The 123,393-nt window shown below is 45.7% G+C and overlaps 2 protein-coding genes and 2 long non-coding RNA genes across 10 annotated transcripts in view; 2 read left to right on the top strand and 2 right to left on the bottom strand.

The window, feature by feature from the left end:
- The first annotated feature begins 4,827 nt into the window (after nt 1-4,827).
- LOC143434083 (uncharacterized) lies at nt 4,828-29,363 on the top strand. Its single transcript, XR_013103283.1, has 4 exons — nt 4,828-4,982; nt 23,943-24,174; nt 25,487-25,648; nt 29,184-29,363. It is a non-coding gene; the product is annotated as an uncharacterized LOC143434083 (long non-coding RNA).
- Nucleotides 14,048-26,661, bottom strand: LOC117724815 (uncharacterized). Of its 2 annotated transcripts, none has more exons than XR_013103280.1 (5): nt 26,365-26,661; nt 22,826-23,070; nt 22,444-22,700; nt 19,045-19,131; nt 14,048-15,578 (listed from the first exon to the last, which is right to left on the bottom strand). It is a non-coding gene; the product is annotated as an uncharacterized LOC117724815 (long non-coding RNA). The 2 variants fall into 2 exon arrangements; XR_013103282.1 differs by lacking the exon at nt 26,365-26,661 and adding an exon at nt 25,520-25,641.
- A 3,021-nt stretch (nt 29,364-32,384) lies between the features above and the next one.
- On the bottom strand, nt 32,385-57,100 carry Bag3 (BAG cochaperone 3). The gene is made up of 4 exons (XM_034508347.2): nt 56,630-57,100; nt 38,880-39,209; nt 36,989-37,390; nt 32,385-33,696 (listed from the first exon to the last, which is right to left on the bottom strand). Exons 1-4 carry the CDS (start codon nt 56,813-56,815, stop codon nt 32,890-32,892), a joined length of 1,725 nt encoding a protein of 574 aa, XP_034364238.1. The 5' UTR covers nt 56,816-57,100; the 3' UTR covers nt 32,385-32,889.
- A 63,431-nt stretch (nt 57,101-120,531) lies between these two features.
- Nucleotides 120,532-123,393, top strand: part of Tial1 (TIA1 cytotoxic granule associated RNA binding protein like 1) — a 21,044-nt gene continuing 18,182 nt past the window's right edge. For 2 of the 6 annotated variants that reach the window (XM_076911357.1, XM_076911354.1), the window contains exon 1: nt 120,922-121,437. In XM_076911357.1, the coding sequence (XP_076767472.1) occupies nt 121,406-121,437 (32 nt within the window). In that variant the 5' untranslated portion in view covers nt 120,922-121,405. Of the gene's footprint in view, nt 121,438-123,393 lie in introns of all 6 variants that reach the window. The other 4 variants (XM_034499336.2, XM_034499335.2, XM_076911346.1 and 1 more) reach the window with 4 other exon arrangements.

Below are 123,393 nucleotides of genomic sequence, written 5' to 3'. Positions count from 1 at the left end.
TGAAATAGAAAAGGGAAGAGAAACCTTGCAAGAGAGAATCTTGGTCCTGGCTTTCTCAGATTTCTTCTCTAGCATGTTAACAACACATTAGGTCAAAGGTCAAAACACATAGCTGAGGTAACAGAAGAAGACACTTTCTGCATGGTAGGATGGGACCAAATGTCATCCAGTTCTCAGTGTTCCCCATGCATCCTGGATGCCAAGGACCTGTCATCCAACAAATGTTGACCAAAGCAAATAGACTTGTATAAGGAAGGTTGAATCATGTTGTAAGGCCTAGAGGCAAACTCCTATGCCATAATATTTTAAAAAGAGCTGGGCAGTGGTGGCACACGCCTTTAATCCCAGCACTTGGGAGGCAGAGGCAGGCGGATTTCTGAGTTCGAGGCCAGCCTGGTCTACAGAGTGAGTTCCAGGACAGCCAGGGCTACACAGAGAAACCCTGTCTCGAAAAACAAAAAGAGAAAAAAAAAATTATTTGGGGGGTGGGGAGCAGAGAGATGGGCTCAGTACTTGAAAGCATTAACTGCTTTCAAAAAGGACCTGGGTTCAGTTCCCAGAACCCACATAGTGGCTGACAACCATCTGTAACTCCAGTTTCAGAGGATCCAGAGCTCTCTTCTAGCCTCTACGGACACTAGACATGTATACAGCACACATATATACATGTAGGAAAAACACTCAGACACATAAAATAAAAATAAATACATATTTAAAAAGAAAAAAAAAAGACTTTTGGGGGGCCTGAATGTGGTGATTCATGCCTTTAAATCCAATGGTTGAGAGTCAGGGCCAGGAGGATCTTTGTGAGTTCAAGGCTAGTCTGGACTACAGTTTCAAGCTAGCCAGAGATACACGGTGAGAAACCCTGTCTGAAATACACAAGACTCTGTCTTTTAAAACAACGTACCTGAATGAATTTAGAAACTAAGACAGGGCATGAGCATGTTTCGGCAAGATCAGACACTCATGTGGCTAACACAGGATCTGTGCTGCTGCAGAGTGAGCCAGAGACCCAGTTCAGGCCATGAGCAGTGGGGATTTCTACACTGGCACAGCTGTCATGGTATTGATATGTGGAGAGAGTTTCCTTTTAGAAAATGAAGATGGTAACACTTCATCAAGGGCATAGATAGAATGAGCCAATCAGAGAGAACCTTACCTGGCTCAAGGGAGGTGCATAGTAAGCAGCTGTCATTCTTATTAAAGGAGGGGCAGGCTGGTGTCGAAGCTGTCAGCTCATGTACCCAGTCCTTGTCTAATGAGAGGCCACACTCAGAGCCAGAGTTCATGGTTCTGGAAGTCTTGTCTCATTCTAGGATTCACACCAGTAGAAAATGTGACTGAGCAAGAGTATCTGCCATAAGGGAAACTGCACACCAGTTTTTGAAGAGCACTTTACTGAAGGCCAGATTTTAACATGACTTAAAAAAACTTAGCCTTAAATTTGACAGCCCTCCTCCCTGAGTACTGAATGGAACAGGACTCATAGCCATCCAGTCATAATGGAGGAACCAGAATAAAGAGAGTGATGGATTCATACTGCTCTCTTCCCCAGAAGGTGGTCCAGGCAATGGATGGCAAACACAGGGGAGCTTCATTCTGAACTCAGAAAATGGAAGAAGAGCAGCGCCTGGAGCCTCATCTCTAAGACCACCTACTGATAGGAGTGGTCCCCTCTCCCCAGAGAGAGGGAGCTGTTAAAGGGTGACAGCATTTCTCCCAAAAGGGGATAAAAGTAGGAATCATCTTTCTTCCACCCTGCAACAGAAAAGGAACTGAAATTGCGTATCATCCTCTAAAAGCTGTCAGGTGTCTGAAAGTTGAAGATGGTTTTCCTAGCATGAAAAAGAAGCTAGACAAAGACATGGAACAAAAAGGAGCCTGTAATTTGGATTTTCTCTACAGTAGCATAAGCATGGGTGTCCAGATAGGAGGGTAGGAACAGGAGTGTTTTGTTTTTTTTTTTTTTCAAGGATGATTAATTGGATGAAAGGTATTGATTAAGACCCAGCAGCAAATGTGGTATTCATCTATGAAATGCCACAGGCACTCTCATTAAGTGAGGGAACAGGACGTATAAGTCTCTCAGTGCCCAGCATTTTTACCAGACTCTGTGATAGCATAAGAAAGGCTAAGAAGCACAGTAATTAGAACAGAGAAAGCAGAGCTCTCTGATTGCCAGTCTCTTGCTTTGCCGCAGGAGCAGATGAGGATTGAGATCATATTAGCCAGAACAAAGCACCATAATATTGTCTAGCTGGGTATGGTGCAAAGCAAGACCAACACACAGTGGGTGCTCTTCTAGAGGCTGGGGGCGGGGGAGGTCCAAGGTCAAGATGAAACAGGGTCCTTGAGTTTCCCCCTGGATCCTGGCAAAACAGCAAATGCTCTTATGCGCTGAGCCACCTGTACAGCAAGCCCTCTCTGTTTTCTATGAGGATATTGACTCTGCTATGTTAAAGCCCCATCCTATTACCTCACTTTGTCAGCAACTGTGAGCAGATCTGGGGGCACATTGGGAATCTGCAGCAGCCTTGAGACTTCTTTTCTGACAGCTCTCCCTGGAAGAAGCTCAGGTTCCTGACTTCACCACAGAAAAGAGTACCAGGGTTAGGCACAGTAGGAGTTTATTAAGAAAGGGCTTGAACACAGATTTCAGCACAGGGATTAGTAGAAAGAAGGGGCTCAGGGAACCCCATGTGTGGGTGCAGCTGTCTCAAGAGAGTCGCATTTACGTGACACTATAGGAGTCACATAGACTGTTTTGGTGAAGTTATATTTCAAAAGCTTTTGTTTGGTTTGGTTTGGTTTTTGTTTTTTTCTGTGTAGCCCTGGCTGTCCAAGAACTCTCTGTAGACCAGACTGACCTCAAACTCACTGAGATCCATCTGCCTCTGTCTCCCGAGTGCTGGGATTAAAGGAGTGCGCCACCACTGCCTGGCTTGGCATTTTAACATTCTTCTTTGAAATATTTCTATGCAAAAGGAATATTGTCTCTATGAAACCAACTGGAAATGTGAACATTGGTTTTTAATGATACTAAGGAATTATTATTCACACTTTTAGGCAAACCCTTCTCTTTTAGAAGTCCATATTGAGATGTGTATGAGGTATCAGGTATACTGCATTTGTTTCAAAATATCATGTGAGTAGGAGTGGATTTGCATAGGAACAGAGTAGTGCTGACCCACATCATCATGCTTTGGGCGCTGGGAGAGAAGAATAATGCTATAATCTGTAACATATACTATTTTACCTTCCTAATTTTTTTTTGCCATGGCAGAGCTTGAACCTAGGACCTTGTACCTACTAGGTATGTGATCTACCATTGAACCATACCTCCAGCTCCCAATATTTTTTTTTAGCATATGTTCAAAATTCTGCATAATAAAATGCTTAACTGTAACTAACAGAGCTGGGCAGTGGTGGTGCTCACCTTTAATCCCAGCATTCAGGCAGAGGCAGGAGGATCTCTGTGAGTTCGAGGCCAGTCTGGTCTATAAAATGAGTTTCAGAACAGCCAAAGGTACACACAGTAAAAGCCTGTCTCAAAAAACAAAAAACAAAAACAAACAACCAAACAAAAAAGAGTAGCTAACATATATATTTATCTTAAAGCAATCAAACCTTCCTCCATTTTGCAGTGATTTGAGTCTTTTTGTACATTTAAATTACTACCACTACATTTGCTTTTAAAAGGGGTAATGAGCTGGAGAGACAGCTCGGTGGTTAAGAGAGTGCATAGCTATCACAGAGGACCTGAGTTCAGTTCCCAGCACCTTTGTCTTAGAATTTCAGCTCCTGGGATTGATGCCTCTGGTCTCCTTTCAGGCACCTGCGCCCACATGCACATGCCAACCCCCGCCATAGTGATTAAAATAATAAAAATACATATTAAAAAATTAAAAGGAGAAAGGAAAGGACTTAGCAGAGCTGTGACGTAACTAAACCGGGGAGTTGGAAAGTCGGAAGCCTTGTTGGGAGTCTGAAGGATCTCAGAACTTACAGGAATGGGGAAGGACAACAGAAAGGGGCGCTCAGAGGCTGGACACCGCGCATCTAACACATGGAGCCACGGGCACTAATTCTTTTATGTGTGGTTATTGAGTTCAGGGTAGAGTGAGGGAGAGGCAGACCTTGAGTATGATGTTATTTTCAATTCAAACTGTGGGCGGGGCCACCTGTGGAAGTTACGCCCATCACGGGAAGAGACACTGTGAGGCCACGGGCGCTGAGTTGGCTTCAATTTTACCCAGGCAAGACTATTAGCCCAGTCCATTAAGCGGTCTACGGACTGAGTAGATGTATAATGTTGGAAACCTGTCAGTACAGCACAGGTGACTGGCCGAGGCCATGTGGGAGAATGAGATTGTTAGTGGAAGAAGTAGAAAAATAAAAACAAAAACAAACAAGACCCCGGAGAAGGGAGTAAAACCTCCCATACAGAGGGAGCCCGGCTTTGAAGCAGAGAAGGAGGGAGAAAAGTCCACAGACAGCCTGGAAAGAAACTGCAGAACAGTAGGTAGGAGAGGAAAGAGAGGCATTGAAATTACAAAGAAAGAGTCAACAACTTGGAGAACCACAGAACACTTGTACACAGAGAGCAATGAATACCACCCTTTTGGTCCAGTAACAAAGACATCATTTATGAGCGCTGTGAGAGCAGCTTCCGGGCTGCTAAGCACATGGGCCAGTTGCTTTAGATGGAAGAGTGAAGAGGCATACAAAGATGCTCTTCAGGGCCCATTCTTCCCTTCCACAGCCCCTATTGAGCAAGACATCACCCCACTTCCTGATCCTGAAACACTAAATAGCCACAGCCTGTAACTAGAGGCCAGTGATCTATGACTTGTCTCCTCATCCAAATAAACTACTAGGCTAACTGGGTTCCCTCCTTCTCTGGCATCTGTCTGCTGACAGTTCCGGCTGGGCTCAAATCCTGAGGTGGACTATGGATTGAAGTGTCCATTATAGAAAAGGTGGGTAGAGAGAGGGCAGAGAACTAGAGATGGGCAAAGAAAAGGAGAAGACAGAAGAGGGGAGGGAGGAAAAGTGGAAAGAGAGGGAAGGTTTAAGGTGTCTGATCTTCACAGGCTTACGCTGCCTATAGAAAGTTTCTGTGGGGCCAGCTCTGCTTCAGCATCTTGTCCGTATGCTCACATGTGGTTGCTAATGTGCTCCTACAAGATGTAGCTCCTGAGAGCCAGCCGGGTAAGTCTGTACCTGAAAAACTCCAGCAGAATAGGAAGTGAGAAAGCAGACAGCATAAAGTGATGAGAGCCATTTAAAGATATCTTTTAAAAAATGATATCTTTAAAATGGGTGAGTGTGTGTGTTAGGAGTGGGGTGTTCTCATAGAAACCAGAAAAGGAAGCAAAGGGCCTTGGATCCTCTAGAGATGGAGTTACAGGTGGTTGGATAGTATCCAGTATAGATCCTGGGAACTGAACTTGGGTCCTTTGCAAAAGCTGTGCATGTGTTTAACCACTGACTCTCTCCAGCCTTCACTTAAACGTCACTTAATGCTGCTGCCCATAACCAGAATTAAGGGAGGAGCTGGGCTGGAGAGCTGGAACAGCTAATAAATCCCAGAGTGGGGTTAGTGTGTCTCCCTGCCTTCCAGGAAGGCAGAAACTAGGGAGGTAGACAAGGAAGGACACACTTTGCTCTGGCCTCAGGCCCAATGCACTGGCTTCACAGGATGCATTTGAGGGTGACACAGTCTCAGAAGTGTTCTCCCTGTGTGGTACGACCTCCATGGCCTCTCCTACACATTGCCACAATCACCCTGAAAGAAGAGGCCCTACAGCCAGTGACATTGACTAAGGAGCAGGGAGGACTAGGTCACAGACTTAACCAAGATTAACACTTCTGTGAGTCAGAAAGCAAAGGAAAAGAGATTAGAAGTGCATTCCTGCACGGCCTTCCGTCTCAGCTGAGACATGACAGAAAGCAAAGCAAAGGACATACGTGTGTGTTCCCCACAAGAAGCTCCCCGCAGAGGAGTAGCATCTGTTATGGTTTGGGGGTGTGGTTTGTTCTCCAGAGATCTGGGTGCTGGAGGCTTGGTTCAGCATGTTCATGTTGAAAGGGAGTAGACCTTAGGAGGAGAGCCCAGTACAAGGCGGTTAGGCTGTGGGCTCATTGTTCTTGACCTCTGAAGAGATTAATGTTGTCTTATAGAGTAAGTTAGCTATTGTGAGAGCATGAAATTATAAAGTGAAGCCACCACACTTTTGTGTGTGACTGCTTCCCTTTCTGCTTCTAAACCACACTGTGACATAGCTGGGTGGTAAGAATAGGGGGTTGGGGGTGGGAGGTTGGGGGTAGTACAGCCTGATTACAGATTTTCAGCTTCCAAAACCTTTCAGTGCCTGGCCTCCTATATTTTGTTATAGCAACAGAAAACAGTCATTCATCACTGGTTAGATCCAGAAGCTCAAGTCCTGTGGTTAGGTCTCAGGCTCACTCTACCCACCTCTGTGTCTGGTTTCTTCTGGTTGCCTTTTTTTTTTTTTTTTTTTTTTTTGTTACAGACTTTCTCTATGTAATGATCATCAGGCATTCTGGGCTATTACTTTATCAGCTGACGATCTCCAGAAAAAGATAGTGTCCTCTAGGTGCAACAAAAGCCACACAACTGATATCAGGGCTCTGTCTTAGGTAGGGTTTTACTGCTGTGAACAGACACCATGACCGAGGCAACTCTTATAAAGACAACATTTAATTGGGACTGGCTTACTGGTTCTGAGGTTCAGTCCATTAACATCAAGGCAGGAGCATGACAGCATCCAGGCAGGCATGGCATGGGAGGAGCTGAGAGTTCTACATCTTGTTCTAAAGGCTGATAGGAGAAGACTTCCAGGAAGCTAGGACAAAGGTCTTTTTCTTTCTTTCTTTCTTTTTTAAAAAATTCATTTATTTCATTTATATGAGGACATTGTAGCTGTCTTCAGACACACCAGAAGAGGGTGTCAGACCCCATTACAGATGGTTGTGAGCCACCATGTGGTTGCTGGAAATTGAACTCAGGAAAAGCAATCAGTGCTCTTAACCACTGAGCCATCTCTCCTGACCCTAGGACAAAGGTCTTAAAGCCCATGCCCACAATGACACACTTCCTCCAATAAGGCCACACCTACTCCGACAAGGCCATACCTCCTAATAGTGCTGCTCTCTGGGCTAAGCCTATTCAAACCACCCCACTAGCCAGGCAGTGGTGGCCCACACCTTTAATCCCAGCACTTGGGAGGCAGAGGCAGGCAGATTTCTGAGTTTGAGGCCAGCCTGGTCTACAGAGTGAGTTCCAGGACAGCCAGGGCTACACAGAGAGACCCTGTCTCCAAAACAAACAAACAAAAAAACAAAAAGAAAAAAAAAAAAAGAAACGAAAAACAAACCACCCCACCATAGGCTCTGACTGGGAAGGCACAGGGATTTGAATGAGAGTGGCCTCTGTAGGCTTATGTATTTGAATGCTTGGTTCCTTTTTGGTGGAACTGTTTTAGAAGGATTAGGAGGTTTGGCCTTGTGGGAGGAGGTGTGTCATTAGGGGTGGGCTTTGGGGTTTCAAAAGCCTACACCAGGCACAGTGTCTGTCTGTCTGTCTGTCTGTCTGTCTGTCTGTCTATCATCTATCTGCCTCCAGCCTTTGGATAAGGCATAAGCTTCCAGCTACTGTTCCAGCACCATGCCTGCCTGCTTGCTGCTTTACTTCTGCCATAATGGTCATAGACTCACTCCTGAAACTGTAAGCAAGCTCCCAATTAAATGTTTTTGGTTTTTTAAAGCAGTTGCCTTGGTCTTGGTGCCATTTCCTAGCCATAGAAAAGTAGCTAGACAGAACAGTCCCATTTGAGTCCTGTGGGCTGGTCAGAGAAGACCAGAGGCTTCGCAAAGCTAAGTTGAGATTTTTCTTTTAGCAATGGTGAGCCAACATCAATGTCATATGCCTATGTTAGTGACCAGGTTTATCCCAAGATCTGCTAACTCCTTTGGAGAAGTATTTAACCTCTGTTAAATGATACATGGACACTGACATCTTCATCATACTGACCATAACCAAATAGCACCAAAAGTTCTTTCCAGCTATACACAATGGCTTTTTTGTTTTTTGTTTTTGGTTTTTTTTGGGGGGGGGATTTTTGCAGGTGAAGGGGAGAATGCCTATATGCTTTTTTTAAAAAAAGCAAGTTCATTTTAAGAAAATAAAAAATAGAACAGTAGTAGACAAGGGGAAAAAAATTAGAAGAAAATAGTCCAAAATATCCCAGGTAAGCCATAGTCCCTTGAGCAGCATAACAGCCTGAGCGCTGGCCATCTGTCAGGCCAAGTGTCTGGACTTCACAAGCAGTGAGGTTCTAAGAACAGCTTGATCCTAACAAGGAACTTCCACAGCCTCAAGCTTGACCTCAGGGCTCAGTGTCCTTCTCCTGACCATACACTGTATGTCCAGTCATCTTTCAGCCCTAATTTAGTGAGGACGGTAGGGTTTTTTGTTTTGTTTTATAAAATTTCTTAAGTTTGTGTGTTTTGTGCATCTAGGCATGTGGATGTGTTTTTGTGCATCTAGGCATGTGGGTGTGTTTTTGTGCATCTAGGCATGTGGGTGTAGGTATCTGCAGGTGCTGGAAGAAGGCATTGGATCCCCTGGATCTGCAGTTGCAGACAGTAAGCCTCAGTGTGGAAGGAAAGCTAGGTCTTCTGCAAGAGCAGCAGGGACTCCTAACCACTGGGCTACCTGTCCACTCTCGAGAGACTGGGTCTTACATAATGGGTTTACCTGTGTATCATGACACTTCCCTGGTGAAGAGCCTTTCAGATGCTCTTTTTATCAAGCAAATTTGACCAAAGGCTGCCTCTGGAACTGAAGGGCACAATGTGGTTCTCATGTAACCTGACTGACACATTAATCAGGTCACACAGGAACATAGAAACCCGGGAACCACAGGATCTCCCTGCAGCCTCACACATACTCAACTGTTTCCAATATGCTTTGTACTCCAGCTATATCTGACAACTCCCTATAGAATGTTCCCCAGTGGAAGTGGTTATCTGTTTGCAGACTACCCTGCTAGACAGACTCTAAGAGACGCAGAGGAAGGATTGAAAAGGGGTATGTGGGTTTGCAACTGTCTTTTATTGGCTATTTCAAGTTTGTTGTCTGGAGGTCTGGTTGACTTGGCTTTGTTTTTATTTTTTTTTAAGTTTCTATGAATAATTTCATTATTAACCTGAAACTGTTAGAAATGAAAAGCCAACATGTCCCTAACAAGCAAGCTGAAAAGCATTAATACACAAAAGCAGCTAATTTCAGGGCAAGATGGTGCATGAAACTGCTTCAAAGAGGGATAACCAGACAAAACCAGACAAACATCTCACAGCACTGGTTGGGCAGCTCAGTACCCAGGAGGTGGAGGCTCTAAATCCCAGGCCAAAAATAAAACAACCATAAAACAAAACCCCAAAACGGGTGTGGTAGCGACAGAGGAATTAGATCATCTTCAGCTTCAAGGGGTTGAAGGCCAACCTGTGACACATAAGCCCACTCAGGAGAGAAAGCAGCAGCCAAATGCCTGCAGACTGGGGATCAGATGTGGCCCTGTAGGAGCTACACAATGCCTTCTCTATGGATTCAGGAATCTTGTGACATGCCATCTCTGCTTTAATTACCAGATGTCAATGTAGACAGTGTGTTCTTCCTCAGTGCTCCCAAACCTCTGAAGAGCCCTGGGGGGTGCTGTTGTCCTGGCAGGACCGCTATGCATGGCTGATTCTCCATCCCTGTTGCAGGCCTGGGCAGTAAGGCACCTAGTAGTGGCTGTACAGGCAGCTGAACAAGGTGTTGCAGTTCAGTCCTCCCTGGTGGTGTTTTGGTTCAGTGAGCAGCTGCTAGCTAGTAGGGCGAGGCTCTGCTGCTTCTGCTTATTCCTGCATCAAAAGAACCAAGTCTTAACTCCTCCTTCAGGTTGAATCTGTAGTCCAGGACCTTGCAAGCCTTCTGGTTAGGACTGGGGTCCACCTTGAAGTGTTTCTTTAGGAAACAGGAGGGCACAGACACAGAGTTGCTTCCATCTGGACTGTAGCTCAGTCCAAGCGCTTTCAGGAGGTTTTGCTTTGTTTTAATGATTTATTTACTTTTTATTTTTATGTGCATTGGTGCTTTGCTTGTGTGTTTGTCTGTGTGAGGGTGTCAGAACTAGACTTCCAGACAGTGTGCACTGCCATGCATGGGTGCTGGGGATTGGGTGCTGGGGATTGGGTGCTGGGGATTGGGTGCTGGGGATTGGGTGCTAGGGATTGGGTGCTGGGGATTGGGTGCTAGGGATTGGGTGCTGGGGATTGAATGAGGGTCCTCTGGAAGAGAGTGTTCTTTCTTTTTAAAGATTTATTTTATGCATGAGTACACCACCATTGCTTTCTTCAGACACACCAGACCCCATTACAGATGATTGTGAGCTACCGTGTGGTTGCTGGGAATTGAACTCAGGACCTCTAGAAGAGCAGTCAGTGCTCTTAACTGCTGAGCCATCTCTCCAGACCATCAGCCAGTGCTCTTTTTTTGTTTTTTGTTTGTTTTTGTTTGTTTGTTTGTTTGTTTTTCGAGACAGGGTTTCTCTGTGTAGCCCTGGCTGTCCTGGAACTCACTCTGTAGATCAGCCAGTGTTCTTAACTGCTGAGAGTCTCCAGACCTGGTTTTGAGTTTTTGACACAGGGTCTCCCTATGCAGATCCAGCTGGCTGAAATACACTATAAAAACCAGACTGGCCTCCAACTTGCTGTGATCCTCCTGCCTCTGCCTTCCAAGTTCTGGAATTGTCGGCAATGTACTGCCTTGCCTGACCAGAATTGAACTTTATTTGTCTCTAGTTTCAAGTACAGAGCCTGGTACAGAGTAGGCTCTCCATAGCAACTACTGCGTGACAACCTCCCAGACACATACACCTGAAGGCTTTTGCTTAATATGGCTGCTCAGTAAAAGGTCCTCTTCCCCAATTTCAAAGTCTTAGCCAGATTCTTCTAGTCCTCCCTGGCTCTCTTTTTCTTCCCTTCCCTCCCTTTCAACCCTCTCCTAAAGTCCAAATTACATCTTCCCCCTATTAGCCAATCGTGTTCTGTCATGCTGAGGCTTTGAACTACTGGTTTATTGTTTTACAGATACACATCTTCTCCCCCCTCCCTCATAGCTGAGAGAACTTTCTGACTACAAAGGATATGTTTCATCCATCTCTGCCTCCCAGTCTGATAGCTTCTATTAGCAGAATTAGAGTAATGCCTATCAGATAGTAGGCATCAAGGAAACCTGGGTAATGTAGCTGAAAGCGTCCCCACTCCTGTATTCTGGACTACTTCTGAGAATCAAATACTGACAGTAATTGAATATTGTTTTATTATCTTCTAATGCAGAAATTGCCCTCAAGCCACAGGATTCTTGAATCTGGAGGCCCTGGTAGCCCTTCCCTGGCAAGGGTGGAAGAATAAAACTGTGCTGGAGACACCCAGGTTAATTAGCAAAGGCTCGCCCTTCTGCCTGGTGGACTAGTCTTGGCCAAAGCAGATCTTACAGAGTGGCCAACATTGTTTTTGGAGGAAGTAAAACAATGGAATGTCTGAGAGCCAGGCCCAGTGGCTCATTCCTGTAATCGCAGCATTCACTCAGGAGGCTAAGGCAGAGGTCAGGGATAGCCTAGGCTACATACCAAGACTCATTCCTTAAGAGTTCTACAGGGCTGGAGAGAGAACTTTAAGTTTAAGAAACCATTTTGCCCAGCAAGAGGACACCTTCGGCAATGTCTGGAGTCAGACTGACTTAAGAAAGGGAACTTGCAACTGGCATCTGGTGACTTAAGGCCAGGAATGCTGATAAGTCACAGTGCAAAGGACAATCTACAAAACACTTGTGCTTTGATAAAACTTTTGTCAGTGTTGGTGGCACTGAGATGGAAAAGCCTAGTCTTTTTTTTTTTTTTTTTTTTTTTTTAAGATTTATTTATTTCATGTATGAGGGTACACTGTTGCTGTCTTCAGATACACCAGAAGAGGGCACCAGACCCTATTACATATGGTTGTGAGCCACCATGTGGTTGCTGGGAAATTGAACTCAGGACCTCTGGCAGAGCAGTCAGTGCTCTTAACCACTGAGCCATCTCTCCAGCCTGAAAAGCCTAGTCTTAATTGCATCAATAATCATGCTGATTGGAATCTAGGCTATTATGTTGGTGAGGTTTCTGTGTTTACCCTTGTTCTTCTGATGGGGGACCTTAGGAAGTTTCAGCTGAATACCCTTTAATACAGTTCCTTCTGTGATGATCCTGCCCAACCATAAAATGTTTTGCTACTTCATAACTGCAATTTTGCTACTGTTGCAAATCATAATGTAAGTACTTGATATACAGAATATCTATTATGTGACCACAAAGGGGTTGCGACCCATAGGTTGAGACTCTGGAAACTTCTCGATCTGCCTCTTTAGATGGGCAAATGCATCAACACACAAAGCTCTCTGCTAAGCCCTTTCTCCAGGGGCTTAGTCCTCAGATCTTCACCAGTTGGAAGTGTGTGTGTGTGTGTGTGTGTGTGTGTGTGTGTGTGTGTGTTTATGTGTTCCTGAATGAGTTGATATGTTCCATTTGTATACCTGGTACCTTGAAGGCCAGAAGAGGGCATCAGATCCCCTGGAACTGAAGTTACAAATGGTTGTGAACAACCATGTGGGTGCTGTGAACCAAACCTGAGTCCTCTGCAAGAGCAGCAAGTACTCTCAACCTCTGAGCCATCTCTGTAGCCCCTGGCTGTTTAGAGGGCTGATCTGGCAATCTGTTGTTAGGGATTGTATCTTAGGGTTTTTTTTAGAGTATTTTCAGATACAGGTTTCAGGCCACATTGTGATGTTTGTCAAGTTTCTGCTCTGCCCAGTTGTCTTGTTGCTGCCTAGAAGAGGGTATCTAGTCCCCAGAGGGCGAAAGTGATGGTATCTTCATTTCCCATGATTATAGCCAGCACCAGAGCTCTGAGGTGTGTTGTAGGGCATGTGGACCATGTCACCAGAGGAATGGGCATGGGGCTGGTGAGGTGGAGCATGCTCAAACCCCCAAAATCTCAGAGTTTGAGACAGCAGGAGTAGAGTTAACTCTCTCCTATCGCCATGCCTGCTTTGGGGCATGTAACCACGAACCCCCTCCAAACTAAGTGATCGTGGGCAGTCAGTCACATAGCATAGAACCGGGAATTTTCCCCCATGCAAATACAGCATCACCAGCATCTTAGCCTCAGACAAAAGAATATATTTACCTTACAAGTCCCATCCCACTCCCCAAGGTTCATACAGTCCCTGTACACATGGAATAAAGCACACAAGTTATTTCACCAAGGATCGTCTGAGCCTGGCCGCTTTTATTGACCTATAACACTTGGGGGGAGGCTCTCTCCCTTCGAGTGCTCATCCTGCCTGCCTGCCCAGGTTCCTGTTGCTTGCAGAGGCTCACATCAGAGCACTGGCTGCTGACATCACCATCGCAGCTGCTATGGGACCCAAGACCCTGACCACCTGCTCTAAGCTGGTTGCCTGGACCAGAGCCCTGTCAAAACTATTGGTACTGGACTCTGCTTCCCCCCATATGGAAGGGGCAGATGTAGACTTCACCAGTTCCCAGGCACCCCCACCAGGAGAGGCAGAACATGGAACCACTGTGTGTGTGTGTGTGTGTGTGTGTGTGTGTGTCCTTTCTACTTATCTAAGAAACTCACTCAACCCCTTTTTTCTTCTTTCTCATCCTGGGGAAAATTGTGATGTCTCATAGAAGGAGTCATATTTTTCCCATTTTGTTCTTGCTCTTTAGAAAAGAATACAGCCAAAGCTAAAGCACTGAGAACATTCACCTTTCTCCCAAAGTCTCGCTTACTTTGCTGAAAAATCTGACAAGTTGTAAGTGTACCCCATGTCCGTGTGGTCAATTGACCTGGCCTGTGGGGGTCAATCAACAGGGTCTAGCAAGAGAGAGAGTGGGGATGGAGGGGCAAGAGACTCAAAGAATGAAGACAAGAGTGGGTGTCTGATCAAGTCCCCTTTATTGAAAGGAAATCATGGGTATATAAGCACAAGCAGGGGAACACAGCTGAAGACACTTTACCACGTGTGCCTTGTAGCTGTGGACACTAAACAACAAAACAAGATATGTGAGAAAAATGAGATGTTTATCAGAGTGTGCTCAGCTGTTGTGGGCTGTTGAAAAACAAGTCTCTTGTCAGGGTATATGGCTCAAGATGGCTGCAAAGATGATGGCCGCTTTCTGCTAGGAGTCGGCTCCCCAAAGTCAATGTCTATTATTAGAATGGATCTCTCGCCAGTTTGTGGATTAAATTATTTCTAATCCATTAATCTCTCCAGTTTTAAAAAATAACAATGTCTTATTGTTCCTGGGCCCTGGAAACCCTAATAAACCAGGCTGAACGACCAGTCCTCAGCTGGCCACTTAAGGAAACAAATTAATGGTGAAAAGAAAGCAGAAAAAGGAGATTTAATCAATGCGGCCACTATGGCAAAAAGAGCAAGGAGGTCCGGCGACCTCCCTGCTCAGTCTTCAGGGGTCCAAGCACCAGGTTATGGCTTTTGTTTGTTTGTTTTTTCATTTTATTTATTCACCATTGTTCTCTTCCAACACACCAGAAGAGGGCATCAGACCCCATTGCAGATGGCAGTGAGCCACCGTATGGTTGCTGGGAATTGAACTCAGGACTCTGGAAGAGCAGTCAGTGCTCTTAGCCACTGAGCCATCTCTCCAGCCCCAGGTTATGGTTTTAATAGAGAGAGCTAGAGGTACACAGAGCTAAGCAGTCCTGGTCAAGGTGTGGCTCAACCCTTCCTCCTTACCTCAGCTTCAGTCTCTCCTGCAAGGTGGTCTGTCAGGTTGTCAGTAGAGTGTGAAATTTCCTTCCAGGAGACAAGGTCCCACTCTGGCTGGTGCCATGTTTCAGCCTTTTCCTTTTCCCAGCATGCGGTCACTGAGGAAATCTGGTTGGGACAGGAGGCATTGTTTCTTTCGGTTTTTGATAACTGAAGGAGTGTCTGTGTTTCTTCATTCCTGTAAGGATGGTTATATCATGTGTTCATAGACCAAAAGACTGCCAGTGGGCTGATTGGTCGCCGCTGCATCCTGTTCTTGCTTCCTCTGCTTGGTATTCCAGTAAGGCCTTACTCCTGGGTCATTTCCCTTGTGAAAAATACAAAGGGTTTTGGCGATTCATCTGAAATGGAGCCCACCCTCACAAGGGTAAGGTATAAAGGGAAAGCAAAGGCTGGATTCGCCCCCTACTGGCAGGTGCACGGTAGTCGCCGGCCTCGGACTTTCATGAACCTAGGGCAGCTTCCGGAAACCACGAAGTGAACTCCAGACAGCAGGGCTCTTTGGGACTTTAGGGCCTAACTTAGCAGTCAAGGTTGATCAAGGTCACAGGGAGCCTTAATCTTTATTCCTAAATCAATCCACATGAAGACTTCAAGCTTTCAAGTAGATTTGGTAAAGCCTTAGACGACGATGATGATGATGACGATGACAACGACGATGCTGCTGCTGCTGCTAGTGGATCATAGAAATATTATAGTTATCCAAAGGTTGACATTTATCATTTATACTAACTAATGTTATTTTGAGGACCCAAGCACTTTTTTTACATCTCTTACATACCCTTTCTGTCATCCTAATTTCTTTTAAATTGTCCATAAAATGGTAAAGATATTTTATTTTTATTTGTTTGTTTTGATTTGTTCTATTTTTTAATTAGACTATTTCTCACATGTAGTCCTAGCTGACTCAGGACTTGCTATGTAGACCAGACGGGCCTCAGGCCCACAGAGATCTACCTGGTTTTGCTTCCTGAGTGCTGGGATTAAAGGCATACACCACTATGCCCAACTTGGCCATTTTGAGACAAAGTCCCACTACATAGCCTAGGCTAGCTTCAAACTCCTAATCTATGGGCTGGGATTTCAGGAGGAAGCCACCACATTCAGCTTCTTCTTTTTTTGTTTTTGTTTTTTTGTTTTTTGTTTGTTTGTTTGTTTGTTTTTGTTTTTTGGTTTTTCGAGACAGGGTTTCTCTGTGTAGTCCTAGCTGTCCTGATACTCACTCTGTAGACCAGGCTGGCCTCGAACTCAGAAATCCGCCTGCCTCTGCCTCCCAAGTGCTGGGATTAAAGGCGTGCACCACCACCGCCCGGCACCAGCTTCATTTTTTTTTAAACATTATTTGCTTTCTGATATCTTGATTATTAAAGTGAAACATAGTGAGTAAAAAGTCAAAGCGAAGGGGTTACAATGTTTTCAGTAGTTTTATATTTTACAGGTTTAAATATATATTTAAGACATTTATAAATGGCAGGAGGTCCTTTTACTCACACATAGCACTAGGGAAACTAAGAACATTAAACTCGAAGGCTTTTCTCTTCAAAAGCTGAAACTGGGTATTGTTATTAACCTGGTGATTTTTTTTCTATCTGTAGAGCCAGGCCTCACCTCACTCCTGACCATTGTTTCTCAGTCATTAGAACTCATTCTTACAAAAGAGGTCCCCTGTACTTGGAAAAAGAGTCTCCTATATTGTGGTTATTCCAGACCCTTTCTTCCTAGACCCCTATCCTGAGCACTGGTTCTCAGTCAATAGGACCCATTCTTGTTTGTTTGGTTTGGTTTGGTTTTGGTTTTTTGAGACAAGGTTTCTCTGTGTAGCTTTGGCTGTCCTGGAACTCACTCTGTAGACCAGGCTGGCCTCCGACTCATAGAGATCCACCTGCTTCTGCCTCCAAAGTGTTAGGATAAAAGGCATGTGTCATCACTGCCTGGCCCAAGAGGACCCATTTTTTATGAAAGAGATCACAAGTACTTTGCACAAAGCATACACTTTGTGAAGGAGTTTGATGTGTTCTCGCCTTGAGCTTTGTTGTGATAGATGTTATGAGAAAACTTTTTTTTCAAAGTTGTACTGGGCTTAAATAAACCGCTCACACCACGCACACCAGCTAAGTGATGTTGAACTGGATTTCCTTCTTGCCTGATGCAGATCATTCCCCTGTGGTCCATAGCATTTGCAAGGATCCCACAGAAAAATCATCTTTCTACTTTTATTTTTGTTTTTGCTGAAGGAATTTTGTGACTTGATAATTAACTAAAAGTCTCTTCAAAAAAATGTTAGGAATGAACTGGCAGATAATTTTACATTATGTCACTACTTCTCTGTCAGAGAGTGCTATGATGACTAATCTTGATTGTCAACCTGATTACATCTGGAATCATACAGAACTCAAGTAGCTGAGCACACCTGTGATGGTTTGAATGAGAATGGCCTCCATAGTTCAATATATTTGAATACTTAGTCCTAATTGCTTCTAGAACTGTTTGGAAAAGATGAGGAGGTGTATCAGTGGGGGTGAGCTTTTAAGGTTTCAAAATCCAACCCATGCCATCCCCACCCAGTTAGCACTCTTTCTTCAATCTCTCTCTCTCTCTCTCTCTCTCTCTCTCTCTCTCTCTCTCTCTCTCTCTCTCTCTCTCTCTCTCTCTGTGTGTGTGTGTGTTTGCATACCTCATTGCTGCTGTCTCAACAAGTAAGCTCTTAGCTACTGTGCCACTGATACTCCTGCCTGTTCTCATTCTCCTTACTGTAATGGGGATGGATTCTAACCACCTGGAACCAGGAGCCACAAGTTAAATGTTTGTTTGCTTGCTTTTTTGTTTGCTTGTTTTGTTTTACTTTTTGAAACAATGTTTCTCTGTGTAGCCTCCGCTGTCTTGGAACTCACTCTGTGGACCAAACAGGCTGGCCTTGAACTCAGAGATTTGCCTGCCTCTACCTACCACCACCACTGCCTGGCCAAATGCTTTCTTTTATTAGCCATCTTGGTCATAGTGTTTTGTCACAGCAATAGAGAAGTAACCAAGACAGTATCTGTGAGTGATTATTCTGGAGTAGATCATTTGAAGTCAGAAGACTCACCTTAAATCTGGGCCACATCTTCTCATGTCAGCCTACGTAAAAGGACATGGAAGAAGGAAACTTTGGCTTTTTGCCTGCCTGCTCTCATTCTCACTGGTAAGTTCATCTATTCTGCTGCGGAGGCATTTCTTCACTGCTATTAGAACCTACTTCTTCAGGATTCTAACTTATACTGAAGACCATCTGAGACCTCAATACAGCAGACTGAGCAATTGCTGGATATTGTAGAAATTTTTAATCCCAATCCCAGGCTTTTACTCTGCCTTGACCATTTAGATCCCAGATAAAAGACACATAGAGAACCTTTATATTTACAATAAGCCATAAACAGCACAAGAGCTGGGCAGATATCTTTCCACCCTCTATGCCATTAGAATCTACTTTCCTATAGATAATCCTGAGTTATTACTGTGTTTCATTTGGGCCGATCTTAACTCCAACTGGCCAGCCCTCGGGGCCATGTTTTCATGACTCACTTCACCCATGGTGGCTTCTCCTCCCTTCACCTTCTTCTCTCCCTCCTGGTTCTTTTCCAACCCCCAGGCCTGGGACCCCTAAAACCTCTTTTGCCTCTTTTTATGGCTCTTCTGCCTCTTTTGGCCTCTTATGCCTCTTTTGCCCAGCTATTGGCTGATGGCATCTAAATATCTGATTATTCATCAATCAGAAATAACTTGATGGCAAGGTCACATAGCATCACTTGTCTTGTGTGAACTCTCTGTCTCTGGGGCAACCATATCTTGAGGAATTAGTATTAGCATTAAAATACAAGTAGCATCAGGCCAACACAGTACAACTGAATTCTTGGCTTTTCCATTAGAAAAAAGCCATTGCTCAACCAGCCAGACCATAGCCTGTAAGCCACTCTAATAAACCCATGAATACACACACACACACACACACACACACACACACACACACACAGAGAGAGAGAGAGAGAGTTTGGTTCCCAGAACACTCATCTCAGGCAGCTCACAACTGTCTGCAACTCCAGCTTCAGGGGATCCACTGCCCTCTTCTGACCTTCACCTACCCACATGTGCAATATACTTACATAGAACTGGCTGGCCTCGAACTCACAGAGATCCACTTGCCTTTGCTTCCTGAAAACTGGGATTAACGTGTGTGCCACTATGCCAAGCTAAAAGGAAAAAAAAAAAAAAAAAAAAAAAAACCGTAAGTGTATGATTCAGTCAAAGGATGTATGGATTCATCTAGTTTTGAAAACAGCAAACAAATAGACACTCAATTTCCTAGTGAAAAGTAATTTTCAGGCAGGTTACTGAAGCCATCCATCCCCAGTAACATCCAATGAGTGAGCAAAGCCAGTTGCTAAGGAAGATGATATATCTGTCTACTGTCTAGGAAACTCTGGCGGGCAGTCCCTAAACTCTAGTCTTTGTTCTCTGGGACTCTAAGTCAGGAAAGCCTGCTAGGGTAGTCAAAGAGTAGAATACTAGTGGTCCCAGTGGAAACCATGATCATATCTGAACTGGAGTCCAGAGACATGGAAGTGTGGGGATGAAGAGAGAACAGGGAGGTTAATGGGAACTCATGGGAAGATACATTGGCCCAAGGGTGGACATTAGTCCACAGGTACATGTTAGTGAGCTATATTCTGTTATGTTATATGAAGATGGCTATAGCTAGAGCAGGTATCTGGCCCAAAGCAGAGAGAAGAACCATGAATTAATCAGTGAACTCCAGCAACATCTATGAAGAGATGAGCCGTAAGTCAAATCTACACTCTAAGATTATAGGGATGAGAAATGGAAACTCCATGCTGCTGGTGGGGATGTCACATTGACCAATCGCTTTAGGAAATAGACTGGTAACTCCTCAAAAGGTTACATACAGTTCTCAAATGATCCCACAGTTCTATCCCTATTCTGTGTGACCCCAGGCACACAGAAACATATGTCCACATGAAAACCTGTACATGAAGCCAGGTATGGTGGTGCACACCTTTAACCCCAGACCTCTGGAGGCAGAGGGGTTCAGATCACTGAGTTCAAGGCCAGCCTAATCTATATAGAGAGTTATAGAGTTTCAGACAAGTCAGGGCTGTCATATATATATATATATATATATATATATATATATATATATATGTGTGTGTGTGTGTGTGTGTGTGTGTGTGTGTGTGTGTCTTAAATAAATTAATAATATTAAATATGTGTGTGTACTACTAACTGCCAAAAGATGTAAACAATTTAAATGTCCATCATCCAGTGAGTGAACAGAAAATACAACAAATACAATAGAATGCATTTTAACATATGTAAACCTGGAAAATTAAGACTGGATGTGAATGATAATGGCCCCCATTGGCTCATATTGGCTCACTTGGGCACCCTGATTAGGAGGAAGAGGTATGGTCTTGATAGAGGAGGTTTGTTTTTGGGGTGGGCTTTGAGGTTTCAAAAGCCCCCCCCAGGCCCAATCTCTCTTCCTCTTCCTCTTCCTCTTCCTCTCCTTCTCCTTCTCCTTCTCCTTCTCCTTCTCCTTCTTCTTTTCTCTCTGTCTCTCTCTCTCTGTCTCTCTGTCTCTCTCTGTCTCTCTCTCTCTCTGTCTGTCTCTCTCTCTCTTTCTCTCTCTCTCTCTCTGCCTGCTGCCTGTAAATCAGGATGTAAACCTCTAAGCTACTTCTCCAGCACCATGCATGCCTGTATACCATGATGTTGTTGGACTAATCCTGTGACACTATAAGCTAGCCCCCAGTTAAATGCTTTCTTTTATAAGAGTGTCCTTGGCCATGGTGTTTCTTCACAGCAATAGAACAATGGCTAAGACAAAAGTTGTACCAGAAGTGGGGTATTGCTGTGATAGGCCTGGCCATACTTTTATTTGGAGAACTATAGAACACTTTGGGACTTTGTTCTAGAAAAGTGATTGGATGCTTTAAATAGGGCATAAGGGGCCATACTAGTAGGAACAGGGAAGACAGCGGTGCTGAGGGTGATGTGGTCTGTGGGAGCCTAGCTCAACAGGTTTCAGAGTGGAAGAATTGTAGTAAATGGCAGAGAGACCATTCTTGTGATATTTTGGCAAAGAATGTGGCTGCTTTATGCCTTCATCCTAAAAATCTACCTAAAGCTAAACTGAAAAGTTAAGGATTAATGTTATTGACAGAGGAGATTTCAAGCCAGCTTAGCGTTGAGCACATGGTTATTAGTGACCACTCTTATGAAGAGCTACACTGAAGAGGAATAAGCAGAGCAAAGAGAAATAAAAATGTAGTTTGAGGAAAAAGGAAACTAGAAAAGGTAATGATGGAGCCAAGTCCTGTGTTCAAGGAGAAACAAAAGGAAACTAGAAAAGGTAATGATGGAGCCAAGTCCTGTGTTCAAGGAGAAACAATAATTAAAAGGGGGGCCTGATTCAATATAGAATAAAAGGAGTAGCACCCTCTGTCCTGGCAAGACCCCACCCAGCTTGCAGATGGAATTAAAGGAAATCTTCAGTAGCAAAAGAAACCAGCAACAATGGGAATCAGATGCAGGTGCAGTGGAAGAGGAGGTAAGAAGGTTTTATATAAAGAGAGATGAGGGCTGGGGTGTAACTCAGTGACAGAGCACTTGCCTAGAACTGGTGATGCCCTCAGGAATGAGGAAGGGAGGCAGACCGCAAGGAAGGAGAACGCTGTGGCCAAGGAGCGCCTGCCTATACAAGATCTGAGTGCATGAGGACTCCTGGAGGTAAGTGACAGAAGTAGACCAGGATAGCTACTATCATCTCTAAAAGTCTTCTAGAACATTCTACCTCATACGGCCACAAGGAAATACACACTTGTCCTCCAGAACTTAAAACAAACACAAATCAACACCACCAGCACAGTAACTAAGCCATCTTTGCTGTCCACCTTAGTCCCATGGTAATCATTTGAACCTAAGTGGGCCCTGGAATGTGTAGCTCTAACAGGGACACGGTGTAGACACACATGAACTTTTTCTGTGCGCTTCCCATCCTGATGACCTCATCTTTTCTGCTTCACTTGCCCAGGAACAGGCTCTGTAATATTGTGCACCCTCCCCATAACACCAGAAGAATGGCAGAAAGATACCAAGGGATACCGGGGTTTTCTGAGACTAAGTGCAAGCATGTGTGTGTGCATGTGTGTGAGTGTACATGCACACACATATATATGTGTATGTATACGTGTGTGTGTGTGTGTGTGTGTGTGTGTGTGTGTGTGTGTGTGTGTGTGCTTTTAAGGTCCTTGGGCAGGAGCTGGCCCTTACAACTTCTCCTTTTAGTTCAACTTTCCACTCAGCTTTGGATTTGCTTAAATTTTACTTGGAAATGTGAAGAGAGGTATGTTTGTGTCTTGGCACCCTTAATCATTACCCCTTGGAATGCTAATGTTGTGGACCTTCACAAGCGACTGATTCTCAGGGGTCACCTGGCTGGGTTACTGCTCTTCCAACCCCTGTTGCCATAGACTTCTGTTTACCAATAGTGAGTTCCAGATGCTGGAAGCCGCTGCTTCCCAGGATCCCTTGGCTGAGGTCATTCTCCCAAAAGATACATCTCTGAAACGACCAGTGGTGCCAACCCGAGTGCCTCCTCAATGACATCATGCATGCACCCTAGGTCTCTTGTCTTCTGTACTGGTGGAGACAGAAGCACAGCTCCAGGGGAAGCCAGAGGGATACTTCTTTCTCTTCTTAAGTCCAGGCCTGCCTGCTTTGTGGGCTCCACAGCCAAGACCTTCAAAATTAATAAAATAAAATTAGGTTCTTTAGAGGGGTAATGGTCCCTGTTTTTTGCTTCTACAAAATCCTTGCCTAGATTACATTATGAAGAGGTGCCTAGTCAGGTGTGGTGGTGCATACCTGTAATCTCAGCTCTTGGAAGGCAGAAACAGGACAACTAGGAGTTTAAGGTCTTCTTTGATGTCTTGGTCACGGTTGTTCTATTGCTGTGAAGAGACACCATGACCACAGTAGTTCTCACAAAGAAAAGCATTTAGTTGGGGGTGGCTTACAATTTCAGAAGTTTGGTCCATTGTCATCATGGCGGGAAGCATGGCAGCATGCATGCAGACATGGTGCTGGAGGATCAGCTCAAGAGTCCTATCCTGGAGTCCATAGGCAACAGGAAGAGAGAGACATTGAGTCTGAGCATTTTAACCCCCAGAGCCCATTCCCAGTAACACGCTCCCTCCAAGGCCACACCTCCTAATCTTTGGCAAATACTGCTACTCCCTGATGACCAAGCATTCCAATATAAAAGCCAGTGGGGACTATTTCTATTTAAATCACCATACTAGGCTACATAGCAAATTTGAAGTTGGCCTGGATTCCAGCAGACTCTGTTTTATTGGACACACACACACACACACACACACACACACACACACACACGACAAAGGGCAGTATCTCAGTTGGTAGAGAGTTTGACTAGCTTGCAGGAAGTCCTGGGTTCAATCCCAACCATTGCATAAAGTGGGGATGATGTCACACCTGTAGTATTAGCATTTGGGGGGTGGAGCCTTGGTGTGGTGGCTAACTTTGGGTATCAGCTTGACACCTGGGAAGAGTAAATCTCAGTTGAGGAATTGCCTTTATCAGATTGGCCTGTGGGGATCTCTGTAGGACATTTTCTTGATTGCTAACTGCTATGGGATCATCAAGTCCAATGTGGGCACCCCCCTACCCCTGCTGCCATCTCTCTAGGTCACTGTCCCACCACAAGTTGGCTGTATGAGAGACCAAGTTACAGTCTTTGCTCTTAACACTTTCAGGGCTGGGGGCAAACAGTAAGGAATGGGGACTATTAAATATTTACAGAATAGTGGAGCTTGGCGCTTGTTTGCTGGCAGGCCCCAGGGCCGAATCTGGCTTGCAGACAGATTTTGTTGGGTCTGACTAGTTCTTTTAAAACATTAAAAAAAAAAAATTTAAACAGAGAAATCTTACAGAACAGATTCTTGTCTTTCTTGGAAACTAGAAATCTCTCACAACACTGGACTGGGTTCCCCTTGGCAGTGCCTGAGCATCGGTCTCTTCCCACCCCAACCTGTGGCTGCTGGCGCTGCTTCTCATCCACGTGGCTGGCCTCTGTGGACCTGACATTGACCCTATGGAATGCTGATGGCCTAAAGCTGGCTTAGGGTAGACCCAGAACGGCACTCAGGATTTGAACTCTAGGAACCCTGAAGGATACACCCTCTTGACTGAAGGTATTAGAAATACTGACTAGAGGTGACTGGGGGCTGAGGAGGCTGGGCACTAGAGTGGGGACACAGTTTCTGTTTGTGACAGGGTCTCATGTAGCCCAGATTGGCCTGAAGCTTACTGGAGAACTGAGGATGACTTTTAACTTCTCAGATCCTTTTTTTTTTTAATTAATTAACTTATTTTTATATATGTGAGTACACTGACATAGTATCTTCAGCAATACCAGAAGAGGGAATAGGATCCCATTACAGATGGTTGTGAGCCACCATGTGATTGCTGGGAATTGAACTCAGGACCTCTGGAAGAGCAGTCAGTGCTCTTAACCTCTTAACCGCTGAGCCATCTCTCCAGCCCTCTCAGCTCCTTCTTGAACCTTCTGACTTTTGGGATTCCAGGTATACACCACTACACCCAGTTTTATGTGATTCCGAGGTCAAACCTAGGGCTTCCTGTATCCTGGGCAAGCACTTGATGCACAGGGCTATGTCCTACGCTCCTATCTTACAACATTAGGCACAACATCTAGGGCTTAGTTGAATATGGGTTCTACCTTCCAGCTGAGCTGACACAAAACTAATCTACCCTGTGGTGAGAGGAAGGGTGCTAGGCAGACCTGGTGGGTAAGAGGGTGGGGAAGTCGGTGAGTCACAATCCACTGGGGAGGATGGTGAGTCACAGACCAACGGAGAAAATCTGCAACGACTGCTCAGATGTGCCCACAAGGAGAGGTTTCGGTGGAGTGGGAAGGAGGGATGAGTGATGCAGAGGGCTGTACAGGCTCTGGGAGTCCAGCTGGGGACAGATGTAGGTCGCTCTTTCAAGATATTTGCTGATAAAGGGAGGTAAGCTGAGCACTGAGGATTATTCCTTTTGAGGTTGCACTTCTTCTCAACTAAAGAGAGGAAGCAGGAAGCTGAGAGACAAGGCGAAAGGAGAGATTGAGAGAAGGGTTAGGGATAGAATTTCTCTTGAGGCTAGAGAAGGAGGCCTTCCCTAGCAACAAGTCTGTAAGAAAAAAAAAATGCAGCCTCCATAAGGACTGCCAGTTCACCAGGGATGGCACAGGTAGGAACAGTCAACAACAGAAAACAAATGTTCTAGAAACTTCCAGAAGATTTTTTATTTTATTTTATTTTTTGATAAAGTCTTTACTCTGTGGTCTTGTCTGGCTTCAAACTCTAGCTTAGCCTCTTAAGAGCTCAGACTGTAGACAAGAGCTACCCTGGCCTACTGAGAAGGTGTTTTCCCAGCCCCTCTCTGCACTGCCCCCAGGCTAGCTTCTATTTGCACCTGAAACTACCCCATTGGTTCCAGGAGGCCAGGTCCCAGCACCTGTGGCTGCCTTACCTGCCATTGGGTACAGAATGAGCAACATGGTGTCTGTCTGCCTCTCTGTCCCAGGATCCTCCCCTGCTCAGCACTCTCCCCTGGGGCTGAAGCAGCTCTTCTCAGTTGCTACTGATTCCAACAGTGCAGGTAAGTCTCTGAAGTCCCAGGAAATGGGGACATGCCCTATCATGAACCACTCCCTGCCCCATGAACACTCGTGTGCACGCACACACATACACACACATGTACATACCTGGAGGAATTTTTTAAGTTTGTTAAAGTCAACAAACTTTAACCTGGGAAGCTGAGGTCTTTATACTTCTATTGTTATTACTGTTGTGTTTATTTTGAATTATGTATCGAGGGAGGCCTTTCTCCCCCCATGTTCAGGGCTTCCCAGAGCTAAATGCAATCCTATTTGTACAACCTGAGTCAGAGCAGCTTCAGAGCCAGGAGGATGTGGCAGGAGGCACAAGCCCAGCCACAGGCAGAGCCGTGCAGAAAGGGCATGTCACTAGGGAGTGTGTCTGCCCCAGCCTTTTCCACGCTCTCAGAAAGTTCCGAACGTGCTGGAACTTGGGAAGACAGAAAGGTATTTGCCCTAGTGATTAAGACATGTTCAAGCATTTTCCCACAGGCTCCTGCACAACCCAAAATAAACTGCGGGCCTGGATCTTGGCCACCGGCATGTGATTCCATCTGTATAATGTTACAGTGAGGCAGGCAGGCAGGCAGGTGGGTTACACTCACAGGGGCTTGTAGGGAATGCTCTGCCCACAATGGAGTTTCTGCCTAAGCTTCCAGGCTGGGGCAAAAGGACAAACGGCACAGGCAAATGCCACAGCAGTAACAAGTGTACCTACCTGTGGGGAAGAAATCTCAAGGGGGGGGGGAGGGAGTCTGGCAGCAGAGTCCCAGGGCGGTCCGACATCAGGGTCCCGGGCGGGCTTCCCGCGCCGCCAGCGGAGGATCCCACATTCACGCAGTTGTCGGTGGGCGGGCCGGCGGCTGCATGGGCAAGGTTCCAGGGTTCCAAAAGCTGGGAATCAGGCGGAGAGACCATGGACATGTGGAGTCCGGTTTTCCAAAGCTTTTATTGTTCATGGCATGGTGAATGGACGCAAGTGGTACACGCTTCCCCTGCCAAAAGCCAGGGGAGACCAATCTTATAGGGAAGGGAGAAAGGGGAGGGAATAACTTAATTAGCTACGCCCCTGGCCTTTTGAAAATTCATTAATATTTAAATCTCTGGAGGTGGAGACTTGTTAGTCACACCCTCTACCTGTCCTACGTGACTGAAGGTAACAGGTTAAATGGAGTTACCTCGTCTAAGGCCCAACACCTACCCATTAGGCCAAGGATAATGCTCACCTAAAAAAATGATTTCTGTGTGTAGGTGTGCACCTGCGCATGTGTGTATGAGTGCCATCTTTCGCAGATAGTGGGAAAAGGTGGGGGGGGGGGGAGGAGGAGAGACACATCTGAAGGTTGCAAGGGCAAGCTGAAGTGTGGGAGCTCAAACCTGTAGACCTAGCTCTTGGAAGGTTAAGTCAAGAGGATCACTCTGAGTCTGAGGCCATCCTGTGCTATTTAGGGAGACTGAAGGTAGAGGAGTGGTAGTGGGATGGCCCAGTCAGTATAGATGCTCAAAATTAAGCCTGATCATTTGAGTTCCATTCATGAACCCACTTGGTGGAAGGAGAGAACAGACTCCCTTAAGTGGTCCTTGGCCTCTACATGTATGCTGCACACACATGTGTGTACACGCACAATAAATTAATTAAAAAAAAAAACTTCATGAACACAAAGAAATGTTCAAAAGGAAGAGACGGGGATTTACTTCTGAAGAAATACCCATTTTACCTTGGAACCATAAGATCTAAGTCAAAGGATGTGTGTGAGCCTACACACGAGCATGCACATTTGTGTGAGGATGGCTGTACCTATGGCCTTGCCCATGCTGGGCAGGTTCTCAGGACCCTGTGGCCATTGTGTCTGCATCAGGCTGGGACCGCACTTGCAATAAGGAGGTGTTGAGATGGACCTGCCTCACTTTTAGGGATTTAGTCCTACAAAGGATAAGAGTAAAGATGTCTGAATAACTAGAAAGCCACCAGGCGATGGCAATTAGGCCAACGGACAAGAGGAGTTTGGAGAAAGTTGGAAAAGGAACATGAGGTCCATGAGAAGAGGAATTCATAATGAACGGGGCCTCAGGAGGGACAAAAGAGGATGTGGGTGCAGGGTAGGGATGGCTGAAGGAGAGCGTGGGAGTAAAGAGGTGAAAGGAAGGAGGGACACATCGAAGCACTCAGGGGGGTGGGGAACTCACATTCAGGCTGCCTGTGGCTTTCAGTCTAGACACTGTCCCTAAAAGATGCTCAGTTTAGTACCAGTGACATCCCAGAATACCCATCACATGCTATGTCAGGAGCTGAAAATGCAGAGGCTGAAGAGATGGCTCAGTAGTTAGGAACACCCACATCTTGCAGCATACTCTGTCTCTGTTTCTGTCTGTCTCTCTGTCTCTCTCTGTGTCTCTGTCTCTGTCTCTGTCTCTCTCTGTGTGTGTGTGTGTGTGTTGAGATGGGGTGTGGAGGGCTAAGATTGTTGTTTAAATTTTTATTTTCCTTATATGGGTGTTTGCCTGAATTCATGTGTGTAGAACACTTGTGTGCCTGGTGTCCTGAATTGGATTGCATTGAATTCCCTGGAACTGGAGTAACAGACAGTTGTAAGCCATCATGCATGCAGGTGCCAGGAATCAAAGCTGAGTCCTATGGAACAGCCAGTGCTCTTAACCTTTGAGCCATCTCTCCAGCCCCCAGATAAATATTTAAAAAGAAAATGTGTTTACTTCATCTAACCTTCTGAACATTTTTGCCTAACAATAATAGAGTGCTGCAGGGCTGGCCATCTTCTGGTGATGGAGTGGCCGACTGGAGCTGTGGCTTCCTGCAGCTGCCCAGCATAGTATCGCTGCCGACATCACACACTAAATTTGCACCACATACCACTAAGCCCGGAAAAGATCCAAGTTCAATATTTGAAGTATAGCTTCTACTCAGTGCATCCTGCGTTCTTACACTGACTCAGACCACGGTAAGCCAGGGACCATCTGCAGCCCAGGTTACCTGCTGCAACTGGGAGATAGGAAAGAATTCCATAAGATTTTGATGTTATAGATTGAAAAAAAAAAAACCAAAAAAACAACCAAAAAAATAAATCAAATGCTCTGAGTTTGGAAGAGGTTAAGAGATTCTAGCCGGGCGGTGGTGGCGCACGCCTTTAATCCCAGCACTTGGGAGGCAGAGGCCAGCGGATTTCTGAGTTTGAGGCCAGCCTGGTCTACAGAGTGAGTTCCAGGACAGCCAGGGCTACACAAAGAAACCCTGTCTCGAAAAACAAACAAACAAACAAACCCAAGAGAGTCTCAAAATTCTGCAGCCCTTAGGAGGTCCTTTGCTGCTTGATTACTGTGATGATTAATCTTGTCAGCTTGATGGGATTATAATCACCATGGCAACCAACCTCTAAGGATGCCTGTGAGAGTTTCTAGAATGTTTTCATTGAAATCAGAAGACCTACTCTGAAACTGGGTGGCACCATTCCCTGGATCTGAAACCACAAAATTGAGCTGCACATAATCATTCTTTTTTTTTTTTTCCTGTTTCCTGATCAGCCACCTCAAGAGCCTGCCACCATGCCTTCTCCTCCATGAAAGACTGTATGCTGAATGTGTGAGCGAACAGAGCCTTCCTTCCTCAAGTCCCTTTTGTCAGGTATTTCTGTCACAGCAGTTGAAAACTAACCCACCAGGTTCTGAGACCTGCCTGCTCCTTGCTGTCTGCCAGCATTTGTTTCATGTATTGAATGAGGATGTTACTACAATTAGCCAGTCATCAGCCAGGCAATGCTTGCCGTTCTTTGCACGTCTGAATTCATTTAACCATTTCCCTCATTTGTAACTGAGGAACCTGGGGAGGGAAAGACTCCCTGCAATCACAGACTGCAAAGCTGTGATTTTCAGCTTTGGAGCAATTCAAGCCTGTTCTCTTAACTACAATGCTCTCTAACTGGCACTGGGGTTTAGATTAACTGAGCCAAGATCCCCTGATACCAGATACTCAGCAGTGCTACTGTGCCTCCCCCTCCCCCCTCCCCCAACTCATACAGGGCCAAGACAGCTATGTTTTCTTGCAGCCAGCAGAACGCTTGGTCTCCTGCAAGATCCAGAGCTAGAAACCCTTTGTCTTGGTGTGGACACTGTATCTGGTTTGGATGGGTAGCTGTGTTAGAGATCAGCTCATCATGATTCGTGGTAAAGTAAAGTAAAATAAAATAAAACAATCCAAGTCAGTTAAAACTTGAGGGGCCTTAACGTCTAGGTGAATAAAGCAGAAATGATCTTCTCTGTCTTTAGATCATTCACAGCATGGTCAAACCAGGACTCTCACTCAGTGGGAGGAGCATGTATGAGGCGCCTGGTTTGATCTCCAGTCCTGGGAGTTGGGTGGAAGATGATGCTCAGCAGGCTTCGTTCTCTGTTTACATTTGAGTTTCTAGAGTCCCTAGCATGCTGGCTCGTACTCCCTGGGTGAGTTCACTCAGGAATTATGTTGGCAGAATCCCATCAGGATGACTTCAGTCTTTTTCAGCAGGCTAAGAGTGGCAAGCACGGCAGTGAGTATTTTTGTGTAGCATCGTCAGGCACCAATATTAAACTCAGGATCGTTGTGAGGAACTCAGCTTGGGGCTCTTACGTCAGCATACTTGCACATTTTGGTGACTCAGGTCCCTCTCTTCCTTTTCATCTTCATTTGACAAGCAGGGAATGTGAAGAAAGGAGGTCAGAAATTGAGCACGTCTCCACACAGGGAGCAAGGGAGGGGATGCCTATGGTCTTTCCCAAGCTCTTTCAAATTTATAACCTGTTGTTCATTGTTATTGCATGCATATATGCATATGCACATACTGCGCATTGTTAAATATAACCCGCTTAGTCTGTATATTAGTGGATAACCAACTGGTGTGCTCTCCCCTTCCTCTCTCAGCACTCCTTAGTTGTAGGATCCAGGCCTCGTGGGCTTTTCCCTGTCCACTTTGCCATGATTATTAGTGTTGTCTGAGTCTGGCTCCTGCCTAGGCAGTCATGTTGGTGAGACTTTGAGTATAGCTTCTGACATTACTAGGAGACACAATCCTACATAAAATTTCCCAATCCCCCTGCTCACAGTCTTTCTGTCCCTCTTGTGCAATGTTCCCTGAGCCTTACTTAGGTGTGGGTGTGCTTTGTAGATGTAGCCATCAGGACTGGGATCCGTTAACTGTGCGTTATGATCAGTTGAAGCTGTCTCCTTCCGTTGCAAAGTTTCCTTGCTAAAGGGCAAAGACTACACTTATCTGTGGGTATAAGGCCAAATACCTAGAATGCAGTCAGTGCTTATGTTGGTTTAATGAAACAGCTGTAGATTCTTCAGTAACCATGACTTCGCTAGCACTGAATAGTTGGCAGATTGCTGGGCATGGTTCCTCTCTTGTTGAACAGGTAGATCTTACATTCAACTAGAGAGCTGTTGGTTACCACCTAGATGTGTGTACCACTAACTCACCCTTAGGGCTATTGTGCCATGCTGATTGTTGTTGTGGTTCACAAACGTCACGGCTGGGTAGAGCTATTGATTGGCTCCCTCCTTTGGATGCTTGCCTTCTGTTTCCATGAAAGCCAATCCTTTGGGAGGGGGCATTCAGGTCAGTTCCCGCCTAGGGGTTGTGTCTGAAATGCATGGTGCATTTAGCAATAGGGACCTACCTTCCACCTCTGGGGGGCAACAAAGGGCAATAGCAATAGGTTCTGTTTGGTGAGTTTTTTGGACAGTCAAATTTATTTTGAGACAGGGTCTCTCTAGCCTTAGCAGTCCTGGAACTTGTTATGGTAGACCAGCCAGACTCCAAACTCAAAGATTCACTTACTTCTGACACCTGAGTGCTGAAAGGCATGCCCCACCATACCCACCTAATTTTATTACCTTGTGTGTGCATGCAGATATGCCACAGCCTGTGTGTAGAAGTCAGAGAACAACGTGTAGACATCAGTTTTCTTCTTTAACCTGGGTTCCAGGGGAGGAATTCAGGCTGTCAGACTTAGTGGCAAGTGCCTTTACACACTGAGCCATCTCTATGGCCCCTCCAGAGCTTTAAACTCACTGGTACAGAAATAATAGTATACTGAATATCCTCTGAGATGACCCTGAACCCTAAAAGCTCCTAGGAACCCACTCTGAGGGGAACCTGGTCCCATCCAGCTTGGTGACTCAGAAATGTCAGATAACGATAACCCCAAGACTCTCAGGGCCCATTCCCAATCCCCAGTGACCTGGACTCCGTACAGCACTTTGGCAGCAATGGGAACTGGCTTTCTTGTGAACCATCTCAGCACCATGGTGATGCCTGAGGCCAGGGATCAGCAGTAGAAGTGCTGCTGGTATAGCCTTTGGCTGCTGACTGGGAGAGATAAAGGGTCACACAGCAAGCATATTCCACTACCTAAGCCCCCAGCCCCAAGTCCTCCCGAGCTCCAGATAAGAACTGCTTTATAAATGTGTCTACCATTTGACTAAAGTCAGGGACAATCTTCTGCTGTGTTTTCATGTGTGTGCACACACCTGTGTGAAGAGGACACGAGGCCAACATGAGCTGCAGCCCTTGCCCTCAATTGTTCTTTACCTCATTGTTTGAGGCAAGAACACTCTCACTGAGCTTGTTAGTAGGCCCATGGGCTTATTTGTGCCCATCTTTTTATATGGGGTCCTCACCTCACCCACTGGAACAACCTTGATGCTACTTGCCACTCTTCAAACTTTTAGAAACCACAAAAACCATCTTGACAGTTATATAATCACTTTATTTTCCACCCCCCCCCAAATGTAACAACATTAAAGCCATTCCAACATATAGCTATTCCTATGGCTCCTTGCATATCGAATTCTAGCTGAAGTTAGATATTTCAGTAACGAGATGAAGGTTATCTCATCAAAATGGCAACATGTCTCAAAAATGGGTTTCATATTCCTGTAATTCTCTGTCTATCCCTCAAAACCTAAAACCCCTCCAATCCAGAGCTGACAGGAAGATAGCCCACAGCCATGGCTAAATCGCCGTATCCATGCACAAAAAGGGCTCCCAGACAAGCAGAGAGGTTAGACTTCTGGAACAGGCAACTGTTTATTTATACAGATAAGAATAAGGAAGAAAAGCCCCCGTTGTTAGTGCTTTACCTCCACCCAAGTTACTGCATACCAAGCGGCTATGAATAATGACAACCAGCTGACTGCAAGTCCGGCTGTGCATGCAACTTAAAAGTCTCTACAGCATGGTCCCAGGGGACACTAGGGAGCCACTGGGTTGCCAGCTGAGTCTGCTGTGCTGCTGAGATTTGGAGGCATGGCTGCTTTGGCTTCTAGCTGTTGGCTTTCAGTTTGTGGATCTTTGTTTTCAGGACCTTTCTTATCCTTGTCAACTGTCATGGCGCCCATGATTTCCTGCAGTGGCTGCTCAGACTCTAGGTTGCTGGGCTGGAGTTCATAGACTTGTACTTGACCCGGGACATCGATTGCTTTCTGCTCGAGTTTTTCTAAGATGGTCTGAACCTTCCTGACGCCATCTCTCCTGGCCTGACGCACATCAGCTCGTCCTTCAGGGTCTACGGAATCCAGGGCCAGCAGCTCTTTGGTCAAATACTCTTCAATCATCAGGTATTTTTTATCAGTCTTCTTGCCTTCAAAGTTGTCTACAGCCTGCTCCAGCCCTTGCACCTTCTCCAGGATGGCTTCCACTTTCAGCACACCTGGATGCTTAGCTGGGGCTTCAGCTTCTCCTGATTTGGGGGCTGCAGCTTCTGCAGGGGCAGGGCTGGGGGTCGCCTTCTGTTCTGCAGCCACATTCTTGGGGGAAGAAGGGACAGCAGACGGGGCGGGGCTGGGAGAAGGACAAGGAATTGGGGTAGAGGAAACCTTCACTTCCACTTTCTCAGCAGGAGGAGGTGGCTTCTGGGAAACAGGCTTAGAGTCTGCCTCCCTGCGGATCACTTGAATGGGGATGTGTCCAGGAGGGAGATCTGGTCCAGATGGGCCTGGCTTACTTTCTGGTTTGTTTTCGGGTTGGGTAACAGGTGGAGGCTCTCGAGGGGTCATGGGCTGTTAAGAAAAGAGGACACCAACTTTTAATAGCTGTCTAAAGCAATAGTTCATAATTAATAGCAAGCAAAGAAATAAAAGCAAGAAAGCTGGAAATAACTTTTAATCGTGTGTTTGCAGGCACTTGTGCCATGTGTACACGTGGATCTCAGAGGACAACTTGCAGAGTTCTCTCCTTCTACCTCTCTGTGGGTTTCAAGAACTAAACTCAGACTGTCAGGCTTGCAAGCTCTTTATCCACGGAGTCTAGAAAATGATGTTCATAAAAAAGAAGTCAGAAGGAGTCAGATTTCCTGGAACTGGAGCAACAGGAAGTTGTGAGGTACTCACACAAGCTCTGGGAACTAAACGTAAGAGCTGAGCCATTTCTCTATGCCCATACTGGGATCTTTTTAAGGGCAGCCAATAGCCAAAATGCAAACTGGATGTTGATCATGAATGTGACCAAATTATATGCTAAGCCTCCAGTGATTGGCTCACTACCTGCTTGTTTTCTGTAGAGAGATGACAGTCTTACAGGCAAAGAAAAGCAAGCCACTATAATTTTCAAAAATGAAACAGCATGCTAGCTGCTCAGTGGGGTTTGCTCAGAGCAATTTCTGACTGACTCCATTTCAGCCCTTGGCCAGGTCTTGCTGTACAAAGTCTCAGCTCCTGGGTGCCCTGCTGGGTGACTTGTAGCAGCCTAATGGTTTCTGCTCAGACCAATTTGTTGTTTGTTCTTTGAAAACAAGCAAGATGCTCAAAATAGTTAACCCTGGAAGAATTTGGGCCCTGCATATTGATGCAACGCTGTGATATGATGCCTTACACTGGCATCTGGCTGCACAGCCCTTCCAGAGACTGGAGGTCAAGGTCATATTTTAGAATATCAACTATGCTCCAAACAAGAACCGAGAAGGGTTCTTCTAGCAACTAAATGAATACCCGGACTCCAAAACCCTCACATGCCCCAGTTTCATCAACCGGGAAGAAACGTCATACTACTTCATCCCAAGTAAAAGTATTAATTCTGCTTTAATGTTCAGATAAGTTAAATCCTTGAAAGCTCTAAAAAACCAGTTCTTTGAACAAGATATAAGAGAAAGGCTGCCACCGTCAAGGTCAGTGGAGGTGGAACTAGGATTACACGCTCCCTCACTGACTACGGGGAATGGGGCAGCCCTGATTTAGGGCTACTGAATCCAAGGATGAATCCTGAGCGGGTGGCTAGCTCACTGGCATGCTCCGTTTCCACCAACCGCTCTCTGGTCAACATCAGCCCCCACTACTCACCATGCCTCCTGGCAGCCATTCCACTGTGGGTTTTAAAAGCAATGGAAGGCTGTGTAAGGATAAACTTAGGAAAGGGTGTCCCCTGCTCTTCAGAAATGTCAAGGTCATGAAAAGATCGAGAGGCTGAGGAACCATGCCAGAGACTACAGAGAAGTGACGTCTAAAGTCAGTGTTCGCACTCCTGGATCAGATCCCAAATGGGAAAAGTGCTGGGTAGGAAATTTGAAAGTGGATGGTAAACTGGATAATATGCTATTGGAAGAATATTAAATTTCCAGAATCTGGCCATATTTCTAATGGTTGTATTTCTTAGGGAAAATATTTGCTGAAGTATCCAGAAGTAAAAGGGCATGATATTTGCAAGTAATTCTTGTGCAGTTAAAGTAAGTAGATGACAAAGAAATGACAGAGAATGAGAGCAACACTGGGGATAGCAGGGGGCACCAGGGATATAACTCAATTGCTGGTGTTTGACTAGTAGTGTGTAAAAGGCCTTGGGTGTGATACTAGCACCACATGAACCCAGCCCAGTGGTACATCTTGTAACCCCAGCACTACAGAAACAAAAGCAAGAGGATCAGAAGTTCAAAGTCATCCTCAGACATACAGCACCTTTGAAGCCAGCCTGGGTTGCATGAGAGACCATCTCAATAAAGCAAAACAAAACAGTGAACTCAGGTGAAGGGCACATGGGACTTCTCTGTATGAGTCTTACAGCTCTTCAGAAAGGTTGAAATTGTTTCCAAATAAAAAAGCTAAAGACAGTGCAGGGGAGATAACTCAGCAGGTCAAATACCTGCTGCATACATGTAAAGACCAGCGTTTAGACCCCAGGCACACAGCTGGATGGGTGTGGTGGTCCACCTATAATCCGAGTGCTCAGGTTGCTGGCCAGCTAGACTAGTTGTACTGGCAAGCACTGGGTTCAAGTGAGAGACCCTGCCTCAATGTAAAAGGTAGACTTACATCAACCATGGGCCTTCACAAGGATGTGCGTGTACATGCACAAAACATGCATCACGTACATTGCATACCACACACATGCAAATACAAACAAAAATGGAGGGTTGTTTCGGGGACTTAGATAATATCACTGTTTGTAAGAGAAAGACATTGCACCTTTGGATTTTTGGAAATCTCTCACAGGGAGATTTCATTTTTAAAACTGTGATAAGGAGTAATTCAGCTGCTCAGTGTTACAGCTGAGAGTCCAGTGACACTGAGTGTCCTGCCTCTGAGCTGCAGGCTGTCGGGTTTCAGTAATATCTCTCCCTAGCTTTGCTGGAGGATGAGCAGGGCTGTGTCCATGATATTCACCAGACCAGGATGGCTTTCCACTACTGTCCACCAATGTGTCAGCCAAGGGCCACAGTACCCTACTGCAGAAAGGGTGGGGGAATGTCCCTTGCTGTCAGGCTCAGAGATTAAGAGCTTAGAGGGCCATCTGGTCTGCACAGAACAATCACATACTGAATCCTAAGAAACTGGTGCCAGGCATGGAGGGAGTTGCCTTTAGGAGAGAGACCAGGTGGGCCAACCCCTGGGAAGGCAAGGGGATGAGGGACTGCGCTGGTGTTTTATAGAACAGGTCCAGCCTGAGCAAATTCCCAGAGGGATCAAGAGAATGCCTTGTAGAATAGAAACAAACAATGTACCTCTTAAACTGGAGAGCACACCCTAAGTGTGTGTGTGTGGGGGGGGGGGGATAGGGAGACCAGGAAAGGTAGGGTGCACATTAAGGAACATGGTCATAGAGGTGAGAGTGACGGCACTGAGTGACAGCATCACCACAGGCTCTCCCTTCTGCCGTGGAGACTGACTACAGATGCTTCAACAGTTCCTGCCCTGCATTTTCAAAGATCAGCAACTTCTAGAATTCTGCCTGACTCCAGCTGTGCTATACTGAGGAGGCCAAGCTTTGAGGGATGGGGGGTGGGGTGGGGGAGGGGGGGCATCTGCAGAACCTCTCAGCCTGCCTCAGCCATCTGCATTTCTGTCAACCACTGACTCCCCATACCTGAGGCCTGTCAACTACTGTGTGCACACGGATGGGTGATGGGCAGTGAACCGGTGTGCCACTTCTGGCTGGAGAGCCTTCCCGGCTGGATGCTCCTCTGACAGGTGACCTGAATGGAGATGCAGCCCGAAGTGTCCGGGGCTCCCAGTCATCGCCCTGGATCTTGTGGTATACAGGCTGCTGGGGCTGGTATTCACCCTGCTGAGCTGGGTAGTGGGTCTTCTGGGCTTGGTGGAAAGAGGGCTGAGCTGCTGGCCGGGTGATGTTCTGCTCATGTATCACGGGGATGGGTATGTAGCCCCTGGGGAGCTGATGGCTACCCAGACTGCTCCTGCCGGAAGAGGGCAGGCTGGCTGAGGAGGATGAGGATGAGCAGTCAGAGGCAGCTGGAGACTGAGATCGCTGCAAGAGACAAAGGGCAGAGGCACAGTGCCATGAGTGAATGACCCCACTGCCCCTGGCACTCCAAATATCCACCAGACACCACCTGGCCAGGAGAACACATCCCCCAAATCCCTCCTGCTATAAACATTTTCAAAGTGTGAGGATAAGAGCTGTGTGTCCTTCTGTGAGGGAGCAGGTGCTCGGTGTGTCTGAGACCCTGGTTTCAATCTTCAGCACCACTCCACTTAACAAATACGGTATTAAGACCATGGGAGCTGAGGACATAGCTCCCTGGGAGAGCACCTGCCTAGGACACACAGGCGGGAGCTCTGAAATAAAAGAGCCAGGGTTCAAACACTTGGGAGCTCGACAGTTCTCTGCGCCGTGTCTGAAACATGGGAGAAGGCCAGCCTGCCTACCCAGCTCACGGGTTGCTTTGAGGATTAACTGGATGCATCTGTGCCTGTGCGTTGGCAGGCAGCAGCCTGCACAGGAAGAGTGTGGGCCGCTGTGTTTGTTGTTATTGAATGTCTCCTTTCCGCTTAACCTCTTATTGCAGAATGCAGTGAAGCATCTGGAAGCTGCCTGTGTCTGGGTGCAGGCCAGGTCCCTTTCTGTTCATCTAGAAGGTGAGGAAAATGGCTCTCCAGGTGGTTCCCTACTCTAAAGGCCCTGTTGGCTTACATTTTCCAAGATCTCTGACCGGTGTGTTGTACTGGAGGAACATTACAGATGTAGGAAACCCATTCCAAGAAAGGAGAGAGACCTCCAATATTCCACATTAACTATGGGTTATCACCCCCAGTGGTGAAGGCGAACACAAGTAGAGGACAAAAACAATCAGGACTCTGACACATGCAGGAAATGAGGGCTTATCCTCAAGAACTGTGCCAATGGACCCAAGACGAGCTGCAGAGAGGAGGACGGATAAGGAAGGCATAACTACTTAGCAACCCTACCCGGTCTGTTGGCCACAACCTCAGCTCAGAATGGAGTGAGCAACCTTCTTTCACTAGCAACAAACCTCAAAATGGTGAGCGCCAGGGCTCAAGTCTAAAGCTGTTTGCCCTTCTGACTCAATGCTACATTTCCTTTAGTGGCATGCCCTGAAGACAGAGATGCCATCTGGATTTCATCCCCAGCATAGGTCCAAATGGTTGATGTCCGTCCGAAAAGACAGAACAGAGTAACTCAGAGCTCTCTCTGCAGAGAGCCCAGTGTAAATATAAACACTGATGGAAGAAGCCAGGCAGTTGATCCAAGCTGTGAGGCCTCTACCTCTGTGCATTTCAATCATACAGTTACCATGTTGGTGCCAATTCTACTACAAAAACAAGCCATGTGATCTCTGGTCATCTGAAGAATACACGTGTAAGATACAGGGACAACGAGAGGCTGCCAACCACCTCTGCAACGAGAACCACTGAGCCTGCAGGCTGTGAGTCCTGTGTACTACCAGGTAGGTTCACTGGCCCAGCACGAACTGGGTCTCTGGGTCTCTTCTTACCTCAGGTCCATGGGCAGTCGGGGGCTGAGCTGAGGCAGCTGCCGGCACCTGTCCACACTGTTTATCTGTCTGGGTGGCTTCTGTCATGCCGCCACGCAAAGGAGACTGGGACCTCTGTGGAGCGGCTGCTGCTGCCTCAGTTCGAAATCGCTGCACTCCAGGCTGGGAATAGGCATGGAAAAGGTGTGGCTGCCGGTTCTCGGAGCCTTCATGGAGGACAGGAATGGGAATGTAGCCTGGTCGGAGCTGGGGGTATATGGGGTGGCCTTCCCTAGTGGGCAGAAGCCTGGAGCCATCACGGGAAGGGCCGTTGGCAGATGATGCAGTTTCCTAACATAAAGTAAAGAGAAACACAAAGACTGGTTAGAAACGGGGCGGAGAGGTCCCTGAGAAGAAGGATAGTGCTGAGGGGCTCTGATCTTCCTGAGTGATTTGGGCCTCACAGTTCAGCCAGTCTAGCTGAACACAGGGGACAAGACCACTTCACTGGCTCTGTTTTCTCCAGATTCACAGTCTACTGTGTGAACGACACTTTAAGATTTAGGGGGACTAGGAATGGTGGTTATGCCTTTAATCCCAGGACCTGAGAGGTAGAAGCGGGTGGGTTTCTGTGACTCTGAGGCCATTCTGATCTACAAAGTGAGTTCTAGGCTGGTCGGGACTAAATGATAAAACCTATCTCGAGGCACACCAAGAAGTCAAAGTGTCAGTCTGAAGTATAAGAGAGGTCTGTTTCCCACAGTGGCAAGACAGGTTTTTTTTTTCCTGGATGACAGCAGTGTGGACAGTATACAGCGGCACATCACCCCTGCGCATTCTCAGAGGCTGAAATCAGGTGATCCCAGGAAGACTCAACTCCAGTTACGAAATAAACTGCAGCAGCAAACTTCTCAGCTGCCAGCCAATAAGCCCTCTTATTTTTCATCTACATGGCTTGTATTTGATCTACACAGAAAGTAACTTGAAAATCTTTCTGGAAAAAAAGATGTACGCTTGTGTTGTGCTGTGTGCGTTGTCTGTGCTCTGTGTGTGCGTTGTCTGTGCTCTGTGTGTGTGCGTTGTCTGTGCTCTGTGTGTGTGTGTTGTCTGTGCTCTGTGTGTGTGCGTTGTCTGTGCTCTGTGTGTGTGCGTTGTCTGTGCTCTGTGTGTGTGCGTTGTCTGTGCTCTGTGTGTGTGCGTTGTCTGTGCTCTGTGTGTGTGCGTTGTCTGTGCTCTGTGTGTGTGCGTTGTCTGTGCTCTGTGTGTGTGCGTTGTCTGTGCTCTGTGTGTGTGCGTTGTCTGTGCTCTGTGTGTGTGTGTTGTCTGTGCTCTGTGTGTGTGCGTTGTCTGTGCTCTGTGTGTGTGCGTTGTCTGTGCTCTGTGTGTGTGCGTTGTCTGTGCTCTGTGTGTGTGCGTTGTCTGTGCTCTGTGTGTGTGCGTTGTCTGTGCTCTGTGTGTGTGCGTTGTCTGTGCTCTGTGTGTGTGCGTTGTCTGTGCTCTGTGTGTGTGCGTTGTCTGTGTTCTGTGTGTGTGCGTTGTCTGTGCTCTGTGTGTGTGCATTGTCTGTGCTCTGTGTGTGTGTGTTGTCTGTGCTCTGTGTGTGTGCGTTGTCTGTGCTCTGTGTGTGTGCGTTGTCTGTGCTCTGTGTGTGTGCGTTGTCTGTGCTCTGTGTGTGTGCGTTGTCTGTGCTCTGTGTGTGTGCGTTGTCTGTGCTCTGTGTGTGTGCGTTGTCTGTGCTCTGTGTGTGTGCGTTGTCTGTGCTCTGTGTGTGTGTGTTGTGTGCTGTCTTGTGTTGTGTGCTGTGTGTGCCCTGTTCTGTGTGTTGTGTGTGCTCTGTGAATGTGTGTTATCTGTGCTGGTGTGTGTGTGTGTGTGTGTGTGTGTGTGTGTGTGTAGCTAGCTCCTTGGAATTATTTTTAGAACAAGCTGCAAGAAAGGGAGATGCACTGGAATGCAGAAGTGGTTCAAGAAGAGAACAAACCCCGGGGATTACTCGCCAGTCTTACAAGGCCAACTCCTAAGAGCCTCTGCCTGGCTAATTCTATAGCAAGGCTACTGGGCTTTCTCCTAGGCCCATCTGTGTGTTTCCTTGAAAAATCCAGCGATTGTTGTAAAAGAACAGCTAAATCAAGTCAATCAGAGCCCCCTCGTTCTCAGCCCACCATGGTGGATAGATAGCTCAGGTCTATCCACCTCCAATCCTCCCCAGGCGCCTGTCCGTCTGTCACCCTTGGCTTGTCAGAATCCGGTTAGGTCAGTTTGGTTGGAATCCCCTTTGCCTTTGATCAGTTTTTCCCCTTGAATACTATGCTATCCACATGTCCCACACTGTGCCTTGTCTGCGCTTAACAGGGAGCTGAGCTCATTTCTCCCTATGCTAGCAGCCATGGTCTGTCTCAGTAGTCCCAATAAATTTTTCCTTGACATGCTTTAAGGAAGCACCACAGAACCTTTTCCCCTTCGATACAATAAACCCTATTTGGGTCAAGAACAGTTGGGGGTCCTTCTTGTGTCCTCTCATGAAGTTGTTCCTTTAGAGGCCTGGCTATTTTGGGACCCTTGGGAAGGCCAAGATCCAGATGTACCTCTGGGCAGATCTTATTTCAGACACTGAGGCCGGTCAGCCACTCACTGGGCAATGACATCTCTCTCCCACCAGAGGCTGTGCAACTCAGCCTCTGACTGTCTCCTGAACAGGAGAGTCTTTTCACAGACAAGGAGAGCTGTGCTGTGTCACTTGTACAAATCTGACTAAGTTGGTGTTTAGGAGAGTAAGCCTTCTTCAGTGAGGTAACTCTCCAAATGGCAAACAAATGTCAAAAGCTGAGAATCTGTGAGCCCAGGGTGGTTAAGGACAGATTCGACCCTGAGGGTTGGTTTGCATTTTGAGTGAAAAGGCCATTAATTGTGCCATGTTTTATATTTATATACAGGTCTGGACACCAGGTGGCTGGCCCTGGAATGTGTCTCTTTCAGGCTTATCCACTGCCTCTCTCCTGCTGAGACCTTGCCCCTGGAGGGCCTCCAAAATACAGAAAAGGCAAGGGTGTCACATTGTCCTTGGGGAGAGGGGCAGACAGGCACTTGGTACTCTCAGATTAGAATACCCACGTGCTCGGGACACCAGCATTATTTCAGCTTGCTTAACTCTCAGGTCACCCAAGAGCTGGGAGTAGATCCAGGCCTCTCACAGAGAAAAGAACCCATGAGGCATGCACCATAGGGAATTGGCAAGAGATAACAAAGAATCCTGTCATAACATATTTTCTAGGCAATGTGTCTACTCTTGAGGATAGGACCCTTCTTTCCAGTTGAAATCAGATTTTGCACAGTCCTGTCATATGTTTTTTGGGAACTGCCTGCAGTTTACTCTTTGTTCTGGCCATGAACAAAGCCTCAGCCACTACCTACTCCTCAGAGCCAGGCACCTAGAAGGCCTGAGCTAGCCTCATCTACAACTTCCGGTGAATATCAAGCTACTACTCAGGCGCCAGGGATCATCAACAAGATCTGACCCTTGCAAATAAGGAGTTTATAAGACAAGTTAAGGGCTGGGGATGTAGCTCACTTGGTAGACTGCTCAAGTAGCATGCAAGGAAATCCTGGGCTCAACTCCAACTACCGCATGAAACCAGGCACAGTGGTATACATAGACAACCCCAGCACTTTGGAGGTAGAAGCAGGAAGGTCACAAGTTCAAGGTCATCTCCAGCTACATACTGAGTTTGAGGTCAGCCTGGACTACATGAGACCCTGCTCCAAAACCAGACAAGTCCATGCATGGACCAAACAGGAAAGAAGGGGAAGCTGAGGTACAAGGGAAAGGTGGGACCGTCCCACAGGGGAAGCTAGTCTAGCTGGATCCAAGCTCATTTCTACTACTGTTAATTAACAGTGAGCGTGGATAAATCCCTTCCCCCTGTAAGCCTTCATTTCTTCTTCTGTAAAACAAAGCAGGCTACAAGTGCCCTATACAACTATGGTGAGGCTGTTTGCAATAGGGCCTCACATGTAGCCCAGGCTAACCTCAAATTTCTGATCTTGCTTGAGCCAGAGTACAGGATTACAAGTGAGAGGTGTGATTCCAGGAGTGACTTTCTGATTTTTTTTTTTTTTAATTTTTAAATGTTTTAGAGTTTGTACTTTTTTTAAAAAAAAGATTTATTTATTTAATGTATGTGAGTACATTGTCACTGTCTCTTCAGACACACCAGAAGTGGGTATCGGGATCCCATCACAGATGGTTGTGAGCCACCATGTGCTTGCTGGGAATTGAACTCAGGACCTCTGGAAGAACAGTCAGTGCTCTTAACCTCTAAGCCGTCTCTCCAGCCCAAGTTTGTACTTCTTGCATTAATGTGTATCATGTGTACACAGTATTCTCAGAGGCCAGAAAAAAGCACTGGCTCCTCGGGGACTGAAGTTACAAACAGCTGTGGGCCGCCATGTGGGTGCTGGGAATTAACCTCTATTCTCAGTAAGAGCATCCAGTGCGCTTAATTGTTGAGCCATCTCTCCAGGCAGGAGGGGGTTTTTTGTTTTTGTTTTTTGAGACAAGGTTTCTCTATGCAGCCCTGGCTGTCCTGGAACTAACTCAGAGATCTGATTGCCTCCCAAGTGCTGGGATTAAAGGTGTGCACTGCCACGCCTGGCTTTAAAACGTGTTGACTATGTGGGAGGGCTGAAGAGGGCATCAGATCCCCTGAGCTATAGCTAACAGCAGTTGTGAGTTGTTCAACATAGGTGTTGGGAACTGAATGTGGGTCCTCTGCAAAAGCAGAAGGTAGTCATAACTCCTGAGCCATCTCTACAGCCCTTGGGGGAAATTTTAAGACACACTTAGAGATATGCAGAAGGCCTGGAACAAATTAGGAGTTCTCTTCCTGAAGAGATACAAGAGACTCCCAGGCAACAAAGGAACCCAGAATGAAGGACAAAGCTAACTGATGGTGACAGAAATCTACACGGTCATCTATGGCTCACTGGCTTGGAAGGTTATGGAAGGAGCCTTGAGTTAATGAAAATATTCTCTGTATCTGGGTGGTGTATATTCCTGGGTATGTATACACACCCAACGAAATGCTACACTCTTCTGCAGGCCCTTACTGCACACCCCTGCTCATGTCTCTCACAGTCAGGCCTGGTTATATCAAAGGCTCTGAAGATCTGGCATCTTAATGCTGCTCATTTGTGTTTTGTACCTCAGCTGAAAAAGCAAACGGAATGGAAGAGGAAGCCCCATCCAGCTCACACAGGGACTCGGACAGGAGAGGCAACAAGCACTCAACCCAAGTCCTTCTGGAAGTGGTAGGTCTGAATCCGGGAAGGAAGGCATACGGTAAGCCTGAGATGCTGAACCGCAGAGGGTTATGAACAGACGCCTCCACAGGATAAGAGGAACCACAGAGGAGAAAGGAAGGTGTGGAAGAAAAGGAGGCACATCAGGACTCGCAGGAAGAAGTCAGAGATCAGTGAGGACTGAGAGCATGCAGGGCAGAGATGGGAAAGAGAAGCGAGCAGGAGGCAGGGAACCCTCTGCAGCCGGAAGGATGTGAACAGAGAGGGAACCTCCACCAAGATGCTGGTCTTCAGCTTGGAGTCAACTAAAAATGGCAGAGCTGGAGCCGGGCGGTGGTGGCGCACGCCTTTAATCCCAGCACTTGGGAGGCAGAGGCAGGCGGATTTCTGAGTTCAAGGCCAGCCTGGTCTACTGAGTGAGTTCCAGGACAGCTAAGGCTATACAGAGAAACCCTGTCTCGAAAAACCAAAAAAAAAAAAAAAAAAAAAGAAAATGGCAGAGCTGGGTGGCATTAGCTCTAAAGCAGGGATGACCATCCAGGTAAGCCTGGCCCGAGGCTGCTTTTCCTTCTAGTCCTGAGTCTCTTGGATCTGTGTGAGTTAGTCACCTACATATACCAAGTGACAGAGAACCATCATCACTGGGAGAGCTGTGCCCTAGAAGTTCTAGGCTCCCTTTTATCCCTCTGTTGTGTCTTGTCTGGGGAAAAAAAAAAAGTGTTTTGAAAAGTCAACTGAAGCCAGGCAGTGGTGGCGCACGCCTGTAATCCCAGCACTTGGGAGGCAGAGGCAGGCAGATTCCTGAATTTGAGGCCAGCCTGGTCTACAGAGTGAGTTCCAGGACAGCCAAGGCTATACAGAGAAACCCTGTCTCGAAAAACAAACAAACAAAAAAAAACCAAAACAAAACGAAAAGTCAACTGAATTCACAGGATAGGTCAATAATACCCTCACTTCAATAATAACCAGAGCCAGAGCAAGGTCCGCACTGGTGTCCTCTTTGGTCTTGGGTGTGTGTGTGTTGCCAGAACAATAAAAGAAAATGTATAACACTTGTAATTGCTCTTGAACACTATTTAAACATATCCCTTTGGTTCCCTCAGAGGTATCCTCAAGTTCAAGTTCACATCCAAAGGCTTCTCGGTCAGACCAGTATCTTTCAGGTAAGACTCACAGCCTCTACCGTCCTAACTGCAATCAGGGACCCCAGGAATCTTCCCTTTCTGGGTTAGGAGAAGCAGTGTTTGTGTCGTCACAAGGCAGGGACAGGGCACAAGCACAGCTACCAAGCATAGCCTGTGAATCTCCCCCTCCTTCTGGTGACCTCCCCGCAGATCAAGCTAGTTTATTCTTATCTTTGGCTGAGGACATCAGGAAGACATACAAAGTCTAATTAGGAAATGAGAGCCTCAGGGTCTGACTTTCTTATCTGACCACATTAACTGATAAATGAATGTGTTAATTTTACTGGTGTTTGCATGCTGCATTAAAATCCTGAGGCTATCTAAGGGCACCAAACAACTCCACGAGAAAGCCAGAATAATAATCACAGGGAAAAAAAAAAATCAATACATACAAGACATTATTAGAGAAACCCTGGAAACAGGCTGAGTTCGGTGAGTTTTGGGTTTGTCTGCAGGTGTGCAATAAGTGCAAAGTTACTGACAAAAAGACTGCACTTGGCCTGCCTCCTGCCCTACCCATGTGTTACAGTTAACACACCCTCCTGAGATACCTCAGGGGTGGCCCAGGGACAGTCTACAAAATCTTGGTTCTCAGACTGTAGGAGACAATGGCGCACCCAGGAAAAGATAAAAATAATGGAGGCTCTACCTCCACCCCAAGCACTTCTTACTTGACTGGGTGAGAGGGCCTAGGAGGCTGGTATGAAGAAGGATCTGAGGTATGCATCAGAAATTGCTAGAACTCATCTCTGGTCACACCACCATGAGCATGCCTGAATTTGTCAGAAACTCCAAGAACTCAAAGTACCTCAGTTTTATATCCCAAATTAAGACAAGGCTCAACCTCACCCTTGCCCTCATATCTTAGAAGCACGGTGGGGGACAGCTCTTGGGCACCTGTTAGGGAGGTGTTCAGCACACCATGAGCTGGCACACTCATTGTCACAGACAATGTGAAGAGTTGGCCTTTGACCCAACCATAGCTGGTTCCCTGAACACTGAGTAGGTGGCCCTCCAAACCCTGGGAATGGGCTTAATAACACTGGCTCTTAATAAAGTGGGCTTGAAAAAAAAAAAACCCAAAACCAAAACAGAACAAAAGCTGGCCTGATGCCTACAAACCACAGCTCCCGTTACCATGGTAACAGCAGCAATGGCTGGGATCAGCACTTCCAACTGGAGCCCTAGAGTTTTAAGTAGAACACCAATTCCACTAACTGGGTTTTTAGGCCAGAAGAGCTCTCACCCAGGTCAGCTGTTGAGTTTTGCTAACAATGCTTCAAAACCTCCTCTAACACCAATGAGAGAGACAGAGGCTTGAAAGAGAGACTGTGGGTCTCCCAGTGGAGTCGGGAGCTGGGCAGAAATGAAGCAGCTTGGCACAACTCTGTCAGGCAGCGGCCACTGAACAGAACTCTTACCTCCGCAGACACCTGAGCTTCAATAACCCAGAACAGCCTTTTGTTTCGTCCAAGAGGCCACATAAATGACTTATCAGTGTGATACATAAGCAGGTATGCATTCCCACAACCAAGCTCAAAGTTATTCCTAGCTCCCCCCGAGTTGTTACATGGGCTCTCTACCACTTCTGGGGGTTTAAGAGATTTGGGGCAAATTCAGAGTAAGACGCCAGACAGACCCACATGCCACTCAAGTCCACTCACAGCACTTCCAATGGGATAGGTTTTGTTCTGGGACTCTTTGTAAGTCAAAAAAGGTCATGGGGCTAAAGAGAGATGGCTCAGCAGTTAGAGTCTGTTCTGCCATTGCAGAGGACCAGTGTCCAGTTCCCAGCAGCCACATCTGTCACACAATAGCCTGTAATCCCAGCTCCAAGGGATCCAATGCCCTCTTTGGCCTCTGCAAGTGAGTGGACCCACACACACCAACATATACTCACAACACATAAATAATCAAAAACAAAAATAATTATGAATAAATCTGTAAAAAAAAAAAAAAAAGATAGTAGGGTCTGTGTTGGCCACAAAACTTTGAGTCACAGGTCACCATGAGTCACAAGTGATTAGAGGCCTGCTCTGATATGCCAGTTATTCAAATAGAAACACTTTATCCTAGGATTAATAAAAGGGTTGTCCCTGTGTTTTAGAACATGAAACCTGTAGTGTTTGTCTTTGCAGCTGTGTCTACATTAACAGAAACGAATGGGCTGAGCCCTGGTCCATAAGCTGCCATGCTGGGCTCCCAACACTTCTCTGTAGCTCATCGGCCTTGAACAGAATTTGCTATAACAGACTCAGCTCCCAGCCATAAAATTTCCTTATCTTCCAGGGGTTTCTAACATTTTTATGTTTTAAATAGATTCTGACATCGTTCAAATTGGCCTTGAAATTGCTGTGTACCCGAGGATGGTCTTGAACTCATGATCTTCCTGCCTCTTATCTCCGAAGCAAGCGGATTAGACATGTGCCACCTCAAATGGCTGTTTTTGAAAGTTAGTGAAGTAAGGCATGAGAAAGTCTTTGTAAACAATGAACTACTCCCTGCCTTACACAATCATGTGCCTTCATTCCACAGTTGCTGATGGACTAAGAGATTGGGTTGGGCTTAGCATTGCAAAACCCGGTTCCTTGGTGGCTCTTGTCAGATTGGTAATGAGTCTGTTAGAATTAAAAGCCCTTTTGTCTCAGTCTTTGGAGACTAGTTAGTAAGAATGTCACTGTCTATGCTGAGAACCTACTGGGAAGTAAACAGGGCCAACTAGGTACCCTACAAACCTAAAGCCTTGACCCCTCTTCTTTCAAAGAGGCTAGTCAGCTACTTGGGGGGAGGAGCTTACACGCAAAACCTTACTGCTGGGAAACAGCATTGTAAATGCATGGAACGGGGCTCCCTCACACATCCTGAAACTGAGTGAAGGTTGGCTTGGTAGCAGAGCATCTGCTGGCATCCCAACATCCTTACTATATCCCTCAGAGGAGCCCACACATGGTCCTTGGACAAGGATAACCATTAGCAGCTGCTGGAGGGAGTGCTGGGGACCCATAGCCTGCCTCCAGCCTCCTCAATTTCCCAACCCTGGGACTCTCCCCTGGTATTCCATCCGGCAGATATAGGAATGGAATGGACCTCAAGTCACAGCTGTGTGAAGAAGCCCAATCAAGGGACACTTGGCTCCTAAACTCACAGCTTCAGGGGAAAAAAAATCAGGTACTTACTTCCTGTTAGGGGAAAAGAAAACCACTTGCTTTAATCAATGCAGATGGAAAAGTACCTGAATCTCCACTCTGGGAAGCAAACTGAATTTAAAGAGATCAATAACAGCCTCCTTGTGCCTGGAACATTTCCACAAACTTCCTTTGTCTTGTTCCAGACAAAAAGAAAACACAATGGTCTCTGTCACAAAGCCTTTTAGCTTCTTCTGACACTAACAATCTCAGCCCCTTATTCCCAGCCATCAACTGGGCTCCTGGTTCCTGCCTGGCATTGTTCTCAGGCCTACAGAGACAACAGCAGACAACCTCTTCTTTAGGATCCAGGGCTGAATAATGAAGAGTTCCATGCAGAACACTGTTGTGTCCCCTCCTGTCTGACCCTGGTGTAAATGAACAAGCCTACCTATTAAGCAAAGGAGCCTGACGGGGGCTCCAGAAAGTCCAGAAGCATTCACCCAATCCCCTACTGTGTTCCAAGTTACTGTGGACCTAAATACAATACTCACAGGGGCACGGGAAGTCCAGGTCAGGGTTCTGAGGGTTATCTGGACACCAAGGGATAATCAGCTAAATTTGGGACAAGCTTGTCAGAGACAGGACTTCAGGCCTATCTGTTGTCTGACTCACGGCTGCCCTGCTGTATGGGAAGGTCAGCTGGATGCCTATCTACAATGACCTTCCCACTTCATGGTAAACATCTCTCGGAATGATACACGGGCTTCAGGTCAAGCTTTGAAAGAAGCACTCTCCGTGCACTATCTGTCTCCTTTGACTCTCTCAGCCCTGTAAGTGTGGCACTTGCTGCGTCCACTTACTGAAGAAACATGCCAGTGGAGGGCATGCAGTTTGCTCAAGATCTCCGGAACCCAGGTTTGTCAGGTAAGGCTGGCTACGCAACTCTTTCCCTAGCATTTTGCCTGCCACTCCTGCGATGCTGTGTGTTGACATTTCTGTGTGACCTCCCCAAACCCTTCATCTTTCCCAGGAAAGAAAAAAAAAAAAAAAAAAAAAAAAGCAAGAGGAACAGCATCTGTCTCTTCCTGGGCTGAGGCTCAGACCTGAAGCACTCAGTTTGGATATGCTCCAAGTCAGGGAGCCACAGCCTGGTGCTGAGTCATTGGCCCAGTCGGGGCAGGACCAGCAAGCAGACTTCTGCCTCTGTTCTCAGTCACCATGGCTTGAAGACTTTGCCATCACAGGGTGCTATGGAGGAAGACATTCCAGCTGCACCTCAGATGAAGGGGCCTTGCTTGGATGTAAACAGCCTGCTAACCTAACCTGGAAGGTGAAACCATCCCCTAAGGACTTTCCTACCGCACACTCAGCTGCCTTCCAAAGCTATCCATTCCTTGCTTATTCAGTGACCAAGAAAAAAAATTCCTAAATAACCGAGGCAGGAAAAACCTACACTGCTACTTTGACAAATACTGATGAAGTTCCTTTGGTGTAGGGAGAACTGCTTTTCAAGAAAATGCAAAAAATTTTCAGTAGGAAGCCTTTGTTCAAAGGACCCAGCCCTATGCTGGGAACTCGGGAAGACTGATGCAGTATACAGGCTCTCTCTGATGCAGACAGGTAGAAATCTATGATTCTCAGAGGTTCTGGATAGACAGTAAAGAATTTCTGTATGCGGGGTGTCTGATCTTACTGCCAGCCACAAGAGAGAAATTATTAAACTCCTTTGCTAGGGCCACGGATGCTGTTGCTCAGCTCCGGATCTGCAGTGTCTGGCTGCTGCCGGCTCCCAGCCCCCTCCTACAGATCTGATGAAGATGCTGTGTCACAGATGGGAACAAAACAGCTTCTCCAGAGCTGTAAGGATGGGCTCGGCTCAGGAGTCAGCACTGACCTCTGTACAGAAAAGGCCATTCAGAAAGTGACTAACAGGACAAGCCCCTGGGGGACATTTGGGAGCCGAGGGACATCACGGCTGTGCTGAGGGTTTGCTGAAGAGACCCATGTTGTGTTTACACTCCATTGAGACATCATCCTGTGCCTACAGATTCTCCTAGGCAAAGCAAGGCTGTTGAGAAGAAACAGACTCTACCTGGAACACTCAACAGGGTTGTGAGCCAAAAGGGCAAAGCAAGAGAACCCACCACTTAGAAAAGAGATCCAAACTAGAACAGCATCGAGTCTATCTAGAGCAGGATCAGACCGCTTCTGGTCTGAGAGAGGCGAGACAAGTAAATATGTCTGCCATTTCTACAAGACCAGAAGCAGGAACACCAGGCCAGCCTTTCTATAGAGCCACAGGCCAGGTACATTCCTCTGCATCATAAAATAGTTTCTACTTCTAAGAGCTATCTGGAGTATTTAAAGAGACAAGGTTTTTAAAACACACAAACACAGCACACACACACACTCTGCCTGGCTTCCCCCAAAGCTACCAAAACCCCAAAAATACTTTTCATAGAAATAAGGGAGGACTTTGTAATATTGGCTATCAAAAAAAAAAAAAAAAAAAAAAAAAAAAAAAACCCTCATGTGTGCCAGATGATGGACAGAATTCAGCTTCTGTATGTGCAAAGTGCTGCCCAAGATCGGATGCCTGGAAGGAGTCCTTCAGGTCTGAGGCAGCAGTAGATTTATGTGCAAAGCAAGGGGAGAGGGCTGGAGAGCAGCACAGTCAGGCCAACAAGGATACGCAGTGTCTGTCAATACTAAAGGGTCTCCAGGGCTCGTGAGAAGCAAGACCCGTGTTTAGCTCCCAGCTTTTCTACCTAAGGCCTCTTATATATTTATATATAAGCAAATTAAAACATGAAGAAAAAAAACAGAACAGATTTGGATCATGTATGGTTTCCTATTTTGGATGGACGATACCAGAACAAAAAATTTAAATGTCGATAAACAGTACTAAACATGTAGAGTGGTTTATATAAGGAAACCATGTGCCATTCCAGAAACTGCGACAGTGCTAATCAAGCCTCACGGGTGGTATGAGGCTTTCTGACTCACCACCAGCCCTGACAGCATCCAACATTTTAAGCTTTCCCAGTCCTGGCTAACGTCAAACACAGCCACAGTTCTTCTGTGTACGTAGTCTACCCTCATAAAGGGCAAATCTACTTCACAAAATGGGGGACAAATTGTGTCCTGGGAGGCGCAGTTAGTTCTTGTGCAAGCCAAACACACAGGCTGTTCTTTAGAGGGAAAATGAAGGTCTTGGATGAGCACCCTTCTGAGGCACGTGGCTGTGCTCCTGATCCTCTCCCACCAAACCGCTTTCCAGCCCTGACTGCAGCTTGCTGGAAAGGTGAGGAGGGGAAAGAGCCGCTCATTTCCTGACTCTGCTAAGAGGTGCAGTGGCCGATGATCGATGTAGAAAGAGCAAAATGACCTAATCTTTGAGAGATAACAGGAGGCTCTGCTGAGCCTGAAGCAGAATAAATGGTTCTCTCCACTCCAATCATAACTCAAAAACATCTCCAATTTTCTGTGAAAGGACTGTTCTCCTCACAGAATTAAGAACAAAGTGATTGTGAGATGCTGGAAGACAAAAGGGAGGCAAAAAAAAGCTCCAGGCCTGGGTGGAGGGCAGTCTCCTCACACTGCCGCTGTGCACAGGGTATCTGGGCTCCCTAAGCACACCACAACCTGGGTCACCTCCAGCAGTCAGGCATCGTGAGAGTGTTGGCAGGCCAGATGTGAAGCAGGAGGCTCCCTCTGTGCCAAACGGGACTAGGGGCGACTGTGGCTTTCAAGGCCAATATGCCAGAAGCAAAATCACCAGAATGCCCTCTGAACTTACATAGTTCTGGGTCCCCTTCTGGATAATTTGATTCAACATGAGGTGGGAACAGAATGGGTCAAGTAACTACAATGCACATTCTTTTTAAGGATTGATTATGTTTATTTTATGTGTGAGTATTTACATATGTCTGTGCATCAGGTTCCCTGGAACCAGAGTGAGCTACCTGATGCGGGTGCTGGGAAGTGAGCCCAGGTCCCCTACAAGAGCAGCAAGTGCAATTAACTGCTGAGCTGCCTCTCCAGCCCCACCCATTCCCCCCCCCCCCGTGTGTATATTCTTAAAATGTTCCCCTGGAGGGCATTCAAGATGGTTTAGTGGGTAAGGGCACCTACCACCACGCCTGAGGACTGATTCCACCCAAAAATCCACACGGTGGACCCTCCTGCCAGGTTGTCCATTCACCTCTATATATATGCCATGATGTGTGCTCTGCCACATAGACACTAAATTGAACTGAATTAAGAGCCAAAACCCTGGAGACTGCCAGGATGGTGAGTCCCCAGATCCTCCTCAGATGTGAACGGCTCTGCTCTGGGATGGTCTGCCTAGTAAAGGACCAGCACTCTGGAGTACCTGGCCTCTGTTTATTCATGAGAGAGAGATGCTGAGGAGAGGCTGCAAGGGCTCATGCATCTCTAGACTCCAAAGTGAACACTAACCTCTCTACAGAAGGGATCTCAGCTGGTGTGGACCTCCCTCATTGGCAGAAGGCCACATGTGGAGAAAAGTAAGATGGCGGCATAGCATGACTGCTTAGAGAGGGGTCTACATGAGGACATCATTGCCTCCAACTGGAACAGGCTTAGGGACACAGAGGGTCACTTGTTTAGTATAAAAACAGCGCTAGAAGATTTGCTATAACCACATGAGAGAAAACTAAAGTCAACTCTGAGAGTTTAGGACTGGACACAACACAAAGGGCTGGTGATTTTCTTCTTTCTGAGAAGAACTCGTCTTTATCAGCTCTGACTGTAAATATCCAGATGCTTTCTCAGACTTCCCAACTCAGCAAAGGGCTCTTTGTTGATTGACAGCATTTCCTAGGCAAGGGGAATATTCTGAGGGTCTCTTAGCTCTCCCAGATAGGCCTTTGTTTTAGAGGCAGAGGCTTTCTCTTATGCTTTCAGGAGCTAGAGTATTTCAGGGGCTCAGCATTTAGGAGTGTTTTCTGTTCTCCAAAAAGACCTGAGTGAGTTCGAGTCCCAACATTCACAAGTTGGCTCACAACCCCCTATACCTCTAGCTCCAGGGAATCTAACACCCTTTCAGGCCCTAAGGGTACAGGTACACATGGGCATAATATACATAAAAATAATGAAGACTATTTCTAATATAAACTATTAAAGGTTGCCAGACAGTAGTGACAGATGCCTTTAATCCCAGCACTCGGAAGACAGAGTTCGAGGCCAGCCTGGTCTACAAAGTGAGTTCCTGGATAGCCAGGACTACACAGAGAAACCCTGTCCCAACAAACAAACAAACACCCAAAAATATTAAAGGTCTTCCCAGCTGACCTGGTGGCCTGCAGTAAGGGAAACTGCCCCAGTCACACAGATGTTCTGTGGCCACCAATGCATGGGTTTAAAAGCAGTGAAGCCCAGGCTCAAAGCAAGCAACAGCTTGAGGGATTTGATTCATCCACTGAAATGCTCATTGTCTATTTGTGCTTTGGTACCAAGCTGGCAAATCTATCTCAAGTAATTAATCTGGTAAAGGAAACCCTTCTCCTGAGTTAGTCACAACCTACCATCAAAATCCAGGCTAGCACAGCACAGAGGTCAGCATGCTTCCGTTTCATAGAAAATGCAAGCCACTTCTGACTTCTGAACAGACACAGCCTCTTCTAACTGGTCAGTCTAACTTGACCCTCTCTCTCTGCTACTGCTGCTAGATGGGTGACCTTCAGAAACACACTCGAATTCTCTGCATTTCCTCATACAGAAGGAAGGGGGACACTGCTAAGGACCTCTCAAGTTTAAAACTATAATGGTGAAACTTTCGATTTTTTTTCAAGGTCAAGACATCTGATTTACTATTTTGTACTTTTTGCTTGATAAAAGTAATATTAATTCCTTTTGTTTTTTTGTTTTTTTTATCTTGAACAGATTTATGAAAACCTAGTCTAAAGCATCTACCTAGTGGCTACAGCAAATCCCAACATGCTGGCTAAGTACCAGCATGTATATACTCACACTTGATCCTCACTCCCAATGAAGGGTGCTAGGGGGCTGAGATTGTGCCTGTAGTCAGAGGAAGGAGGCCTCAAAGTACACGGCACTAGAGGGCTTCTATTTCCAATGTAGTCTGAGGACAGCTAGCTTCAAAAGAGAACCTTTTACCCAATAATGGATGAAACAGATATACATGCACAAAGATACAAGCAATTATACACCCCAAATTATAGCCTCTAGTAGTAATAATTTCCAGAAATAGATATACAATTAATTCCTTATAAATGTAAACTGCCAAGTATGTGGCTCACTGCTGAATACTAAAGTTGTAGCAATAGTTGTAAAGAAAATGTTTGTCTGAGGTTCTCAAGGCTAGCACCTGAGTTCAATTCCTGGCACCAGACACACAAAAACGAAACTAGAATTTTCAAAGTTAATGATTTATAAAGCATTTTTAATTTGGCTGATTTTTTGAAAATACCAAACAATATATAAACACTTTACTGCTTTTATTTTTTCCAAAAAGCAAAAGTTAAAGTATTTCTTCTTGTTTTGTTTTGTTGTTTGAGGCAACGTTTCTCTGTAGACCAGGCTGGCCTTGAACTCAGAGACCCACCTGCCTCTGCCTCCTAGTGCTGAGATTAAAGCTGTAGACCACCAGGTCAGGCCCAAGTTAGAGTCCTATTTTAAAGTGTATTTACTTTACCAAACTTTTCATTTTGAAAAGACCAAATTTACATAAATTATTACTGAACATTATACTAAATATGACTTCTGCTAATTATATTTTCAAAGATCCTACTTGGCCTGGTAGCAGCGGCTCATGCTTCAGAAAGCAGAGGCAGGATGAGTTCCAGGCCAGCCAAAACTACACAGAGAAACCCCGAGTCTCGAAAAATAAAACAAACGGCCGGGTGGTGGTGGCAAACGCCTTTAATCCCAGCACTTGGGAGGCAGAGGCAGGCCGATTTCTCTGTTCGAAGCCAGCCTGGACTACAGAGTAAGTTCCAGGTTAGCCAGGACTACACAGAGAAACCCTGTCTCAAAACAAAAACAAAAAACAAACAAGCAAAAAATAAAACAAACAAAAAACCCTACCTAAATTTGTATTTTTAAGCTCTTCAATCACAATGTAATTGATTTTTTAAAAGATAGGGTCTTATTTTGCAACACAGGCTAATTTCATTCCAAATTTAATTACTTAATAACTTTTGAGATAGACTCTGGTTATAGAGCCCATGCTACACTTGAACTCAAGATCCTCCCGCCTCAGCCTCCTGTGTGCAAGGATGACAGGCCTGTACCAGGCCGGGCTTCGTTCCAAATTTGTATTTTCAAATTTTCTTGCTCTTAACACTGAAGTACACAAGCCTGAATATATATGTAAATGAAGCAGACACCTGCTGGTCACAAGACTTCTCAGCTGTTTCTAGTAACAAATCTCCAGTATTTGAAAAGGACAAAAACAAGTCATCACGCCATTAAAAATACATTCTTTCTCTCCAAGGTGAGGCAAGCGCTAGGTATGGCGATACAATGTCCGATCTCTAGTTTTGAAACTGTCAGAAAGAGTATCTTTAAAAGAGAGAGAAGTAGTAGTATCAGAATATCCTCTAACTGAAAGCAGTTTCAACCAGTAATAATAAGTTTAATGAGGGAAAAAAACTTATTTACTCTAGCCTCCTGAGTCACTCTATGCCTAAGATCCAGTAAAGTCAAGACAACCCTCAACTAAGTTCTGAACTTGAAGGTGAAATCCCCACAGGACTCCACTCAGCAGCCTTGTAAACCTGGCTGTGCTCCACCAGCACCGGAGGGAGCCCAGGGTCTCAGCACCGGACGCGCGGTTCAGAGAGGCGGCGGCGGGCCGGGCCTGGCCTGGGCCTCAGCGGCTCATCAGGCCGGTCGCCCTTCCCTGGGACGCGGCACGCGGCAGCTCAGGCCACCACTGCCCTTCGCCCTTCGCAAGAGGCTGTGGAAATCCACCCGATGTCACCACGCGGGTCGCAGCTCGCTGGCTGCCCTCCAAGGCCACCCCGCCTGAGGCTCCCCGCGGCCCGACGCCGGTCCAGGGCGGATATGGTTAGGGACTCTCCTGGCGCAGCAGGGCGCGGGGTGGGGTGACTCGCGTAGCCCTGGCTCGACCAGGCCCCTTCACCGTCGAGGTGGTACGGCTAGCTCCACTCACCTTAGGGCCCTCGGGGGGCACACGCGGGTCGTTCCACGTCGTGGTGCGGCTGTTGTGGTCCACGAAGAAGGGCCAGCCGGTCTGCGGGTCGATCTTGATCTCCCAGCCCGGGGGCAGGGGGTCTCGGTCGCTGGCTCCGTTGCCGGACGCCATCTGCATCACGGGCGACTGGGTGGCGGCGCTCATGCTGGGTTGGGGTCCGCCCGGGGCGCAGAGCTAGGGCGCGAGTCACGAGGTCGTGGAGTGCGGGCACTTCTGTGTAGCCGATGTGTCCGAGAAGCCGGCGCCGGGCACCTTTATGAATTAAAGGACTGGGTGACGTGGCCGAAGAGGGGTGGAAGTGTCTGGAAATAGCCTCCTAGCTGCCAAAGGGGAAGGAGGAGATAAAGAGAAGGCAGCAACTGGCCGGCTAGAAACTTCTGGTCCCATCCAGAAAACTTGGCGGCCGCCGTGGGTTGGATGCGGAGCTCCGCCCTGAGTCATCGGCTATAACCGCGGCGAGGCGGGACTGTGGGAGGGATCGGAGGCGGGGATTTGTCACCCGCCCCTCCTTCTCCTAGGCTTCTCTGCTTGTCCCTCCCTACCCATGTCCTGTCTGCGTCCCAGACCCGGGCGTCTCGCGCCAGATGGACGCGCACCTGTGTCCTTGTGCTTCCTGGCAGGTTTCGGTCTCCGGACTCCCCACCATTCTTTCGTGCCGCGTGGGGTGTCCCGGGGCTGGCAGTCCAAGGGCTGACGCCTGGGGCCCCGCCTCTGTGTAAGGACTAAATCATTTTTAAACTCGGAAAGTCCAGTTCTTCCCCACTCCCAAGTACGCTAATACTCAGTAACGCTGGCGTCCTGCAGTGACGTTTTTAATAACTTTTTCTCAAAGGCCTTAGGACTTCTCCTGAGAAGTTCTGGAATGCTGATCTGACGTTACAACAAAAAGAATGTGCTGTGGAAACTCACCTGCCTGCTTTGGAAAACTTAAGAAGCAAGGGCTGAAGTGACAGCTTGTGCTCTTGGCTTTCTCTATTACATAGACACTTTTGCACAGTGACTAACATTAAAATATTTAATCCCTGGGATTGGTTTGGTTTTGTTTTTAAATGGTAAAGACTCTGATTTGGAAAATAAAGATCAAACCAACTCCTGCAGTTGTGCTTGTTTACATGGCAATCGACTTCTGATCCCATTTCTCTTCTGGTTCCCAGGACCCTCCAGAGAGAGAATGTTTGAAGGGTCCACCTTAGGGTCTTAGGCATGGAGACTCGTTCCTTCGCTTCAGAAACACCTGGAACTAATACTGAGTCCAATTTCCCAGCTCAGATTCAGAGAATGTCCTGGGACCTTCAAAGATACCATCTCTGGCCTCTTCCCCTCAGATTTCTTACTCTGTAGCAAATACTAGAGGGCTCCCATTTCCAACAAGCTGATTTTTTTTACTTCCAAAGGCCCTCTTACTGTCTTAGAAGTCCCAAGGCCTCAGAATACGTATTAACACAGCTAGAGCCCGGCAGTGGTGGCACACACCTTTAATCCCAGCATTTGGGAGGCAGAGGCAGGCAGATTTCTGAGTTTGAGGCCAGCCTGGTCTATAGAGTGAGTTCCAGGACAGCCAGGACTACACAGAGAAACCCTGTCTTGAAAACAACAACAACAAACAAACAAACAAACAAACAAACAGCTAGCCTTCAGAGACTGACTGGCGTCACCAAACACACCTATCTGTGTAAGCCCAAATGTGGGCGTATTGACTTATCATTTGATGGTCACATTGAAAGGTCTAGACTCAGCCAGGCAGTGGTGTCGCACACCTTTAATCCCAACACTTGGGAGGCAGAGGCAGGATGGTTTCTTTTTTCTTTTTTTTTTTTTTTTTTTTTTTTTTGTTTTTGTTTTTGTTTTTTTGAGACAGGGTTTCTCTGTGTAGCCCTGGCTGTCCTGGAACTCACTCTGTAGACCAGGCTGGCCTCGAACTCAGAAATCCGCCGGCCTCTGCCTCCCAAGTGCTGGGATTAAAGGTATGTGCCACCACTGCCCGGCGGCGGCAGGAGGATTTCTGAGTTTGAGGCCAGCCTGGTCTACAGAGTGAGTTCCAGGACAGCCAAGGCTATACAGAGAAACCCTGTCTCGAAAAACCAAAAAAAAAAGAAAAAAGAAAAAAGAAAGGTCTAGACTCTTAGATCCACTCACTGGCCAGTGTCGTTCGCTACTTTACACTTGAATCCACCCAGCACGTGGCTAAGTCCAGAGTCCATCTTCAATTAGAGAATAAAGACAAATATTTATTGAAGACTGAATACAAAGTGAGTTTGTTTTGGTTTTTTGTTTGTTGTTTTTGTTTTGTTTGTTTGTTTTTGTTTTTCAAGACAAGATATCTTTGTGTGGCCCTGGCTGTCCTAGAACTAGCTAGCAATTAGACCAGACTGACCTTGAACTCATAGAGATCCACCTGTCTCTGCTGAGATCAAGGGCATGTGCCACCATTGCCTGGCTATGAATTTTTTTTTTTAAAGATATGGTCTATCTATATATTTCTGCCTCCCAAGTATTGATATTAAAGGTATGCACTACCACCTACCATGCCTATTTTTAAAAAAGGAAGTTTTATTTTACATGTATGAGCCTGCTTATATGTGTGTACACTATGTGTGTACAATGGGTGTACAGTGCCTGCAGAGGTCTGAAGAGGGTATTGGATGCCCTGAAACTGTAGTTACAGATGCGTAGAGCTTCCTTGTAGGAACGGAACCTGGTCCTCTCTAAGGGTAGCAAATGGTCTTAAGTCATGTCTCCCGCACCCCCACTTTGTCCGAGAATTGCCCCTTTGTTCCTACCATCCATTTCTATCTTCCTAAGTATTTCTTGACTCTGTGACTTTTTCTTCAGTCCCAGCCATCCTACCCTCTCATCTGGATCCTTGCACAGCGTCCTTATGGGTTCCCCAGCCTTTGAGCTTGTCTCTAAGTCTCTTGCCCATAAGGCAGCCAGAGAGGCCTTTTCAAGCACCCACCGAGTCCACCCGCCTTGGTCTGGTGCACAAAGGAGTATTCCTCACTTTCCCTGGTACATACTTCAGCACACACTGCTTCCTTCACTGGGGAGGAAGCCCTCCTATCCACTCCAACCATCATCTCCTGTGCAGCTTAGCTTTGCCCAGCATTGCCTTTGGCACACTCTTCTTCAAGCCGCCTCCCCCGACCCCGCCTCCCACTCCACGTTAGTCCTCTGACCATCCACATACTGTCCCACCCTACCAATTGCTTTACACTGCAAATACTTGTTTGTTTGATTTACTTAATGGGCTGAGTTTTTTGAGAGCAGGAGCAGGATCTTGATCACCACTGTGTCCCCGTCCTCGAGCACAGTGCGTGGTAAATAATAATAATTTAAAAAAAAAAAAACAGTCATAATGGCTAGTGCTTGTTGGGCAATCGCTGTCAGGTGCGACATTCATGACTTTGCATGGGTTCTCACATTTGATCTTTGTGGTGGAAGCCATGATACGCTGCTTAGATCTCCTAGGCATGAGAAGTCCGTTCTACCCACTGTCGAGAATGCTGCAAGAAGCGGTGAGGACCTCTCCCGTTTCTCTGTGGGCAGTGCCAAAGCAACACAGACATTTTGTTGTTGTTGCTGTTTTGAGATGGAGTTTCTCCATGTAGCTCCCACTGTCCTGGAATGTGATACATAGACCTTGCTGTCCTCAAACCCGGTGAGATCTGACTGCCCTTGCCTCCTGAGTGCCAGGATTAAAGATGTGCACCACTGCGCCCAACGAGACAGGAGTTTTTATTAAAATCTGTGTGGATGAAGAAATAGGCTTTACAGTGTTTAGTAATATGCTCACCTTCAGGTAGACCGACCTTGCCTTCAGGGACTAGCCTGTGACAGAAACCACCTTGTTCAAGGCCAGCCTTGCTTCTGAGACATCCTATATCCAGTGAACCAATCCCCTGAGGGTCATTTTCCCCAGACCCTGGATCCAACCCCAGGACAAGGCTAATAGGCCATCCCAGCTCCTTGCCCTCTGGATTTGCCTGCTGTTTTCTTTGGAACCACACCACAGCTCAGCCTGTCTCTGTGTTGCTCTTAGGAGCCCAAGTCAGGCCAGACCTAGCATCGGAGACCTTCCATCCCAGATATGTAGGAGGCTGAGGCAGGATCAAAAGCTCAAGGCCTGCCAGGCCAGGGTTACAAAGGGACACAAATTGGAATAGTGCTCCCAGTAGGTCCTCGGCTAGGTAGCGCACTAGTCCCTTTTAACGGGTGTGGCCGCTTGACTGGAGAGATCTTTGCCTGGTGGAGGTGGGATCTGGACTTCAGCAACTGACTCGAGCCCACACTATTAACCTGGCATTCAGTACACACGGTAAATGAGTCAATGGCACAGTCCCACTAGTCACCAAAATAAAAATTAAAAAAAATTTTTTTAAGTAAAAAGTTGCAATTGAGAAGCATAGCTTTGTGTACATGGTTTTTCTCAATGCCAAGACAATGAGCAGCAGGCAGCTACAATGAAAGATTCTAAATCAGCCTATCGGTGACAGGTCCCAGCTGGCCAGACTCATACTTCAGGTCACAGACAGGTGGGCTCAAGCACAGCTATGATTTTTAAATGAAAATGTCACCCAAAAGATTTCAGTGCCTGGAGTGATTTAATACACTTCTAATGGAACACGAGCTGGCATCGAGACCGGCTGGTTCTCTCAGATCTATGCAGAACATTGATCATTTCAAATCATATTTGTTTGCCTTCGAGATCCTGTCGGAGAGAATGAGTGCGGGCAGCTAGTTACGCCTTCCCCAGCCACTCCTTCCCAGGAGTCCTTTGCAAGGTGCACAACCTAGCAGAGGAAGGCGTGGCTATCCAAAGAATGCTTAGGTGGGAGACATGGCTTGAGAGAGCTGTGGCACAGGCAGCAGGTGTTGGTGAAGGGTGAGGGGGAGATGTTCGGTCTGGTTATGCCATAGCGACTCATGATAAGTTCTATAAATAAACCCTGGTGGAGGTGGCGGGGAAATCAATATGGTCGAGCTGCAGCATTTCAGACTATTGCTCTAACGTTGCATCTGTTTGTCATTAAAACTTGACGTCTGTGCATTCTCCAACACAGCTGAGCTGCAGTCTCTGACCTCCTGTGTGGCAGGTACATCGTGAAACAGACATCTGGCCTTAATCATAGACAATTCTGCTATGCTGGTTCACTCTCTGCCTCCACTCTCCACTGCCCACCCCCCCACCCTAATATGGTAGGAACAAGGGAATATGTGCTGTAACTGTAAATGATCGATCAGGTTTTTTTTGTTTTGTTTTGTTTATTTGTACTAATTTTGTTTTGTTTTGTTTTCTTTGAGATAGGGTCTCACTTTGTAGACTTGGCTAGCCTGGAGCTCTCTTTGTAGACCAGGCTAGTCTCAAACTTACAGTGATCTGTTGTGGGGTATTTATTGTAAACTGTACCTCTGTTCCCAGAAATAATGACTCTAAGGCTTTATTATGTTTACAAACATCTTGGCTGTAAGCTTTGGCTTGTTCTCCATCTGGCCCTTAATATCTCATTTATTCTAAATTCTGCCACATGGCTGGTTACCTCTGCTTAGCTTTTATGTGTCTGTCCTCCATGTCCAGGGTCAAATCCTTCCAAGCTTGGCTCTATCCTAAAGTCTTTTCTGCCTCCCAGATGTCCCACCTTCTATTCTATCCTTTCCTATAGGTTGTTGGTTGTTTTATTGACAGGTGATGCATCCATAGAATACGTAAGAGATTCTCTTTACAGAGATCCACATGCCTTGGCCTCCTGAGTGCTGAGATTAAAGTCGGTCACCATCAGGAGGGAGCACAGATGTATTTTTATATGAATGTGTGTATATTCCATGATGGAGGCCAGGGTAGGGTATCCCTGGAGCTGAAGTCACAGACAGTTGCAAGCCAAAAGATGTGGGCACCAGGAACTGAATTTGGGTCCTCTGGAAAAATCATTCTCATCCACCGAGTCATCTCTTGTTCTGTTTAGTTTTGGGGAAGGGAAAAAGGAAGAGGGGAGTGAGTTGGTCAATGGTCTCTGCCCAGAAGAGGGCAGGAGTTTAGAGGGGACAAAGTAGAGTCACACAATGGCATGGGGGTGATTTCCAGACAAGCTGCGGTTGTCAGAAGAGAACCGGCTGAGCCTGTGAGGGCAGGATGGTGGAACGATTGGCACTGGCTAGGAGGTTAAGGCTTGTGTGAAGTGTGGTCAGCAGCACAAGGACAGGGAGAAGACATCCCAGTTGGCTTTAACGGACAACACACCAATGTGGAGTGCAATGTTATATGCCTCAAGTCTGCTGGTGGAGCTGGAAAGATGGGTTAGTGGTTAAGAGTGCTTACTGCTCTTCCAGAGGATGTGAGTTTGGTGCTTATCATCAACACTGGAGTCTCATAATCTCCTGTAACTGCAGCTCCAAGGGATCCAATACCCTTTCCTGGTCTCCATGGGTACACACACACACACACACACACACGCCTCTTAAGCAAATAAAATCTGCTGGAGTTTGAGTAAGAAGAATGGAGAGTTCATGTCCACCCTAGGCAATAAGAAAGACCCTGACTTCAAAATATAACCTCCCCCGCAAAAAGAAAAAAACCCAAGAATAACCATCTCCTCTACCAGGGGCCTTAGACACAACATAGCCCAACACTGTTCCCCTCACTCCCATTTTCCAACCTTAAGAATGTTGAAGGAGCTGGGGGGAGACGGTGCATACCTTTAATCTTAACACTCAGGAGGCAGGAGCAGGCAAATCTCTGTGAGTTCAAGACCAGCCTGGTCTACAGAGCTAATTCTTAGGTAGCTAGGGCTACACAAAAGAAACCCTGTCTCAGGGGAGAAAAAAAGTTGAGGAAATAATATTATAAACATTTGTTAATTGCTTTTCTTGTTGCTGTGACGAAATACCTTGCAAAATCAACTTAAGGAAGGGTTTATCTGGCTCACAGTTTTTAGGGTAACAATCCATCACAATGGGGAAGGTATGGCAGCCAGAGTATGAGGCAGCAGCTCATGGCATCCTCAGCCAGGAAGCAAAGACAGGAGTGCTAGTATTTGCTCACTTTTTTTCCGTTCAGTCTAAGACCCCAGCCCACAGTGCTGCTCACAGACTGAGTGGGCCTTTCCTTCTCAGTCAATTAGAGGTGTGTTTGAATGGTGACTCTAAGTCCAATGGAGCTGACAATAACCACTAACAATCTCAGACACTGTGCTAAGACTGTCAGCACCCAAGTTATTTATCTACCCAACTGCCCTAGGACTCATGACTGCTATTGAGCCTATTAGAGGAAGTAGGAGTAGTTGTCCAACCACTGAGAGAACCATTGAGTAACCACTCAGCGGTACATTCATGAAGAGTAAGAATCTGAAAGCAGATCTGTCTAATCCCATGGCCTGTACAAGTACAGCACAGGCGACTACGCTCTTCTCCTTCCAGTGTGAAGCTTTACTGGGTTGGGTGGTATCTCCTCATCCAAGTTCATGTCTGCTAGCAAATGTGACCATATCAAATGAGGAGACACTGAATTAGGGTGGACCCTAACCCAGTGCCTGGCATCCTTATAAGTGGAAAGAAATGGTAGACACAGAGACAGACAGACCAATGGGAAGAGCACCACATGGTATCAGATAACCAGAATGGTGCATCGATAAGCCAGGAGCTCCAACCATCAGTGAAGACATAAGAAGCAAGCAGGATTCTCTCCTAGCACCTTCCAGAGAGGGAGAGGGAGGGGGAGAGAGAAGGAGAGAGAGAGAGAGAGAGAGAGAGAGAGAGAGAGAGAGAGAGAGAGAGAGACTCCTGCACTGTGAGGTCTATCACTTTAAGATCTAAGACCTATCAGTTAGTTATTAGGGTGACCTTAGAAAATAAAGACAGCAGACAACAGCCACACCATGGATCTTTATTGCTCGCTCGACTTCAGAGTGACACTCAGAACTATCACTTCTGTCATCACAGAGGAGTCCCTTTTAAGCACAAACACACATTGTTCCTTATCAGGCACAGAAATCCATCAAGGAAGATCTGCCCAGCACTGAGGTTGCAGGCACCCCATTGACACGCTTGACTTTTTATAGGAGGGCCCTGGGAGTGCAAAGTCAGTTTCTTATCCATGCACAACAAGTACCTCACCTCCCAGGCCTTCTCCCCGCCCCTCTGCACTAGTCTGGTCGCTGAACAATATCCCTGCGGAATGCTTTGTATTGGCCACACATATCTTCCTTCCTCATCTCCCAGGCAAAAGCAGAGGAACGACTCTCCCGCCTCTTTCCATTTAGCTCTTTAGAGATGCAGCACTTTAAAGTGGCTGTGAATGCTTTGGTTTTCTTCCACCGTAGAGACTCAAACCTTAGTCAGTTTTCAACTATAATCCTCACTAAACATAAAAGAATTGACATTTTTACTAGTTCTCCCCCCACACCCAGTAATTACAGATAGAATTATCACTATATAGAAAGTGATTGGGAAATATACAGCTACTCAGCAGGCTTTGTGACTCTGAAGATGACTGGGCTGTGGGCTCAGCACCTGACCAATGCTCACTCCCTAAGGCTGCTTAACAGAGCATCACAAGCTTGCAGCTAAGAACCAGAGAAACAAAAACTAAACTAAAGTAAACAAACAAACAAACCAGAGAAACATGCTGTCTCACAGTTCTGAAGGATAGAAGTCTATGACCAAAAAATTCAAAGTAGGGGGCTGGAGAAATGACTCAGAGATCAGGAGCACTGGCTGCTCTTCCAGAGGACAGGAGTTTGATTTCCAGCATCCACATATATACTCACAACCATCTGTAACTCCAATTCAGGGAATCTGACACCTTTTTTTTTTGTTTTGTTGTTTTGTTTTGTTTTTTGTTTTTAGAGACAGGGTTTCTCTGTATAGCCCTGGCTGTCCTGGAACTCACTTTGTAGACCAGGCTGGCCTCGAACTCAGAAATCCACCTGCCTCTGCCTCCCAAGTGCTGGGATTAAAGGCGTGCGCCACCACCGCCCGGCATCTGACACCTTTTTAAAAAATTTTATGGGCACTAAGCATTTATATGGTGCATATACATATGTGCAGGTAAAACATTCATACACATAAAAAATAAATAAATATTTAAAAATAATGTTTTTAAAACTTCAAGTTGGGTGCGGTGGTGCATGCTTTTAATCTGGGCACTCAAAAGGTACAAACAAGTGGGGCCTTGTGGGAGAAGGTGTGTCTCTGGGAGTGCCTGCTGCCTGTGGATCAGGATGTAAGGCTCTCAACTACTTCCCCAGAACCTTGAACTCTGAGTTCGAGGACAACCTGGTCTATATAGTGAGTTTTAGGATAACCAGAGCTATATAGTAAAGGCTCTGTCTAAGGGGGGAAAAAAAATCAAAAAGTCAAAGTATCAGGTAGATTGGTCACTTCTAAGGGCCAAGGAGGTGAAATCTTGTTTTTCTTGCTAGGTATCTTACTCTCTATTCTATTGCTGTGAAGAGTCACCATGACCAAGGCAATTCTTATAAAAGAAAGCATCTAACTGAGGGGCTTTTTTTTTTTTTTTTCTTTATAGTTGCAGAGAGTTAGTCCATTGTCATCATGGTGCAAAGCAGACAAGCATGGTGCTGGGGCAGTAGTTGAGAGCTTTACATCCTGATCCACAGGCAGAAGACACTCCCAGACACACCTCTTCCAACAAGGCCCCACCTCCTAATCCTTCTCAAACAGTTTGATTTCTTGAGCCTGTGGAGGTCATTCTCTCATTCTCTTTCAAACCAACACACTGGACATCACTCTAACCTCTGCCTTGATCGAACTTCCTTCCTTCCTTCCTTCCTTCCTTCCTTCCTTCCTTCCTTCCTTCCTTCCTTCCTCCCTTTTTTCTTCCATTTTTCTCTCTTTCTCTTCCTTTCTTTCTCTGAGACAAGGTTTTTCTTTCTCTCTACATAGCCCCGGTAGTCCTGGAACTCATGATGTAGAGCAAGTTGGCTTTGAACACACAAAGATCAGCCTCCCCTGTTTCCCAAGTGCTGAGATTAAAAGCAAGTGCCACCACTGCCCAGCTCTTCTTTTTGTGTTAGTCTCATTCTGTAATTCAGGCTTAGAACTCACAGCAATCCTCTTGCCTCAGTCTCCTAAGTACTTGGTTTATACACACCATACCCAGTTTCTCCTTATCGTGACACTCTTCCTGTTTGCTTGTTTGTGTCCATTTCATACTAGTTGTTTGTTTATTTGTGAGATAGGGTTTTATTTAGCCTAGACTGGCCTTGAACTCACTATGTATTTAAGATGGCCTCAAACTGAGCTGTGAGTCCTCCTGTCTCTATCTCTTGAGTGCTGAGATTGTTGGTATTTGTCATCATGTTCAACTAACTCCACCCCCTTTAAAGATCCACCACCAGCCTTTACTAATTCTGTCTACAATAATCTAATGTCCAAATATGGATACATGACTTAGGGTTTCATTGCTATGAAGAGACACAATAATCCAAGCAACTCTTTTAAAGGAAAACATTTAATTGGGGCTGGCTTACAGTTTCAGAGGTTCAGTTCACTATCCTCATGGAGAGGGTGGGGGGGGGAAGCATGACAGTGTTCAGGCAAATATGATGCCGGAGGAGGGTTCTACCTCTTGATCTGAAGGCAGCCAGGAGGAGACTCTCTTCCTCACTGAGCAGAGCTTGACACAGGAGGAGACCTCAAAACCCTACAGTGACACCCTTCCCTTAACAAGGGTATACCTCCTTGCTGGGTGTCTTACTCTCTGTTCTATTGCTGTGAAGAGTCACTATGACCAAGGCAATTCTTACAAAAGAAAGCATCTAACTGGGGGCTTTTTTACACTTTCAGAGGCTTAGTCCATTGTCATCATGGTGTGAAGCAGGCAAGCATGGTGCTGGGGCAGTAGCTGAGAGCACACACACACACACACACACACACACACACACACACACACACGATCAGTTGACGCTGACATCTGGTGTCTTGGCCGTCTCCTTATTTTTGAAACAGTTTCTTATCTATTAGCTGGACCGGCTGCCCAGCAAATTCTGAAGACCCTTCTGTCTCCATCACTCCAGCACTCTGGTTACAAGCTCCACACGGGCTCCTCTGCTGTTTTATACAGGGTTTCCAGGACAGGCCTCCACTTCATTCTTTCCCTCTTAACAACCTCCCTGTAAAACATTCTGTGTTGGCCACACATACCTTCCGCACCCCTGTGGGTGTAGGAAGCCGTGGTCAGCGGTGATACGTCCGCCATTCCAAGATGGCACGGACATCGTGTCCTCCCCACTAGCAAACAATTAACTGCGCAAGTACAAGAGGCAAAAGCGCGCCAAAGTCACTGGCCAATCCCAAGGCGTAATACTGGGTAATGAGTGAACAGCCAATCAGAAGTGAACATGTCACTCTAGGGTGTATTTAAGCTATGCCTCTTCCTGTCTTTGGCCCTTTCGAGGTCATCACTTCTGCTGATACAAGATTAAAGCCTCGTCTGTGGTAACCACCCGAATTCTGCCTCTCGTGTCTCTCTTCCACGGGCGAAGGGGACATGAGAGGCGCGAGGAACATGTGGGTACTTGTAATCTCTGTTTGTTTAACTGCTCAATAGTTGGTAGACATTTCGAGTCTTCTGCATTGTCTATTCCTATGTGATGGGTTATTTCTCTGCTGGTAAAATGAGCCAATTTAAACCAGATTAGGTTATATTAAATGCAGGTTTATTGGGAAGCTGCTCTCAGGAGTGTTCACTGGCCCCAAGGACCTTGACCAGGGAAGTCACCATGGAAAGAATGAGCCCAGAGAAAGATGGAAATAGAAGGAGGAGAGAGAAGGGGGTTGGGTGTGCCAGGTAGGAACTGAGGGATGCTGGGAGAACCTGGAGGCCAGGTCTGCTTTGATATGTAAAATATGCACCTCAGACTCTGGTCCCAGGGTCTGAAACCAAATACCAAGAGTGATAGTTTTTTGCATGACTGTACAAACCAGACCAACAAACACCTGCAAGTACAAACACTTTGTCATCCGCCAGTGCATTTTAAGTTTTCAGGTATTTTGCTAAATCTCTCTCTAAGAAGATCAGGGAAGGTCAGCTTTGTGCAGACAGAGCTGAGTGCTCCTGTCTCTGATTTTATGGGACCTGACCGTGCTAGCTAAGGGTCTGATCTGGCCTGAGTGGCTACCTCCCCCATCTGCATTGCTGCTCTGCTAGTGCTATAGCAGAGTGCTATTGGCTGGCTTTTCACACTTGGATTCCTTTACTGTGAACAGTCTGTCCCCTACTCTTTGCCTGTTTTTCTTTTAGGATTGAGGAGAAATGAAAGAGATTTTTACAGATGCAAAATAGGGAGGAGAATGAGGCCACCGGATAGCTGTGGAGCTCACAAAGCTGGGCACTGTCAGTGAAAAACAGCCCAAGGCATTCCACCCCTGTTCCAGTTGCCTGGGATTTCTTTCCCCTCCTGCCCAATCAACAGCCAGCTCTAGAACCATGGGGGAAAGCCTGGAAATTAAATTCTGGCTTTGGCGTTGCAATGTCAAACTTGGAACTGCATTATCTGAGAAAACACCAGATCCCTCTCCAAGCCTGGTTTATCTCTGGAGTGCTGATAGCAATTTGGTTGGAAGTAGAAGGAAAAGCTGGTGGATGTATTAAACAGGCTTGGGAGAAAGCTGAAGACCAAAGGAGGCACTTATGTCCGGCAGGGCAGTTCAGAGGGCAAAGCCAAGCATGTCTCTCCCTAGGCCACAGCATCCCTTCGTTTTCCTGTCCTCTGTGTTCTCCTAGTTAGGAATGTGCTAAGTTCAAACCCTCAGGGACTGACTTTCTTTCCTTAGGTTGTTTTTAGGATGGGAAAACCATCAGTACTGTTCTGTTGGCCTCTCTGTTGAGCAAGGTGGGATTCAAGCAGGTACGGGTGCCTCCTCCTCTTCTTTTCTTTCCAGAAGAGGGGTATCCCTCTGTCTTATTCTCTGGTGTGGGGTATCTACCCAATACCTCAATGATCCCTGAGCTACAACAAGACTGTTCTGTGCCTTTCAAGATGGTATATTCTAGCTGATTAATTTTATACCTCAACTTGGTTGTGCCACCAGAGCTCAGGTAATTGGGCAAACGTTATTCTGGATGTTTCTGTGAGGATTTCTTGTTAGGTTGGTTTGGGGAGGAAATTATTTAAATGCACATAGGCTTTAGGGCAGAAGATGTAGCTCTGTGGAACTTGCCTAGCATGTACAAGGCCCTGGGTTAATCCTTAGCATTACCATATAGAGCAAAGCAGATTGCCTCCCATAACGTAGGCAGGCTCCACTCAGCTCACTGAAAGCCTTAAGAGAATACAGACTGACCTCCCTGGGCAGGAGGGCAGGACTCTGCTAACAGACTGTCTTTGCTTTCCTGGGTCCTCATCTCGCTGCCCGACACTGTAAATTCCATAAAATCTCTCCTCCTCTCCCTTCCTTCCTTCTCCCTCTCCTTCCTCTGCTTCTCTGGGAAACCTTGACTAACTGCAAATGAGTTGCAATGATCATCTGAGCCTGTAACTGGAGTTTTTAGGGAAAAAGCATGGACTCACACAGCTCCAAACAAGCTAGGACCTGCCGTCTGCTGCCCAGCACAACACACCAGTTTTAGAGACACGTGATAGTGAAAAGCAGAAAGAGGAGATTGAGTCAGAGTAACTGTGTTGGGAAGAGGGGGTTAACAGGGCCTAGGGAGCTGGAGTTCATCTTCTGGGTACTGACATAAAGTTTAGGTTTAAATAGAGGAAGGATGGGGTGGAGGTAGAAGTAGGAGAGATTTCTGTAACTAGGTCTGGTTGAGCATTGTGTCACTCCTGCAGGGTGGTCTGAAGAAGTCCTTGTCATGCCTTGGGGGACTTGGACACCGTCTGGTTCTCAGTAGTGGTCACTTCTGTTCCAGGCTGCAGTCGCACCATCTAGGATAAGTGCTCTTATCTGGGGAAAGGGAAGATCTTTCCTGTGGAATTTGTTCTTTCTGGAATCTAAGGTGACTAGATTTAGAACAATGATTTATCATGTGCCTTCAGCTTGGAAGAATGAAATAAGTTAGACAGACCCTCCTTGAGAGATCCACATGCTGACCTACAGGGACAAGCAGGAAACACACAGTAAAGAAGACAGGTTTAGAATAGAGGTACAGATGCCGAGATTTGTTTTGTTACTTTGTGCGTGAATGCCTGGTGCCCAGGGGAAGCCAGAAGAGGGTATGGGATCCCCCAGGACTGAAGTTATAGACATTTATGAGTATCCGTGTGAGTGCTGGGAATTGAACCTAGATCTTTTACAAGAACAGCCAGTGCTCTTAACCACTGAGCCACCTTCCAGGTCCTGAGATACCATGCTTTTATTCTGCATTTAGTTATGTTGCAGGCCCGAGTAAGAAATGTATCTATCTATCTATCTATCTATCTATCTATCTATCTATCTATCTATCTAAAAATTGGTTTCTGGGTGCCTGTTTCAAGGCAATGTCTGACAGTGTCAGGATGAGGGATGCCAACAGGAGAGACCTCCACCCAGGGAGGCCCTGAGAAGGAGGTAGAAATGAGTACGGTCTGAATCAAAGCCAAGTTTGGATAGATTGGGGAAGAAGAAAGGGTCTTCTGAGTGGGAAACACAGTCACAGGAGCAAATGTGTAGAGCCAGGTTTAGAGGGGAGCCAGTCAAGGGGCCCCGAGTGTTCCCGGCAGTCATGCCTCCATGGGCAGTTGCCAGGGCTGCAACTAGACTCTCCCTACTACATTCCTGATAGGCATGTATGTATAACACACATATCCATCATTAGGACATAATTGGGAGTCCTTTGTGTGAGTGAGTGTGTGTGTGTGTGTGTGTGTGTGTATCCCTGTGGCTAACTTCATTCCACTCTTAGCAGAAGCTGATGTTGAATAAATGTTATGAAATTAATGAATTCAAGGCACAATTAGTCCTTTACCCTGTTCCAAAAGTGTCAGGACTCTGGGGATGATTGTTTCGAGGACTGCTTTGTCCTGAGTACTTTATGTTCCAAAATATATACTTGTAAACAATCCAGACAGTACATAAAACTACAAAACAGACATTGGTTGTTCCTCTGGCTAGCAAAGAGAGGTCACGGGAAGAGGAGTAAATCACCTTAGCTATAACGATGCAATCATTTATTGCTGTGTCACTATCATATCTTCTTCCTTGCTCTTGAGCAAACATCTTCATATTTGTTAAGCATCCATGTGCACTAGTCAGGGTGTTGGCTCTAAATACAAGCAGATAGACAGCATAGAAAAGCCCTGCCCTCTGGGCGTGTCCCCATCGAGGAGAGAATTTTCTAGAATCTAAGCTTTTAAGGGCTTTGTCCTTTCTGGTCCACCTGTTGGCTGTTGGACATATACTCTTGTATTAAGCTTGAAAACATTTTTTTAAAAGCTAGTTTCTTCCCTAAATTGTGCTGAAAGCAAACAAAGAACTTGTCTCCAAAGCCATTCCTGTCTTTTAAAAAAAATAGGGTATGACATTTAAAGAGTCTGTTTTCATGGCTTCATCTGTGTCTGTCTGGAAATCCATCCTCCTTCAATGAGCTGTTTTTGTTTTTTGTTTGTTTTTGAAGATCACATTCTTCTGCTGGGGAGCAGCTATTCACCCAGACAGGCCAAACTGGTTCAGTGTGATAAGAGGAAACATTGTTTTTCAAAAGTAAGAAAGAACCACAAAAGTGTGCCCTTTCCCTTTTTAATGTTTTTGGTAATAACCTTACGTACATAAACAGTATAGACAAGCCACCATTGTTTGGAAATGTATTTTTAAATGTAAACAACTATGTGGCAGAAACATTTCAGATATGTCTTTTCCTCTTTTTTTAGCATTTAAATTTCTTTACTACAGTTTATGTACATGTGTGTATGCATGGATGCATGAATGGCTTGACTTGTAGGTGGGCATCAGAGGACAACTCTGCAAGACTCAGTTCCCTCTTTCTACTGTATCCCAGCTATTGAACTCAGTCAGGTTGAAGTCATCCTCAGTCTCCTTTACCCAGTGAGCCATCTCACCAGCCCACCTTTTAAGGTTTTTTTGGGTGAGGACAGAGTTTTACTGTGTGGTTCATGGCTGGTCTAGAACTGGACAAATAGCATCATTTGGCCTTGAACTTACTTTCCTGACACTGCTTTTTCAGTGCCGGGATTACAGGCATGTGCCACTACATCTTGCTTCATCCAACAAGCTTTGTTCTGGACTTTCTCTCCTTTCATCTGCTTGTTTGTTTATTGGGTGCTGGGGTGGAATCCAGGGCCTTGAGTACAATAGGGCAGTGTTCCAGGGCTAAGTTCCATCCCCAGCTCTTTTCTTTGAATTCTGTAGAATTGGTCTTATTGGATTCATGCCTGGAGTTTACCCTCATCTGAGGAAAACCCATTAGGATTTCCTAAAGTTTTTTTGGTTAATTGTATTTAAGACCCTCACATTCCCCATCCAAGGGTCTTGTCTTGTTTTTGGCTACAGGATGCCAATACTCACACTAGAGCAGGGGTGTCTGCCTTGTCTGTAACTCATGTAACAACTATAACCTCTGAAAGAGGCCCACTGGGTCCTGAGTGGAAGTCTATGCACTATCTTGGGCACTGGTCACCAGGCTGGCAAGGGCACAAAAGCATTTGCTAGTCAGTGGCTACTGACTATTTGGTGCAAACGGAAGGTAGGCTGATCGATTCAGTTTGGAAAAGAGAGCAACCATTTAGTTTTTTTCTCATGTACATAAAGGTCCCTATCTGCTCATGAGTGTCATCCAAGTAGAACAAAAAAACCCCTGACCAGTTATTATTGTCGGTACAGTTTCTTTCTATCATCCTAAGTACATAGGAAATAGGCATCATTGTTATGTTTGACTAATAGAGAACAGACTTAGAGAGGTTAAGGAAATTACCCAAGGGGCTGGAGAGATGGCTCAGTGGTTAAGAACACTTGCGGAGCACCTGGGTTTGGTTCCTAGCATTCATGTGGTGGCTCACAACTACCCTTAACTCTAATTCCAGGAGATCTGGTGCCTTTTTTTTTTTGGCTTCCAAGGTCACACAGTATACATAGTATACTTCCAGTATATATATATATATACATACAACCAAGCAAAACACTCATATGTAAAAAAATAAAAATAATAAATAAATCTTTAAAAAAGAAAATTACCCAATGTCACACAGTTGGTCAGTGGAGAACCAGAGCTTCCACTTGAGGGCTTAGTTCTCGTCTATTAGGGAAAGAGCCAGATACAGTCAAAGCATATTTTAGAGCAAAAAGCAGCAGAATGTGGTGATGGATGGGATGGCTTCTTCCATGAGACCCATTAGATAATTAGTTCTGTTTGTTATCATTGTGATAGTTCATGCCAAATGCAAAAAGGTTGGCTTCATGATAGGAAAGTTGCAGATCAATTCATTTATACCAAAGTATAACAAGAACAAAAACAATAGAAAGAACTTTAATAAACCTTTGCTTTTTTAAGATTTATTTTATTTTTGTTTATGTGTATGTATATATGGCTGTGTGTATGTGGGTATGAAGGCAGGTGTAGTTATAGGTCAGTATATATATAGGTCAGAAGATGACATCAGATCCTCTAGAACTGGGCTATAGATGGTTGTGAGCTGTTGAGCATGGGTACTAGGTTCTGAACTCAGATCCCTCCTAAGAGCAGCAAATGCTCTTAAGTGCTGAGACATCTTTCCCAGACCACCATGGGGCTTCCTATGTGCCACATAAACTTCCTCTTCTTCCTTTTTCCCTTGGGGATTAAACCCAAGGTCTCTACCTCTTGCCCAAATTATGCCCTCTAAGATCTTAATCCTTATAAGTCTTACTGAATTCTGACAAGAAGCCCCACAGGGAGGCTGTTATAATGGCCACTCCGATGATTAGGAAACTGAGGTACTGAGCGCTAAGGGAGTTCTCTCACTGTCACACAGAAGGGAGTTGTAATTTCAGGTGGACTGGCCAGAGGGCATGGGTTCTGAACTCCAGGCTATGCAGCTTGCAGGGGCTTCCTGCCATGTTAAGGCCATCCACAGCAAAGCAAGCCATTCCCCTGAAGAATATGCTTTTGCCTTTTAAGTCTCTATAAACATGGTTGGTGCTGTGGTTTGAATAAGAATGGTTCCCATAGGTGCAAGTATTTGAATACCAGGAAGTGGCACTCTGAAAAGTTTAGGCGGACGTGGCTTTGTTGGTCTTGTTGGCAGAACTGTGCCACTGGGGGGCGGGCTTTTAGTTTTCAAAAGCTCATGCTTTCTCTATCTCCACACCCTGCTGCTGCCGATCAGCATGGAGCTCTCAATTTCTTCTCCAGCACTCCATGGTTGCCACCAGGCTCTCATTGTGACTGATAATGGACTAACTCTCTGGAACCGTAGACAAGTTCCCAATTTACAATTAAATGCTTTCTCTTCTAAGAGTCGCCTTGCTCATGGTGTCTCTTCACAGCAATAGAACAGTGACTAAGATTTGGCAAGGTGTACAACTGGCCCTGGAGCAGGTAAACAAGACAGTCTACAGGCAGCACACTCAGACTTCACTTTATTATGTGTGAACTCCAGTCTGCTGGGACATGATTATTGGTGTTCTGAACTGCACAAAGGGGTCCTTTGTCCAGACATTATTTTCTGAAGTGGTCAGGAGGCTCTAGGAGTATGAGGAGATGTTTGATGATGGGTCCATGAGGAGACTTTTCTTAGGCTTCCAGCAAAGTCTTCATTATGCAGATGTGGCCTTTTGGTGCTTAATAAAGCAACTTTGCTTAATTCAGATGCCTGTGGAAGTATGTTTGTAGAGATGGATATTAACAGAAACCAGCAGAGAAGTGGTCATTATTTTGTATAAGCTAGGTGACCTTCTGGAACAGAAAATGCAGCATCCCCAAAAGCCATATACTTCTCTGTGAGCTCCGTGCTGCAGGGAAGATGCTTTTGTGTATATTGGGTCCAAGAATTTCTCAGGCCTGCCCTCCACTTCTGCTGTCAGGTTAGCCACACACTCCCTGGAGCCACACACAATTTCATTCCTGTTGCAGGTCCCTCGAGGCTTCCTCAGTGCTTGAACAAGCCCAAGAACTGGCTGAATGCGGGGAATGATTAGCTCACTTGTGGGCGTGGGTTCTTAACTTTTGTTGGGCCGAGTTGTTCTCAAGTGTCAGCATGGCAACAGAGCTGGAATTTGACTGAGTTGGTTCCATGTGCAGCACCTGGCTGGAGCTGGGGGGGGTCGGGGGGGCACCTGGCATGGGGAGTTCTCACTTAGTCTGAGGTTGGGGGGTTCAGGGCTCTCGAGTGGGGATCCCCGGACCGACTGGTCTCAAGCTCTTGGGCTCCCAGACGCCGCTGGAAGCCTTGGAAGAGTTGAAACTGGGACATGTGAGCGCGCAAACTCTGGCCACGCTGGCAGGAAAGGGATTCTTTAGTTACTTGCTTGCTTGGTTCGGAATGGCTGGGTTAGCTTGCTTGATTGAAATGGTGGTCCCAGTGGCTGAACGCAGAGAAACTCTCCAGGCAAGAGATTTAGCAGCTGCAGCTACAGCAGAGGTATTAAAGGCCTTCTCTGTGGTTTCTCCATGATGGGGGGCCCCCCAAAAATACGATGGAGTCCAGGGTTTCAAGAGCTTTATTGACATGGTGGATGATACATGGTCTGGATGCAGGCCCAGGGCGGGCCTGACTTAAATAGGGAGGGAGAGGGGGAGGAGGGTCACTTAATTAGCTACATCCTCTGGTCTTTAGGTATGTTTGGAGGTATGTTAGGTATGTTATGGGAGGGGCTGCATTGCCCTACACGTGACTGCAAGACGCAGGTCAATGGAGATCTTGGCCGGGTGTCAGGAGCCTGGGTTCTGGGGGCATGGTTGAACACCTGCGGTCCCATCAGGGTCGGGGTTCGAGGCTTGTGCCCAGCCAAGAACCAAGCTATCCTTTCACGGCCCCACAGTTGAAACCAGCAAGCTTAACTCAGTGTCACCCCAGCTGTCCTTGCCAGTTCCCCTCTCAGCTCCCATCCTCCAGTCCTGTCTGTGACATCTAAGCTTCCCACAGCACCTTCGGCAGCTGCCTTCCTGCTTGACATGTACTTCTCCCTTTTCCTCATCTGGCAAACTTTATCTTATCCTTCAAGGGTCTTCTTGGGGACATTGTCTCCATGTCCCTTGGATAGAGCTCATCTCTACCCATAATGTCATGGGTACTTCCGATACAGTTCTATTGTGCACCAGTTATTTGGATGCCTGTCTTTCTCTTCATACCAAGAATCTGTTTGTTTGCCCTTGCTTTCTTCTTGTGGCACAATGCCTAGGAACACTGGCAATACTGGGCAGGTTATATAACCAAACCTCTGCCACACCTGCCATTTCATCTCTCCACGATTTTTATGACCAGAGTCCAGGGCTAAAGTCCCTCTATTTTGGAAATGTGAATGTACCGCTCTCTTTTCTAGAGTAGAGCTGGACCTTGGAAACCAACCTGGACTAGCATGGAATCTGTGATGGCCCAAGAAAAGATGAGCTGAGCCATCGGCTTTACTTTTAGGAATTCCAGCAAAGGCAGATAAGAACTGTCAGGAGGGAGAGGCAAGGAATCAGGGACAGGGTGAGGAGTCGAGTAACATGAGGAGAAGAGAACAGAAGAGAGGACTCAGGCTCTCTTAGACTACACAGAGCTGCCTTGTTTCCTGGGATGCCCTTGTCTTAGGGAAGTCCAGTTGGGATCTTGCATTGTTCTTGATTTCTGAGACCAGTTCCTTGGCAGACACCAGTCTACAAAACTGATTATTGCTCCTGGTATCCACCCTTGCTAAATCCTTTCACACTGAATAAAGTGGATTTGTGCCAGGATGAAGGCATACTGCCTGAAATCACAGCTCTTATGGGGTGGAAACAGGAAGATGGGACATTCAGTGCCAGCCTGGGCTATATAGTGTGTAGGAACAGGGCTGAGGATGGGGAAGGGGTGAGAGGCGACAGAATCACATGACAAATCCTAGGAAATTGGACTCTGGGAGATCAACATCAGAGTGCAGATCTGAGTTTATTACACCGCTCATAAACTTATATACAGTGTTTGAGTCAATCCAAAGCCTCTAAATCATTGGCCAATCATATCTCACTATGCTGTCATGGTGCTCCAATGAAAGCTCTGCCTAATGAAGTAACTCAGAAGGAGTCGGGGAGTATTAGCACCTGTGAGGACTTATGTGAAGACAGGACTTACGTGACCATTACCCTGGCATGTTCCTTTTTGCTGTGTCCATTTGTCTTCATTTGAGGACCAAGCTTGGTTTAAAAAAGAATGCACCAGCTCCAGGAACAGACCATAAAATCCAGAAACAAGGTCATAAACCCCCCTCCCAAAGAACAGCCTGGGGATAACCACAAAAATGGGGGAAATATCTTATCTCAGGATGGGCCATCTGTGTTGGGCAGTACTATCTCATCCTATGGCTAACTGTTCATGACACAGGAATGCAGACCACTGTCCACCTGTGACTCCCTAGCACCCACCAATGAAATTTTAGATTACCTAATCCTTCTAGAGAGTTCCTCCGGTTCCCTATAAGAAGGCCTGAGCGACTTTGTCTGGGGTTGCCATTTCAAAAAATGATTGACCCCTGCATGTTGGTTGTTTCTGAAGAAGAAGAAGAAGAAGGAAAAAAAAAAAAAAAAAAAAAAAAAAACGCTCTGTCTTTGCATATTATCTGAGTCTGGAGTCTTTTTTGAGTTTTTCGAGACAGGGTTTCTCTGTGTAGCCTTGGCTGTCCTGGACTCACTTTGTAGACCAGGCTGGCCTCGAACTCAGAAATCCGCCTGCCTCTGCCTCCCAAGTGCTGGGATTAAAGGCGTGCGCCACCACCGCCCGGTGTCTGGGGTCTTCCTACAGCAGTTTTCGGACTCTTACATTCATGGTAAACTTGGCAGGTTCTATCCCTGTCTCCCGACTCTATGCTTCAAGAGGAAGCAAGTCAGCATATGGCAAAGACACACGTGCATCCCACGTAGACGATCATGCAGGGAAGCTGAGGCTTGTAGGCAACACCTACTCCATACATGGCTGTCTTAGTTAGGGTTTCTATTGTTCTGAAGAGATACCATGACCATAGCAACTCTTATAAAGGAAAACATCTAATTGGGGCTGACTTACAGTTTCAGAGGGTTGGCTCATTGTCATTATGGCAGGAAGTATGGTATCCTGCAAGCAGACATTGTGCTGGAGAGGTAGCTAAGAGTTCTACATCTGTATCTGAAGGCAGCAGGAAGAGAGAGTGACACTGGGCCTCGGGCTTCTGAAGCCCCAAAGCCTGTCCACAGTGACACACTTCCGACAACAAGGCCACACCTTCTAATAGTGCCACTCCCTACTGGTCGATGCAGGCTGTTTTCATTCAATAACCTCAATGGCTAAAGCACGTGTTGCATTGCAAGGACTTATATATAATACTAATAATTTTATTTATTTATTTAGTAGTTATTAAATTTCTACTATGTATAAGGGGTTAAAAGACATAAAATGGGAACAGAGGGTATTCTCATCTTCAGAGAACTGCAAATCTTGTGGGAACATTCAAGTTTACATACACACAACTAAAATACTATGCAGAAAAGCCCAAAGCTCCACATCAGGGTAAAGGCCTTGTCTTGAGGATTGTACTAAAAGTCTAAGGAGAAAATCCTCCCAGCTAGAATGTAATATCTGCCCAGAGCTGCACTTAACAGTTTGTGGCATTTGGCACTGGGTAAATATTTATTAGGGAATCTCACTGTGTTCTTATAACAATCTTATGAGAAAAACAGGATGGTTGTTGTTTAGAGCCAAAAAAAAAAAAAAAATCAGTCTCCTGGATTTGGATCCTGCCCTTCTTACTTGCTATGAGTGAACACAGAAGTTACTGAGTGTCTCCATGACTCAAGTTTTTTGATATTAAAAAGTGTAGACAATGATACCGTCTGGCTGCAACACCAAATGGTATCACTTTTGGAGTTACCAGGAGGATGTCATGGACCACACTTTGTGGTCCACCATGTTCGTGGACCACACTTGAAATGGAGCTGGACACCTGATAAACACTGAAGTACTTTAGTTCATTACAATGACTGTGGCTGTGATGGTTGGTGTTACCTGTCCACAGAATCTAGAATAACCTGAGAGACAGGCCCATAGACAGGCTCATGAGAGATTATTTTGATTATGTTAATTAATGTGGGAAGACTCATCTTAGTTTTAGGTAGGACCAGTTTTAGGCAGGGGATCCTAAAAATGGAGAAAGAGGGGCTGAAGAGATGCTTCATAGATTAAGAATGGTACCAGGGCCGGGCGGTGGTGGCGCATGCCTTTAATCCCAGCACTTGGGAGGCAGAGGCAGGTGGATTTCTGAGTTCAAGGCCAGCCTGGTCTACAGAGTGAGTTCCAGGACAGCCAGGACTACACAGAGAAACCCTGTCTTGAAAAACCAAAAAAAAAAAAAAAAAAAAAAAAAAAATGGTACCAGGATGGCATACGCTTTAATCCCAGCACTTGGGAGGCAAAGGCAGGCAGATATCTGTGAGTTCGAGGCCAGCCTGGTGTATAGAGTGGGTTCCGGGACAGATGGTGCTACACAGAGAAACCTTGTCTGGAAAGAACAGGAAAAAAAAAGAGTACTTACTCCCCTTTGAGAGGACACAAGTTAGGTTCCTAGCACAGATGCTGAACAGCTCACAACTGTCTATAACCCAGTTACTGGAGATATGACACCCTCTTCTGTTCTCAGAGGGCATCTGTATGTACATGATAGGCATGAAGCTCATTCAGGCACACACATGAACACATGCACATGTACACACATGCACATGTACACAAATGCACACATATATACATATATACACACACAAGATATATATGTACACACAAACACACCAAGGCACACACACACATAAATAATGCATAAGTAAGTAAAATACTTAGAATGGAGAAAGTGAGCTGAGCTCCAGCACACACGAGCTCATTGTGCTCTGACTGCTGTCGTAATATGACCTCAAGCTCCTGCTGCCTTGACCTCCCTGTGGTGATAAACAGCAGCCTGGAGCTGTGAACTCAAGGAAGCCATTTCTTCTCTCAAATTGATTTTGTCAGCATACTTTATCACCACAAAAGAAACCAAGAACAGTGAGGATCTCCATTTGATAAAGACATGAATGAAATGGAAGTGAAAGGGTTCTGAACAGAACCAAGAATGCAGGTCAGCTTGGTCGTGAGCTTGGCTGACCACAAGATAGATGGTTGGTTACGAATAGGCTCTTAGAAAACAGCCCATACAAAATGTTCCCCATGACTGTTCCTTGGACCCTGTCACAAACTGAATAATGGGCTGGGACTTTCCACAGGTACTCTCCAATAGCCCTCCTTCACTCCCCCTGGGTTATGGATTCCCTCCTGAGTTGTGTTTTTTGGCTTTAAATTCTCTCTGTCTCCAAAGCCCTGGGTCAGACCCCACTGCCCCTGCATGGGTCATGGGTCTTAACCTCAACATGTACCTCTTGCTAATTGCATCGAGTTCAGTGTCTTGTGAGTTAATGGGTGGCCTCGAATTCCTGAGGCTTGAGTGAGGTCCTCCCTTCATGGGGGCCTTATAGAAGCTTGATATGTTCATTAAGCTATGCCTGGGTCTTTTTGTTGGGGGCAGGAAGGATGTAACAGGGATGGAACCCAGATTTTTGTGCATCATAGGCACTTTGTGCATACTAGCTCTACCACTGAGCTGCACTTGGGGACCCCATGCTCATATTTCTAACTGTAATTTTCCAGTGTCTCCATAAATGGTGATTAAATGAGGCAAGACCAACGGCAAGTCAGTGCTCTCTTGTAAAGAAAGATAAGGAAGAATTTGTTCTTCAAAGACGATGCTCAGGGTTCTTGAAAACAATTTGTTCTAAACCACGGCTAACATGATCCAGACCAAGAACCATTTTTACCACTTTCCATCTTAGAGGGCTAGTGGCCTCTGGCTGAGAAGCCCCTGAGGTGGTAGAGATAGTCTGGCTGCTCCCTGGTAGGACTCACCAGGCAGTTTATAACACAATTTGGAAACAGCAGGGATAGCAGGATGACTACAACTGCCAGTCTCTGCTGATACAAACTCTATTTGGATACAATGTTTCAAAAATACCTACACTACTATTACACACTAAGGATGGGAGTTGGATGAATATAAGAATACCAGTTGGGCAGCTCATTAACTAATTACAGAGCACACAACCATATCCTCCTGCAAGGCAGGGCAATGGGGATGACTTAGAGGACTGAGCTCAAGTGTCAGAGGGCTGTGCTGTGCTCTAGCTTCCGACACCAGGAGGTGACAGTCTTGATTGACAAAGAGACTCTCCCTCCTTTGCTGTTTGAAGCATCCATGAAGAAGTGCTACAAAGAACCCATAAATACTTCCATGCAATGATCACATGCCATCAAAAAAGTCCTACATCTTCCCTAGTGATTCTCTGTATTTGTTTTTTTGTTTGGTTGGGTTTTTTTTTTTGTTTTTTTTTTTTTGTTTTTTTTTTTTGGTTTTTTGAGACAGGGTTTCTCTGTATAGCCCTGGCTGTAGACCAGGCTGGCCTCGAACTCAGAAATCCTCCTGCCTCTGCCTCCCAAGTGCCGGGATTAAAGGCATGCACCACCATCGCCCAGGCGATTCTCTGTATTTGTAACTTGACACAGAATCTCAGAAAGCCTAAACAGGATGAGCAGGTGGCTGGTCACCTGTTTAGCATGAGTCTCTTATTTTTGTTGCTGTGTGAGGGGTTGAGTACTGCACTGAAGAAATACTTACTAGGAACAGAAGGGATGGGTGCCTGGGGAGCATCTGCTGGGGAGGCAATAAATGGAATGGAAATTCACGGGATTATAGTGGCCACCCCACCCACCAGTCTGATTGCTCAGCCAGTATCCTTAGATCTTAAAAAGTGTTTTGGTGGCTGGAGAGATGGCTCAGAAGTTTAGAGCATTTGCTGCTTGTTGTGGATGGGCCTGGTGCTGTTTGTATTTTAATGCTAATTCTGCTCTCCTGGGAGGGGCTGTGGACAAGGAGTGAGTCACTGTCCTGAGGTGACTTTTTGTGAACCAATCCCCTAAAGGAGCCAATCACTGGGTGAAGAGAAGGCAGGACTTCCCGGTTGGATGGAAGAGGAGGAGGAGAAGAGGAAGAGGAAGAAGAGGAGGAAGAAGAAGAAGAAGAAGAAGGAGGAGGAGGAGGAGGAGGAGGAGGAGGAGGAGGAGGAGGAGGAAGAAGAAGAAGAAGAAGAAGAAGAAGAAGAAGAAGAAGAAGAAGAAGAAGAAGAAGAAGAAGAAGAAGAAGAAGAAGAAGAAGAGAGGTCAGAGGCGGTTTAGACAGGATAGCGATAGGGCAAGATGTAGTGACTAGTGTCTCTCGCCACCAGAGGGTTTAGATTTAATATGGCTTACAAGATTAGCATTCTAGTTGTTACGAACAGAGATTGAGTTACCATTGTTTCTGAACTAAGTTTGTGTGGTGTTTTTCTTCTCACACTGACTCAACTGAGTTCAAGAGAGAAAGGTACGGCAGCAAAGCATGGGTTTGCCAGATGTGTACCCCATAGCCATGGGGGGATATGAAGCATGGGGCTGGTGTGGTAGTGACCCGCCAGAGGGAACTTAGCAAGTTGGGTGGAGAGATTTTGGAGCCCTGGTGCCATGTGGCCCGCTGGCGCTGGGCATAGCTTGAGAACCATGCCTATCATTTTAAATACTACAACAGCTGCTCTTGCAAAGGACACAGATTAAGTTTCCAACACTCACATGATAGCGTGCAACCATCAATAATTCTAGTTCCAAAGGAACAGGCATTCTTTCTGCCTCCACACCAAGCTCACGTGTGCCATACATACATACATACATGGAGATTAATACTCATACATATAAAATTAACTAATTAGTTTAAATTTTTTTGTTGTTTTGGTTTTTGTTTTTTTGTTTTGTTTTGTTTTTTAGAGACAGGGTTTCTCTGTATAGCCTTGGCTGTCCTGGAACTCACTCTGTAGACCAGGCTGGCCTCGAACTCAGAAATCCGCTGGCCTCTGCCTCCCAAGTGCTGGGATTAAAGGCGTGCGCCACCACCGCCCGGCTTAAAAAATGTTTAGGGTTGTAAAAATGTTTGCTAAGCATGTAGGAGCCCTGTATGAATAAATTTTTTGCAACCTACTTTAATAAGGGTTCAACTTCTCTTCTAGCCGACCTCCAAGCAGAGGTACTGGAAGAGAAAAGTTATTAGGATATGGGGCAAGTGGATCTGTTCAGCAACAGTTCTTTGAGGGTGAGCTCCATCTTCTTTGACAATACTTCAGTCTAGGCAGGAGACAGCACACATGAACTGGCAGCTACTGACCAGTCCTTTTGGTAGTCTGACACCAGGCACAAACCACCAGCTATAGTTCAATCCTGAAGGACAATTGGCTCACCAACTGGCCTGAGGTGAGGCCATAGAGGTGGCAAACTGCTGCAGGAACTTCACCAGCAGTTCTTGGGCGAGCTTCTCTCAATGGCGGTGTTACCACGAGTTGAGCTCTACAATGCTATTCATGTAAGGCGAGCCAATACATTTGTGTTGTTAGCGAAGAATAACAAGGCGGAGCAAACCAAACCAGTGCTCAGTGCTCGTCTCCCACTGTCCATGGGGGTCATAGTTATACTCCTTCATCACAGGTCTTTTCACGTGTTTGCTATATCAAAACAGCCTTTCACCTGTGTCTGCTTCAGGAAAACATTCTTTCACATGTCTCTTTAGCAAGCCATCCTCTCACCTGTGTGCTCCCACGAACCATCATTTGACATAACTAACTTTCCAAAGAAACTAGAAGTTTCCACTTCAGAGCCCCGCTGTTTTAGACAAATCATTCTTTTATCTTGGTTTTTCTTTTCTTTTTAAAAATATTTTTAACCTTTATTTTTATTTTATATACATAGGTATTCTGCCTGCATGTATGTCTGTGCACCATGTGCATGTAGTGTCCTCAGAGATTAAAAGAAGGCATTGGGTCCCCTGAGCCTGTAGTTATAGGTGGGTGCTAGGAATCAAACCTGGGTCCTCTGGAAGATCAACCAGGGCTCTCAATTACTGAGCCATCTCTCTAGCTTTGAATCTTGTATTTTCAATTGCAAATGAAATAGGGTCTGAGTGGTGGCTAAGAGTGTTTGAGGGGCTGGGGATGTTGCCTATACTTGTGTAGCAGGCACAAAGCCCTGAGTTAGATCCTCAGCAGTACATAAACCAGGTATAGTGACATCCAAACACTTGAAAGATGAAGGCAGGAGGCAGCCTCAGCTACAAAGCAGGGTTTGAGGCCAACCTGGGATACAGGAGATTTTGTATTTAAAAAAAAAATGTAGCCAGTTGGTAGTGGTGCATGCCTTTCTCTGTTTAAGGCTAGCCTGGTCTACATAGTGAGTTCCCAGATAGTGAAGATCCCCAAACTCGGGAGATCCTTACTCAAGTCTTGGGAAGTCGCTACCACCCACAAACTCCAAGACACCTGGATGCAATCAGCAGAGGTTTATTAGGGAAGAGAGCTGGCAGCCTGCGGCCAAACTGCACACTCACGCAGGAGTAGAGTTTGACAAAGCCAGTCAGTCTGAGGAGGGTTTTTAAAGGAGTAAACCACAAACCAGAGGAGTGGGAAGGGGGGTAAGGGGTTGTCAAGGATACATAACATAAAAATAGTGGAACATTTCAGAGGAACTCACCCTAAATAATTTAGAGTCATGTGAAAATCACTCTGCACACTCATTCTTCTCAAAAATGTAGTTTTACCATGTCACTGTGCCCTACCCTGTCATTACCAACTATTTCAGGTTAACTATTTTTCACTTGTTCTGGCTATAGCCCCACCTAGATGACTTGCATCTTTCTCTGTGGTCAGGAATGTGTCTTCTTGCTTTGGGCTTTCCCCACCCTGAGGCTTGAGGAATGTTAATCCAGCAAGTGTCCTCTGATTCAGGGATAATGTCCTTCACCTGGAATGTGTCCCAGGGCAATGAAGGCCTGAAATCTTACATTCAGTTCCGAGTTCTGGAATCTGCACTTTTTCTGCTCAGGTCTAAGGGCAAAGAAAAAGTCTACATATATTTCATAAAATGGTCTTATAAATTTTCACTCTACAATAGCTATGACTATACATCAAGACCCTATTTCAAAAACAAACAAAACAAAACAAAAAGGTGGGATCAGATGATGGAAGAAATGAAGTTTTAACATAACACTTGCTAAGAAGCCTGGCTCAGAAGATATGAAAGTTTTCCTTTTTTGACACGGGACTTGATGCATGTGTTTCCACATGGCCTTCAAAAGGGAATACATTTAGATCCTGGCCCAACCCCATCTCCCCCAGGCTCGTGCTTTGCTCTTTCACTCAGACCTGTCTGGGGCTGGTTCTTCTTGTTGGTTTGTTTGGTGGCTTTTTTTTTTTTTTTTTTTTTTTTTTTTTTTTTTTTTTTTTTTGTAGTCTAGTCTCTCCCTACAACTCTCTATGCAGCTGAGGCTGGTCTCAAACTTCTAATCCTTTTTAGCCTCACCTCTCATGTGTTAGGACTACAGGTGTGTTCCCCCATGCCTGCCTGATCTTCAGGATAAGAAAAAACAGTCAAAATTCCTCAGAATGCTAGCAGCAGCACACTATCTCCTGCCAGCAAAGACCCCCCCTCCCCCAACAGCTACTGCTTAAAATTGTTCATTTCCCTCTTCACTTTGTTTTGAAAAAAAAAAAATCTTCAAGGGACATATGACTGGGATTAGGGCTAGTGGCTCCATTGGTAAAGTGCCTGAGTTTGGGTCCTAGTGCTCACATAGAAGAGAAACATGGCTTATGTCTGTAACCTCTGTGACCCCAGTGCTGGGAGACTGAGATAGATGGATTCCAGGAGCTCACTGACCAGCCAATCTAGCCAATAGATGAGCTCCACATTTCATGAGAGAGTGTGTCTTAAAAAACGAAGTGAAAGATAGCAACTGAGAAAGACACCCAGTGTTGATCTCTGGCCTCCAGAAGTACACACACACACACACACACACACACACACACACACACCACACACCCCACACATACACCCCCCACACACACACACACCTCATACCCCACCCATACACACCATACTACACACCATACTACACACACACAGCACACATAAACAACACACACCCCACACATACACCATACACACACACCCCACACACACACACCTCATACCCCACCCATACACACCATACTACATACCATAGTACACACACACAGCACACATAAACAACACACACCCCACACATACACCATACACACACACACCCCACACATACACACCATACTACACACACAGACACACACCACACACCACACACCACACACATACACACCCCCCCCCCACACACCTCATACCCCACCCATACACACCATACTACACACCATACTACACACACACAGCACACATAAACAACACACACCCCACACATACACCATACACACACACACCCCACACATACACACCATACTACACACACAGACACACACACACACACACACACACACACACACACACACACACACACACACTAGCTGAACCACATTTTCCTAATTACTCCAAACTGAATGTCAGGCATTTCTGGGGTCTGAGTCAGGATTAGCATTTCTTCAGCTAGAAAGCAGGCCCATCTGGATTCAACTCAGGAACATTAGCATCACAACTATCTCTTGAGGTCAGCTTGGACAATCCAGGCTGGGGGAGCTTAGACAGTACACTGCAGATGTGAGCTTCCCATCCTGGGAGCTGTTCAAAGGCAGCTTCTTGTGAAGAACCTGAGGCGGACAGCAAACTCAAAGGGCTTTGTCTAAGGAGTCCACATGATGTGACTTTGATACAAGGAAGACTCCATGTTGAGGCTAAGCCCACAGATGCTGCTGATCAGAGAGCACTGTGCCAACACTGATCTCTTGCAGCAGGCCAGACACACGGACTGAGCAGTTACAGGACAGTCAGACATGGGTAGCTCATAAGAGACAGGGTCCAATGACCTGGTCATTTTTGTGACACAGATGACACTAACCTGGGAGTTATGGAAGCATTCCCTCAGCTTCAGATTGAGCTGTTTTATTGCAACTGGAATCCCCAAGACTGAACAATAGTGAGATTTTTGAAGAAACGGGGAAAGATCATTAAGGCAGAAGGAGCCATGCTAGTGTCTGAAAAGGAAACTCCCTCCAAAGGCTCATATCTTCTACAGTAGGTCCCCAACCCGTAGAACTAATTTGAGAAGTTCTGGAAACTTAGCAGGAGGAAGCAGGACACTGGGGGTGGGGCATCTCGTCTCTGGCTCCTTCCTGTCCCTCTCTGCTTTCTGGCTACTGTGTTACAAAGCTTCTCTCTCTGCCTTGTGGTCCCCATCATGCTAGACTGAATTCTCTGAAATCGTGATAAATGTAACTCAATCAACTAACCAGTCAGTCAGTCAGTCGATAAATCTTTCCTCTTTTTAAGTTGTTCTTTCAGTTATTTTGGTCACAGATACACAAAAGTAACTAAGGTACTGACCAAATCCTTTAAATCCAGACTCCATTTTAGAGAACTTGAACTCAGGTAAACTAACAGGCTGGTACCTAGTTTTAGTTTCCAAGTTACCCCCCAACAAAACCCGACCCCAGCTCCAGTTTCTAAGCTAACGCAAACAAGACCTGCATCTCCAGGTTAATCTTCCCCAACAAATCCAGCGTTTCCAGGTTAATTCCCAACAAGCCCACCCCCTGACTAACTACCACCAATGCAGAGGAAAGCAGAAGTTTATGGTTTGACTCCCAGCACCAGCTAATTATGCTAAAGGCCACAGTACCTCGACAATTAGATGCTTGCCAGGCTAGAAACACTTACCACACCCCCTCTTGCTGCTTTCTATAATCCTTACCCTGATAGATGTTCGGGGCTCCTCTCCACCAAAACTATCCTGCATATTGGCAGTGGGCTGAGCCCTAGCTAGCTCGAATAGAAACCCTGATGTGATTTGCATTGGATTGGCTCCTGTCTGGTCTTTTGGGGTTCACTAACATTTCCTTGGCACTACAGCACTTAGTGTCTTCTCTTCAAGATGATAGATTTCAAGGACCTGAAAAATGGAGTCTCATGAGTCCTCCCAGAATTTGTAAGAGGATATAAGTTTGTTTTCCAAAATCCCATTACTAGCTCAGCTTCAGAATTAGGCATCAGTCAGTGGCAGAAGAGCCAGCTCACAGAGGCCAGACAGCCAGGTGCCTGGGGAAGACTTTGGGACAAAACGAATTCTGGAAGGACTCAGCTGTAGCCCACAGAAGGAGTTTCAGAACAGTTCCTGAGACCAACAGGGCGGTGGCTGTCAGGTGATCAAATAGCTGATACATCTTTGTCCAAAGTTCCACAGGCTGGGTGTGCTTTTAATTCCAGCATTCTGGAGGCAGAGGCAGGTGGATCCCTTGGCTTACAAAGTGAGTTCTCTGCCAGCCAGGCCTGCAGAGTGAGACTCTGCCTTTAAAAAAAAAAAAAAAAAAAAAATCTGTCAATGTGGGAAAAACTCGTAACTGAGGGGAGGACACTGGCCCATGAATCAGAAGCCCTACCATACTCCTTTCTTTTTTCCCATGTCATACAATTTGGGAGAGAGATGCTTGGTGATCAGGGGTGTAGGCCAGCGGTAGACTGCTAGTCTTGAATACCTCCATCCACAGTACAGCGGAAACAGCAGCTCTAACAGGACACTTGATAAAGAGGGCCTGAAAAGGCTGCTGCACCTGCCACTGGTTCCAGCGTGGGAGCCAGGGCGAATCTGACTCACATTTCATCAGTGGTCTGTGGACATGCCTTAATTTTATAAAATACCAAATTATTAAAACAGGACAAGTCAAGTTTATGGCTGTTGGAGATGTCAAAAGACTGCTTGTGGGAGGTCTAATAACACTAGTGTTTAATAACACAGTTTTATCCCAGGGCTGCTGGGTAAATGTCTCAGTGGTGGCAGCTGGGAGGTTTTCTGTGCAGTCCTTAAGGTGGACAGTCAGGTCACTGTAAGACCATAATCAGGAAAACAATCTCAAATTACTTTTCCTGAGAGCCTCCCACTGTCCATGTCTTCTCTCTGCCCTGCTTTTGCTAAGCTCTGCCTATGCATCTAGAAACTTCTTGAGTACCCTCACTAAAGGCTGAGGGGGAGAGGGGCATACAATCTAGTATGACCTCACTGCCACAACAGTAGTTAAATATTTTCATGTTCCTCTCAGTTTTCAAATCCCAGAAAAGGGAAAAACTTAGTTGTTTTGGGAGGGGGAGGGGTTGTTTGCTTGTTTTTTATGTTATTATTTGTTTTGTCTTTTGAGACAAGGTTTCTCTGTGTAGCCCTGGCTGTCCTAGAACTTGTTCTTAAGGCCAGGTTGGCCTCAAAAGTTTGAGGAAGTCTGCCTGCCTCTGCCTCCAGAGTTCTGGGATTAAAGGCATGTGTCACTCCACAGAACTAGAATGTTTATAAGGTTTAAAAACAGGTCTGGAAGCCGGGCAGTGGTGGAACATGCCTTTAGTCCCAGCACTTGGGAGGCAGAGGCAGGTGGATTTCTGAGTTCCAGGCCAGCCTGGTCTACAGAGTGAGTTCCAGGACAGCCAGGGTTACAGAGAAACTCTGTCTCAAAAACAAAACAAAACAAAACAAAACAAAACAAAACAGGTCTGGAGAAATAACTCAGTGGACAGTGTCTGCTTTGAACTCCCAGAATACATGTAAAATCTGGATGCAGAAGTGCATTTCTGTCATCCCAGCAGTTCAACAGGGAAACAGGAGGTGGACAGGAGAGTGAAGCCCGTGGGGCAGCTGGACCAGCATACACAGTGGTGAACAGCAAAGAAGACCCATCTCAAACAATGTGGCAGGCAGGAGGGATATCTGAGCCTATCTTCTTCTTCTTCTTTTTTTTTTTGTTTGTTTGTTTGTTTGTTTGTTTTTCGAGACAGGGTTTCTCTGTGTAGCCCTGGCTGTCCTGGAACTCACTCTGTAGACCAGGCTGGCCTTGAACTCAGAAATCCACCTGCCTCTGCCTCCCAAGTGCTGGGATTAAAGGCGTGCACCACCACTGCCCGGCCTGAGCCTATCTTCTAACTTCCATACTTGTGCCAATGCACACAAATGTGTGCACGTGCACACACACACACAATACGCACACACACTTATGCACACACATCCAAATAAATAAAAATAATAATAAACAAGATTTAAAATATCTTAAATAGTGTTTGACACTGAAGTTGTCATAATTTGCCTCTTCTGGTCTTAGTTTCCTAACGCAAACATGCAAGATAATAGTAACATCTTCCTCGTACCATTACCGTGGAGATGGAATAAGTGCACAGAAAAAGTGCTTGGTGTTATACCCAATGGAAAATAAGCACCTGATGGTTTATGTCAATCTCTATTGCAGACATTCTGCCTCCAGTGTCTTTGAGTCTCTGAAGAAATGTGCTCACAAGAAAATACACAATGAACATGCTTGTGATTTCAGCCATTGGGAGGTGGAGACAGATAGTAACAGAATCAGAAACTCAAGGTTGCTTTGCGGGTCGGAGGCCAGCACAGGATATGTGAAACCCTGTGTCAAAAAGCAAACAACAAAAACAGACAAACAAAACTAGGTACGGCAGTACACACCTTGAATCCCAGCACTTGAGATCTGCAGAGGCAGGCAGATATCTCTGAGGTTTAGGCCAGCCTGGCCTATGTAGCAAGTTCCAGGCTAGCTAGGTCTACAAAGTGAGACTTTGTCTCAGAAAGAGTTTGGGGGAGGGGGAGGGGATACATCTGCACACATGCACAGAGATGTTATATTTACCTCAATATCTTGAGTATGTTCCTGTATGAATGAGTAGTGATTCACCGTTCTTTCTTAATGACTAGGCAGTATATCACTGAAAGAGAGTATCATAATTTATATGACTAAAGAGGATATTTAATATACATAATTTTTGAAAAATACATGCAGATCATCATTTGAATACTTCAAACACAGTTTTGACATTCACAAATTCACAAATCCAGCTGAGAGGCAAACTGGAAGAGACCTCAGCTTAAGAGTCAGAACAGACACCTCCTGGGACAGGTTAAAATCAGTCCAAGTTTCTATACTTATTCCAGATTAATTTGGAACAGAATGGGGCATTAATGGAGGTGTAAGAGTTGTTTCTTTAAGCTTTTAACTACAATGTAAAAGGACTAGTGGTTTTACTATTATATTTTCCATTTGGCTTCCCAGAACCTCAAATTCAATCAGTGTCCTGCTGTTCAGAGGTATTTTGAAATGTGCCAAATCTTAATTGAAGAGGAAGCGCTTGGAACCAGAGTTAATACCTGGAGCAACAGGGAGCCCAATTTATGGAGGTGAGCTGTTGCTAGTTGTGCATTTCAACTCCTCTCAGCTCCTGGGGCCAGTGTACATTCTGAATATAGCCTGGATGGCTGGGTGCTGAGCTGGGCAGGGTCAGACATGCAGCTCTGGTGGTTCTGCTGGGCTTCAGATACTTGGAGATGTAAGAGTTGATAGAGTTGTGTTACACGGCCAGAGGGTTAAGTCACTAGTACCTACCATGCTTTCTACCAATATGGAGTATTGTCTGCTCCAGGCAGTGTACTGGGAGGTAGTGAGAAGCTAGCAACAGGATGAGACTGAGTTCTCACTTTCTTGGGGTTTAGAATCTCGTCAGTGGTATCCACACAAATAAATAAAACAAGTTTAAAAACATTTATTTTAAAATGTGTGTTTGTGTGTGTGTGTGTGTGTGTGTGTGTGTCCTGAGGAGGCCAGAGGAGTCAGTCAGATACCCTGGAGGTGGAGTTATAGGTAGTTGTGAGCTACTCAATGTGGATGTTGGGAATAAAACTCAGGTTCTCTGCAAGTTGTTATATGCTTTTAATGGCTGGTCTATCGCTCCAGCCCCAGCAGATAAACCTTTTGATTAACATCATGAGAAACAATTGAGACCTTGATGAAGCAGAGAGTCACTGGGGATCTCCTGCATTTCTGTCACTACCACAAGTCTTAAGAGCCTGGACATTTTGTTGAAAAAGGAGTTTCATCTAGCTCAGAGTCCTAGAGAGTCAAGAGCATTTCACTGGTGACTTCTTGTCTCTGGTGAGGTGGATAGCATCATGGTGAAAGTATGTGTGGGAGTGTAAGTCAAACTTTAGAATTGGAAGCAAGAAACTGAGGAAGGGTCCAGGCCTATTATTTTTACAATAATCCAATCTTCAGAAACTAACTCCCCACCAAGACCTGTGTTAATAATCTCTTTAGAAGGTAGAGCCCTCCAAACCTGATTAAATCAGACTAGACCCCACCACTTACAGATTCTACCTCCTTAACAGATCCTTAGTGTTAAGGATCATGCCTCAGGTTGGACACCTTTAATTGACACACTCAAACCAGTTCTAAACCACAGCATCTGCTCTCAATGGGAGGTATTGTGAGCTATGGCCTGGTGGATGAGACGGGCCCAGCTTTGAGAAGTGCTGCAAAAGAACTTTCTAGACTCTGGCCCTGGGGTAGGAAATACCTATGGCCTGAAGCAATGCCTACGTGAATCATAGCAAGGCACAGGAGAACATTCTCTGAGCCAGTAGGATTCTACAAAACACACTGAGGAATTCAGACTTCGTTCGAAACGCTATGAGATGCACAGGGAATCTTAAGTAAGCAGTGGAATTACGTGAATCATATTCTTTTCCGAAAAAAGTATTAACCTGTTGAAACGGAAGAGTCGGCTGAAACTTTTCTCTAAAGACATGATGTTCTAGTTATTGTTCTGTTACTGTAACAAAGCATTTAGTTTGGAGCTTTCTTACAGTTTCAGAGGCTTAGTCCATTATCATCATGGCAGAGAGCATGGCAGTAGGCAAGCATGCTGCAGGAGAAATAATCTGAAAGGTATATCTTGATCTGCAAGCAGAAAGAAAGATTCTGGACCTCATACATAGGCTTTTGAAACCTCAAAGCCTACCCTCAGTACTACACTTCTTTCAACTGGCAGCTCCTGATCCTTTTAATCCTTTCAAACAATGCCACTCCCTGGTGACTAAGTCCTCAAATATATGAGCCTATTGGTGTTGTCTTTGATTTTTTAAAACCTACTTTCAATAAAGGTTCTTAAATGCTTTAACCTCCCTTCTAGCCCACCAACCACCAGAGGTAGTAGAAAAGAAAGGTTATTAGGATATGGGGGAAGTAGACCTGTTTAAAACTAGTTCTTTGACATTCTCTGCTATGCTTCTCTCAACCATGTGAAGATCAGTTGTGATGGTTTCTATGTTTGGCCCAGGGAGTGGCACTGTTGGAGTAGGTGTGGCCTTGTTGGAATAGGTGTGTCACTGTGAGCATGGGTTTAAGACCCTCACTTTAGCTGCGTGGAAGTCAGTCTTTCAGATGAAGATGTAGAACTCTCAGTACCTCCTGCATCATGCCTGCCTAGATGCTGTCCTGCTCCCACTTTGAAGATGATGGACTGAACCTCTGAACCTGAAAGCTGCCCCAATTAAATGTTGTTCTTTATAAGACTTGCTTTGGTCATGGTGTCTGTTCACAATAGTAAAACCCTAACTAAGAAGTTGGTACCGACGGGCGGTGGTGGCACACACCATTAATCCCAGCACTTGGGAGGCAGAGGCAGGCAGATTTCTGAGTTCCAGGCCAGCCTGGTCTACAGAGTGAGTGCCAGGACAGCCAGGGCTACACAGAGAAACCCTGTCTCTAAAAACCAAAAAAAAAAAAAAAAAAAAAAAGTTGGTACCATGGATTGGGGTATTGCTGTGATAGGCCTGACCATGTTTTTGTTTGGAAGACTTTGGATTTGAGGACTTTGGATTTGGGAAGTCATGGAATGTTTTAAGTGGGGCTTAATGAATTATCCTAGTAGGAATATAGAAGACTTTGTTGCTATGAGTGATGTCAACTGTGTGTAGACCTGTCCCAAGAGGTTTCAGTGGAGAAAAACTTCAGTGTGTGGCCTAGAGACCGTTTTTGTGGTATTTGGGTAAAGAATGTGGCTGCTTTTTGCCCTTGTTTGAAGAATCTGCCAGAGGCTAACATGAAGAGATTTAGATTAATTGCATTGAAAAAGGAAGTCTCAGAATGCCCGTAATAGACTTTGTTCTCTTGTTAAGTCTCATGAAGAGTATTTTAAACAAGCATAGCCAGGTGAGAAAAAAATACAAAATATATGATTTGAGTATTGAAGGCATATCAGGAAGTGAAATGGAACTGAATCCTATGATCTAGGAGATAACAGATTACAGGATTTTGGGGCAAGATCCTACCCAGCTAAATTTAGATATAGGCTTGGTGGTATATACCTTTAATCCCAAAAGACAAAGCCAAACAGATCTATGAGTTCAAGGCCAGCCTGGGACAAAGCAGGTTCTAGGTGAAGAAAAGCTTAAATCCAGACTTGATGGTACACGCCTTTAATCCCAGGAGACAGATAGAAAAAGGGGGGAGAGGGGGCATGCTCCAGCCCCAGAAAGCAGCAGAACATGGAAGCTTCCACCATGTGGCTCTGGCTTTAGAGTGAAAAATAAAAGGGACTACTTGCAGCAATTGATGCTGGTTAGCTGGAGCTAAGAAGTTAGTGGTGATTAAGAAGAGACCAGCATAACTGAAGTGAAATCTTCTGGGAAGTGATTTCTGACAGCACAAAGAAACTGTGTTCCAGAGACAGCCAAGGTTGTACCTCATGCTGCAGCTGTACTTGGTAATGTGTAAGAGTCACCCAGGTGGTACTGGTTTGGAAGGCATGAAGGGGTCATGAAGGGCAGCTGAGGCTTGGCACTGTGAGAGGCCATTGTGAAGGTGCAGCCTCAGTTGCAGTTGATGCCCAGGACTGAAGGAGTCATGCAAAGGATTTGAGGCTTGGCACCATGAAGAGAGCCTATGAGAGGCTGTTGGTGAAGCCTAGTTGCAGCAGAAGACCCCAGTGTATTGGACATGCCAGTACCATGGGAAGATCACCAAGAACAGCAGAGGTAATGGAGTAGATCAACTTGAGCTTAGAGTTCGACAGAGGGCAGAACTGGAGAAGTGGCACCAGCCCTTTGGAGGAGCCCAGAAGATCATGTGAGGATCCCAGACATTGAAACAAGAAGCTATAATATTGAGGTTACCTTGGAGACCCCAAGATGTTTGAGATGCCAAAGCCATGGACTATCTGCTGAGGAAAGCTGCTAACAGGGACTGGAACCAGTCCAGGAGAAAGAAGTTTATTGCAGCTAACAAAGATGAAAAAGGAGTGGAGATCTGAAGACATCAGACATGGAGATTCAGAGTTTGGACTTTGTCCAGCTGGTTTTCTGTCTTGCTCTGGAGATTAGTTAAGTGATTGTATAACTCTCAGAAGAGACCTTGAACTTTGGACTGTTAATATTGATTTGCATGCATATTTTGGAGAAATCAGTAATTCAGACAGTCTGTGAATCACCTGGGCTATTTGCTTTGTGAAGACATCCATGTCTCATTTTCCCCTGGTCTGACCTAATCTTTGTAAGTTTTGTTGGTAACTGTCTTAGGATTTTTCTGCTGTGAACAGACACCATGACCAAGGCAACTCTTATAATGACATCATTTAAATGGAGCTGGCTTACAGGTTCAGAGGTTCAGTCGGTTATCATCAAGGTGGGAGCATGGCAGCATCCAGGCAGGCATGGTGCAGGCAGAGCTGAGAGTTCTACATGTTCATCTGAAAGCTGCTAGCAGAATACTGACTTCCAGGCAGCTAGGAGTAGGATCTTAAAGTCCACACCCACAGTGACACACCTACTCCAACAAGGCCATGCCTCCAAATAGTGCCACTCCCTTGGCCAAGCATATACAAACTATCACATTCCACTCCCTGGCCCCCATAGGCTTGTTCAAACACAGGAGTCTATGGGGACCATACCTAAACATACCATAATGCGAAATACATTTAGTCTAACTTCCAAAGTCCCCATAGTCTAAAGCAGTCTCAACAATGTTAAAAGTCCAAAGTTCAAAGCCTCTTCTGAGATTCACCCAATCACTTAACTCTAATCTCCAAAGCAAGACAGGAAACCAGCTGAGCAAACTCCAAACATCTCCATGTCTGATGTCAAAGCCTCCACTCCTTTTTCATCTTTGTTAGCTGCAACAAACTTCTTTCTCCTAGGCTGGTTCCAGTCCCTGTTAGCAGCTTTCCTCAGCAGGTATCCCAGGGCTCTGGCATTTTTAACATCTTTAGTTCTCCAATGCAACTTCAATGTTACAGCTTCTTCTTTCAGTGTCTGATATCCACACATGATCTTCTAGGCTTCTCCTAATGACTGGCATCACTTCTCCAGCTCTGCTCTTGGTAGCACTCTAAACTCAGGTTGATCCACTTCACTGCTGCTGCTGTTCTTGGTGATCATCCCATGGTATGGGCATGTCCAATACACTGGGGTCTTCTGCTGCAACTAGGCTTCACCAATAGCCTCTCTTCATGGTGCCAAGCCTCAAATCCTTTGCACAACACCTTCAGTCCTGGGCATCAACTGCAACTGAGGCTGCACCTTCACAATGGCCTCTCACAGTGCCAAGCCTCAGCTGCCCTTCATGACCCCTTCATGCCTTCCAAACCAGTACCACCTGGGTGACTCTTACACATTACCAAGTACAGCTGCAGCATGAGGTACAACCTTGGCTGTCTCTGGAACACAGTTTCTTTGTGCTGTCAGAAATCACTTCCCAGAAGATTTCACTTCAGTTATGCTGGTCTCTTCTTAATCACCACTAACTTCTTAGCTCCAGCTAACCAGCATCAATTGCTGCAAGTAGTCCCTTTTATTTTTCACTCTAAAGCCAGAGCCACATGGTGGAAGCTTCCATGTTCTGCTGCTTTCTGGGGCTGGAGCATGCCCCCCCCCCCTTTTTTTTTTCTATTACATTATCAGCTTTCTGTTTTCCAACTCCCTCACTGCCTAAGCTTGGCTGTCCTGGAACTATTTTTGTAGATTGACCTTGAACTCAGAGATCTGCATAGCTCTGTCTCCTGGGATTAAAGGCGTGTACCATCAAGTCTGGATTTAAGCTTTTCTTCACCTAGAACCTGCTTTGTCCCAGGCTGGCCTTGAACTCATAGATCTGTTTGGCTTTGTCTTTTGGGATTAAAGGTATATACCACCAAGCCTATATCTAAATTTAGCTGGGTAGGATCTTGCTCCAAAGTTCTAGTCCCTTAATCTGTTAACTCCTAATACATAGGACTCAGGTCCATTCTACTTCCTGGTGTGCCTTTAATACTTGAACCATGTATTTTGTATTTTTCCTTTCTAAGCTTGTTCCTTTTTATCAGAACACTCTTCATACGTGTGAAGTTTAGTAACCACACAATGGAATTTATACCAGGCTGTTTTGAGACTTCCTTTTTCAAAACAATTCATCTAAATCTCTTCAGTTTAGCCTCAGGCAGACTCTTCAGACAAGGGCAAAAAGCAGCCACATTCTTCACCAAAATATCACAAAATAGTCTCTATGCCCTGGGCCAGGTCTGCACAGTTTAAATCACTCTCAGCAACAAAGTCTTCCATCCTAGGATAGCTCATTAAGCCCCACTTACAACATTCTATGGCTTTCCAATTCCAAAGCCCCCAAATCCACATTCTTCCAAACAAAAGCACACCACCTAGCAGAGGTAGTGGAAGAGAAAAATTATTAGGGTATGGGAGGAGTGGATCTGTTTAACAATAGTTCTTTGGAGGTGAGCTTGAACTTCTTTGTCAGCAGTTCAGTCTCATAGCAAACACCAAATACAAACCAGCAGCTGCAGTTCAGTCCTTTAGGCCATCACCACACAGGAACCAGCAAGGGCAGTTCAGTCCAGAACCTGCAAGGATTGCCAACTGGCCAGAGTCACAGGAACCTCACGAAAAGTCCTTTGTGAGTTTCTCTCTAAGGCATCACAAGCAGAGTCCAGCAAGGCAATGTAAGGCAAACCAATATGAGCATATTGTTAGCGAAAAATAGCAAGGCAGAGCAAACCAAAGCAATGGCCCAGCTTCCACTGTCTGTTGGGTCATATTTATATTCCTTCATCATGTATCCTTTCAAACAAGTTTCTTTGGAAAGTCAGTTATGTCAAATGATGTTTTGCTGGGGCACACAGGTGAAGGGATATCTTGCTAAAGCAGACTCATCAAAGCATGTTTTCCTGAAGCAGACACAGGTAAAGGGATGTTTTGCTATAGTAGACATGTGAAGAGATGTATGATGAAGGAATATAAATGTGACCTCACAGGAGCTGGGGCACTGGTTTGGTTTGCTCCACCTTGGTATTTTTTTTTTCCCCCTAAGGACATGCATGTATTGGCTTGCCTTACACTGAGTTGCTGGGCTCTGCTTGTGGTGATGTCTTAGAGAGTAACTTGCCAAAGAACTTCTCATGAGGTTCCTGGGACGTTTTGTAGCTTTCAGGGACCCTGGCCAGTTGGCGAGTCTTGCAGCTTCTTCTGTATTGAACTGCCCTTGCTGGTTCATGTATGGTGACTGCCTAGAGGACTACAGCTGCTAACTTGTATTTGGTGTTTGCTACTGGACTGAACTGCTGATATCCTGACAATGAAGATCAAGCCCCATAGAACAATTTCTAAACATGTCTACTTCCCTCATGTCCTAATAACTTTTCTCTTCCACTGCCTCTGGTGGGTGGTGGGCTAGAGGAGAGGCTTAACCCTTGTTAAAGTATGTTGGAAAAAATTTATGCCTACACAACACTGAGATCCTATCTCACCAAGCAGATCAAGTACTCTCATGTGATGAATTCAGTTTTAAGATACAGGAGAAGGGGCATTGGTGAATTGGGCCCTAGAGCCAGAGGAGGCAAACACAGAGGAGGTAACCCCGACACCTTCCTTTGGAATCCTAGACATAATTGTGAACTATATCCAGCCCATGCCACCTTTCCCATCCTCCTGGTAGAAATGCATACTGGCCCTGTCTCCCACACTGACACTACCCAGATCCCTTTGGTTGCTTGGAACACATACTTGCTGGCTTTTGTGTGTATGTTGGTGCTAGGATTGAACTTAAAGCCTTAGCATATATCAGGCAGGTGGTCTACACACCCCCTCATGCCCAACTTCCTTTGGAAACTCCAAGGAAAGAAAACAAAACAGAGGTATCAGGCCAAGTAAATCCAGACAATCTCTGCATGTATTCCTAAGTAACAGTAGACTTGACCCATGGCCTGAACTCACAGTGTGTGATGCCTGATCAGACACATGGTGCTGGAGAAGGAGCCAAGAGTTTCACGTCTGGATCACACAGGCAGCAGGAGGAGACGGTCTTCCACACTGAGAGGAGCCTGGGCATCTATGAGGCCTCAAAGCCCGCCTCCACTGTGACACATGTCTTCCAACAAGACCATACCTCCTGATAGCACCTCTCCTATGGGCCAAGCATTCACATTATAGGGCTGTATCTGTTTAAATCACCACAGCATTACATACATTCAAGAACAAATCTTACAAACTGAATAGGTTCTCCTTCTCCCTGCAGACACACGTCTCTATGGAAGGAGCAAGTACGGATCATGTTTGAAAACCTAAGTAAGATTTAAAAGTGAGTTTCAACAGCTGCTAGTGTGACAGGGTGCTCTCTCTCTCTCTCTCTCTCTCTCTCTCTCTCTCTCTCTCTCTCAGGTTGGTGAGATGATTTGGGTGTGAGGAGAGACAGCAGCTGTGCTGACAGGAGTGGGGTGGGGGTTATAATATGTTAAACAGGATGCAGAGCCTGAGGGCTAAGGACCAGGTCCAGTAGAGGCTGAGGCTGGACAGGAAGGAGCCAGGCACTCAGTCCACAAATGCTTCTATGCTGACCAGCTGGGGCAGGACCAGTTGTCTCTGTGCTGTTGTGGCAAGACCACATGGTTGTCTTCTGCCCCTGCTTTCTCAACTAAGTGGGCAGACAGAGCAGTGAGATCAGGCCCTCCATGCCACGTGCTTGCTTTCTGGTGCTTTTCTTGTGTCTGTGCTTTGACCAGCGTTGATTCTGCTTTCTGGGAGAGCAGGGTGCATCTCCTGGCATCTGTGATTTTTTTTCTTAACTATTGACAGCCATAAAGGCCTTAATTCAGCCAGATGTGTTGGCACATGCCTTTAATCCCAGTAGAGGCAGGAGGGTCTCTATGAGTTCCAGACCAGCCTGATCTATACAGCCTGGTTCCAGGGTATACAGGTATGGTGGTTTGAATGAAAACAGCCCCCATAGGTTCATAAGGAGTGACACTATTTTGGTAGGTGTGGCCTTGTTGAAGTAGATATGGCCTCATTGGAGGAAGTGCGTCACTTGGCACTGGAACTTGAGGTTCCAGATGCTCAAGCTAGGCCCGGAGTCTCTCTCTTCCTGCTGCCTGCTGATCCAGATGTAGAACTCTCAGCTACCTCTCCAGCATCATGTCTGCCTTTTTCTTTTATAAGAGAGAGTTGCTATGGTCATAGTGTCTCTTCATAGCAATAGAACACTGACTAAGAGACCAGGACTACATAGCCAGACTTTGTCTAAGAATAAAATATAAAATAAATAAAGCCCTTGACATCTCCTATTGTCATCTTTGAAAGACCAACTGCAGTCATTCACCTGGCTCTAAGGATTCAGATCTGAAGCTATCTCAGCTCCTGTAATACCTGCCATATTTCACTTCCCCCGTGAATCCACTGGCTCAAGTAAACTTGTAAATTTTTGGTATAGAAAAAGACATATTCGCCGGGTGGTGGTGGCGCAAGCCTTTAATCCCAGCACTTGGGAGGCAGAGGCAGGCAGATTTCTGAGTTCGAGGCCAGCCTGGTCTACAAAGTGAGTTCCAGGACAGCCAGGACTACACAGAGAAACCCTGTCACGAAGAAAAAATAAAAAAACAAAAAAAAAAAAAAAAAAAGAAAAAGAAAAAAAAAAAAAGAAAAAGACATATTCAGAGACTTCAGACATCAGACAAGATCTGTTACCAAACACAACCTTCTTCATTACTGCGTTGCTACAAAGGGAATGGGGCTCCGATTCTGAGGAACTACACATAGCAGGTCACACCAGATCCAGCCACCAGTTTGTGCCACACTCTTACCAATTCTGAAAAGCAGCCAAGATAGGGAAACACTTGCCCTAACTAGACATAAAAGCCAAATTTAATTAGGGGCACCCTATGTCCTGAAGGGTCAGTCCTTGGGTGTAGCCATATCTGCTTTTAAAAGAAGTGCTGTAAAGCGGGCAGTGGTGGTGCACGACTTTAATCCCAGCACTTGGGAGGCAGAGGCAGGTGGATCTCTGAGTTTGAGGCCAGCCTGGTCTACAGAGTGAGTTCCAGGACAGCCAGGGCTATACAGAGAAACCCTGAAAAAAAAAAAAAAAGGTGCTGTAACCCTAGTGGGTTTTAAATTTGGCATAGGTATGGGAGAAATATTAAGGTCTGTGTCTAATTAGTGGCCTAGGCCAGCAATGCCCTGGTGCTTGTGAGAAGTTCACACACTTCTAAACTGGTGTTGGTCAGAGGGAGCTAATAGACTCGGTGATATGCTTAGACAGATTTTGAGTCTGAGTTGAGAATGCAGGGCATTTGACACAGCAGAAAAGACTCAGCTGACTAGCCAACCTGTAAGCTGGAGACTGAAACTTGGTCCTCTAGAAGAACAGCAAGCACTCATAACCTTTGAACCATCTCTCCATTTCTTGATGAAAATTAGATCTTTCACAAGAGATGACAGAATTAATGGGCCAATCCTCACTACCAATATTAGAGGCCAGAAACAGGAAGATGATAAGTTTAAAATACTGAAAGAAACTAAAGCATGAAGCAATGTCTTAGTTAGGGTTTTACTGTTGTGAACAGACACCATGACCAAGGCAACTCTTTTTTTGTTTGTTTGTTTGTTTTTTGTTTTTTTGTTTTTTTGTTTTTTTTGTTTTGGTTTTTGAGACAAGGTTTCTCTGTAGCCCTTGCTGTCCTAGAACTCACTCTGTAGTTCTAGGCTACAGAGTTCTAGGCTGTAGAGTTCAGGCTGGCCTTGAACTCAGAAATCCACCTGCCTCTGCCTCCCAAGTGCTAGGATTAAAGGCGTGTGCCACCACTGCCCAGATCAGGATTCTTCTTAGATATCCTGTTGTTGCCCTATGTCATGCAACTTTAATCTGGCAGCCTTGCATCTGCAGGGCTGGCCTCTTCAAGTGCTCTGGCAGTTCATAGATGGGGTAGACATTAGGGTGGGTCAACTCAAAGCCCTGGATCTGGGCCTGGGTAGTAGCTGGTCAGCTTGCCAGTTCTCCCGCACCTACCAGAGCCAGCTCTTCCACCTGCTGGAGGTGGCAAGGTGTGGAGTCAGCTCAACCATCAGCCCTCAAACATCAACACTGCCCTGGGTGGCAGGTAGTCCAGACCAGGAACAGGTGCCTGGCCTTTGGTGGTAACAGATGCCTGCTATTGCAGGGCCTAACTTCTCCATGGCTTGGTAACTGCCAGCTACTCACTTCAGGCTGTTCCTCACTACCCTTGAGTCTCCAGTTCTGCCTCTTTTTACTGTGCATATCACCCTCTGCTTCTCCTTCTCTTCCATCTATCCACCACTTACTTCCTCATCTTAGTGGAACCCAGGCCCTCTGGGTTGTCTCAGGAGTGCTATGCTCCTCCTCTCCTGCTTTGTGACACTGGGCAGGGGTTGACTCAGGACTGGGAGTCGTGTCAGGGTTGCTTCCTGCCCAGGTTGCATGGCCCCAGGTTGTAAGACAACTTATTTTTTAAAATCATGTATTTGGACTTAAGTTTCCCGAGGGCTAAAACGTATTATGGTGGAACAGTAAAGGCACAATGACAAGAAGAGCTGAGAACTCACATTTGAACAGGAAGCAAGGGGAGCATTGGATGTCAAAAAGCTTTTGAGCCCCCCCAAGCCCACCCCAGTGATGGCTCCTCCAAGGCCACTCTTAATCCTTCCCTAACAGTTCAACCAAATGGAGACCAAGTGTTTAAACATATGAGCCTATGAGGGCCATTCTCGTTCAAACCACCGCATTCTACTCCCTGGCTCTCCCACACAGGCCTGTAGCCAACGTAATACAAATGGTATTTAATCTGACTTCAAAAGTCCCCATAGTCTTTTCATCTAAACACTGTTAAAAAGTCCAAGTTTCATAATCTCTCCTGGGACTCAAGGCAATCTCTTAACTGTAAACCCCTGTAAATCAAAATGCAAACTACATACTTCCCAGCATGCAATGGGATAGACCATGTATTCCATTCCAAAAGAGGGGAAACCCAGGCAAAGCAAGGCAATACTGGTTCTAAGCAAGATGAAAACCTAGCAGGGCAAACTCCAAAAACAAGTGGGTTTAGATGACTCTACCCTTCCAGCTTTGCTGACTGCAACATACCTCTCTCTTGGGCTTGTTCTGCTGCCTGTGTGCATCTCTCTGGCAGATTTCCCATACCACAGACTTCTCTACCACCTTGGAGTCCCCAGTATAACCCTAATCCAGGCTTCACTTCACTTTCACAGCGGGACATTATGTTCTCTCCGACCTCCTGCCCTCTCCAGACCTTCATACAGGGACTTTCCTGACATCTGTGGCTCTCTCCTTAGCCAGGGAGGAAGAGCCCACAACTCCTTTACCAGCCTGTCTTTCATGACTCTAAAGCCAGCATGACCTGGATGGCACTGCCAAGTTTGACTACCAATTTGGGGTGTAACCTGGTTCCCCTGAATCACATTTTCAGCAGCTTTGATTTGTTCCTTTTTAGGAGCAGCAGAAAATTCCCTAGGCCTTTTCCTCTTACAAGTTGGAAGCTTAGCTGGGTGGACCTTGCCCTGAGGGCACTAATCCCTTTATTCAAATGAGCCCCATGAGCAGCAGGCTTCTCCGCTTCTCCTTTTTTTTTTTTTTTTTTTTGTTTCTTTCTTTTTTTTTTTTTTTTTGTTTTTCCAAGACAGGGTTTCTCTGTGTAGCCCTGGCTATCCTGGAACTCACTCTGTAGACCAGGCTGGCCTTGAACTCAGAAATCTGCCTGCCTTTGCCTCCCAAGTGCTGGGATCAAAGGCGTGCGCCACCATGGCCCAGCCAGGCTTCTCCTTAATCTTATCTCTTTCTGCACAAGCCTTGGCTCTAACTTTACATTTCCTGGTGCTGTTTTCTTCAGACTATATACTTTGTATTTCTTTTTGCCCAACTTGCTCTTTTTCATTGTAGAGCTTCATAATAGCAATTACTAATAACCACACTGCTAAGTCAAGCAATATTAAGGTGTCTTGAAACTGTCAAAGAAATTAGTCTATTATTGTTCAATTTAGCCTCAGGCAAGTTCTTAGGAAGAAGGCAGAAAGCAGCCTTTTTCTTTCTTTCTTTCTTTCTTTTTTTTTTTTTTTAAAAACCAAAATATTTCAAGAGTAGTTCCTGACCCAGTGACTTATTTTCTTCTCCCCTAAAACACCTTGATTTGGGACTCCACAGTCCACATACACTACTATGTAGCTGTCTTTGGCTAGTTTGTGAGTTCTTTCTTCCACCCTTTCTACTCTTTAACACTAGGTAAGCGAGAAAAAAGGATGGAGAGGAAAGGAAAGAGATCCCTGAATAACCTCCGGGGTTGGAAAGGGGGCACCTGTTATTGTTAGACAACTTCCTGCTGATTAAGGGCAACAAATTCCTCAGGGCAATTTTGATTGTCACTGTCAGGGTATCTAATACTTTTTGTGCATTACTACCTAACAAATGGTGATCAACAACAAGCAACAACCCACCTCTTGGTGGCTCTAGCATTTATACACCCTCAGAAAAGTCCCCAGAATTCCGAATGTCACACAATCACAGAAACTATCTACAGTTGGCAAAATCCCTCCCTGCCAGAGCAGTAGGCAAATCATAGCTGCTGTGGGCAATCTGAAGCAGCCCCATATCCCACACCTGGAATTAAAATGAAAATATATTCTTTTAATATTTCTGTGTTTCTTAAAGAAACCAAAATTTTCTACATTACTTACTGACTCCCAAGTTCCTACTGGAATGGCCTATTAAGTTCTACTTAGAGCATTCCACAGCTTTTCTAATCCAAGTTCCAAAGTCTTCCTGCAAACAACCATGTGGTCAGGTCCCTGGAGAACCTGCCTGACTTCATTCAGTGAGCAGGAGCCATTATGTTATATTGTTAAAAATAAGTTTCTAAGCCGGGTAGTGGTGGCGCACACCTTTAATCCCAGCACTTGGGAGGCAGAGGCAGGCGGATTTCTGAGTTCGAGGCCAGCCTGGTCTACAGAGTGAGTTCCAGGACAGCCAGGGCTACACAGAGAAACCCTGTCTTGAAAAACCAAAAAAAAAAAGTTTCTATTTACTGTAGGAGCTGAGCTTCTGTTTTTAAGTCTCCCCGGCCCAGCCCATGACCTTGACTTGTTTTTGAGAACATCCAAACTCTTCCTAATCAGTGACTACACTGGCTGTTGGTGTGTGTGTGTGTGTGTGTGTGTGTGTGTGTGTGTGTGTGTGTGTGTTGAGATCTTTCTGTACTTCCTTACTGCTCCATTGTCTCTGCTTTGCAACTGTTCCTATTTTGCGCCTTAAAAGGGCACTCAGGGATGCTTTCTCTCTAGCCCAGCTTAGGAGGCAGTCTCTGGCCAGCTCTCAGGTACATCCCAATAAAAATCATGCTCGCTTCACATTCAGCTCAAAAATTGTAGTGGTCTTGTTCTATCTGGTGAGATTAACAGTCTGCCACAGTAATAGCCCAGTTCCTGGTTACAACTTCTATATGAGTTACTTTTTCTATTGCTGTGATAAGACACAATGACCAAGGTAGGTTATCAAAAAATCAATTGATTAGGCTTAAGTTTCCAGAGGGTTAGAGTCCATGATGGTGAGGGAAAAGCGTGGTGTGAGCAGCATGGTTCAAGCATGGTGTGAGGTTTCATATCTTAAACAGCAATCAGAGAGGGGAGGGATCTCACTGGGGGTGTTGGGAAGCTTTTGAAGCCTCAACGCCTCCTCCCATAACACCCTCCTCTAAGAGCACGAGTCCCAATCCTTCCCAAATAGTTCCATCTACTGGAGACCAAGTATTCAAACAGACATGCCTATGGAGGTCATTCTCATTCAAATCACCACACTAGGCAAACTTTGTACTAACGAGACTGGTCTTGAACTCATGACCCTCTAGCCTCAGCCTGCCAATTATTGTCATACTGGCCTTTGTTACCATACCCAGCTTGTTAAATATACACTTTGTCTTTGTTACTTTTTTATTCCTAGGGATAACACCATGACCAAGGCAGTTTCTAGAAGGAAGGATTTATTTGGGCTTAGGTTCTAAAGAGATAAGAGTCCATGTCCATCATGGCAGGCAGCATGGCAGCAGGCAGGCGGGATGGTGCTGAAGCAACAGCTGAGAGCTTACATTTCAACCTACAAACAGGAAACAGAGAGAGCTAAGTTAAAATGGCTTGAGCCTTTTGAAACTTCAAAGTCCACCCCAGTGACATACTTCCTAAGCCTTCCCAAACAGACACCACTGGAATTCAAGTATTTAAACTATGGGAGCCATTATCATTCAAATCACCGCACTCTTTAACAGGGGTTACAATTACATCTGTGTTTCTCTTGAGACAGATTCTCACTCTATAGTTCAGGCTGGCTCAGAAATCACTATATATCCCAGGCTGGACTTAAATTCATGTTCCATTTTAGTGGAATTTTGCTAAGTGTATCAGAAACGACCATATGCTTCCTTTGACCTATTAGTTTTCTCTAAACCTTGATCTAAAACAGGCATCAATATAAAGGTGGCAGAGAAGACAAAGATGGTCAAAGGATTGTTCATTGTTTTTTCCAAACCCTGATCCAGAGAAAGTGGGTAGAATAGGCTACACTGACAGACTATGAAACCTGCGTGAGTACCAAGAACTACTGTTTATCTCCCATGTTGACTTGAGAGTCTGATTTTGCCTCAGTAGGGGAGGAAAGTCCCTTTTCTCTCACCCATCAACATCAGGGAGAATGTTCCCAAAGGGCAAGAACGAGGCTGCTTCTAGAGCCAGTATAAGGCCAGGACTAAGGATTCAGGGAGACAAGGTGGTCCAGGGAGGGAACAGACCTGCTCTCCAGTATTCCTGCCAGGGAATGGAGAACTAAGGAAGACAGCCATGCTGCTATTTCAGATCGCTTTCACTTGAGAACCTCTATAGGCCACTCCAGAGAAACTGCCTTTTACCTTGGCGTGGGATCGGATGCAGTACGGAGTTATCCAGAGAAGGACCTTGGATTCTTTAAGGCAGATCCAGGCTCTTGTATTAAAAATTAACACCGTTAATCTGGAGCTTAGTCAATGCTTACTTCTTTTCCCTCCCCACCTCAGCCCTCCCCCCTCCAAGGAGCCTGTCATCTCCCAGGATGGAAAGGCCCGCCTTTCCACCCTGACACAGCATTGGCTTACCCCGGTAGTGGAAAGCGGTTCCTTAGAAACAGAGCTCCCCCTGCTGGGCCATGAGTGGGAACCTTCCAAATAATGGTCATTCTTCCAGTGACATCAACAGCAATCGCCACCAGAATTAGGTAGAATAATTAATAGTTGATTGCTAGTGTTGAAGAGGTAAAGGCTCATGAGTTAGCTGAACCCTTAGGAAGTTGTGACCTTTGGTATACTTCTTAAGCTCCCCATTTTCTCATCTTTATAGTGAGGAGACAGAAATTACATGCTAACAGAGAACGTATGGGAGAAAAATTTAAAGATATATTGGAAAAATAGAAAAGTCACATGGGCCTTTGGAGACTGACTACAGGGGATAATTGAATGAAGTATCTTCCATATTTTTAGTTGAGGGGAGTGGATTAACAGAATTGTTACTGTCATCAACTGCTGCATAACAACCATCCCATAATCTCTTTTCTTTTTCTTCCCTCTTTTCTTCCTTCCCTTCTTCCTCTTCTTTTCTCCTTCTTCTTCTTCTCTTCTCCTCCTACTTTTCTTCTTCTTCTTCTTCTTCTTTTCTTCTTCTTCTTCTTCTTCTTCTTCTTCTTCTTCTTCTTCTTCTTCTTCTTCTTCTTCTTCCCCTTCCCCTTCCCCTTCTTCCCCTTCCCCTTCTTCCCCTTCCCCTTCTTCCCCTTCCCCTTCTTCCCCTTCCCCTTCTTCCCCTTCCCCTTCTTCCCCTTCCCCTTCTTCCCCTTCCCCTTCTTCCCCTTCCCCTTCTTCCCCTTCCCCTTCTTCCCCTTCCCCTTCTTCCCCTTCCCCTTCTTCCCCTTCCCCTTCTTCCCCTTCCCCTTCCCCTTCCTTCCCCTCCCCCTTCTTCCCCTTCCCCTTCTTCCCCTTCCCCTTCTTCCCCTTCCCCTTCCCCTTCCTTCCCCTTCCCCTTCCTTCCCCTTCCCCTTCCTTCCCCTTCCCCTTCCCCTTCTTTCCTTCCCCTTCCCCTTCCCCTTCCTTCCTTCCCCTTCCCCTTCCTTCCTTCCCCTTCCCCTTCTTCCCCTTCCCCTTCCCCTTCCCCTTTCCCCTTCCCCTTCCCCTTCCCCTTCCCCTTCCCCTTTCCCCTTCCCCCTTCCCCTTCCCCTTCCACTTCCCCTTTCCCCTTCCCCTTCCCCTTCCCCTTCCCCTTCCCCTTCCCCTTCCCCTTCCTTCCTTCCCCTTCCCCTTCTTCCCCTTCCCCTTCCACTTCCCCTTTCCCCTTCCCCTTCCCCTTCCCCTTCCCCTTCCCCTTCCCCTTCCCCTTCCCCTTCCCCTTCCCCTTCCCCTTCCCCTTCCCCTTCCCCTTTCCCCTTCCCCTTCCCCTTCCCCTTCCCCTTCCCCTTCCACTTCCCCTTTCCCCTTCCCCTTCCCCTTCCCCCTTCCCCTTCCCCTTCCCCTTCCCCTTCCCCTTTCCCCTTCCCCTTCCCCTTTCCCCTTCCCCTTCCCCTTTCCCCTTCCCCTTCCCCCTTCCCCTTCCCCTTCCCCTTCCACTTCCCCTTTCCCCTTCCCCTTCCCCTTCCCCTTCCCCTTCCCCTTCCCCTTCCCCTTCCCCTTCCCCTTCCCCTTTCCCCTTCCCCTTCCCCTTTCCCCTTCCCCTTCCCCTTCCCCTTTCCCCTTCCCCTTCCCCCTTCCCCTTCCCCTTTCCCCTTCCCCTTCCCCTTCCCCTTCCCCTTCCCCCTCCCTCCCTCCCTCCTTCCTTCCTTCCTTCCTTCCCTTCCTCCTCCTCCTCCTCTTCCTCTTCTTCCTCTTAGTCCTCCTCCTAATCCTCCTCCTTTTTCTCCTTGACAGAGCTTCACTTTATGTACAGCCCCTGTTGGCTTGGAAGCCATCCTCCTCTTTGTGTAGACCAGTCTGACCTTGAATTTATAGAGATTCCCCCGGCTTTTGACTCTCGAGTTCTGGGATTAAGGATGTGGCCAATAATACTTGGCCTATTTTTATAATTATTATTTTTAATATTGTGTATTTGTGTGTGGGGAGGATGAGGTACATGTACTTGAGTACAGGGTTCAGAAACACTGGATACCCTAGAGCTGGAGTTATAGGTAATTGTGACCCACCTAGCATGGGTGCTAGAAACCAAGCATGGGTCCTTTGTAAGAGTACTATGTGCACCTAGCATGCCCAGCAGGCAGATCTCTGTGAGTTCGAGGCCAGCCTGGTCTGCAAATCGAGTTTCAGGTCAGGACAACTATGGCTGTTAGAGTTAATCCTGTCTTTAAAACAAAAACAAAACCACAAACAAACAAGAGTGGTATATACTATTAACTATTGAACTGTCTGTCAAGACCCCAGTTTCATTTATTCTTTTAAGACTTATTTTTATTTGTATGACCATTTTGCCTGTGTGGATATATGTGCACCACATGCATGTTTGGTACCATCAGAGACCTGAAGAAGGCTTCAGATTCCTTGAAAAGGAGTTACAGACAGTTATGAGGTACCCTGTGGATCTTGGGGATTAACCTAGTCCTCTGTAAGGATAGCAAGCACTCTTAACCCCAAGCCATCTCTTCAGCCCCACCTAATTCTTAAAAATATTCATTTATTTGGTTTACTTTTTATTATTGTTGTTGTTGTTATTTTTTTGAGACAGGATTTTTTTTGCATAGTCCTGGCTCTCCTGAGATTCCCTTTGTAGACCAGGCTGGCCTTGAACTCACAGAGATCTGCCTGCCTCTGCCCCCCAAGTGCTGGGATTAAAGGCATGTGTCACCACTGTGAGTATTTATTTGTTTTTTTTTTAAACAGGTTCTCACTCTGTAGCCCCTGACTGACATGAAACCAGGCTTCCCTGGAACTTATAGAGATCCTTTTACCTCTTCCTCCCAACTTTTGGGATTAAAGGCATGAGTCATTATACCTGTTCCCTGTTTTATTTTTAGAGCAGAATCAAACATAGATTAAGGGAAAGTGAGGAAATTTCCCAAGCATGGGAAGGGATCTAAGGGAGAAATACCTGAATGTGTGTTTACTCCTGTAGTTCTCTGAATATCCCAGGTTTTTTATTTCTATAGATAAGGCATTTTGCCTAAATCTATATCTGTGCACTACTTGAGCACCTAGTGCTCACAGAGGCCAGGAGAGGACATTGAATCCCCTAGAACTGGAGTTACAGACAGCTAAGAGCTGCCATGTGAGTGTGGGAATTGAACCCAGGTCCTTTGGAAGGCCAGCCAATTCTCTTAACTACACTCATCTCTCTAGCTCTATCTTATTAGTCCTCTGTATAATGTGTGCTTGGCAAGAGTTTTGTTTTTTCATACTTTAGCAGGGTATCCAACATGCAATCTGTTAGGTTGTTAGACTAAACATATTTTTAATGACATTAAGACATAACATTATCGTTTGCAAGGTCTATGCTCTAGAACTGCTCGACCAAGTTACAAATAAATTAACAAATAAAATATCACACACACACATCCACACACACACACACACACACACACACATCCACACACACACACACACACATCATATAATGGTAAGATGTGTCCACAGGTATAATAATGTCATAATTGTTATGGGTGTAACCCATCAGTTTCTGCTTGCTTTGAGGACTGTGTCACAGGAAGGAATCCATTCCTGGTACTGTAAACCTGGTCAAAAATCCATGGTTGGCAGATTGTAGGCCATAGAGGGCAACTTACTACTGTTTTGTTAAATGGACATGTAGTCAAACTGCCTTCTAAATATTTCTGCTTACAAACATAGATTAGTGCTGCTCTCAGCCATGATCAGATAGATATACATCCCCCGCCAAGCAGAAAGCAATCGATGCAGAGAGCCCAAAGGTCAAAGTGCTGAGAATAAGTGACTTGAATGCTCAGCCCTAAGTGGTACAGCTATATGAATTCCCACAAGGCTCAGGGAACATCCGGAAGAGAGGGTGCAAAGAAATTAAGAGCTGGAGGCTGAGGGGGAGTGCTGTGAAATTCTGTCTTCTGGACATGGCGTGGCCATTGTACTCATGAACTCACAGGAGCTACGGTTATTTGCACAGATCAATCCAGTCAATAATCCTAGCACAGGTGGGGGAGGTGCTCAAGAACTTCCTCCTTAGCTCAGGCGCTATTGCCAATTGGTGGCTGCTGGGTGCTGGGGAGAGGCTAAAGCATGAGAGGGGAGAAGGCTAAATCATGATGAGAAAGAAGAAGAAAGAATGAGAATCTTCAGGGAACACAGAGAGAGCACCAGAACAGCTTGCATCTACTGCTGACTCCGAGTCATTATTGAATCAGCTCCACTCCCATTCCTGCCTTTCTCAGGACCCTCCTCACTTGAGGCTGGACCTTGGCACTAGGGGAGACAGAGTCACTGCCACCTATTTTAGATGGTGGTGACTACTTGTAGATTGCCTGTGCACATGCAGACAGCACTAATTAAACTGTAACTAGACAGTAAGTTATAAAAGAGGAGGAGGAGGAGGAGGAAGGAGTGGAAGAAGAGATGAAGATGGGGAAGGGCACATTTAAGGAGCCTGGGGAATTACATATTGTACTATTGGAGTAGGTTTTTTTAATTAATTTATATATTTCTGCATATGTATATGTACTTTATGTTTGCAGGAGCCCTTGGAGATCAGAAGAGAAGTTACAGATACCTGCCATGGAGGAATGCTGGGAATGGAACCTGAGTCTTGCAAGGGCAGCAGCCACTCCCAACCATGGAACTATCTCTGTAGCCCCTATTAGAATTCTGTTCAGAAAGTGTTTATGTATGCATGTAGATCAAAGTGTTTTTGCTCCAGTATTTTCAGGGGTTCAAATCTCATGGTGGGATCTTTGATCCATTTTGAACTGATTTGGAGAGAGAGAAAGAGAGAGAGCTTTGGGTGAGAGGTATGGATGCTGTTTTATTCTTCTACATAGAGAATACAGTGTTCTTGGCACGATTTGTTAAAGAGCCTTTCTTTCCTTCAATGCATTTTGACAACTTAGTCAAAATTAGGTAGCAGTAACAGTGTAAGGTTCTTTCTGTGTCTGTGTTATATTTTACTAGTCTACCTGTTTGTTTTTTTTTACTAGTTATATGTCTTTTATAGTTGCTGTTGTTATTTTGAAACAGAGTCCCTCTACATAGCTCTCACTATGCAAACCAGGTTGGCCTTGAACTCATAGAGATCCTCCTGGTTCTGCCTGATCCCTGCTTCTGTTGAGATCCAGCCTTTAATGCTTGAGCCACCCAGCTGCTTTAAATAAAAAAAAAAAAAAAAAAAAAAAAAAAAAGGCTTTGTAACATAATGTGAGATTGGATATTGTGGCACCCTGAGGACTGTTCCTTTTGTCATGGATTGCTTTGGCTTTCTGGGGGTCTTTTGTGAATATATGAGTTTTAGGATTTTTTTCCCCTGGTCCTGTGAAACATGTCACTGGAATTTGAAGAATGCTCCCGGTTATATTGCTATTTCACAATATGACTTTTGCTGACCCAGGAGCACAGGGCATCTTTCTATCCTCTCGTATTCCCTTCCTTTCTCTCTTCCAGGTCTTAAAAGTTATTATTGTTGAGGTCATTCACTTTCTTGGTGAGTTTCAGTCTAGGTATTTTTTAAGCTATTGGGAATGGAATTTTTCCTTTTGGTTTCTTTCTCAGCAAGTTTGTTATTAGTATATAGGAAAGATACTAATTTTTGTATCCTGCTATTTTGTGGGAAGAGTTTATCAGACCTAGGAGTTTTCTGGTGTAGTCTCTGGGACTCTTTTAAGTATAGGATCATGTCATCTTCAAATAGAGATAATTTCTGGGTATTTTCTTTTCCTATCTGTATTTATTTCTTTTGTCTTATTCCTCTAGCTGAGACTTTGAGTACTTTGAGTGGAAGGGCCACTCCTGTTTCATTCTACTAAAGTAAATGCTGCATTTAGTATAATGGCCTATATATCTGTCATATAATGCCTTTATTATGCTGAAGTTTGTTCCTGGATGTCCTGGAACTCACTCTGTAGACCAGGCTAGCCTCGTCTTCAGGACTCTTAACAATTTATTATTGCATTTTATTTGTTGTCCTGGAGAATCAAATTCAGGCTATCAGGCTTTGTGACAGGCTCCTGTACCTGTTAAGTGATCTTGCTGGCCTTTATTCAGGGTTATTATTGAGAACAAAATGATGAAGTTTGTTAAAGACTTATTCTGCATCATTTTGGATGGTGATATGATTTCTGTCATCCTTATGTACTAAATTATACTTATTTGCATATGTTGAACCAACTTTGCACTCTTGGAATGAAGTTAACTTGGTCATGGTGTGTCTTTTTTTTTTTTTTTTTTTTTTTTAATGTGCATGGGTATTTTGCCTGCATGTACGTGCAGTGACCACAGAATTTATAAGTGGGTATCAGATCTCCCTAAACCTGGAATAAGAGATGGCTGTGAACCACTGTGTAGGTGCTGGGAACCAACACTTAGGTCCTCTGTAAGTGCAGTAAGTGCTCTTAACTACAGCGCTATCTCTCTGTCATCTGATTTTTTCCCCCTGGGTTTTCAAGACAGGGCTTCTCTGTGTTCCAGTGAGTTCCTGGAACTCACTCTGTAGACCAGTCTAGCTTCCATCTCAGAGATCTACCTGCCTCTGCCTCTTGAGTGCTGGACTAAAGGTGTGCACCACCATGCCTGGCCTGAATGTATTCGTGAACTCAATTTGCAAAACTTTTTCAAGACTTTATGATGTAGAGTGTGCTCTATTTTATGGTCTATTTAATGTTTCATAAGCTGTTAAGAAATATGTATTATTGTTGGATGGAATATCCTGAAGACACTAGTTAAAACTATTTGATCTATAATGTATTTAACTAAGGTTTCTTTATTTTTAGTTTACTATCTAGGATACTAGAACCACTCAATATCTGAACCCATGCATCTATCTATCTATCTATCTATCTATCTATCTATCTATCTATCATCTCTTATAAGAATCACCTGTCAATAAAAAAGCTGATGGCCAATGAGTTGAGGCAAGAAATAGGTGGGACACTGGCAGGAAGAAAGAGGATGCTAGGAGATAGTGACAGGTGCAAGAGATTCAAGCAAGATGCTTGGCAGATACAAAGCAAGCAGATCGGGACTGAAGGAGAGGTAAGTAGCCATGTTGAAGACATAGAATAGTTTGAATGAGTTATATAAATTATGAGCTAGTCAGGAAATGAGGCAAAGCTTTTGGCCAAGGCATTTATTAATAGTCTCAGAGTCATCATTTTGGGAGCAGGGAATGGGAAGGAAAAATGGATTATTTTTACATACACACAATTGTTTAGTGTCTTATCTATTTTCTCCTTTATGAATATGTAGAGGCCTTCCATATTTCTTTTAATTTTGAAATCTACTTTATCAGATGTTAGAATGGCTCCGTCAGCATGTTTTTGTTTCCCCTTGCTGGCTTTCCCTCCTTTGACTTTGTTAGTATCTTCATCAGTGACATGTGTTTCTTGCAGACAAGGGGTAGCTGGATTTAGTTAAATCCAATTAGACACTCTGCATCTCTTTATTGGCGAGGTAGGGTCATTTATAGGGTACTAGTATGAGAGATGACTACTAACTACTGTGATTTTGTCCATTGTTTCTCTCATTGGTTGGGTTGTTTGTTTTTGACTTCCTCCCCTATCAGTATCAGAGGTTCGATGGATTACTGTGTAAGTCTTGATGGATTCTTAGTTTTCTTTTGTTCAGCTATTTGTCTCATGAAACTCATTTTTTTGTGATGCTGTGACTGAGACTTTCCCCCTCCTCTGTATAACATTCTTTTAAGTATTTCTCCAGCACTGGCCTGATGGTCATGTAGTTTATTAGTCTGTGCTTGACTTGAAATGCCTGTCAAACTTAAAAGATAGCTTTGCCAATTATAGAAATCTTGATGGGCAATTCTCTTTTAGGACTGAAACATACCATTCCATGTTTCCCAGGATTTAAGGATTGCTGCTGGGGTCTGATGTTCTTCTGCCTTTATAAGTGAGTTAATGTTTTTTTATTACAGCTTTAAGTATTTACTTTGTATGTTCTTTAATTTTTTTAAAGATGTATTTAATTTTTTTAAAGATGTATGTGAGTTCACTGTCGCTGTATTCAGACATACCAGAAGAAGGAATCAGATCCCATTGCACATGGTTGTGAGCCACCATGTGGTTGCTGGGAATTGAACTCAGGACCTCTGGAAGTGTAGTCAGTGCTCTTAACCATTGAGCCATCTCTCCAGTCCCTTGTATGTTCTTCTGAGACAGGTTCTCATGTATGTCCTTGCATTCACTATAGAGCTCAAACTTCTGACCTTCCTGCCTTCTTCACCTCCCAAGGACTGCAACTAGAGGTGTGCATGGCCATAACCAATATTTGTTGTGCTACAGATTAAACTCGTGGGCTCAGGCAAATGTTCTACCAACTGAGCTATCCCAAGACTTTTATATTGCTGACATGTTTATTATGTTGTAGAAACATGGTATATACTCACTTATAAGTGGATACTAGCTGTAAAAGATAATTATGCTACGGTCCACAGACCCAGAGAGGCTAAGTAACAAGGAGGGCTTACATGGGGTAATGAAAGGTTCTTCCTGGGAAGATGAGGCATTAGAATGACCTCTTTCCAGGTCCTCAAAAATTGAACACTGGGTTAAGTGGTTAAGAGCACACAATGTTTTTGCAGAGGACCCGAGTTTCAGTATTAGCACCCACATTGTTGGGCAACTCACAGCTGCCTCCAGCTTCAGGGGCAGCTCATAATTCTGGCCTTTCCAGAAACTGCTATTCATGTGCACTTACCCATACACATACCCCAAATTTAAAATCTCTAAAAATTAGAGTTCAGAAAAAGAAAAAGACTGTGTGTGTGTGTGGAAGGTAAGGAGGGGTTATCAGTTGAACTGAGACTCTGGTCTTTCCTATGGCTTCTGATGCTGCTGACTGGCTGCTGATTGTCTGCTGTCTCCCAGAGGCTGTTTGTCCTTTTTGTGCACAGGATGTCTGCTGGTCAAGTTTTACATTCTGTGGACTGGGCAGGTTTTCTCACTCTGTCCTGGCTCTCCACATCACACTGCTGGGATGACTAGTGATTTAGCTGAAGGGTGTCTCCTAAATGCAATGGGGTATGAGCTGCAGCCACAGCATAAGACTGGGACAGCTAGACGCCCCGGGTTCATCCTTTTAAGATCTCCTGAATACTAACCACCCTGCTGGAGGGATCCAGCTGTAGGAATCACAAACTCTCCTTGGAACTTCAGTATTCTTAAGTATTAACAGTAGTAACAGGTAGGTGACTCTAGAATTTGATCCACCCATGGGTCTCATATCCATGTAATAATTTCTCCATGATTTTCCCATCCTGAGAGCATACTATCACCTGCATCCTTTGGTTTGTCGGTGACTGGCTCTCCTGCTCTCCACAACTGCATGTCTGGATCTCCCTTTATCTCGGGGTGCTAACAGGTTGAGGCTCTGTGGATGCTCCCTGGTTTCAGGTCCCCCAGGTAGCTATTTATAAAAATAGATTCTCCCTTCTGATTGCTTCTGGCTACTGTTCTCTGAGTCATACAGTGTGACAAAATGAGATTCTCTATGCTATTGAATTTCTCTGCTGGGGCAATTACTGATGCGTCAAACCTGGACTTAAGGCTTAGAAGGGTTGTGGGTTTGTCCTGGGTATAGGACTGCCTATGTTTCATTTGGCATACCTTTTTGTTTGTTTGTTTTTTGAGACAGGGTTTTGTTGTGTAGCCCTGGCTGTCCTGGAACTCACTCTGTAGACCAGACTGGCTTTGAACTCAGAAATCCGCCTGCCTCTGCCTCCCAAGTGCTGGGATTAAAGGTGTGCGCCACCACTGTCTGGCTTGCCATACCTTTTGAAAGTGGCTTCTATTTTGCCTCTCCATCCCTGCCAGGGAACTGTATGGCTGAGGCTGAGCTTGGTCTGGGCCTCTCTCTCTCTTACACACACAATTTTTTTTTTCTGACAATTTCTCTTCTGATCCCTTTGTTTCACTTGTGTAGATTTCTGAAGCTCTTCCCTTTTCACTTTGGGATACAATCTGTTTCTCATTCAGACTTTCCTTCCTAGGTTCATGGAGAAGCAGCCTCCAATCTCCCACTGTACCTATAAATTCATGTAGGGTGTCAGTATTCAGCTAAGCAGATCTATAAGCTACCCCAAAGCTTTCTCTTGGCCACCAGACTTTTGTCTCCTTCAGTGAGGTACTGAGTGCAGAGGTAATACTAAGCAACTGGGGGCAGGGGAGAAATGGTTAAGAGCACACTTGCTCTTGCAGATGCCTCCAGTCTGGTTCTCAGCACTCATAAGCGCTCACGATCACATTTAATTCCAGTTTCAGGGAATCCCATACCCTTGTTTGGTCCCTAGGGGCACCGCCCACACATGTGGTGTACATATATGCAAGCATACACTCATACCCATGAAATAAAAAGAAATCTTTGGGAAAAAAAATAAGTTGGTGGCAGGCTGCTTCTCTACCACAGAAAACTGAGTTATTTTTGTTTTCAGAGACAAGTCTGTATGTAGGTTTTGGGTGTGGTATTAGTTGCTTTTTAAAATTGCTGTTGGTGGGACAAAATATCCAATAAATGCAACCAAAGGAAGAGGGAATTCTGTTGCACAATTTGAGGGTACAGTCCATCATGGAAGATAAAGGACTGTGGTGGGTGTAGGAGGCAGTGGTCACATTAAGCTCACAGTGATGAAATAGGAGATGAATCTAAAAGATCATTTAAATATGCATGCACTGTAAAGGAGCATACATATGTATAACAAAACTTAGTAAGAGAACAAGAAATGGTAAAGACAGAATTTAGGTTCATGTGACTGGAGTAAATTAATATTACATTATTAAAAAGTCACTAAATTAATTATGTACATTGAATAGCATCGAAGATCCCCAGAATGAGACTGTTTTAATGGGGGGGGGGCTTTTTACATGTGATAAAAATCTTGAAATGGCCAAATTAATCACAAAGAGTAAGTGAAATGGTAGATTAGTCAGAAAGAGATGAAATAATAGGCCAAAGAAGTAATATACTGCTATCTCTGAAGATGGAGAAAGGTACAAAGAGCCTAATAATGAAGGCTACATGCAGAAATCAGAATGAGGCAAAAAAAACGAGCCAAAGCAAAAGAGTTCAGTTAACACCCTGACTTTAGTCTCTCACCCCAACCACCTTTTTTTAAAAAATTAATTTTATGTGCATGGTGAGATAAGTTTCCTTGGAACTGGGATTACAGGTAGTTCTGAGCTGCCATGCAGGTGCTGGGGACTGAACCCAGGCTCTCTGGAAGAGCAAGACAGTGCTCTACACTAGCCATCTCTTCAGCCCCTTTTCTAATCTTCTTTTCGAGACAATGTCTTAGGTAGCTCAGGCTGGCCTTGAAAAGTACCACCATGTACATGTTGACATGTACCACCATGCCTGGCTGAATTTGCCTTTCTGACCTCTAGGATGGTAAGATAAGGCACGTTGGAGTAAATTCATAATTTGTTATAACAGCAACAAGAAATGTACATTGGGCTAGGCATGGGCCAATGAAGAATTATGATTAATGTAGTTCTAAACCTATGTCTAACACTCCACCCCCAAAGGGTTTCTCTCTGTAGTCCTGGTTGTCTTGGATCTTACTCTGTAGACTAGACTGACCTCAAACTCGGAGATCTGCCTGCCTCTGCCTCCTGGGATTAACGGTGAGCATCACCACCCAGCTTCCAGTAGATTGTCATGATTCTATCTTCTCTCTCTCTCTCTCTCTGTTTTTTTTTTTTTTTTTTTTTTTTTTTTGGTTTTGTTTTTTCGAGACAGGGTTTCTCTGTGTAGCCCTGGCTGTCCTGGAACTCACTCGGTAGACCAGGCTGGCCTCGAACTCAGAAATCCGCCTGCCTCTGCCTCCCAAGTGCTGGGATTAAAGGCGTGCACCACCACTGCCCGGCTCTATCTTCTCTCTTGCTTTAGCAACTCAATACTAGCAATCCGAGTCGCCCAGTACCTAACTCCAGTTCATGTTTTAGCATGAGACCTGGTCGTCGAGCCTCTTTGCTGTTTTCAGTGATCATTAGTTTTTGATAAGGTCTCGGTATCTACTTCAGGCTGGTCTTAAATCCATTATCCTCATGCTCAGCAGTACTGTGCGCCACCACACGAATATTTTAGTTTTAACTAGGGATTTGAAAAAGGCGTAGAGGCGCAAGTCATTTGTATGAGGGGCTGCTCTTTTGCCGCCTTATCCACTAATCCGATGAGATAATGGGTAGCGATCCTTGTGGAACTTGTAAAGCAAGTTACAAGCAGTATAGTCTAGAAAGGCCTATCTGGTCGGAACACGTGCTCAAAGACCAGGCTAGCTCTGGTGTAGCCCGATGTCTGCCACATCCCTCCGGGTTCAGAGTTGCCCCTCTCCTGCTCGTCGCGTGAGGCGTCGGTTGTTGAACACGGACCAGTAGTTCTGAAGGCAAGGCCGGCTGGCGGGGGAACCACGCGGAGCCAGCACACCGCCTGATCCGCAGTTGAAGAAACCGCTCTGGGGCTGGACGGAGGCGGAGCAGAAGCTCACACTGGACCAACAGAAGAGCCTTAAGATGCTAGGAGAGATCCTGGGGCGGGCCCCGGCGCGAGGCACTCTGGGATTTGTAGTTTACTTCCCGGACAGCTCCTTTCTCATTTCGGCCACCCGCCTTTTATTCCTCGCTCTCTCCCTGCACGCCGACTACTTTGTCGCGGCACGTCCTCACGTACGACTACACTACCCAGAAATCTCTCCTTCGCGCTCCGGCAGGCGCAGGGTCTTCCTTGAACTACAGTTCCCAGAAGGCCTCTGGAGAAGGGCTTCCCCCACTTTCCCGGGACCGCAATTCCCGGAGGCTAGATTTCGCGGCTTTTCTCTGTGTTGGTTTTCTCTTGCAGCTGGTTAGGTCTTGACCGGCCAGCAGACCCACAGCGACGACGTGTTCCGCCGTGTCCAGCCACAGGGTTTACTCTTTGGTCGGGCTTTCTGTCTCTTCAGCCACTTTTGCTGGACAGGCCGTCGCAGCTGGCCTGAGCAGTGACCTGGCGGGCCGCGCCTGCGCCCTGCCGCGTTTCCTGCCTGGCTGGTGGTGGCGGCCATTTTGTTCATCCTCCTCCTCCTCCTGCTCCTCCTGGTTGGAGCGCAGTGTCCGGAGCGGGCTGGGGGGAGCGAACCCGAGAGAGGGGTTCAGTACCTTTTCATCTGTCCCCAGCCGGCGCCCGGAGCCCCCCTCCCCTTCCTTCCCGCCCCCTCCCCTCCCCAGCCCTGCCCTCCCCCTTGTCCCGGGATCACTCCGTCGCACCCACCATGATGGAAGACGACGGACAGCCCCGGACTCTGTGAGTACCCGAGATCCGGGGTGCCAGGCACCGAGTGGCCCGGGCACTGCGGGATGCTAAGGGAGGGAGAGCAGGAGACCGGGACTAGAAGCGGACGGCGTTGCGGTGGCGCGGCTGTGAAGTGCATTCCTCATCTGTCCCCTTTCCCAGAGAAGGAAACCCTCCCTTCCCCCCAAACACAGTCACTTCCTAGGGTCTAGGGCTTGTCTCGACCTTTTCCTCCCGACCCCTTTTCTGTACCCTCTTGCTTGGCTGAGCTTGTGCACGGCTGAGGCTGTCAGGCGCGGGATAGCTCCTGTTCCCCCTGTGCTTTGGGGGCCCCGGGCTGAGCCAGGAGCGGTGGGTCCCCACGGGGGCAGGGCTTGGCGGGGGTGGGACCGCTGCTGCATCCTTTGGCATGAACACTCAGCCCCAGTCCACGTCCTCAGCAATCCACGTCCTCAGCCTCAGTGGCTCCGAGTCCTTCTCTCCAGCCTACCACTCTTTAACCGGAGGAACCCCTTGTCTCTTTCTGCCCCACGTGCCCCACGCTGTCAGAAACGCCCGCCTAGCGCCTGATGCTTTTGAAGTGCCAAAGTGGTTGCCTTTTGCCGCCGTGCACCTCCTCTGTCCCTTGGATAACGAAGTTTACTTTGAGCGCTCACTGCGCCAAACTGACAACCAGTTAAACTCCTTTCGCTCAGTGATGCCGCTTCCTAATCCGTTTGTGCGTCCGGACCATCAGAGTTCGATAAAAGGATGTCTGCTCCCGCTATTTGTTCCGTGTCTTTTGAGTGCTATTTTTCGCGGTACAGCTGTCGGGTTTCACCTGAAGCCCAATCTAATGAATGAATCGCATCTTCCAACCGCTTAATTGGCGTTTCCTTCTTTTCTCCCCCGATGCAGAGTGATGACTCAGCGTCTGTATTCCTTTCCAAATAGTGTGGCACTCTTTTTTTTTTTCTCCTTAGTCTGAGTAATTTCCAATTCATTGTTTAAAGTAAGCACCTTGGGTTTTCCCAGCCTCTCCAGGCCCACTACTCCTGCTTGGAGTAAATACAGAGTCAGCCTGCCGCTTTGTCTCTTTTGCCTCCCTCTGCCTAGTATTGATTGATATGATGGTCAGAGTCCACTTGGCTGAGTTAGCTGATGGGGAAAGTACTTTTTGGGGAATGGACGACGGTGGATAGACATTCAGGACCTCTGACTAGCTTCTCAGAGCTTCATATGTAGCACAGAAAATGTGTTCAGCAAAGAAGGTCCATATGTATATTCAGTGTTGATACGGATTTTTTTTTTGAGGATTATTTATACTTTTCATTTTTATTTTTCTTAACATCTGGTTTGGGAAACCTGAAAACATCCTAAACATATGATACCCCTGAATGAAAAATCTTTGTGTGTGTGTGTGATTTTCCATTTCTGCCTTCCTCAGAAAAAAGATAATTGAGACAAAATTTGAAATTTGTTCTTCAACGTTTGTTTAAGCCAAGGCTTGGTATTTTATAGTTAGCGGTGAGTACCATGATAGGAGCATCTGGAGAAGCTAGACTTAAGGCCTAGCAAGTATATATTCAAGGAAGATGACAGTTACATTGTATCTAAAATACCTGAAATGTCACCGTTGCATCATAATAGCTACTGGATAATTGGTAATTCTCATGTCTCATTAACTGCATCTATTTGTTCCTTAGAAGAGGTTTCCTGTTTTTGTCTGTTACATAGTATGCCTTTTCTGTTTCTTTTATTCAGGTAATCATCTTTGCATCCACTATCAGATCTCCTCTAGACCAGAGCTAAATTTTGATATTTCATACATTTATCATCTCAGATCTCTTGTCTTTTTTTCTGAAACACATTTCAGTTGTCTATGTTTGGTTACCTAAAGCTGATGTGTACATATGAGTGAATAAACATCTCAAGCTCTATTGTTCCTGTATGTTAGTATGTGTTTATATAGCTTCCTTTCCCACTTTT

The sequence above is a fragment of the Arvicanthis niloticus genome, chromosome 1, assembly GCF_011762505.2.
Source record: "Arvicanthis niloticus isolate mArvNil1 chromosome 1, mArvNil1.pat.X, whole genome shotgun sequence".
NCBI lineage: Eukaryota > Metazoa > Chordata > Mammalia > Rodentia > Muridae > Arvicanthis > Arvicanthis niloticus.
The sequence above is the reverse complement of the archived record's forward strand: the minus strand, read 5'-3'. Positions and strand labels throughout refer to the sequence as shown.

What these genes read in the sequence shown, in the direction of transcription:
- Bag3 (XM_034508347.2), bottom strand. Translation starts at nt 56,815, where the DNA reads ATGAGCGCCGCCACCCAGTCGCCCGTGATGCAGATGGCGTCCGGCAAC. An exon ending in CGACTGCCCATGGACCTGAG is followed by an intron (nt 37,391 to 38,879) that starts GTAAGAAGAGAC and finishes TGTCTCTTGCAG; the next exon opens with CGATCTCAGTCTCCAGCTGC. An exon ending in CAGTAGTTGACAGGCCTCAG is followed by an intron (nt 33,697 to 36,988) that starts GTATGGGGAGTC and finishes TTTTCTTAACAG; the next exon opens with CCCATGACCCCTCGAGAGCC.